Source organism: Hyaena hyaena, unplaced genomic scaffold (genome assembly GCF_003009895.1).
Source record: "Hyaena hyaena isolate Hyena2069 unplaced genomic scaffold, ASM300989v1 scaffold_312, whole genome shotgun sequence".
Taxonomy (NCBI): Eukaryota; Metazoa; Chordata; class Mammalia; order Carnivora; family Hyaenidae; genus Hyaena; species Hyaena hyaena.
The window spans coordinates 1,404,390-1,546,719 of NW_024080943.1; the positions used below are offsets into that span (position 1 = coordinate 1,404,390).

Consider the following 142,330-nt stretch of genomic DNA (forward strand, 5'->3'; position numbering starts at 1 on the left):
GAAATGGTCATGTAGCATGTCTAAGCCAAGGGGGCCTGAGACACCCTCACAATGAGACACAACCACAGGGAAAATGCACGCACACGTGTGTGTGTGAGAGAGAGAGAGAGAGAAGAGCTGGGGACAAAATACACTGATACAGATTGATTTTCTGCCCACTTGTGAAGTGGGCACCATAACGATTAATTTCCTGCTCATCTGAATTAACTGAGATTTGTACCTGCTACACTTACTCCTAAGGTTTCACAGTTGTCTCCAGAGTCTTGGATTCTGGGCTTTTACCATGACTCCTTCCCCAGGTGGGAGGTTGTATGTACATGGACATGACAGCAGCTGGGCCTGGAAACCAGAAGAACTGAGATCTACTCTCAAATGTCACCTTCCCAGGGAAGCCTCCCCAGCTCATAGTGGAACTCTCTCCACCACCTGCGCATTCTTCATTCTTCTTCATTTTTCTCCAAAGTACTAGCGTCAACCCACACATCTGCGCATTCTACTTCTTCCTTTATTGTCTACTTCCTGCACTTGACTGTAAGTTTCAAAAGGGTGGAGACTCCTTCCTTCTTTCCATTCTTTTTCTATCTCATTTCTTTTTTCTCGCTTTCTTTCCATGTATTTATAAAATACTTCAAACTTACAGAAAAGCATACAAAACACATCATGAACACCCATTTGCTATTTGCCCCTTATCTAGATTTAACAACTGCTAAAATTTTACTCTATTTGCTTCATTTTTGTTTTGGTACCAGCATTTTCTAAAGTAAACATTATTCATCATGATATTTCCTCTTTAAAAGCGAGAAACCAGAAGGTTTTGTCTCTTTTTTATTCATTCACTGCCTGGAAGCTGGTGGGCCCTCGGTAAATAGCTGTTGAATGAAAGGATCTCATTTAATCCTCATGCAAATACGTATTAGTATCATCTCCATTTCTGGAAGAGGAAACAGGCACAGAGAAGTCAAATAACTTGTCCAAGGCCACACAGCTAGGAGGCGGTGGAAGGGGAACTAGAGCCCAGCACTTCCTGCACTAGACCTCTAGGGGGGGCTTCTTCAACCGGCATGTTCCTTCATCTCTGCCCACCTGTCCCATCCAGCCACCAGTCACAGAGGATGCCCAGGGGAGGGAGAGGGTTCACAGGCTAGCCAGAAGCAGGTCATCCCCTATCTAGGCACCTGGGTGGCCTCTATAAAAAGCTGGGGTGCCCTCTCTTGCTCAGGGGTGGAGACGGAAGGCTCTTTCCCAAATGAGTGACCTTTGGGGTTTGTTATGAATAGAGATTCCTTCTGGGGAACGTGGTGGCTGATGCTGGGAGCCTGGGTCCCCAGACTTAACCCACAGGAATGTGGGGCGTAATCTCCAGGCCTCTGCCCCGCAGGCCAGCTCTCTGAGCTGCCTTGGGCCAGAGGAGGGCGGGCCCAGGCAGCTCTCCCGGTCGCTGGGCCTTCTGGGGAGGCGGATTGGGACCTTTTATTCCTGGACTGGGAGGCAGCTTCATAAAAAGAAGTCCAGGTTTCAAAATCAAAGAATCCTGGAGTCTGCCTCTTCCTAGCCAAGTGACACTGGACAGGTGCCCAGCCTGGTGAAGCCTCAGTTTGCACATCTATCAAATGGGGAGAATTTCATCCCAACTCACAGCAGATCTGGGACTAGGACAAGGCAGGCCAGGTGCCCAGGACACAACATTTAAGGAGGCGCTGGCTCTCAGGCAGGAGAGAGTATGTACCCCTGTCACCTCACTGCCACCCCTGGCCCCCACCCTCTTCCCAGGGTTGTTGTGGGAAAGAAGTGAGATTCTGTGCAGGGCACATTAGCACAGTGCCGGGCACACGCCTCACTCTTTGGGAAATGCTGTTGTTGTTATTCTTACTGACGGCTTTTCAGAAGCAGGCCGGGCCCTTTCCCAGCCACAATCCTGTTTCCTGTCTCTCTCAGCGGCCCGCATCTCTTCCGCCTGTGTATACTGCGCCGTTTTCATAATTTATCCCCTTCTCGCAGTCTTGGACCCTATAAATTTCATGATTTCCTTGTCCTGTGGCTCCTGCTTCACCTTGACGGCACACAAACAGTGACTGCCAGTATTTACCGTGTGCTTTGCGTATGCCGGGCACTGTGCTAAGCATGTATACGCCACCTCCCAGCTAATCTTTACCATGACCCCGGGAGGTAGAAACTATGATGTGCCCATTTTGCAAATGAGGAAATCGAGACACTGAAACAGTAAGTGATTCGTCCTACGATGGGAGGGCCAGAGCTCAGGGCAGACCAAGGTGGTCTAACCCTACAGCCCGCATGATGGAGCCCAGACGTGGCTTTTTCTGCCTTTTACCAGCCTGTGCCCCCCCCAAGGGGCAGACATGGGACTCAAGAAAGGGGCCCCAATGCCAGTTGGAGGAGACGGACCTCCCTGAGCTATAGGTGCCAGGCACCTGGGGACAGGGGGATGGCCCAGATGCCCTCCGGGCATTTCCAGGCCCCCGGGGGGGGGGGACGGTTCTGAGTTCTTCCCAGATGAAACGGCTTTCTGCTTTCAGGCTGTGGCGGTAATGAAATTGAGCTCTTTTTTGTGGAGCATTCACCCTGAACCAGCCCCGTGCTCCGCGCCCCACAGTCAAAACCCCAAACAATCCTCACAGTGTCCCTCTCACTCATGATTGCCTAGGTTACAAAAGAAGGAGACCTCAAGGCACGCAGTGGGAGACCCAGCCCAAGTATAGGGCGGCCCAAGATCTGAACTTCCACTTGTCTGAATGCCGGGTGGGCTGGAGGTGAAGACGTGGCTGTTGAGGGCCCCGTGGGCACCTTCCCCCCTCGCCTCCGCTACCTTCCGTGTCTCCTCCTGCTGCTGGCACAATGGGACCAACCCCCAAAGTAGGTCGTTGAGGGGCTAAGGCTGAGGATCAGCTGGGGAAGAAGGTGCATTTCTAGGCTCCAAGGACTCCGAGCCCGGCCACTCCATGCCCACGCCCTGTGCCCCAAAGGTACACATACGTTGCTTTGGATGAAGTGGAAGGTGGGGCAGGTGAGTTTTGATCTGGGGAGATAGCTCAGCGCCAGTAACAACACTGAGGCTTGTCATTTGCACAAACTGGTCCTCCCCCCGCCTCATACCCCCTTCCTTTGGTAATTCATCTTTGATCCCGGTCAAACATCCGGTCGCGTGCAAACACCGCTCGGGACTGTTCAGGGATTCTGTACCCCACAGGACAGTCTAAACCTTTTCCTGGCATTCAAGGCTGTTTGCAGACATCCCCAGTCCTGCCACCTGCTGCTCCCATCACTCGTGCACCTCAGCCCTGCGTGTTTGCTATGCCACAAACAGGTCACGCTGCTGAGACGAGGACAGTGGCCTGGCCCTGCCACTTTACCTTTGCACAGGCGAGGCCCTCTGCCTAGAGGGTCCTCCCTCCCCCCAGATCCTTCTGGATCTTCTCAAGGCGGGCCGGGCACAACTCTGAACTCCCAGGCACCAGGGTTGCTGGGCGGTCTGATACCATGTGGACAATGGGTAGCTGAGTGGTTAAAAATGCAGGCTTTGAACGGAGGCGCAGGCTCAGTCCTGGCTTCACCACTCACCAGCTGGGAGCCGTTGGGTCGGCCTCTCTGAGCTTCGGTTTGCTTCTCTGATCACAGAGAGAATGACACGACCGACTCCATTCTGGGAAACCAGAAGGAGGTCATGCACTTGAAGCGCCGGGCTCAGTGCCTGCAGCCTCTCTGCGCTCAGAAAGCCTGGGGCTCCTCTGCTCACCCCACCCCCAGGCTTAAACCCCGAGTTGGTGGCAGTCTCCAAGCTGGACGCTGGGGATAGAGCAGTGATGGGAGGGGACTCGTGTGGCCCCTACTCGTACAGAGACCTTGGAGAGGCTGATGTCCACCGATCCGTTTCCATTGTGACTATGGTAATTAGGTAGATCACGCCCAACCTCCTAAACCCCCAAACCCTCACCTTGACCTTGAAGCTCCCTGGGGCAGGAACCAAATCTGATTTATCTGCATAACCTCAGCTCCTCAATCATGGTGTGGATGCCCAACAAATATTTCAGTTGAAAACATTTCCATAACAAACAGCACACGGGGTATGTGAGGGCAACTCCGGAGCACTTTCCACGTATGAGATCATGTCATTGTAGCAACACCTTTGTGTAGTGTGTACTATTATCATCACCCTCATTTTACAGAGGGGAAACCGAGGCACAGCAAAGTGGAGCCAACTGTCCAGAGCGATACAGCCAGTGAGGGGCAACGTCAGGATTTGAACCCAGGCAGCCTCGCTCCAGAATCCCCTGGCTACTTGCTTCTTGTAAGTTGATGCCATTTTCCCGGGGTGTCCAGACAGGGCCTGGCCCCCTGACTCAGCTCAGGAAGCTGGACCAGAGGGCCCAGGGCCGGCCTGAAGACCTCACCCATCTCTAGTACCCCCTGTTCCCTGGTGGGGAAGGAAGGGGGGTGCTCAGCTCTCCACTCCCCAGGTGGGCCATGAGGAAAACAAGGCCTCAGCTGCAGCTTTGATGTCCCCTGCCAAGCTGGCACTTTGAGGCCTGGGGTGCCTCAGGGGATCCCAGCCCGGCAGCTGGGGCGGCCTCAGGGCCAGGCTTTCCGTAAACACCCTCAGTGAGCCAGCCCCACGTGGCCAGTCCGTGGGCTGCTGGCCTCGAAGGCCAAGGTTTGGCGGACCCTGTGAGGTTTCCTGTAGCATAACCACTTCCGCCCCCTCTGCCTGGCTGGGCTTCCAGTAATGAAGTGTTTTCTCTGGGGCCGGCTGGATGGGGCGCTGGGGGCCTGTCTGTCCCACTCCCAGTACTGGGCTCCCAGGAGCCAGTCCGGGTGACCCATCTGCCCATCTGGCATCTGAGGGTGAAATTACCTCTACGGAGGCAGATCTTGGGTTCCTGAGAGCGGGGACCGTGCCCAGAGGGAGGGTGTGGCTGGTCCTTTCTGAGGGGCTGTGGGGTCAGAGAAGTGCCCAGGCAGCTTAGAGACGGAAGGGCAAGTCTCTGCTGTGGCTACAGCCTCCTGCCCTCCCCAGCAAGCAGCCACGAGGGGCTGTGGGGCATGGGGCAGAGACGGAGGGGCATTTATCACGACAAGTGTGACTTCTCCTGAATGCAACTACGACCGGCCCTTCCATTCTCATGACATTGCTTGGAAACTGAGGCCCAGAGAGGTGAAGTGACTCACCCAAGGTCACACAGTGAGTGACAGAGCCAGGATGTGACTGGGTCTCTCCCTGCCCCCTGAATCACTTTTATCTTATTGTCTGAATTGGACAGCAGGAACCTGGAGATGCTTCTGGGCCATCTTTTAAGTGGCAGGAAAGCATAGTGGTCAGGCCTGGGGGACTGCTGGGGGGTGGGAGAGGCCCGGAGCCCCAGCTGAGGGCCCCCACCCTCTGCTTCATCCCAAACCATTTTCTCTCGGCCTGTTTTAAACATTAGTTGTGTGTGAGAGTTCATTCTAAACAGGGATCTGCTGTCTTGAAAAGGGGGCAGGAGTAGAGAGGAGGAAGGAAGCTGCCATTCTGATGCCTGAGCCAGAGCTTTCCTACATCTGCAGACAGTCCCTGGATTTCCCAAGGCTAGCCCTCTTCCTACCCCCAGCCACAAATGTACCCCCCCTCCACTGACACGGGGCCCCCCAGGACCAGGCCTCTCCAGGCTTTACCCAGACTCAGCCACTCACAGCTCTCCAAACAGCTTCTGCCTTCCTGCTGCCTCCAGCCTTCGTCCCCTCCGTCCTCTATTTTAATTGACTTTTTGCCTGGACAACCCCTATTCTTGCCTCAAGACTTGGCTCAGATGTCTCCTCCAGTACGACTTCCGAAGCCACCTCTGCCACCTCCCAGACTGGGCTGGGTCCTCTTCTCTCATTGCCTTCCCAGTTACCATGCTTTAATCACCCCCGCTGGTCTCCCTCTTCCCCTCCAATCTGGGAGCTCACGGTGCAGAGACCTTATTTTAATTCTTTACGTACTCACAGGGCCTGGCCCACTGCATCCAGCTGAATGAATGCCCGGGTGGATGGATAGGTCAACAGATGAACAGGTGAATGGACAAACAGGTGAACAGCTGGATTGATGGACAAATGGATGGATGGATCAGGTATGGATATGAACAGGTAATGGCACCTGTAGTCCAATACAGAGGAGCTCTTTGATGGCGAGGGAATAACCTAACCTATCATCTGCCTCCTCCAAGAGGCGGCCAGCAAAGAGCGGATCCACCTCTATCCTGGGACCCAGTCCCTCATGACCAACAACTGGTTCCAACTCAGCGAGGTCTCCTGAACTCGGCTAATTAGTTAGCTATCAGGGAGTCTAAAGGGACCACCTCTGCCTCCTGACATTCTGGAATCTGTATTCCTGAGGGCCCTCCCTCCATACTTCCCTCTGGGTCAGACCTGCCACTCATGCTTGCAGGCATGGAAACAGATTCCTAGGACCAAGAGGCTCTAGAAAACGCAGAGTTTGCCCCTCTCCCATTTAACAAATGAGGTAACTAAGGCCAAGCAAGGGCAAGGAATTTTCCCAAGAATGTCTAGCAACAGAGCTGGGATTAGAGCTTGGGCCCCCCAGCTCGTTCGTGCATGCATGCAGCAAATACATATGGAGCACCTGACGTGTGCCAGGTTCGTGCCTTCTCCCTGGCATACTAAGTCTGTAAATTAACCCTCATGCCAATTCCCAAAGCCCTTTCCAGGTCCCATCATGACTGCCTCCCAGCTTCCCAGCAGGCTTATCAATGCTTTACCAGCTGCACCCTTGGCACAGCCCCTGGGCCAACCCCCTCACCCAGCGAGTGAGGACTGGTTCACTGCCAGGCCCCCCAGTTCACACCACTGCGTGAAGCCGTGCACAGAGGCGGTCACATGCGTGGGCTGAGAGCTCCGCATTCCAACCCGCCTCTGGGGGCGGACCTTGTGGGTCCCTGCAAGCAGAGCCTTGCCAGCTCTGACTGAAACCAAGCGTTCAAGTGTGCAAGCCCCACAGCTGTTCTACAGGTGGGAGAAGGAGCTCATCATGGCGCCTGGATCTCAGGCCAGGCACACACCTCCGAACTCCTGCCCAGACCGGGGAGTGTGTAGAAGGAGAGGCTGGGGAGAGGCGCCTGGAGGCTGGGTGTTTGCAGACCGGCTGAGTCGGCAGCAGGCTCCTCCCCACATGGCCATCAGCAAGGGCAGCGTGGAGGAAGCCGGTCCTGGAGAGATGGGGGCTCGCCATGGGGCGCAGGAGCCCAGACCTGGGCAAACCATGGCCATGCACTGGGCCCATTCTGTAGACCTTCCTGGTGGAGGTGACCTCACTGACGACATGGAACTACTCAGTATCTGAGGGCCGAAAGAAGGTTCAGCTGCACATAACAGAAAAACTTCTGGGAACAAGTCAATGAACGGGAGAACGAAAGAACGAGGAAGGACAACAGAACCAGAAGCTTCTAGCATGAAATTAATACGATGCAGACTAGTTCTGGCCAGCGAAGCATGAGCAGTGCTCAGCATCACCTCCTGTCCGGGCAGTGAAGGCCTGGTGTGCCTTCTCCTCCCCTCTTTTCCAGGGTGACCTTGGGTGATTCCCAAACTGTACCTCGCATACACATCACCTGTGGGTCTCATTAAAATGCAGATTGTTCTGGGCGGGGCCTGGGATTCTTCCTTCCAAACAAGCACCTGGGTGGTACGGACATCTGAGCACACATGTGGGGAGGAAAAGGCCTGCCCAGCTCCACTGGACTCTTCGTGAGCAAAGATGAATCTTCGTTGGGTTAAGCCACTGAGATTTGGGGATTTGTGACCTCGGCATAGCCTAATGTCCCTGAGTGACACATTAGGGTAGGGGACTGTCATGCAGACAGGCCACCAGTATTTACGGAGTAGCTGCCATGAACTCATTTTGTGCCCCAGGGGCCTCCCTCTTCAGGAGGCGCTCGCTCTCCCGGGGGTGCAGTGCAAGGTGGGCACCTGAAAGGGGGAGCCCCTTAAATTTGCTCCGTCGGGGCATCTAGGAGCACCCCTGTGCGCCCCCTAATCCCAGCACTGTGAGTCACGGCGGAGCTGGAATTTGAAGCCAGGACCTTTTGACTGACAAGGCTGTGTGTCCTTCCAGTAATGCAAAGGGCAGCCTGGCTCATTCCGGGATCTTATTCTGGGGGGCTAGAGCAGCAGCCAAGAGACTCAGGGGTGCCCTGGACTGTCCCATCCGTCCGGCACCAAACTCGGCAGTTTGGGGGCCCAACCCACTCGTGTCCGGTCAGCAAAGTGGCAGTTCCCGCCATAGGCTTTCAACACTCTGAACTGTGTGCGGAAGGCTCATCTGACACCCCCATCGCCAAATCCCCCGATGCCAGCCTGCGTGCTTCCGGAACTGGCCAGGCCCAGGGCCTCCCTGCCCGGTGCACACGCTGCCACCCGCAGTTATTAGAACAAGTTCCCAGCAAACAGGCACACTCTGACTCACAGCGGCCCGCCAGGGGAGGGCTGGGGTGGCAGGATTTCCACTCATCTCTCGTGGCCTCCCTGGCTGCCACCGGCCCACGCCTTCTTCACTCCCCCGGGACCCCACGGCGGCCTCACCTCCTCACTGTCCGTGGAGCCTCCCCTCCGATGTTGCCATGAGCAGTGCCTCTCGCCAGCTCCTCCTCACACCCAAACCCTCCTGTCTTCTTGCCTCAGAGAGAGAAGTGGTCCCACCTGCTCCTCCCGGAAAAACGAATCAGTAGTGATAGAGGTCAGAAGAGCAAGTATCTAGAAGAGGCATGAGGAAACTTCTGGAAATGTATCCTGCTCTGGGTGGTGGTTACATAGGCATGCACACATGCAAAGAGTTGTTGAGATGTACACTTCACACTAGCACGTTAACCCTCGACCTAAAAGACACATGCCACAGAGAGCTCTAGGAGCAGGAGCCGAAGAAAATAACAGAAACCATAGTGGAAGGTTCTGGAGTCAAATGGACTTGGAACTGAACACCTGGCTCTAGTTTCTAGCTGTGTAACCTTAGACAAGTTACTTAACCTCTCTGAACCTCACTTTCCTATTGAGGCGTAGACTGTGAGGACTAGAAACACTATTTAGCACCGGGCTGGCTTCCTCTGAGGGCCCTTTATATAATCGCTTTCATTGTTGCTGAAACCAGTGGTGTCGGCAAAGACCGGGCATGGGAGGGTCTTCCCCCGGCACGGGCACTAAGAGGGACACGCGGTCTGTAGAGAATTTAAAGATAAAATCGATGAGGGGCACCTGGATGGCTCAGCTGGTTGAGTCCAACTCTTGATTTCGGCTCAGAGTGTCATCTCAGTTTGTGAGATCAAGCCCCTCATCAGACTCTGTGCTGACAGCACAGAGCCTGCTTGGGGTTCTCTCTCTTTTCTCTCTCTCTCAAAATAAATAAAATAAACATTTATAAAAAGGATAAAATTGATGAGAAGTTGGTATATAACTATAAATCATGTCAGTATATAAATCATGTCAATCATGATAAATTCATGACAAAGTACTTTGTCCCAAAAATATCTCTTTTTTGGTCCAAGTTCTGAACAATTGATGAAGCAACTGTTAAATTTTAATAACGTGTGTGTAAGCTTCCAATCAGCACATTTTAATTCTTTATCCTTTAATAAACCTGTCCTTTGTGGAAGTGAACTTGGAGAGCACTAGGAAGACAGCTGCCCACTGCACACGAGCTCATGCCCGCTGCACACGAGCTCAGGAGCACACGTTCACTGAGAGCAGAAGCGCCTGACGGTTTGGAATATTGCACAGCACCCGGCTCTAACCCTGGGGGTGAGAGTTCTGTACCGCAACAGTGGATGAAAAGCAGCAATGGACGCTGAGTGATACTGAACACGGGGATATAGGTCTTTCAATTCCCTCGTTCTATGTGACTCCTGAGAGTTTGGGTTTGTGCTTAAAATTTAAAACAGCGAGGGGCACCTGGGTGTTGGTTAAGCATCTGACTTCAGCTCAGGTCATGATCTCGCAGTCCATGAGTTCGAGCCCTGCGTCGGGCTCTGTGCTGACAGCTCACAGCATAGAGCCTGCCCCTCCCCGCTCCTCCCCCCCACCCCGTGTCTCAAAAATAAACATTAAAACTGTGAAACAGTGTGAACTGTGGAGGGTGGTGATTTTCTTTGGTAAGCGCAAATTTTGGTTCATACATGAGAAGTATTTGTTTCATCTTATGATTATTATGGAAAATGATTCTGTTGTGCGAAGGAGGGGTGCTTGGCGATGACCCACTCCATGCATGGTCCGGCACGCCTCTGACGGAAATACAAGCGTTTATAGACAAACACTGCATGTCCTTCCCTGCAGCCCAAGGGACGCCCTGCCCTCCCCCTCCACCCAGCACCCAGTAATGGAGACCGTACGCTTCCATCTTCACCCGCCTTCCCCATCGCCTCCTTCCCCAGGACTGGGCTGGGAGGGGGTCTCCCCCTAGGAGGCCCCACTCAGTCTGACCCCTGTATCAGGTCCCCCTTCTTCCTCCCCCACCGCCCATTCTGGAACCCAGAGCCTTTGCTTCAAGGTTTGGGTGGCGGTGGAGATTATGGGGGCCAAAGCCCTCCCCAGCCACCCCTCAACACCACCTGTGATCGTCTTCGCCGAATGCCATGATCCCAGCACATGTGCTCACACCTGTCAGGCCTGGTGGCTGGGTCCTCGGAGACGCCCCCAGATACGGCGGAGATGAACTAGGCATCCTGCTCCCCACATAGAACCCCACTTCCCATCTCCATCGGCTCCGGCCACACCTGTGGCTCCCAGGACCGGCACGCTGCCATGCCCGCGCCCACGGTGTTGGCCCTCTGTCTGCAACATTCTCCTTCTCACACCCGCCCTTTCCATGGCTCTCTGTAAAGGCGCCTCCCCCAGAAAGCAGCCCCTCACCTTCGGTCTGAACAAGGACCCCTCCTCAGAATGCCCCGGAATTCCACCTGGTTTCCCTCTGTCTCCACCCCCTCTAGGCTTTGTCCTAAGGTCACTCCTGGGTCTCCAGCCCTGCAGAGGGGGCCTCAGAGATGGCTGAATTAGACGAAGTGGATCGGGTTCTTCTAGATCATTTGGCAGGGGCCCAGCAAGCGCCGGCACACAGTAGGTCCAGCCTGCACGGGCTCACCCACCAGGGGCCACCTTCCAGCCCGGGGAGGCCCCTTGTTGCCAAAAGCAAACAGGCCGCCCAGGGAAGTTTTGCTCTGGGTCACACCCGCCTCTGGGTGGCTGCCAATCTTCTTGCCAGAAACCGCAGGCCCAGCAGAAACTGCCCAGAGTCCCGGCCACGGGGCTTCAGAGGACTTGGGTCCGCGCTGCAAAGGGGGTATCTGCTGAGCTCTTTCTGGATCCATAGCCCCCTGGGGGGGTGCAGGCAGGGGTCGGGCCAGGGCTCAGCAGCAGCAGCAGCAGCTCAGGAAGGCCCTCTTCTTGGGCTGGGAGGAGCCAGACAGGCCCCTGCCAGCCTGTCACAGGCTCCTGGCACGGGCATTGGCTCTGGCTTTCACACACGGGCACGCACACACACACACTCACACTGGCAGACACCCTCTTGGTGGCCTCCACGGTATCATCTTCAGGTAAATGGGCTCATCAGTGGGAGTATGAAGATGGGGAGAGAATCAGGAATGCAGAGTCCAGCACGTGTGTATATTTGTGTGTGCATGTGCATCTGTGTGTGTGTGTGTGTGTGCATGTGTGTGTGCCTGGGAGTGACCTCACAGCTGCCGGAACATGAAGACTTACAGGTCCTGCCTCCCAGGCTCAAAGCCGGCTCCGTGGGGGACACAGTGACATGAGAATCACACCACAGACCCACCTTCTGGCCTTCTCTCTCCTCTGCCTCCTCTCAAAGGTAAGGGGGCCCTGGGCCCCAAAACATCCTGCTGACTTGCTTGGTGTGCTGGGGAGGTATGAAATCACTGCCCAGGATCCCCTTATGTCGGGCACAGCCCAGCTTCCCTCCCGGCACCCAGAGAGTTGTCTCTGGCCAGCTCTGCTGTGTGACCTCGGGAAAGTCCCTTCTCCTCTCTGAGCCTCAGCTCCCTCCTCAGATAAATGATCTGAGCATTTATGATCTGGGCATAATGATCATGAGGCTGTTGTGAAGATCATTTATGGCAATTCATCGAAAGTACTCAGCACAGGACCTGGAACGTGGCAGGTGTTGGAAAGAAGAGGGTTGTGACCAGTAGCAGTCCCCAGGGTCCCACGAAGCTGAGGTGGGGGTGTCCCCATCACTGATAGGGAGACACAACATATAACCTGCTTTCCCTAACTGTGAACCAGGGTTTGAACGGATGTTGGTGTCTAACTGATTGGAAAAGTCCATGCTGCAGGGGCATTAATGGTGTTGGCAGGGAGGGATGGTCTGCAGACCCTGGCTGAAAGGGGACAGGGAGACACCTCGTGGAATAATGATTTTCTCTTAGGGGACGTTTTTCAGAACGTTTATGAAATATCCACCTTACCTAACATATCCAACAACCTCATAAGGAATTATTATCTCCTGATTTCAGTCAAGCAAGGCTCAGAGAGGGCAAGCAACTTGACTAACATCACACAGCAAAGAAGCAGCAGAGTAATGGGGGCAGTGGAGCCCAGGATAGGCTTGAGTGTGTGGAGGGTGGGAAGCGGCACTTCTATTTGTGCCTCTCCTGCCTGTGGCTCTCCCCTACCTGAAACAGGGCCATGGCTGCTGAGCTGTCATTCCCCCAGCAAATGCTGAGTTCCTGACGCCATGGAGGCTGGCGGCGTGACCGCAAGCCATGATCTCAGCGGTGGGCAAGGCTGAGACCCCGCTGACACCCCAATCCCACTGTTTGTTCTCCCGAAGGGGCCCAGCAGAGCATCACGCTTAGGTGGCTGTTAGTTGGGGGCTTGGGGTTCTGGGCCCAGGCTTATATCAAAGAGCAAAATGGAGCCACCCTGGACTCACTGTCCAGTGAGTATCCACTCACCCTCCATTCCCCCTGGTCCCAAGGAGCCAGCAGCGTCCTGGACAGGACCCAGAGACCTGGTCATCACGAACACAGAAAGCCACAACAATCCTCCGACTGAGAATCCTGAAGCTTCTGGCCAGCTGTGGGCTCCTGGGCTCAGGCCTGTGACCAGGGGCAGGTGGCAGAGACCTGGAAACGCACAAAGTCGCGGTGACCAGGAGCTAGCGGTGACCTTTTATCCCTGTCACAATTTCGAGATAGGTGGTCTCCACCCTGTTTTACTGAGGAGGAAACAGCCTCCTCTCCCACGAAGCAGTTCAGTGGCGTGTGGAAGGTCACACAGCCAGTCAGTGGGAGAACCTGGATTTCAGCTCTTCCCTAGAACATTCCGTGTCCAGGGCACTTCCCCTTGGGGACCACCGCAAGGGTCTGGAAAAGCCGTGTGTGCAGGGGGTGGTTAGGAAGGGCATAGGTATAGGGGGAGATCAGAGAGGGCCTATCTCTCCTTGATGTGCTCCCTTGACCTGTCACTGTCTGTCCTGAACAAATGGATAAACTGAGGCAGAGGCTAAGCTGGCAAACAGCCGCCCAGGGACCAGAGGCAGGTGTGGTAATTAAGAGCCTGGGCCTTGGGTTCCCATGAACCTGGCACTACAGTTTTGAGCCTCTATTTCCTTGTCTTTATAGTGGGCACAATGCCACTACCCCATCTTGCAGGGCTAAATGAGATGAAACATTATGGCTCACGGTGACTGTCAGCCACAATCACCGATATTAGTGGCCCCTCCTGCGTTTCAGGACTTGCCACGCTTGCCCAGCAGAGAGCCGAAGTGGGAACCTGGGTGCAAATCAGAAGGTCTGTGGCCTGGCACCCCGGCTTTCAGGTGGGAGGGACCCGGAGCCAGTTCTGGCCAGAGTCCCCACTTCCCACTAAGCAAGGGAGCCCATCCTCTGGTCTGAAAGGGAACCCCAGAGTCTGACTGATTGCTCACCGAGTCATTTCCATGCGAACAATTTCTAGATTTATTAAAATGCAGAATTAGACTCATCAAGTGGGGCCCCAGATACTGCAACAGACTTCCAGGGGATGCTGCGGCTGCTGGCCCACACGGCTCTTTGAGGAGCAAGGCGAGCCCATCTTTTCTAGAATCTCTTTGGTATCACCCAGTCTCCTGCTTGGAATTCCTGCAGAAACGGGAAGCTCCAGGCCAGAGCTGCACACTTGAGTCTGTTACCAGCGCTGCCCTAGCCTAGAACGTGGGAGTACCTCCTGGTCTGTGACGCCCCCTCCCACCCAAGGCTGGTTGGCCAGTTTGGGGCGGCCCCTGGTGGCCAAGGTGTGAACCGCAGGCCACTGAACGCAGATTTGCAGGACTGGAGGGTTGGGGCTAAATTGGGATTAGGGCAAAGGGGTCATTGCCTGCTCTGGGGCCACACCGAAGATGGGAGGTTATTAGTTCGATCTTTGTAAACTGTAAGTCTTCCGTTCTCCCGATGGGTCGCTCATGGAGGGGGCCACTGGGAACATCTTGAGTTATGCCTGCTTCTTGGTCCCCACCTTCAAATGGACATATGGGGAGACAATGGCATCTGGTTTCTGGTTTGGTTGCGTCTCTGTCCTGAGTGGAGAGGAGCGGTCAGGACACGGGTCGATACCCACCTTGGGGGTGGGTCCCTGGCCCAGGCTTTCCCCCATTACAGCATCCTGAAGGAGGAGGCGGGCTCTCAGCTCTGTGGCTAACACACTGTGACTTTTGGCAAGACCCTTGCTCTCTCTGGAGCTGAGGGTCCCCACCTCTCCACAGCAGGGGGATGGGGCTTAGAACTGCAGCCGGGGAGCCAAAAGCCTAGCTGTGCATCAGAAGTCCTGAGCGGCCTTGTACAAATACAGATTCCAGGGCCCTGCCTCTGGAAGTTCTATTTGGTAAGTCCCCGCGGAGGCCTGCGGACCAGTGCCTTCCCAAGTTTCCTGGCTGATTTGATAAGTATCCAGAAACATATTCTGGATTGTTCCAACAATCAGGAACATCTATGATACGGTTTGACTTATTTAGCTGTCAAGATAAATATTTGCAGTCTGTGTGCTAGAAAATGTACAGTGCCTTGTCGTTTTAATCCTTTGTGCTGTGGCGTTTGCCTTTCTGTACGTGTCCAGAGGGCGGGGCCTCAGCCCTTCCTTGCCATTCCCAAAAGTGACCATCATTTGCTAAATAAACTGAGCACCTACTCCATGCCAGGCTGCATGCTCAGGGTTTGACCTGCATCACTTTTTTCCAAACAATGCTCTGATTTAAGTACTGCTATTGCCCCCTTTACAGATTGGGAAAATGAGGCTCAGAGAGCTTAAGTAACTTGCCCAAGGTCACTCAGCTAATAAAAGGCAGAGTCAGGATTGGAACTCTAGTCCAAAGTTCTAGCTTATGACCAGAATGCCACACTGTCTCTTAGGAAGGAGTGTCACGAAGTTCAAGGCCAGGTCTGTGTGACCCTAGGGCCAAAGTGTTCACCTCTCACTGCCCCCCTTGAACAGTCGTGGCTGAGTGACATCTCTGTCTCTGCAGGTGTGTGCCCAGCTGTGCCCAACACCGTGTGTCTGCCCCTGGCCGCCACCCCGATGCCCGCCGGGGGCGCCCCTGGTGCTGGACGGCTGCCGCTGTTGCCGGGTATGCGCACGGCGGCTGGGGGAGCCCTGCGACCATCTCCACGTCTGCGACCCCAGCCAGGGCCTGATCTGCCAGCCCGGGGCAGGCCCTGGTGGCCAAGGGGCCGTGTGCCTCTGTAAGCAGGTTTGCGGGACTCATGGTGGATGTATTTGGGAGGGTTGAGGCTGAGGGGACCTGAGTCAAAGAGAAGCTCTTCTCTCTCTACCTCCTTACGTCAGGTGCACCAGCCATTCCGGCCAAACTCGGTGACCCGCGGTTCCCTGGGCCCTCCCTCTGCTCCCCTCCCCCAACCTTGTCTTTGATCCAACCATGCCTTCCACCTGAGCAGCTCCCCCCATTCCTACCTGTCCAAGTCACAACCCACTGTCAAAGGTGAGCTCAAACACTCCTCCCCTGAGAAGCCCTCCCAGATTATTCAAACCAGATGTCACTATCCTTTCTCGGGATCTTCATACCCTTTTGGGAAAATAAAAGTATAGCTGCTTATTTAGGGGAGCGTACATCTCAAGCACTGTGCTGAAACTTGCCACATAATCCTCACATAAATCACATAATCCTCACAATGATCCTTTCAGACCCATTTTATAGATGAGCAAACTGAGGCTCAGTAATAGTAACTGGCATGACTGCTGTTACACAGGTTGGGACCAGGTCACACAGGTTCTAAAGCAACATTTTGTTCTGTCTTCCCCCTGGATTGGGAGCTCTTGGGCTATCATTTGAGTCCTGAGTTTGCCATTTACGAGTGACCTTGAACATGTTGCATTTCTCAGCATTTTAGGCTGAGAACCTCTGGTTCTTTAGGTCAGAGTTTCTCAACTTTACTCTTTGGGGCCAGATAACTGTTTGTTATAATTCTTGGGGGGGGGGGTTGTCCTGCACAGGGGAGGACACTTAGCAGTATTCCAGCAGCATGTCCCCCACCCTCACCCATGACAATCTGTCTCAGACGTTGTCAAATGTCTCCTGGGGAACAAAATCATCTCCATTTGAGAACCACTGCCTTAGAGGAACAGAAACATGTGAGGGTGTTCTTTTTTTCTTTTCTTTTCTTTTAAAAAAATTTTTTTTAATGTTTTATTTATTTCTGAGAAAGAGGGAGAGGCAGCATGAGCAGGGGAGGGTCAGAGAGAGAGGGAGACACAGAATCTGAAACAGGCTCCAGGCTCTGAGCTGTCAGCACAGAGCCCAACGCGGGGCTCGAACCCACAAACTGTGAGATCATGACCTGAGCCGAAGTCGGATGCTTAACCAACTGAGCCCCCCAGGTGCCCCTCTTTTTTCTTTTTTTTAATAAGTCTTATAAGCAATCGACCTCTTTCATCTATTTGTATGAATCATTTTAAGAAGATAAGAACAAGAGTGGGGCTCATGAATCATTGATAATGAGCCCACATATAGAAACAAACAAGGCTTAAAGAACAGCAACAAGACTAACAGACATAAAGTTATCGATACTAAACCCTCGTTAAATGCTTTTTATGATCAGGGAAGAATAATCATGGGAAAGTAGTGATTTGTTTTATAAACTCTAGATGATCGCTAAACGAAAAAATGAGACAAGTAATACTTAGCTCACCAGGCCGTTGTTTCAATCAGCCAGGATACACGGAAAGCACTTGCCCAAGCTTTATTTTTGAACATTTGCATAGTGCTTACCATGTGCAAGGCACTAAGGGTTTCACAAATATTACCTCATTTAATCTCATGACAACCATATGAGACTGGTCCTGATATCATCTGCATTTTATAAATGGGGGGAAAAAAGAGGCACAGAGAGGTTAAGTGACTTCCTCAGGGTCACACAGCTCATAAGGAGCTGAGCTGGGATTTGAACTCAGGGAGGTGGCTCCGCATTGTTCCTTTCTATCACTCTGTTGCCCGACACTCGGCATATGAATAGTACATAGTGGCTGTTATTGTCACTAAGTTTATTAAGGGGCTTTTATTAGTCCATCTTGGTTCAGACTTCAAACAGCTAGAGATCAGAAATGTGTTTATAAAGACTTTGCTTCTTCCTACAACTCCCAGCCCTGGGCAGGCAACATAGTGGGTGTCCATGAACCAAATCTGGAGACTGGCGAACCTCCCAGGTGAGCTGGAGCCGCTGAGACCTCAAGGAGGCTGAGTCTAGGTCTCAGCACCGGAAGGAATATTCTTCCAAAACTGTCAGTTCCTAGCTGGCAGAGCTTGACGGCCGACTCCAGACTGTGTGTGTGTCCATCAAGCTCCTGATCCGCACCCCCCAGGCGTGCAGCCTCCACAGCTCAGCCGAGGGCCTCTCCACCCTTCCTGTGGCTTGAGTTCCAGACCTTGCAGTCATTCTTGACGTCTCTCGTTTTTGCACATCCCACATACTTCCCACCAGCAAAGTCTTCAGAATGTCTCTAGAACCGGAAATTTAGTCCCTTCCCAGTCAAGCCACTGCCACCAGCCTGGTCTGAGCCCCATCATCACGTGCTGGATGTTGTAGCGGCCGCATAACGGTCTCCCTGCTTCTGTCCTTGCCTTAGTCTGTTCCTTAAACAGTCTGTTCCTTAAATATCCTAGGGGGGCTCCTACCTCAGGGCCTTTGCACTGGCTGTTTGCTCTACCAGTGTTTTTTCCCCCAGATATGTGCTTGGCAAGTTCCTGCACCTCCTTCACATCTTTATTCAAATATCACCCTCTTGCTGAAGCCTTCCCTGATCACCATTTTCAACACGCTTCTCTTGAACCCTTCCCTTGATTATTTTTCTGGCTTTAATCACCATCTGACATCATAAACGCTACTTGCTTATTGTTTTATTTCCACTAGAGTGAAAGCTCCAATGAGGGCAGGATTTTTGCCTGTTTTAATCATTGCTATATCACAAGTACCTAGAACAGTGCCTGATGCATAGCAGGCACCCAATAAATAAGTGTTGGATGAATGAATGATAGAGATAGTTCTAGAGAAGCTACCAGGAACAGGCACCCTATTTATTGAGCATGTCTTGTGAGCAAGCCCTTTACATACTTGATTTCACTTTACCCTTAATAACGAGGTAGGTCCTATTATTAAACCTATTTTGCAGATGAAGGGACTGAGCTCAGAGAGGTTAATTCACCTGCTTGAGGTCACACAGTATGCAAGTGACCGAAGATAAAAAACAAAAAACCTTGTCATTTCTTCTCCTGTAAGGGACTCTCAGAGGGAAAGAAGGATGCAGAAATTGCCAGATAATAAGACTGGACTCTGAAGTTTTTTTTTTCTTTAGTTGTTTAATGTTTATTTATTTATTTACAGAGAAAGAGCATGAGAGAGAGAGAGAGAGAAAGCAGAGGGGGATAGGGGGAGGGGCAGAGAGCAAGGGGAGAGAGTCCCAAGCAGGCTCCATGCTGTCAGTGCAGAGCCTGACGCTGGGCTCAATCTCACAAACCATAAGACCGTGACCTGAGCCAAAATCGAGAGTCGGCTGCTTAATGGACTGAGCCTCCCGGGCACCCCGGGCCTAAAGTTATTTGAGGGAGGTTGCTGCACAAGAAGGTGCTGGAAGGGCTTGGAAGAGGCAACTGTGTGTGCATATGGGGGGTGGGGGATGCAAGGATGAGTACGTTTGAGGCACGTCATGCGTTTGGGGCCACGCACCAGGGTGCACACAGACCCCAGCGCAGGGGGTGGCTGCCCAGGGACCACTGCCCGCACCCCCAAGCGGCTCTGAGCTCGAGGAGCCAGGAGGGGTGCCAGGAAACCTTGCTAAAATTATCACCACTCTGCTGACTTTCCTAAACAATCCCTCTGTTCACCAGCCATCCCAGCGACCAGGAGGCCCCAGGGCTGTGGCATCAGGAGTCAGGTGGGAGACCCGGGCTTGGCCAGGCTTAGGGTGCAGATTAAGGCCCAGCTGCCCCCTACGGTTTCCAGGAAACCAGCGGCCACACGATCCAGGCCGAGAGGCCAGGGGCTTGGAGCCAAAGGGCTGTGGCCTGGAAAGAGCGGGGGGAGAGCTGGCGCCCTCCTGTGGTCCTCAGAGGAACTGCGTCACCCGCTCCCATTCACCTGCTACGTTCCAGACTTGGGGCGAAACCCTTTAAGTACAATGGCGCGTTCAATCCTCAGCGGCCCTGCCACCAGGACACGGTGGCTCAGAGAGCTGCAGTAACTTGTCTCAGTTTCCACAGCTAGCAAGTGGGAGCAGGGGCTGCCCTCCGCAGCTGTGTGCTAACCAAATTCCTGCCTTATAGGCTCACTAGAGGTTTCTCTCTGAAGTCCTGGGAAAACCTCCCTTCCAGCAAGTCCTTCCCCAGAACCTCCTGACTCCTCCCAGCTCTCTGTGCTCCCCAGAAGGCTCACTCGCGCCTTTCCACAGCTGGCTCTTCACTCTGTCTTGGAGACGCTGACATCTGTCCCTTGCCTGGGCTTCGATCCCTCAAGGCAAGGACTGTCTTAGTCCTGTCTAGGAGCCCAGGGGATAGCACACTCCATATCTCTGGACTGTATAAGAAGCCGGAACTCTTTTATCAGCGTGTCTCACGTGCTGGGCCTTGCACCAGGCATTGCAAAGGGCATTTCCTGAGCATCTGTGTGTCCCATCCATGCTCTGAGCCGGCCTGGGGGATGGGGGGGTGCCGGCAGGAGCACTCTCAGCCCCGGCCCTCAAGTAGTGCTTTTCCAGTGGGGGAAGTGGGAACAGCGTTCATATCTTGAGGGCTCCGTTCAAAGACTGTTTCTTGAACACCTACTATATGCCTAGCACTGTGCTGGACATTTTGTACATATTATCTCATGTAACTGAAGGTACTGAGCTGTTCTCTTCGATGCTATTGTTAAGGCGACTCAGATCAGTAACTTATCCAAAGTCAAACAGCCAGAAAGTTAAGCCCTAGCCTAGAAGGGGTGACTATAACGTAGCAGGTGTACAATGAAAGTTTGTTGCAGTAACCCTCATTGTGTATGTAAGTTACATATTAATAATATATAGTAGTTATATTAGTAGTAACAACAGAGCATCCAGGATCTATTGAAGATCTCTTTTGTGTTGGATTCATTACAAAAATAATTTCATTTTGTCTATACCAAAACCTTGTGAAAAGAGTATCATTATAACCCATTTTGCAGGTGAGGAAACTGAGGCAAGAAGTGAAGTGGCTTGGCCCAGGTCCATAGCTAATAAAGCAGAGGGGGGCTCAGGCCAGGCCAGCGCCCCCACATCCCCTGTGTCAGGATACAGGACGGCAGGGCAGGCTGGCAGTGAGGACGGGGTGCATATCGCAGGCTGGAGCCCCTTGGCAGTGCCCAGACACTGTAAGGGCACCGCTCTGCGCGCAGCAGGATCTGGGCCAGCTCTGCAGAGAGACCACGTGGAGGATGCGGCTGGCACGGGCTTGCCCAGGGAAAGGCTGGGGGTCACGCTGGGGGTCTGGTTTCTCCTCTGCAGGGGGAGAGGATGATGGGAGCTGTGAGGTGAACGGCCGCCGGTACCGAGATGGGGAGACCTTCCAGCCCCACTGCAGGGTTCGCTGCCGCTGTGAGGATGGTGGCTTCACCTGTGTGCCCCTGTGCAGTGAGGACGTCCGGCTGCCGACCTGGGACTGCCCGCATCCCAGGAGGGTTGAGGTCCCGGGCAAGTGCTGTCCTGAGTGGGTGTGCGACCAGGGAGGGGGCCTGGGGGTCCAGCCCCTCCCAGCCCAAGGTGAGCGCAGGGTCGGCCCAGGCCAGGGGCGGGGCCAGCTGGGGGCGGGGCGGGGGCGAGGGCGAGGGCGGGGCTTCTCGGGAGCCAGGACTTTGGACAGGTCAAAGCACCCGTTCCTCGGTGACAGGACCTGGGAGGGGTTAGGGGCTGAGGAGCGAGGTGAGCAGAGTGGGGAGGCAGAAGACCTGTTTAAAACGGACAAAACATAAAGTAATATAATTTTAAATCATAAATAATGAAAAATAAAAATTGGTGGCAGAGTGGAGAAGGGAAAGGAGAGCTAGGATACTTGAGCCAAATGCTCGCATTTCGTAGCAGAGGTATGCTGTTGTGACATATGCTATTATTATGGTTCTAATATACCGATATGCATTGTATTTATATCATTTAAATATTAAGTAATATTATTAATATGTAATTATCTGGCTTATCCAAAGAGGAACTCAAAACTGAACGAGGCAAAGTGGTTGCCTCTGGATTGTGGGTAGAGGTGGAGGAAAGACAGTTACCTCGTGCTATAAACTCGTTAAGTTTTAGAGATTTTGTTATTGCTACATCACTGAGTTCTTATGATTATTATATGAACGTGATGTTTTTAAATGTTTTTTTTTTAAATTTCTGAGAGAGAGAGAGAGACAGCCTGAGCAGGGGAGGGTCAGAGAGAGAGGGAGATAGAGAATCTGAAGCAGGCTCCAGGCTCTGAGCTGTCAACACAGAGCCCGATGTGGGGCTCGAACCCACGAGCCGCAAGATCATGACCTGAGCTTAAGTCTCACGCTTAACCGACTGAGCCACCCGGACACCCCTGAACGTGATGTTTTTAGAGAAAGGCAGCTGAAAAGAAGGCATTGGTCCATTGTTGACGGTGCCACATCGAGAGTAGAGCATGGTGGGTTCAGCATAGTCTGCCCGGGTTCTGAGCCCAGCTGCACTGTTTCCTAGCTGTGGGACTCAGAGAAAGTTGCTCAACTTCTCTGTGCCTCAGTTCCTCCACCTGTAATATGAGAATAAGGGCATCCACCGCAGAGTTGTGGTGAGACCGGATGAGTAAACTCAAGGAAAGTAGTCACGGCAGTGCCTGGCCCACAGCGCCCCATCTGCGGTAGCGGTAATTATCCCTGTGGTGGAAGGGGACACATCCGCTTAAATGCAGAGCAGGATGCCAGTGAGTTCATCATCTGTATAAAAAGCAGGATAGGGCGCTGTCTGTGCAATTTGATCTCCACTATGTGGGCACATGTGTGAGCACATACCGCACACAAGTGCATATCACAAGCGTTTCTTAACTTTGGCGCTAGTGACACGTGGGCTGGGTAATTCTGTTGTGTGGGAGCTGATAGGAAGTTTAGGGGCATCCTGGCTAGATTCCAGTCCTCCTGCTCCCAGCCGTGACCACCAGAATGTCCCTGGACATTGCTAAATGTCCCTGGGGGGTGGGGGGAGCAAAATCACCCGCAGCTGAGAAACAGTTGGTTAAAAAGGACCAGAAGGAAGGACATTAGAGCAGAATCAGATGTGAGAGGAGGAAAAGCTGGACGTCGGTGAGTCCCCCTCCCCCGCCTTGTTCCAGATACAGCCTGGGAACCTCTAGCACCTTCGTCACTGGGTCACTCGGCACCACTACCCACAGGCCACAACCTCCTTCCCGTAAGATACTACGGGGGGAGGGGGTGCAGAAATGAGAAACCAGAGGCGCCTGGGTGGCTTAGTCGGTTAAGCGTCCGACTTTCGCTTAGGTCATGATCTCGCGGTTCGTGGGTTCGAGCCCCGCGTCGGGCTCTGTGCTGACTGCCAGCTCAGAGCCTGGAGCCTGTTTCAGAGTCTGTGTCTCCCTCTCTCTCTGACCCTCCCCTGCTCATGCTGTCTCTCTCTCTCTCTCTCTCCTAGAAATAAATAAAACATTAAAAAAAATGAAATGAGAAACCAGCCACTTATGGGGGACCATCACGGCCAGCACCATCATAGCTCCCTAGTAACCCACACATACAAGGTGCTTACAAATAGGGGCACTGTGCGAAGCACCTCCCCTCCATTATTTTATTTGGACCTAACAATCGACCAGTAGAAAATTTACATGGGAAGAGACCGGGGTCCAGAGAGGTTAAGCAACGCGACCGAGAGGGCACCGCTAGCAGTTAGGTTGACTTGGCTGCCGAGCCGTGACCTTGCGGGGCTGACCCCTCTTTCTTCCCCCTCCCAGGGCCCCAGTTTTCCGGGCTTGTTGCGCCCCCACGCCCCGGCACCCCCTGCCCAGAATGGAGCACAGCCTGGGGCCCCTGCTCAACCACCTGCGGGCTGGGCGTGGCCACCCGGGTGTCCAACCAGAACCGCCTCTGCCGACTGGAGACCCAGCGCCGCCTGTGCCTGTCTGGGCCCTGCCCACCCGGCGGGGGCCGCAGCCCGAGGAACAGTGCCTTTTAGAGCAGGGCTGGGAACGGAGGCTCGGTGCCCACCCTGCCCAGCAGGCAGCCCTGAGGCTGGGCCCTGAGCAGATGGCAGACGGCCCCTCCTCACCCCCTTGACTGGGGCAACCCCCTGGGGGACAAGAATGTTCACAAGCCGTCAGGGCCATCTGGACCCTGAGATAGAGCTGGGATGTATGCCCCAGTCTCCCTTCCTCTACCTCACAGCTTAGGGGGCTGGCCAAGGTTTCCAGGGTCTTCTGGTCCGTTCCCAGCCTCCACACAGACTCCAGCAAACACATGCACAGGCAGGCTTTCCAGCAGCCAAGGCAGCCAGCTCCCCCTTAATCATTAGGCCATGGGCAGGTGCCCGGCGGGACTGGCTATTTTTCTGGGGGTGGTGAAGAGGGGCGCACAGATATTCTGAATCTCCTGCTCCCTTTCCTGGAGTTGACACAAAACTGTCCCCAGATCCATGCCTATGCAAGAGCTTGTAGGTCTGGCTTGTGCTGTCTGAGAAGGCCCTCCCCATCCAAGGGCAGGATTCAGAGGCTGCGTTCTTTGTGGAAACCGCCAGGTGAAATCACACCGTCTTGAAGAAAGGCAGAAAACAGGCCTGAAAGGGATCCGTTAAACTCAACTCGTATTAACAAGAATGAACCTTTCACGAGCACCTGCAATGTGCCAGGCACTGAGCTAGACGCTATATAGAGGTGGGTGCTTCGCAACATTTAGGACCAGAGAAAATCAGGGGAGAATGAAGGCTTAGCCCCCGGGACTGGGGAACACAGCCTGAAATAAACTCAGCCAAGTGTGAAATTCTGTTTGAAGTCTCATGTTTTGTTTTGTTTTGTTAAACCTACATATACATTTTCTTTCCTCCTCTGTGATCTACGTCTGTATGTTCAAAAAGAAAAACTGTGTTCTCATTGCATTCCAACCAGGAAATTATAAAATGCTCTCAGTATTTAAACAGGGGTTTCTTTTTATTAAACTAACTTTATCGAGGCATGGGCTTACACACAGTGAAACACACAGGTCCTAACATAAGGTTTAACGAGTCTTTAAAATGTACACGCCTGTGTAATCAATACCTCTGTCAAGGTATTGACATTTCCATCATCTCAGGAGGTTTCCTATGGCCCCTCCCCCTCCCGGGTCATCCCCTCCACCCCTGAAGGCGACACTGTTCTGAGTTCCAGCACCTTAGACGACAGACAGCTAGCCGCCTGTTCTTGAACCTCACACAAGCAGAATCGCGCAGTCAGTGGCTTCTTTCACTTGGCACCAGCTGTCGGGATGGAGCGTTTGAGGCAGAGCAGAGCCCAGAAGCCGGGACCAGCCAGCAGAAGGCAGAATCACAGCAGGGCCGGCTGCGGGGAGCAGGGGCCCCCAGGGACATGCAGCCTTGCAGACCTAACAGAAAGTCGATGGAGACGGGGAGGCAGACCTGGCTTCTGCTTCTCCTACCCCGTTTCTGATTAGCCAAAACCCACCGCGAAGGTGAGCGGCAAGGGAGCCTGGGAGTCTAGGGCCCTGAGATACTCTGAGGGGAAGGGCGACCCCAGCTCACAGAAGGTACATGGCCGTCCCCTCGGGACAGCTGCCCCCAGCGCTTGACTTAGGTACCACCTCCTCCAAAAGACAGAATCACAGGCAGCGTCTGAGCCACCGAATCCTCACAGAATATAACTAACTGGAGTCCGCAGATGAGAAAGCTGCTTGGAAGAGTGATCTGTCCAAAAGCTGGTCTGCAGCTGGGGAGAGACCTCAGCCCGCACCAAGTTTACCTGACTCAAGACTGGGTTGATGTTCTTGTATGGGCTGAGAGGTTCAGGGGGTCAGGCTCCACAGAGGTACACTGAACACACTGCCAGGGGAATTCGAGAATATCCCTAGGAACAGCGAGAGTGAGGACAAGGACATCAGAGGTTTGTGGAATGATTCCGGCTCGTGGGGCCCTTGCTTCCGGGAGCTTTACCCACAATGGCATGTTGCCTTTGGGACATCCCTAAAGGAAAGTGCTATTGATAGTTCCATTTTAGAGATGGGTAAACTGAGACCCAGAGTAATGAGTGAGTGGTCCTAGGATTGTGATGCTGGACCCTGGGCCATCTGACTGCAAGGCCTGTGACCTCACTACCAAGCGGCTGTGAACAGAGCTGCACAGAGTGGCCTTGGCCACCCGCCCCAGCTCAGCTCTACTGTTTCCTAGTGCGATCTTAGGCAGGGTACCTAACTTCTTTGTACCTCAGAGTCCTCTTCTCTAAAATGGGCATGAGGGCATTGTTCTACACAGAGGGTTGTTGAGTATTCTGTGATTGAAATCACAATTTTAGCTATCATTCTCTTGACTTGGCCTTTTAGTGCCTTAGTGTTGTCACCTGTAAAATGGGCATAAAGAGCAGTGCCCACCCCCAGGATCACTGTGTTGATGAGTTCGCATATTAGGTCACAGTAATTCCTCTGTGTTCACCTGAAATATAAGCTATTATTATTATCCTGCCTTCATGATTCTTCAGCAAGTCAGAGAAAGCTATGAGGCAAAAGCTGAGAATTTTCTTGTTTGTAAAGAAGAGGAGGTTGTTTTGGGGGTGCAGGTCACAGGTGAAAATCAGACTAACCCGCACCGGAACTCACAGCTGGAGGTACTGGGCCCAGCCATTCCCCAGTATATTTGTACTTGTAATATCCATGTTGTTGCAGGTAACAATAGTACATTCCTTCGCATCACTGTATGGTATTCCCTTGCACAAATATACTGCGTGTTCTCTATCCATTCTATGCCTGCTGGGTAGTTTCCGGTTGGGGCTCTTATGAACAGGATGTCATGAACATTCTAGCCCGTGTCTTCTGCTGGATATTGAATGCTTCTGTTGCGTCAACACTCAAGAGTGGAATTGCTGACGTCTGCCCTCTTCCTCCTGGGTCAGATTGTCTCCCAGGATGATGGAGGTCTTTGTACAATAAGTACTCAAGAAATACTTATTGTATAAATAATAAAAGAGCTGGGGCACCCGGGGGGCTCAGCCAGGTAAGTGTCCACCTCTCGATTTCAGTTCAGGCCATGATCTCACAGCTCATGAGTTTGAGCACTGCGTCGGGCTCTGCACTGACAGTGTACAGAACTGCTTGGGATTCTCTCTCTTCCCCTCTCTCTGTTCTGCCCTCCTTGTGTTCAATCTCTCTCTCAAAATAAATTAATGAGCTTTCAAAATTAATGATAAAACAGCTAGTACTTATTGAGTTCTAACCACATATAAGACTCTTCTCCAAGCATTTTCTTTTTTTGTTTTTAATTTTTTTTAATGTTTTATTTATTTCTGAGAGAGAGACAGAGAGACAGCGTGAGAAGGGGAGAGTCAGAGAGAGAGGGAGACACAGAAGCAGAAGCAGGCTCCAGGCTCTGAGCTAGTTGTCAGCACAGAGCCTGACACAGGGCTCGAACCCGCAAACTGTGAGATCATGGTCTGAGCCGAAGTCGGACGCTTAACCAACTGAGCCACCCAGGCGCCCCTTCTCCAAGCATTTTCTATGTAATCTCTCACTTGACCCTCATAATAACCATTTGAAGTATAATTATGCCCACTTCACTGACAGAGAAACTGAGATGGCAGATTGGGGAAGTAGCCCCAAGTTCACAGGGTCACAGTTGGCAGAACCAGGATTCGAACCCCAGAGAGTCCTGCTCGAGAGCCCCTGCCCTTGGCCACCAGGCTCCCCTGTGAACAGTCGCTGCAGTGTTCAGGGGCGAGGCACACGGGCCTGGACGGGCAGCTGCGCGCATGGGAAAGGGGGAGCGGGCGGGAGAATGAGCAGAGCCTGCCCCTGCCTGTAAGGTCGGGTTTGGAGGTCGGATGCGAGCAGAGGGGAACTAAGATACCCAACACCCCGCTGGGCTTTGTGCTGGAGGACAGCAGAGCAGAGGGGCCACCGGCAGAGGCCACGGGGAGAGCGGAGAAGGCCCTACAGGTGACAGGTGAGGGGGTGCCCTCCATGCCTTGAGTTCGAGGAGGCAGTGGCCACGTAGGACAGTGTGGCTGGAGGCAGCTGGAGATCAGAGATGATCAAAGATCATAGACAGACATAGAAACAAGAGTTCAGGTTGGGAATCTGAGTCGCTTGCACAGAGGAGTAAATTACCACACTGACCCGGCCATTTAGTTATGGAAATACCAGTATGTGGGTGTGCTGCTGTGTATAAACGCCTATCACCCCATCCTCCACACTGCTCCCCAGCCAGGGCTATCATCGTCTCTGCCCCGATGACCTGACTCCCACCCTCCTCCTTACAGGGTGTGCCAGAGGGATCCTGTTCAAACCAAGCCAGAGCACAAGCCCCTTCCCACCTGGGAACACCTAGAGGTTCCACACAACCTCCAACGCCCCACACTGTGCCCCAGTCACCTGCCCGCCTTCATCCTCAATTACTCTCCTCCTTGCTCCCGCAGCTCTGACCTCACTGTCATCCCGGCTGTTTCCTGAACATGTCAGACACACTCCCACCTCAGGACCTTTGCACGGTCTGTTCCCTGTGCCTGACATCATCTTCCCCCAGGCATCCCCATAGCTAATCCCCTGGCTCTCTTTCAAGTTTGACTCACAAAGTAAACACTTCACAGAGAACCTTCCTCAGCCATCCTGTTCCATCCCCCAGATGCGTGTAGCACGTACCCCATTTTAACACACTACCTGACTTATTTGTAACATCGATTATTTGAGGCCTGAGCCCACAAGTGCTGGGTGGGACTTAATTTTTCTGCTTTGCTTCCTGGATTCCCAGGACTTAGAACAGTACTGAGGACAGAACCAGGCTTCGTCCTTCTTGAATGAATGAAATAATATACCCTCATTCAGCATTTTGAAAAAAGGATTTAATGGGGGCGTAGAAAAGTAAATACGTCACCGTTGTCAAATGGGAGTGGCTGCCCAGTTGACAGTGATTCCCAGTGGCCATGCTTCGGTGGGTCAGAGCTCACCCCATCCCCACCCAATACTCAACCTCAGTAGTTCTCAAAGTGGGGTCCCCAGACCAGAAGCATCAGCATCACCGGGGAACTGGTTAGAAATGCAAATACCTTGTGTCCCATTCCAGATTCACAGAAATGCTTGAGATGGGGCCCAGAAGTCTGTGTTTTAATAAGTCCTCCACCTCATTAAAACTGTGTAAGGTCAATCAAGAGTGTGGCTCCGGGGGAGATGGGAGAAGACGGCAGTGCGCTGCTGCCCCCTTGTGGCATTCGCGCGCGTAACCGGCCGAGAAGCCCGGCGGGGAGGAGCCCTCCGAGGCGCCGAGCACGCGCGTCTCAGCCCCGGAAGGGCCTTGCGCAAATGCGTTGAAGAAGCGGGGTTCTTGACTATTTGGACCAGTGCCAAGTATACAGAGGCTATATCACTGCTATGATTAACTATAACATCAGGGGGAACCGAAGGGCAGGAGCCCAGGCCAGTTGAACACCCTGAGGTTGGCCAATGAGCATAGTTGTGCGTGATCCCTTCACACTGGTCTGGTTCTTATCCATGGCCCATTCACTGCCTCCTGGCCCCTCAACCCTGGCTGTCATAAAAGTGTTCTGAATCTCACCGCTAGCCCTTTTCATACACTCTTGGTCGGAAAGGAGACATTATCATGAGCTGTCAGCAGCTTCTCTGCAGCCCTGAAGCCAGCAGGTAGGCAAGCACAGGTGGTTGACTTTGACTTTCACCCTCTCTTCCATTCAAGGACTGGGCCTCCATGTCCTGATAACCCTCTTGCACCCCCAGACCTGGAGACATCCCATTCCTATCCTGTTGCCTTCCTGTCCTCTCTTGATCCCTGATCTGTGCCCCCCTGTCACCCCCATCAAAGCCCAAGGTTTTGGAACCGTAGCATCCACACTGTCTCACCGATCACTCCAGATGGCCAGTCTGGGGGCCTGATGGGAAGTCTCCCCAGAGCCATTCACTCAGCACATTTCTCAGCTGTCTCAATTCGATCTCCCAAAGAAATCTACATTTATTGTAAAATCCCATGTCGATATTCATATTTGTAAAGTGTCTTTAATCATTGAGGTGTACATACTTCATCATGTTACTACGTGTGCCCTGATGTAGGTCTTTACTAAGTAGGGTAAACCAGCTTCTAGTAGGAAGCAGGTCCCAAATTGGGAGTGTTCTTCCTGGGGAAGGAATATTTTAATGCTGCCCATGTTTAGATTTACTGACATGTGTGATAGAGAGCAGATCAAATTTAGTCAGTTTTATTTGAGTTTTAAAAGGCTTTAAAGACAAGGCACCCCTTATCACCTGCATCCAGGGGCAGACCTCTCCACCACCATGACCGAGCCTTGGCACATCACTGCTCACTAGCTAAATCCCAAAGTCTGTTTCTCAGTTATGTAACATTCCTATCAGGTCCTTCTGGTTGATGGTCCCCTCTACAAAATGGTCAAGAGACTCAGTCTTCTTCAGTCTTGCGGCTCCACCCCACCCCCACCTTATCGACATCCAGAATAGCATGCACAGGTCAGGTAGGTGGTTCAGCCATCCCATGCAACGCCTCTAGAATGTTCCTGGAACAAGTGGGATCGGTGAGGAACAATTACCATCATTTTGACTCAAGGAGCCAAATGGTTACAGGGTAAGCTTTCAATTGCCAGAGGCTATGTCTGCCCCTCTGAGAAGAGACTGCCTGAAAAATGAAGTCACACACGAGCCAAGTAATTAAGAGAAACAGATGCCAGGCAATAGGCTATGAGCTGCTGGGTCCAGCCGTGCCTGAAGTTACACATCCCTAAACTCTTCAGTTATGTGAACCAATAAATTCCATTACAGGTAAAACCAGTCTGAGTTGGTTTTCTATCACTTAAATTAAAAGAGCCTTGACAAATATAATTGTGTATAGTAGTGTAATTACTGCTCTATTCTTGGCTTTTCTGTTGTGCTTTGCTCCCTAGAAGCCAAGTAGACTTCCGATTCGTCCTGTGTCCCTGAAGCCAGCACAGGACCCGGCACACAGTAGGGATTTACCACATGCCGGCTGAATGGTGACAGACTTGGGTTCCAGTCCCAATTCCACCTCCAGATTGTGACCTTGAGCACTGAATTCTCCTTTCTGAGCCCAGTCTCCAACTGTAACGGACATGGTCATCTTTGCCCTGCCCTGCTTGAGGGCTGCGGTGTGGACCAGAGAAGTCCAGGCCAATGAAAGTGCTTGGCAGACTCTAAAGCTCTACGTACTTGGGAGCTATAATTATGTTTTCGAGGATGTACATTTTGTCCTAATTTCACCAGCCCCCGACAGACTGTGGGTTCTTAGGACACAAAGCAGACAGCGTGTTGGAAGAACAGAAGGAAGATCTGAGAAGAGCAACCTCCACTGCCCCCAGCACGCCATCCGTCAACACCAGCCTCGGTGCACCTGCTGAGACCAGCAAGCTGGACCCTGGTGGCCAGCACCTGGCCCCCCATGGATATCGCTGGGACCAGGTGTCCCAGTGTCTCCTTAGATTTGAGTCCTTGTAAGTGATATGATAATGGGGCAGAGCATGGCTGGTTGCTCTCCAAGCTGTCTCTCTTTTCCTCCTGGGCGCCCGGAGAGAGGCCAGGGGACTGGAGTCTGGCTGAGGGATAGGGTTCCAGATCTGGACCATAAGCCCCCCTTACAATCTTCCACACTCACTCTCTGCCCTTGTTCACTGGTCCCATGCAGAGGACCCAGGGGAGGGCTCCAAGCATTTTTAAAACGTGTATTTACTTAGTTTGAGAGAGAGACAGAGAGAGAGAGAGAAGCAGGGAAAGGGCAGAGAGAGGGAGAAAGAGAATCCCAGGCAGGCTCCACGTTGTCAGCACAGAGCCGGTGTGGGGCTTGAACCCACGAACCATGAAATCATGACCTGAGCCGAAACCCAGAGTCAGATCCTTCCCTGATTGAGCCACCCGGGTGCCCCTAGAACATTGTTCTTAACTGTTCTCTATGAGCCTAGGTCTTCTCAGGTGGCTGGTTGTTGGGGTCACGATCAAAAAGATGTGACTACCGACTGACTCCTGAACTGGACCTGGTACTCAGGCTCCTCAGCCTCTCCCCTGCCCTTGGAATGTGGGCTCCCCTTGCCTTTCCTGCTCCCAGAAGCTGCTCCAAGGACACAGCCTTGAGATGGTGATGTGTTGAAAACAGCCGCACGGAAATGTGACTGAGCCCGGTTAGGGCCCCCTTTACGAACCCTTGAGATTTGGTGGCATGCAGGGATCCATTCATCTTGCTCCTGCCTGAGACAAGCCATGTATGTGAGTTCCCTTTGCTAGTATTAAAACGCCACCTACCAACCCACAGTGGCCCGCCGCTCTCTTGCATCTCTCCCTGCCCTCCTCATATGGGGCTGGTTTTAGGCTATCTCCCGGAAGTTCCCGAGAGGTCTGTGAGCCTATACTCGTTAAATGTCTGATCTCTTTCTCAGACTAGTAATATTAAATGCATAAAATAGCATATATGGGATTACAAAGGAAATAAATCATTGAAATATGGTCACCAAAATAAAAAAAAGTATGTGAGATAGTTACATATGTGCTTTTTAACACAGTAAACAAGAATGAGTCTAATTACCATAATTTCAATGTGACGATTAAGGAGTATAACAAGCATTTTGAGATGTCTGCAATTAATTGCAGTGTGATATGAAAATACCTGTGAACTCCGTTGGCAACAAGTAGGTACAGCTAATACTACTTTGTCATCTACGTTCCTAATCAAAGGAAGTCCTAAGAGTTAGCTAGCGGTGCATGTACATAAAGATGGAATTCTTTTCCCTCTCAAGTTCCTAAATCCCTAAATTCTATCCACAGATCCCTCATCTCTGGGTAAGAGTCTCTGCTTTAGGGCATGACAGAGCCACGAGAAAGAAGGGCTCTGTCCCTGGGTGACCACATAGCGCCGAGACCCCTGCGTAATGGATTCATCCCAGAGGAAAAGACCATTTTTTTTCTCCCCAGGAACATCAAGACTCTGGGGCCAGGCTTGATTTTCTGCGCCAGCTGGGTGAACCTGAACAAGTCATCCAACCTTTCTGAACTTCCATATCCTCGTAGAGAAAATGCAGACCACGGCCTCAGGCTTCCAGGGTGGCCATGAGGACAGGAGATAATAGCTCTAGAGGTTTGCAAACTCAATGTAATTTGAATCTGAGGTCTTCAGACACCAGCCAGTGAACTGCTACTAAAAATAAGGGCAACATGGTGGAACTTCATCAAGTTAAATGGAAGCCCCCCGTAGAACTGTCCTTTACTCTGAACTTGTGACCTCCCTAACTTCAGGGGTGATGAAATTCATCCTTTTATCAAATGAGGATGATTATAAGTAATACTTGTGGATTTCTCCCCATTGCTCTTACTCTGCAAATGGAGTTGGCGGTGTTATTCGGATTCACAAATATTGTATGAAATTTGGTGGTTTATGAAGGCACAAATAGCCGTTCTTATGCTCACTCCAGACGAATAAAGCTCAGAGAGGATTTGATCCCTGACCTGGCAGGAGTTTGAATAACAATAATACCTACCGTGTACTGAGGGTTCAGTGTGTCCCAAACTGACCAAAATATTTGACCTGTATCACTGGCGTATGGACTAATCTGAACTTAGTGAGGGACACACAGAAGTGGGTTTAGTTTTTCTTTGGCTGTTGTGTTTGAACAACGTTCCATCATATCTCCCCCTTGCCCGTGCTTTTTAGTCCTGCTTAAACAACTAATCATACCCACTGACCACATCTGCTAAATCAGGACTGGCCCTTCACCGGCCCTTCACTGTTATTTAATTGAACAAACTGTTAAGTAGCCTCATTAGGTGCACCTTGTAACACTATGTGGTAGGTACGATTATGAAAAGTATCTTACAGATACTAAGGCCCAGAGAGGTGAGGTAACTTGCCTAAGGTCACACAGCTAGTAAGTTATAGACACAGGATTCAAACCCAGGATGTCTGGCTCTAGAATCTTGCTTTTAATCGCTGCAGCACTGAAAGCAGTGTGAGGGTCCCTTTAACACTTTTCCCATCCCTACCCCTTCTAAGTTCTAGCTTCTCCTGTTCACGAGGCCTGGAGGGAGCTATGCAGAAAAGGGGGGAAAAAATCTAGTGTTGCTTCAGGTCATCTCAGGGAGATGGATTCCTTCTGTGTGGCAAGTGTGCAAAGGTTGTATCCCTGCGCCATGTGGGTAGCTTATTCCCGGGCCCCTGTAGTGGTCTCCTGACTATTCAGGGAGATCTAGGACCCACAGACCTCTCTCAGTCTCTGTCCCCAAAAGTACACTTCATAGCCTCTTTCTGCCAGAGTCCTCTTTCCTGGAAAGCAAAAACGATCATCCCTTTTGGGCAGGACACTGAGCAGATGACCCAGCACCTACTCAGCTCCTGGGAAGCTCTCTCATCCTTGCCTGGCCTAATGGCTGGTTGTGCAGGGTGCCCCCCACCCTGCCATCGCTCTTGAACCCCTTTCTCCCGGCTCAGAATCTGCGGGCAGATATGCAAGCAGTTGGAGAGTCAGATGCCACTCACCGCTTCTAGCAGGAAGCCCACGTCTCTACCAGCAGAATCTGGGACATGGAGAGGACCCCCTTGTTCTTTCCCCAAGAAAGCAGACAAGAAAAGCTATGTCATTTCTCCCTGTTCTAGAAAATCATTCTCAAATTCTAATCCTCTGCTTATGGAGGCTGAGGGGGCAGGGGTGGGGTAGGACGTCCCTGATGTCCCTAAGAAGGTCCTAGAGATATGAGTCTCGTGGCTTTCTGGAATATGGGGGGATCTAGCACCTTGTGGTTTTAAGTGGAAACAGGAGGCAACAGAAGTTCCATTTAAGAGTCTGTTATGTGTATGTCATAGAATTTAACCCTCACAACAGCCTTCTAAGGTAAGTTCATTAATTAGGGTAATGGCAGTTGCTATAACAAGCAAACCCCCAAAATTCAGCAGCTTAACACAATGGAAGTTTATTTCCTACTCACGTAATAGTCCAAAGCAGGTGTTCATGGTTGGAGTTCCTTCATGTGGCCGGGCCAGGTAGCTTACAGGTTATGGCTCCACCCAACCCCCCAGGCCTGGGGGCCTTCAGCGGCTAGATTGCAGGCCAGGTGGAAAAGTTCCCCAGCTTCCAAAAGGCCCCACCTAGAGATGACCCTCACCACTCCCACTCACATTCCATTGGTGCAGACTAGTCACATGGTCATGCTAGGAAGCAAAGGAGGCTAGGAAATGTAGTCTCTGTCCAGGCAGGTGTATTTCAGAGGCAACTCCACACTAGGTGGAAGCTTTCTTTTTACCAATGTCTGTTTAACCATCCCACCAGGTTGACCAGTGCTCTGCATTTCGTTTGAACACAACACTCCTACCCCAGGCATAATGAACGCTCACAGCTAGTGGGCCACTGCCTGGCACTCCTGCTCCCTTCTGCTCTCCCTCTGTACAGAACAGTGTTATGGACTGAAAGTCTGTGGACCTCCCATCCCCAAATTCATATGGTGAAAATCCTAATCCTCAGTGTGAAAGTATCGGGAGGTAAGGTCAAGAGCGGGGAGCCCTTATGAATGGGACTAGTGCCCTTATGGGAAGAAATAGGAAAGAACTTGCTTCCTCTCTCTGCTCTCTGCCATAGAAGGAGAAAACAAGAAGATGGCCATCTGTAAACCAGAAAGAGGACTTTCACCAAGAACCCAGCCATGCCGGCCCCCTCATCGTAGACTTCCAGGCTCCATCACCATGAGAAATGAACGTTTCCTGTTTAAGCCACCTCATCTATGGGATTCTGTTTTGGCAGAAGCCGAGCTAAGACAAATGGCACGTTTGCCAAGAATCCGCTGGGTCTGTTCCCAAACCAGTTTGCACCGGCTACACTTGTTATTGTAACGACGTTCCAAGGGCCGATGAAATATGAGTGCAAAAAGGAAGAGATTTGTTTTCATGAAAATTCGATAGAGACGAGTTGCTAAAAAATACTGTCAATTGAGGCACAGAAGAAACAATGACCAGAGATCCAGAAAAAACCTGCCACGAGAGAGATTCTGCACTGGAGCTGCTACACAATGTCTTCGAATCCTTGTGCACTTGAAATAAGCCCCAGTCAGATATCAGAAGCTAGAGTCTGTAGCTTAGGCAAGGAGGACATTGGGAAAGCCGATTAACAACTCAATACTGGCTATTGTCCTAGGTGTTTATCATTTAAAATAATTCTGTGCTTTTCTCATTAACTAACCCTGGTCCCAGATGAGCTCAATATGTAGGCTTCTACGGGATTATTATCCTCATTTTATAGGTGAATAAACTGAGGCCAAAGGTCAGAGCAGGTATGGAGTGGAGCCAAGATTTAAAAGCAGCCCAGCCGTCGGGGCGCAAAGTCTGCACTGACTATGCCAGTAATGTCTGCTGGAAGCTTCCAGCTGTTTGTTCTAAGCTGCTCTGCCCAGCGTGGTAGCCACTGGCACATGTGGCTAATGAGCACGTGGAAGGTGTGTCGTGTGACTGAAGAACTGAATCTTCAACCTGAATTGAGCATTAATTAATTTAAAGATAGAGGCCACCTAGGGCTAGTGGCTACCACACGGGACAGAGCAGCTCTGTGCTACACTAACTTTAACATGTGCCTTTCTGAGCATCTCAGGCTGTTTTACGTCTTTGCCTTGACCCTTCCCAGACAATGATGTCTTCTAAAGTCAAGCCCGCCCCCCTTTGATTCAGAGGCCTCTTGATTCGAATCCTTTACGTGGACTGGGGAAGGGACCGGCCTCTGTCAGCAGTGGCTGAAACCCAATAGCCATGTGGGCACAACCGCCATCTAGCACTGGCGCTTCGCTCTGCTGCTCAGGGCAGGGAAGTGTCGCCTGAGGACACATGATGTGACGCCTGCTGAGTGCCTACCTTGGATCCTAGTAACTGCTCAGTAAATGTCCTTCTAGTTCTCTCCAATCCTCCCGCTCTGACCCAACAGAAGAGCTGAAAGAAAAGGGGGTGGGGATGGAGAGAGAGAAAAGATTCTTTTAAAAAAAAGTGTTTTATTGTGGGCGCCTGGGTGGCTCAGTTGGTTAAGCATCTGACTTAGGCTCAGGTCATGATCTTGCGATCCATGAGCTCGAGCCCCGCGTGGAGCTCTGTGCTGACAGCTCAGAGCCTGGAGCCTGATTCTGTGTCTTCCTCTCTCTCAGCACCTCCCCCACTCACATTCTGTTTCTTTCTCTCCCTCAAAAATAAATATTTTTTAAAAATTAGTAAAAGAAAAACCATTTTTTTCTGAGGGGCTGTATCAGCTTACATTCCCACCAACAGTGTAGGAGGGTGCCCGTTTCTCCACATCCTTGCCAGCATCTAGAGTTCTCTGATTTGCTCATTTTAGCCACTCTGACCAGGGCGAGGTGATATCTCAGTGTGGAGAAAAACCATCTTATTATGAAAATTCTCAGTTGTACATGAAAGGGCACAGAATGGTTTTACAATTCCTCGTACCCCATCAGTTAGGGTTTTTTAAAAAATGTTTATTTATTTTTATTTTTTTATTTATTTATTTTTTAAATGTTTTATTTATTTCTATGAGAGAGAGAGACAGCGGGAGCAGGGGAGGGTCAGAGACAGAGGGAGTCACAGACTGAAACAGGCTCCAGGCTCTGAGCTGGCAGTCAGCACAGAGCCCGACACGGGGCTCGAACCCACGAACCGCGAGATCATGACCTAAACGAAAGTCGGACGCTTAACCGACTAAGCCACCCAGGCGCCCCTATTTATTTTTATTTTTGAGGGAGACAGAGAGACAGCAGGGGAGGGGCAGAGAGAGATGGAGACAGAAAATTCTAAGCAGGCTCCATGCTGTCAGTACAGAGCCTGATGTGGGGCTCGAACTTACGAGTTGTGAGGTCATGACCTGAGCCAAAACCAAGAGTTGGGTGTTTCACTGACTGAGCCACCCAGCGCCCCACCCCCATCAGTTAGTTTTTAAAATTATTAACCAGAGCAAAGGTCTTAATATCTCCACTAACCCAAAGGCATCTGTCCTCAGGAAAGTGAAGAACAAACTCCCAATGGCTCCAACCGAATGGCCCCAGACTCGTGTCAGGGGTCCTTTGAGTAGCTCTGGCGGGTCCCAACTGTTAGGGACAGGGCCATGCTCAGACTGCTGCCACTTGTCCCCTGACAGTATCTGCATCAGCCTAGGGACAATGGCACCCCCGATCTCTACACTGGGTACGGCTATGGCGTTTCCCTGGCGGTAGGTCCCGTCTCTCTGGGCCACTCAAACCAGTGCCTGGAAGATTCTGGAAGACCCCCAAATCCTACCTATAACATTCTTTAAAGTAGCAAGAGGCAGCTTTTAACATCTTGCAGCCCAGATCCCTAAGTGATCCTCCGGCTGCAGAAAGGTTACAGCTGTCACCTCAAAGGAGCTGGTACCTGAGGCCAAAATAATCCATTCTTTCAGGACAGAGATGAGAGAAAGAAAGAGAGATCTTATCAGGAAAAATGCCTGGGCCTCCGGGCTTCTGGAAAATTACTGAACTATATTCTAACTATAAAAATCAATCCTGTAAGCTCCCAGAAGGCGAAGGGAATAGTTGGTGTGGAAAAGAAACAGACAAAATTAATTGGGTGTAAGGGGTACGCGCAGGTGCTGGGCACCTCTCTGCCGAGTGCTCCTTCACACTTGCATTTAGCCCTCAGAGAACCACTGGTGCCCTTGTGTCACAGATGAGGAAACCGAGGCTCAAAGGTGACGTCGCTTGTCCAAGATGGGACTGAGATCTGGCTCACTCGGAGACTCCCGTTTTTTCTTCATCACTGCCCCACCATGTGTCACCTTAGATGACAGTCCCTTCTCTCTCTCCCTGAGCATGTGTCTTCCTTCTGACATGGGAATGGCATGGCCTGCCTGGCTCACAAAGCTTTCAGAAAGCTCTGGACTCATAAGGGATGTGAAGTGCTCTGAAAGGCACCCAGGCTCAGCTGGGGACGGGCTCACCTTTCTCGTTGTCCTCAAAGCTGGCAGCCCTGGAGCTCTGGAAGAAGACCCACGGCCTTGCTGAGGGGCCATGCGTGGGACTCTGGCATGAAGGGGCAGAGGAAAATCACTGGGTCCCCTCATGTTCCCAAAGCGGGAAAAGAGGGCAGGAGGTGGGGGGGGGGGCAGCGGAAGGGGGTGCCTTGGAGTGTTGCTGTTTTTGGTGACTGCTCAGCTGACAGTTTTGCAAGCTAGGAAACACACACACACAAACTCTAACCTCATCTGGCTTAAAATAGAGCTGCTGAACCAAAAATGCCAAGCACAGGGCACAGTCACCTGCCCGGCGGTAATACCTACCCTCAGCGGGCACATCTGACAAACCACCTCTCAGCTGGGAGTCACAGGGTTCTCACAACGGTGGGGGCAGGAGCCAGCCAGTACTCCTCAGCAGCATCTCCGAGAGGAGTCAGGTGGAATCCAGAGGGGCAACGGGGGGGGGGGGGATGGGGGGGAGATAAAGTGGCAGCATCTCGGCACCACGGCAGCACCGTGGTTTGACAAAGTACCACGGTGTATTGGAAGGATCATGACCTTGGGCCCACATAGCCCCGAGTTCAAGTCCTAGCTCAGCCCCTGCCTGCCTGTGGGGATGGGGCAAGCGGGGCTGCTTCTCTGTGCCTCGATTTCCCGCACTAGAAAGTGAGGGCTCCATTATAATGTGGGTGAATGTGCCTGGCACACATATGCGCTTCCAGAAAAAGAATTCTTGACATCTGTAGGCTGACAGTTGTTACAAGGGAGGAGAAGCAATGAGCTGCTACTGGGCACCTGGAAAGTGACACACAACATCTTTTATAATCCACAACCCGGTCCCATGAAGGGGGCATTCTTACCACCTTCATGTCTCAGATGGGAAACCAAGGCCAGAGGAGTGTTCTGCCCACATTCACCCACCTGGAAAGTGGAGGAGCTGGAATCTGAACCGAGGCCTCTCTGACTCCAGCCGTATCAATGACCAGGCTCATGAACTGTCCCCAGAAAGCTCTTCTCAGGCCCTTCTCAGCCTGTAGATCCATGATGCTCCTCCCAGCCCGAGACTGTGGCTCTGGGCCTTGCTTCTCTCAAGTCTGGGCAGGAGCCAGAAAAGTTATGGGGGCTCCTGGGCGGTTCAGTTGGTTAAGCATCCAACTTTGGCTCAGGTCATGATCTCGCAGTTTGTAGGTTCGAGCCCCGCGTCGGGCTCTGTGCTGACAGCTCAGAGCCTGGAGCCTGCTTCAGATTCTGAGTCCCCCTCTCTCTCTGTTCCTCCCCTGCTCGCACTCTGTCTCTCTATCTTTCTCTCTCTCAAAAATAAATAAACACTAAAAATTTTTTAAAAATAAAAAATGAAAAGCTGCAAACGAGGCTGAGGCAGCACGCCAGCACCCTGCTTCTGGGTCACTGAGCTGCCGTCTGGCTTCTCAGGGGAGGAGAACTGAGTCAGAGCTCATGCCATAATGTCTCCACGGGCCTGGGCGTTCGCGCACTTGTGATGTCTGAGGCAGTGGCTAACGCTTCTAGAGGAGTCCTCAGGGGCAGATGCTGCTCTTGGGGCCTCCTGCCTATGGGCTCCTTCCATGCTCACGGCCAGTGAAGCCGCTGCTGCTCCCAGAAATGATCACAGACGTAGCGGCTCGAACAACACAAATGGGCCAGCTTCCACTTCCGTAGGGAGAGGGCTCCCCAGGTCACACTGGGCGAAACCTGAGGCAGGCAGGACTGCATTCCCTTCCAGAGGCTCTAGGGAGGAACTTCCTTCCAGATGCTACAAGTCACCTGCTCACCTGGGTTTGTGGCCCCTTTTCTCCATCTTCAAAGCCAGCGATGTCAGGCCAGTTCCTTCTCATGGTTGTCCCTCTTCTGCCTCCCGTGTCCATGTATAAGGACACTTGTGGGGACACCGGGCCCCCCCAGAAAGTCCAGGATCACCTCCCGTCTCCAGGTCAGCCGATTAGCAACCTTCATTCCACCTGCCTCCCTCCCTCCCCTCTGCCACATACCCTAACCCATCTACAGGTGCGAGGGAAAGGACGTGTGCATCTTTGGGGGCCATTCTGTCGAGCACAGCACCTTATGAGACAAGAACTTTTCCACACCCATTTTATGGGGGGGTGGAGGGACTGAGGCATCCCAAGGCCGCACACGGGTAAGCAGCAGAAGTGGCACGTGAACCCAGGCGGTCATGGTGCAGAGTCCATGCTCTTAACTCCCACAGGCGGCTGCGGCTCATCTGTGCACAGCCACCAGGTGTGCGCTATGCCAGATCCGGGTGCTGGGGACAGAGAGGCGACCCAGCTAGGATTCCTATCCTCAGGGGGGCAGATATGGAATGTGAGGATCACAATGCACGGGGAGGAAGGCAAGATGGCAGGAGCTCAGAGGCCTCTGGCAGCACAGAGAAGGCCACCGGCAGAGGCGTCAGGGCCGGAGATGTCCAATGAACCGGGGAGCTGAGGATGAACAGGGATCAGGCAGCCAGGCCTACAGTGTAAGGAGATCGTGATGACGATACCCATTAATACTTGCCAAGTGCTTCACCCGGGGTCTGGCCCTGGCAGGTGTCCGATAAGTGTGGGCTGTTGACTGTAATGAAGAGAAGACTGTTTTAAGCAAAGCAAGAGTTTGTGCAAGGAGCCAAAAGTTCTGTGTGGCTGAAACAAAGAAAAAACCACAAAGGGGCTGCTGGAGTGTGGGGGGGGCAGGGGATGTGTGCCAAGGTGGCAGCAGAGACCAGGCTGTGCCGATGCCTCGGACACCTGCGAGAGAGGCTGCCTGGTGCTCACCCAGAATCTCTACGAAGACCCACCCATTTCAGAGTGAAAACGGTCTCACCTCGGTGCTGGGCAGCAGGAGTGGATTCCTTGGGGAGTGAGGTCAATGGAAGGCTCCCCAAACACCCCAAACACCCAAAGACCCAGGGGTCATCCAGAGCCCCCCCTTGCCCTCCACATCCAGCCCATCAGCAGGTGCTGCTCTTCCGTGCATCAGGGTAACACCGGTCGCAGTAACAGGCTGGCCCCATAGCTGGGGGACTCAACGCAACATTAAGTCCAGAATAGGCGCTCCTGGCGTGGGGTGGCCTTGCGCTGGGTAGTCAGGCACCCAGTCTCCTTCCTCCCTGTGGTTGTGCTCTCTCCTAAAGCCCCTCCGCATTCAGCCTGCAGGTGGGGGAAGAGGGGTGGAGTACGGCATGGGGAGGGGTCACTTCTGCCCGTACTCCATTGGCAGCAATTCCAAGTGCAAAGGAGGCTGGGAAATGTGGCTATAGCTGTGTGTGCCCAGCTCCAGCTCCCCCCACCCATGTCAGATCCATGGGCTTCTCCACCCTCCAGTGCCCTGCCTCCGGTCCAGACCAACCCCCACCACACGTGGGGGCTACAAAAATCTCCTAACTGGCCTCCACTTTTAGCCACCACCTCTTTTCCACAGCACAGCCAGGATGCTCTTTTTTAATAATGTCAGTGAGAGGGGTGCCTGGGTGGCTCAGTCGGTTAAACATCTGACTCTTGATTTCAGCTTCAGATTCTCTCTCTCCCTTTCTCTCTTTCCCCACCCTCGGGCTCTCTATCTCAAAATAAATACATGAAATTTTAAAAATTATTTTAAAAAATGAAAATGTCAATCAGACCACTGGTGTGGGCATCCTACTTACAGCCTTTCCAGTTGTAACGAATAGACCTGTAAAAGGACTTGTAAGACCCTGTGTGAAGTCGCCGGTCTTCCTTCTGCTGCCTGCCCCTATCCCCTCCGCCCCCCCCCCCCACCAGATTCCCTTTGTTCCGGCCACATCACTTCTCTGCTTAAAGGACTTGCACTGGGTCCTAGACGCTCCCTCCCGAGAGGGCTTTCCCACCAGTCAGCCGGTGGTGCCCACCTTCGGCCAGAAGCTGTCCCCTTTCTGTCCCACGCTTGTCTTCAATGATCTTCGTGTGTCTGTGTGTTAACCAACCCTCTTTCCTAGGGTATCAGCTCTGTTTACTCCAGGAAGCTTGTCTGCACCAGTAGGTGCTCAGTAAAGATTTGCTGGACGACTGACTGGCTGAACGAACGAATGAATGACTGGTCCAAGGTCACGGGACCACAGCGGTGCACGGGACACGTGCACACCCGGGCTCTGGTCGCTTTGCTCCAGCTGTCACTGTGGGCAGACACCTGCGCCGGCGGGTAAACAAAGGCAGGTGTTGGGAGGGGGCGGGGCGGCGGGAGGAGTCCTCTCGGCCCGCCTCGGCCCCCCCACCGAGGCCCCGCCTCCTGCCCCCCTCCCCCCCCCCCAACGCCCGGCCGCCCGCAGCCCGCTCCCGCCGCGCGGGGCGGAGGGCGCAGCGCGGGGCGGCCGTCGGGGCGCATGGACGCGCCCGGGGCGCGGGGCCCGCGGCGCCGCCATGAGGAAGCAGAGCGTGCGCGCGGCCGCGCTCATTCTGTGCATCCTGTCCTACCTGATGGTGGGCGCCGCGGTCTTCGACGCGCTCGAGTCCGAGGCGGAGCGCGGCCGCCAGCGGCTGCTGGCCCAGAAGCGCGGCGAGTTCCGGAGGAAGTACGGCTTCTCGGCCGAGGACTACCGCGAGCTGGAGCGCCTGGCGCTGCAGGCCGAGCCGCACCGCGCCGGCCGCCAGTGGAAGTTCGCCGGCTCCTTCTACTTCGCCATCACCGTCATCACCACCATCGGTGAGCGGCCCCGCGGCGCCTCGCGCTCCCCACCCCCGGGCTCGAGCCCCTCCTCTGCCCCTGCCCGGGGCCGGGTGGCTGTGGACCAGTCGTTTCAGCCGCCCTCCGCTAGAAGGGGACGGCGTCCCACGCGGGCGGGGCTGGGAGGAGTCAGGAGCTCAAGTTCGCCCAGAGGTGGCACGCGGGAGTGGGAGTGCTCGGGGAAACCTCCAGGGGCCGCGAGACAGGTGGAGCGGGGCGAAGCGCCAGTGGCTGGAGATGGATGCTTCCTTGCCTGGCTGCATCACACTAGCTGTGTGACCTCAGGCAAGTTGCTTAACCTCTCTGAGCCTCAGTTTTCTCCTTTGTAAAATAGGGCTCCTAATAGGCCCTATGACAGGGCTGTACCGAGATAATTATTGTCAAGGAGATAATGTATGCAGAAAGTTTTAGCGCAGGGCCTGACACATACAAAGCACTAAGGGGGGCGGGAGGGAGGGAGATTGATTTTTGTATTATTATAATTATTATTCTGTTAACTCCCTGAGAATGGGATCTAGTCCGTCTTAGTCACCGCAGTGTACCCAGCCGAGCGCATAGTAGACACTCAATAAATATTTGTTGAAGGAATGACTGATTACAAGCTTTGGACCTCACCCTCGGGGGATCCAAAGCAGTTTCTCTGCAGCATCTGGACCGCCAGCCGTTGCCATGGCTACCGTCTGGCTGGTACCTGCTGAGCAGAAGCCTGGGGAAGCAGGAGAGAAGCAGGCTCTGCAGGACTCCAGGCTGGCTGTTGGCTGCTCCCCGGGTCCCAGCTGTGGATGTCCAGGCACCCTCGTAGGGAAGTGGAAGTCTGAGCTTTGGAGAAAGTTTTTTCCTAAATCTCTTGCAAGTGAATGTGAGCCGTGGGTTAAAAGCCCGAGTTCTGCAATTGCATAGCCGAGAGTTCTGGTCTCATCTCTGTTGCCTCCTGTCTGTCTTCTCTGGCAATTGAATGTACCTCTCTGAGCCCTGGTTTTCTCAACTGCAGATGCAGGGCTTGCTACCTCACTGGGTGGTTGCCAGGTTTAAATGAGGTCAAGTGTGTAAAATGCTTGGCAGGGTGCCTGAGGCTAAGTAGGCACTATTAATTGGTAATAATAACAATATAACAATTCATTGTTTGCCAGCTGTGGGCCCAGCTCCCATTCAGCCCTTTATGGCCCCTCCTGTCAATATGGGCACCCCTGCTTCACTACCCGGGCTCAGCCCAAGCCACTCCGTATTGCCGTGCCCAGTGGTGTGGGACCCCCATGCACCTCTCTCCCCTTCCTCCCCCACGTTATCTGGAATGCTCACAGCTGGGTTTGGTCTTTTCTGCGGGCTGTTCTTGCTGGCACCTGGGAGCCTGGGGAAAGGACCCAGTTTGGAAGTAGCCCGAGCTTTGCCTTTTCTGGCCACCTGGGGGCGCCAGCTCGTGCTATGTGATGCGGGCTGCAAAAGCCAGCCTTGCAGAGAGCCCAGCGCCGGGAGCTAGAGCTCTGCACGGATGGAAGAGAGGCACTGAGAAGCAATGGAGGAGAGTGGTTAGTGGCTCAGGCCCTCTGACGTTTGGGCACCTTCCTTGCTCTTAGCCTAGTTTCCTTATCTGCAGAAAGGGTATGATAATAAGATCACATACAGTAATTAGGAGGGGAAAAAAAATCTCTGTAGATTAGCATGTTTAGTTATAATCATTGTTCATTTCACTCTGTCAAAGCCTGACCTAGCCCCAAAGAGCTGGAAACAGCACTGCCTGGCATTTTATTGCTAAGGAGGTACCCCTGTCTCGTACTCAGCACCCCCTTCAGTTTGATTTGATTATTGATGATGAGCATTATTGGTATTAAACTTTCATTGGGCCCCTCGTCTGTGTCAGGCTCTGTGCAGGGCACTGGTGACTAGAGACAGGCAGAAGTGATTGGCATGGTCTCCAGCCTCAAGGAGCTCACAGTCTCGTGGGTGGAGCTCTCCCAGTAACAGATAGGGGGCAACGGATCAGGCCATGAAGTAGAAATGTGGACGTGGAGCCATAGATCTTTAAAAACATGCATCGTTTCGGTATTCTGAATAAATGATATGTGCACACAACACACACAAAAGGGAGAGAATGAAAAGGAAGTCTCCCTCTCACCCTGTCCCTCAACCCATAAATTCCTTTCCCTGGGTCAAATACAGTTACTAGGTTTTCGTGCAGCCTTCCACATATATTCTCTGCCTGTGTATTCCTTTAAAACACACACATACACACACACACACACGTAGACATTAGGTTATACGCACTGTTTTGTCTTGCGCTTTCTTTTTTCAGTTAATATTTTTTGGCGATTTAAAAAAAAAAATCAATCCCTAAAAAGCTTTGTCACTTTTTCATGGCTGTATAGCAGCATTTCTCGACCCTGGCGCGGCTGACATGTTGGACTGGATAACTCTGTTGGGGGGTTGGGGGGTGGCCTCTACCCACGAGACGCCAGGAGCATACAGCCACCACTTCCCAGTTGTGACACCCAAAATGTCTCCAGACATTGCCAAATGTCCCCCTCAGGGACAAAATGAGCCCTGGTTGGAACCATTGCCTCATAAGGTTCTGTCGTTTGGCTGGCACCATGATTTATTTCACCAGGCACCTCCTGAAGGACACTTAGGTTGTCCAGTTTTCACCACGAGTGACAATGCTTCAGTGATGCCCCTCCCCCATGCACACCTCACTTTGCACACATGTGTAGTTTGGAGGACGGCCTTCCTAACTGTGGCAGTGCACGGGCCAAGCGTTTGTGTATCTGCATTTTGGCAGATGGTGCCCATTTGCTAGAGGGGGCATCTTCTTTGGACTTTTCCTGGGTTAAGGGCCCCTTCGAGAGTACCATGAAAGCTTTCGCTCCTCTCTCCAGGAATGCTCATTCCCTGGTGACGCCACGGGGGTCCAGGACTCCTGGAGGCCTACTCATGTGTAGGCCCCCAACAGTGGTGGAGGGCACCTAGTGAAGACGTGCTTAGTGAGGGCTGGCTTGGACCAGGATGTGGGAAGTCGTGGACTAGGGCAGCGGGGAAAGGGCGATCCAGGGGAGGGAAGACCCTGAGAAGGTGTGTGGAGGTGGGAGATGCTGCTTGGGGAACAACATGGGGTGGTGCTGGACAGGTGGGGTGGGGGTGGGAGGCCGGATCACCAAGGAGCTCCCACGCCAACTGAGAACTGGCAGGTGCTTTACCCTGTGGGTACTAGGACACCATGGGAGATTTTACTTGATTTTTAAATCAAGGCATACTTGGCACGTGGTGAAACACACCATATCTCCGCGTAGCAGCCGCCTGCGAGTTCTGACGGATGAAGCCCTGTCACGGAACTGCAGCCACCACCAAGTCGTAGTAGTATGCTCCCATCATTCCCCAATTCGTCGTGCCCCTTTCCGCTTACCCCCTCCTCCAGCCACGACGACTGGCGACCACAGATCTGCTCTCTGTCCCCATTGTTTTGCCAGAATGTTTGCAGAATGTCATTTAAATGGAACCATGGAGTGTATCGTCTTGAGCTTGGGTTTTTTCACTCCACCGTATTGCGAATTGCGGCTGAGACCCACCCTTTTGTTGCCGCAGGTAACCCTAGTTCATCCCTTTCTGTTCCTGAACAGAATTGTCTTGTATGGATGTGCCGCAGGTTGTTTACGCGTTCCCCGGCCGAGGAGGGACGTGGGGCTGTTTACAATTTGGGGCGATTAGGGACAGCCACGCACGGTTTCAGAGGCGGGGAATGACCTAGTTAGGAGCAGCATTTCAAGACGCTGCGCCGGCTGCGGGGCTGGGGAGGGGAGCCCCGGGCAGGGCGGCTGCGGCCGGCGCTCACCACCTCCCCCCCCTCCCCCCGCTCTCCCTCCAGGGTACGGCCACGCCGCGCCAGGCACGGACTCGGGCAAGGTCTTCTGCATGTTCTATGCGCTCCTGGGCATCCCCCTGACGCTGGTCACCTTCCAGAGCCTGGGCGAGCGTCTGAACGCGCTGGTGCGGCGCCTCCTGCTGGCGGCCAAGCGCTGCCTGGGCCTGCGGCGGCCGCGCGTGTCCACCGAGAACATGGTGGTGGCCGGGCTGCTGGTGTGCGCCGCCACCCTGGCCCTCGGGGCCGCCGCCTTCGCGCACTTCGAGGGCTGGACCTTCTTCCACGCCTACTACTACTGCTTCATCACCCTCACCACCATCGGCTTCGGTGACTTCGTGGCGCTGCAGAGCGACGAGGCGCTGCAGAGAAAGCCGCCCTACGTGGCCTTCAGCTTCCTCTACATCCTCCTGGGGCTCACGGTCATCGGCGCCTTCCTCAACCTCGTGGTCCTGCGCTTTCTGGCCGCCAGCACCGACGCGTCCGAGCGCGCCACCCGCCGCGCCAGCCCGCTCCGCCTGGGGGCGCGCGCGAGCCGCGGCCGCTCCCCGCCCCGCCGCCCCGCCCGCGCCGGGGGCTCCGCCTCCGTCTCGTCCCGCGTGCACCGGCTGCGGCTGGGGGCCCGCGACAACCTGGCCTTCTCGCCCCCCTCGAGCCCTGGGGCTGTGGGCGGCGGCGGGGCGGGCAGGCCCCTGGCCCGGCGGAAGTCCATCTGACAGTCCTGTCCCGGCTCCGGAGGGTGGATGGAACTGGGGGGGGGCCAGGTTCACCTGTCAGGGCGTGCTCCCCAGAGCTTGGAGAGGGGTGAGGGACCGTGGCCTCGGGGCCGGCTTCTGCCACGAGCAGTGTGTCTTTCCCTTCTGTGGCCAGCGCCCCCCCCCCCCCCCCGGCCCTCCTCTCCAAAAATCCATTAAAGCCGCACCTTAAGCACAAACACGTCCCTGTAGGTGCAAATCCCCGTGGTCCGCACGGTTTTCGGAAGGCGTGGCCACATCAGCCACCCAGGAGAGGCTCTCCACAGGCCCGTGTCACCAGCTAGCCCTCCCGAGTGGAAACAGGTGGCTGTTTCTCTGCTGAGAGTGGAGGCAGGTTTTCCGTGTTGTAAGAGAAAATGCGGGACTTTCAACCCTGGAATCCTAGCAGTGGGGCCGGCTGCTCGCACCAGGAGAGGCACGGGATCAGATGGACTGAAGGGAAACAGCTCCTGTCCCCGTGTGGAGTGGACAAATCTGCACTATTTAAATGATCACTCCTCCTCTTGCTCAGTGTGTAGAGTGGAACTGGCCCACGTGTGAATGAAGCACACCCTCCCTACCGCCCCCCCCATCTGATGTTCTTTGTCCTTGGCCAGCGCCATCCGAGGTCGAGGGGGGCCTTGCCGACACCCACATCACTGGAGCACCTGGATGCAGTCAAATGCGGTGGGAAGACAGACGTGAGATCTGGGTCGTGCCAGCTGTCCTCAGTGTGACCTTGGGGAATGTCCTCCCCTACCTGGGCCTCAGTTTCCACATGTGTAATGACTGAGTTCACCTGGAATCCTGCCCCCACCCGCCCCATGCCCCTTCCCCTGCATCTCTGGAAGAGTTCCTGGGACGTGCCCTGCCCCCTGCGGTGCCCATGGTGGGGTGCGCTGGCATCCTGTGGCACTAGGCTCCTTCCAACACCAACTGCCCTCGCTTCCGAGATAGAACTCTCGGCACAGAGCAGAGCGAGCCAGGTTAGAAAAGCCAAAAACTTTAATTTTCAACATGAGCTACATGGTCATGAACACAATGCAACGTGACCCACTCCAACCCAGGGGCCCCGGAAACCCTCCCTCCCCAAAGTCCCGAGTGGCTCCTGCTCCCAGAGAGGGAGTGAGAGAAAAGTGGGTGGATGGAGAGGCCCCCAGCCTGAGGACCCGGGGTCCGGCCTCCCTGCCACCCCCTTAGGAAGCAGGCATAGAATGAAAGGGCTCAAGATGTGATGCCTGAGACCCCGGGATCAAGTCTCCGCTTTGCCCTCACAGAAGCTAGGAGTACATGGGCACAGTCAGCCTCCCCCGCAGGGCTGGAGTCCGATGCGCTCACGGACATGGCAGCCTTGTGTCCACTCTGAGGCGCTGCTATACAGACAAGGGGCCCTCCCACAGAGCCAGGGGAATCGTTAAGGGGGAACGGGAGAGGGCTCGGTCCCCTGGGCCGGGCACAGTGCTGCTGCTCAATAAATAAATGCAGGTGGCCTTGCCTGACGCAACAGCTGTGCTCCAAAGGGAGGGGGGGCTCAGCACCGCCTCTGAACTCCCAAGTGCGCCCAGGAGCTCCTGGTTTAAGGAACCGGATGGTGAATCAGCCCGTGAAGTATGTAACCACCCTCTCAGCTGTCTGCTTCACCTCCGCCTGGAGCTCTGAACTGGGAGAGAACTGAGTTCCAGTCCGGGCTCAGCCGGGAACCCACAGTGGGACCTTAGCTGGTGCTTTCCCTCCCAGGGCCTCAGCTACCTCCTCGGTAAAGTGGGGCTGATAATATGGGCCCCCTCTACCGTCCAGGGGCTCTTGTGAGGGTATATTCGACGTAAAAGCACTTGGAAAGCAAAAGTTTGAAAAGCACTATAGGAAGGTCAGATATTGTTACATCCGAAGGTTTGGGGAGGCTTTCCTTAAGATGAGGTGTGTCACAGCCGTCTCACTCCCACACAGCCCCCGGGCAGGAACCAGGACTTCTTACCTCCCTCAAGTTGGTCCTACGGGGGTTCTGACCCGCCCTCAGCAGGCACCCCTACCCAGACACCGAGGCCTGGACCAAATCCTGTGCCCCCTCAGTCTGCTGGGCCAGATCCCAGGGCAGCTAGGTCTCTATGGCAACTCTCCCCCCAAACCCGGGTCAGCCGAGATGGAGCCAAGCAGCGCCAGGTGGCCCAGGGCTTAAAGGCCACAGATACTTGTCATGGCAGACACATCTGGGCAGTGGCTTCCTGTCCCATGAAGGAGGGAAGCACAATGCAGCCCCATGCGCATCTGCTGAGGGGTCTTGGGCATGTCACTTCCTGATTCGGGGCCTTAGTTTCCTCCCCTCTCAGATGGGCTACAGTTTGCTCTGCCCATCTTTTCTGGGCCACTGGGAGGCTCTACGGAGAGAAGGGAGGAAGAAGTGTCGTGGGAAATGGTGGCCCCACCGGGTCCTGCTCCGGCTCCAGCTCAACCTCGGGTGGGAGGAGGCCCAGGATGAAGTGCCACTGAACTCAGAGGTGACCCCACAGGCAAGCGTTCCCCTCGCCAGGCCTCAGGCCTCGTCAGTAAAATGGACTTCACGAATGGTCCCAGAGGTCTGTTCCCAGCTGTATGAAATGTGGATTCTGGAGAAGGGAAGTGGAGAAGACTCCCTCCCACAGCACCCCTGCATGCGACCTTTGGCCCAGAGATTGAAAAAAGAATTGGCCGCCCTACAGACCCCAGCTCCCCACTCCCAAGTCCCACACTTCCACCTCTCCGCTCCTCTCCAGACGGGCGCTGGAGCTGGCCGGGATCAGACAGCAGTGGGGACAGGCTGGCCTTGAAGGTTCCCCGAAGCCAATACTGAGAATAGTCACCCCCTCCCCACCCCCCCCATCTCTTGGTGAGGACAGACAGTGGTTCCGCACCAAATGGTCAGAGCCCCCTTGGAAGTGGGGCACGTGCTCACAACAATGATACAAAGAAACAGGGCTCCAGCCCCCACCCCACCCCACCAGGAGGTGAACTGAGATTTCACAGAACGAACAAGAAAGTCACTGAGGGGGGCCCTCGGTGACCACCCCCAGGATGTTGTTATTGCTTTGGAGCGCGCTCTCTCCCTTTATAAAGGCTGTGCAGACACCAGAGGGTAGGCTCGGGCTGGGGGGCGCCGAGCCCTCTCCCCGTCTGTCGGGGACAGCCTGGCTCTGCCCCGTCTTTGAAAAGCTACCCCTGAACAACCAGAGTAGGGACGGCTGGACAGAGAAGGCGCTCGCCTGGCTCAAAATATTCCAAGTGGTGAGTAATAAACGAACAGCAGAGAAATCACACTGGTTAAAAAAAAACAAACAGGGGAGGGGCTGATTCTGGGCCTCACATCTGAGGCCATCGGAGCCCTGCTGCCTCCTGCCCCGGCCTTGGGATTCCACCCAGCACAACCCCAGGAAGCTCGGAAGGGCTCGTCGATAAAAGAAAGGGGCAGCGCCACCTCCCCTTCCCAGTGCAGCATGGGAAGCTCCATGGAGGCGATATCTCATCTGGAACATTAAAGGCTCCCCAGGGCTTAAACAGGCAGCGGGGAGGGGAGGGAAGGGGAAAGGAGGAGAGGGGTCCTGGGTGGAAGAAATCGGCTGGTCAATAGCCCGGAGCGAGGCCAAGGACAAGAGGGAACACAGCTGGGCATCCTTGGCGCAACATGACCTCCTCCAGTGGAGCCCAGGCGTCTCCGCCAAGGCCCACAACCCTCAGGAGTGCTTCACAAATAAAACCAAGGATACTACATCGGGACATCTGAGTACAGGGGTGCGCGGGGAGGGGGGGGCGAGGCAAGAAGAGGAAGAAGGGCCGGCCTCCCATGAACCAGGCTCCGGGCTCAGACCCAGACCAGTGAGGAGACAGCCGCCTCCTGGAACGTTCTGGTGTCTCCACTCTGCCCACCTGGAACTCGGTAAAGACTATATGCAAGCTAAGAAGAGGCCCCAGGCCTTGGAACACTAACTCTACCCAGCTAACCTGGACTACGCCCTACACAGCAGGGACTGGGTAATGAGGGGGGTGGTGGGCTGCTGGGTGCCTCCCAGGGGAGGTGGCAGAAATGTGCTTCTCTAAAGAGGGACCAGCCTGTGTCCTCCCAGCATGCAAAAGGGCTTCCGTGGGCCTCAGGGAGGGCCGGGCCAGGGAGGCAGCTACCCAGGCTTGCGTGAGAAGGAATCTCCGGATTCTTACACTCATGAGCCAAGGTAGTTGAGGCAGGGGCAGTGGGTTCCGCCCTTAGTACAGGGTGGTGTGTTTAAAAAGACTAAAATAGGGAAGCTCCGTTGCCTCCCCAGACCCCTAGCCTGGAGGCAGAGGGGTAGACAAGAAGACCTTTGAACTCACCCAACGAGGAGGGATCCTCCTACGTGGGAAACCCTCGCCTTGGCACCGCTGGTCCCAGCTCCCACTTTCCTTAGACTCCCTCTCCAATCCAGCGCCCCCAAATTCAGAGACGGTGAGCTCCCTGGACTTGGGGTTCTCGAAAATCAGGGTCCTGCAGCTCCTTCACCAAAACACAGATGACCCAGTTCTTTCCAGTCCACCGTTTCCAAACTAGCTTGTTGCAATCCCACGGAGCGAGGCACCCTGGGAATCAGTGCCAGGCCCAGGGCACCGCCTCCTTTCCTTTGGCCCCTGCTGGACCCCAATTCTTAGAGCCACCGGAAGAGGGGCAAGCAGGAAGGGACAGACAGATGGACTCGGACAGGCTGCGGCAAAGCTCCTTCCACGGGCAGGCGGAGGGAGGCTGAGCTCCTCTTCAAGCGGGAGGCTCTGGACCCCCCGGAGCTGGCTCCGGATCCTTGCAAAGCTGCCCCATCGACTCTGGGGCAGGAGTAGCTGCCTGAACCCGGTGCCGCAGGAAAGACACTTGCTGGTAATTGGCACCATGGAGATGGCCGCTGGGTTCTGGACTTGGCTCCGGGCAGCGAGCTTCCGAGGAGGCAAAAAGGGGGAGCAGTCGGACAGGGTCTGGGACAGGAGGATGGTGTGCTCTGCCGCCTCAGTCTTTCCTTTCTCCGGATTGCAGCCACATCCACCAGGTCAAGAACCGGCCAAGTCAAAAGTGCAGCCAATCCCGTTGGGAGAGGGGAGGTCATAGGGGGTAGGAGGCAAAGAGGGGGTGAGGAGGGGCCCTGGGGGTCAGGTCTCCCCGTTCTGCTTCCCCACCGTGGGGGAGAACCCCATCCTCCTCTGTTCAATGTGCCCCTGGGCCTGGGGTCCCAGGTTGGGGCTGGGCGTTTCCAGGCCTTCTCGGGGAGCCCCTCCCCACCCCGGCCCTAAGATCGCTCGCCACAGGGCCCCACGGTGCTCTCGAGGGACAGCTGGGACGCCTGCCGCAGCAGAGGGCCCGCGGCTGGGTCCACCATGGAGGAGGTGGGGAAGAGCTTGTACCAGCCCACGGCCAGGGTGGTCAAGTCCAGCTCCTCCAGTAGCACTCGGGCCACACCCATGAACTGCTTCCGCTCCATGCGCCCATAGTTCCCCCACACGATCACCTGCGGGGCAAGAGACACTGAGGTTCAAATCCTGCCGGCGCCACTCACAGGCCCAGAGCCACAACCCAGGTCACCCTCATGCCCACTTCACCTCTGAGTCCTGTAGATGCTGCTGCCTTAAAATTGCTCAAACCTGGGGCGCCTGGGCAGCTCAGTCGGTTAAGCGACCGACTTCAGCTCAGGTCATGATCTCGTGGTTCATGGGTTTGAGCCCCGTGTCGGGCTCTGTGCTGACAGCTCAGAGCCTGGAGCCTGCTTCCAATTCTGTGTCTCCCTCTCTGCCCCTTCCCCACCTGCGCTCTGTCTCTCTTTCAAGAATAAATAAACATAAAAAAAAAAAATTTTTTTTTAATTGCTCCAGCGTGACCATATCTTCCTGGCTCTCGTGCCGTCATTATTGCTTGCCTGGACAACTGGCTTCCTGCCTCCCATCTAACCCTCTCCATTCTGCCCTCCACACCCTCTACCTTCGAAGCTGAGCCTTGAGGGCTGACCCAACATTGAGTCTCCTGCCTGGTACCACCCCCCCAAGCCCCAACAGGCCCTCTGCTTCCAGATTCTCGGAAACCCCCCATATGAAACAAAGTTTTGAGAGTGGCTAATGGATGTACAGTATACGTGCTAGCTTCCTTCCTTTCTCCAACAGACTCTTCCGTAGTGCCTTCCCCGTTTCCTGGTCCACACTCCCCCCTGGAGCAGCCAGTTCGGTGGTTTCTGTGCCCGCAGGACCCTCACTTGCTCTTCTGTAGCTCAGGGTCTAACTCTGCCCCCTCTACAGAGGCGCGCTGGCTCAGTCATTCAGTGGAGACTGTTGACTTTAATGCACAGCCTCTGGGGTAGGACATAGGTTCAAATCCCAGTCCTGGCTGGGTGTGGGTTGGGCAAGTCATCCAACCTCACAGGGTCTCAGACTTGTTGTTTCTAACTGAAATTAACCCCAGTTTGCCTCACAGGCAAAGATCAAAGGGATGGATGGCCAAGCTCACTATCAACCATCAGCTGCCCCTCAAGCACTCAGGGAAAGATGAAAACCGTGAGCCGCTGCTACTGTGAATGGTGTCGCGCTGCTCGAAGGCCACGCTGGCCTTAGATTCAATCCTCCCAACAACCCTACCAAATGTTCTGATTGCACAGCTGTTTAAGCTGCGCCTCAGAGAAGTTAAATCGTTTGCCTGAGGCGGCTCACCTGACCAGTCTTCAGTGTTCTTTGGGCGGCTGATCAGAAGCCCAGCTCTGGTGCACGGATGGATTTGTTTTAACCTGGGGCTATGGGCTGAACTGTACTCTCCCAGAATTTATATAGAAGCCCCAGCCCCCAGAATGTGACCGTGTTGGGAAATAAGGTCTTAGATTCAAATGAGGCCAGTGGGGTGACCCTAATCCCATCCGACGGGTGTTCTAAGAAGAAGGAGATTAGGACCCACAGAGAAAAGAGCAGGGACGTGTATGCACACAGCAAAAACACCATGTGAGGACACGGTGAGAGGGTGGCTTTTGCAAGCCAAGGAGAGAGGACTCGGAAGAAACGGAACCTGCAATACCTTGATCTTGAACTTCTAGCCTCCAGAACTGTGAGAAATAAATTTGTCGGTTAAACCCTCCAATCTAGCAAATTCACACAGCCTGCGTCTGGAGCTCACTCACGGTGCCAGTGGGTCTGTCCTGCTCTGACGTCAGTCAGCTCAATAGCAAGGACCCCATGCGGGTTTGTTTCCCCATCCCCTCCACATCCTAGACACAGAGATTCTCTGGACCTTCTCCTAAGATGCTCAGGCCAGAATGCACTACCTTTGTCTACAGGACCAGATCTGGCCCACAGATGTTTTAAACTGTATTTGATGCCTCTAGACTAAAAGAGTTTTCCCAAATTGTTTTGACTGGTTTATACATAAGACATGTACATCATCACCCAGTGCATACATTGGACTCCCAACTGAAGCGAGTCAAATAAGGCCCACCTAACAAAGAATGATAAATGTTTTCTTTCCTATCCCATCCCACTAAACAAACTTGTTGAGACTCGATAAAGTGATTTCACAGCTCACTGATGGGGTCTTAACCCTCAGGTTGAGAAATTCTGTCCTAGACAGGCCCTGAGCTTCCCAGCCTGGCAAAAGTCCAACTGTCACGGCAATCGGTAACACTTGGGCCCTGCCCTCATTTGCTTTGCCTTCCCTGGTTAGAAGCAAGAACCGGAGGTACAGGCCAGAAGTGCCCGAATAGTAACTCTGAGGCAGTGGGCATATGGTGCCTGCAGGCATCCAACCTGCGCCCTGCCAGCGCCCACGATGGGCAGCGATTTCCAGCTTGATGTCTGGGTCACCATTAGGACCCTCCTAATGGCCGGGGAACCAACCACCTCTTTGGGTCCCCAGGGCTCCCAGGCTATTATCTTTGTGCTCCAGACCAAGCCCCTGGCCTCGAGGCTGTTGTGATAATGACTAATAACAACCCGGAGGGCCACGGCGGCAGGCATTTGTGGGGACTTACCGTGGGCCAAACTTGCCAACATCTTTCTTGCACAAAGCACACGTTTCACTGTCACAATGTTATCTGTAGGTACCGCGAGCACCCCCATCTTACCCCCATCTTACAGATGGAGAAGCTGAGGCTCAGGAAGGAACTTGTTCAGAATTGAATTGTGGAGCTCAGATCAACCCCGGCGCTCTCCTTCCTCCAGGTGAGGCCCTCCAGAGACCCCAGGGGTGCACCCCCTCCCTCCAGAACTGCACACACACACCCCAGGGCCCCTCACCTGCAGGACTTTGCCCTGGGGACTCTCAGGAAACAGCAGCACCTGGTTATACAGCGGGTCCAGCGACTTGCGAGCAACTTTGGTCTTCTTCTTGGCAATGCAGACGCCATTCTCCAGCAAGTAGGCCTTGATGTAGGCCGCTGAGGATGCAGACCAGTGGAGTGAGTTCAAATCCAGCCCTCAAATGGTGGGCAAGTGGCACAGTAGATGGAGGCCCCCCACCCACTGCTGGGGGCCAGACTGCCTCATGGGGTTTGGGGTAAGTGTGGTGGCAGGTGTGGGTGATGGGGTGTGGCCAGGTTGAGTGGGACCCACTCCACCCCCTTGGGTGGTTCTGCCTGCCCCCTCCCTGCCTTTGCTCACTCTCTACTCACCCATTTCCTCTCTCAGTCCCTGATTTGTTCACCCCATCCCCAGCTCACCCATTCATCACTGACACATTCACTCAATAAATGTTTGCTGAGCACCTACTGTGTGCCAAGCACCTAGGCATGGGGGTATAGCCATAAACAGGAAGGATGGTCCATGTCCTCCAGGAGCTCAAACCAGTGAGGAAGACCAGTAAGGTCGACTGACAACCTCAAGAAGTTCCCAGAACAGACTCCAAACCACTACTTAGTTGGGACAAAGGGGTCCCCTGTGGTTGGGCCCGATTTTCTCTCTTCTAGACCCAGATACCCCTCAGGACCTCCTCCCCGACCTCCACCCCTGCCTTGCAGAAGGAAGAGCAGCCCCACACCTGGCAGTGTCTTGGAGCCTGGCTTGGCCGTCAGTCCCCGAGCCTGGATGATGTCCACTTCGAGCTGGCCATTCCGCTCCTGCAAGCCGATCTCCACATCCCCTGCAAGGGGCACCAAAGCAAGTGGCTTAGAAGCTCACTCAAGGGCTCGGCCTCACCTCTCTACTTAGGGATGAAGCCCCCTTCCCCTGCTCCCACCCAAAAACAAGACCAGAAACAACTCCGACACGAGCACCAGGGCTCTGCTGACCCTGCAGGTGCAGACAAGGCTCTAGGCTGGGTGCTCGGTGGATGTGGCCAAGGTAGAGGGGACGAGGGGAAGGATGAGGGCTTGTGGTGTCCCCATTGGGAATAGGTCCCGGGGCACTCACCCATCGGCGTGGTGGCCAGGGTCTGGCGGCCCACGAACTGCGCTGGCCCCATGCTGCCGAGGAAGTCACTGAACTGCGCGTCTGACGCCAGGCAAACTCCCCCGTAGTTAAGGCTGCAAGAAGAGACGAGACAAAAACAAATGTTCCCAGGGGCTGACTGAGGACTCTGATGACTCAGGCAGTCACCTCCAGAACCTCCCTCATTCCCCGGGGGTTCTGTCCGGCCTCAGGCAGACCTCTGTCCTGTCTCTCCCTCCTTCTTTCTGTCTTCATGGCCCTCAAATCTCCACTTCGACTCCAAAATCCTAGGGCTTAGCTTTTGTGCCCTGTACTGTCCCCCCACCTCTCCTCGCCAAACCTCAGGTTCCACTTCCATGAAATGGGTGCGGTGATACCTGCCTTTTGGGGTGGTTGTAAGAAGCATGGGTGGTGAGGCTGTCAGTGCCTGGCTCCTGTGGGTTAGTGCCCTGATCCCGAAAGTACGGTCCAGAGACCAGCAGCGTGGCCCAGGAGCTAACGAGGAACAAAACGGCACTGTGCTCACCCCTACCTGCTGAATCAGTCTGCTTTTTATGAGAGCCCCAGCAGACTCGCTTACACCTGACAACTCGAGACGCACAGGAGCAGTGGCTCGACCTTGGAGGTCTGTGTCGGTTGCTGCTGCTCAAGGTCCATGGCACCCCGTCTGCTAGGAACGAGACCGCAGATCTCCTTTGAAAAGCCCTCTCCCCAAGGCCCGGATTTCCATGGAGTAGAGCAGACCAGGTCCAGGAGCCTGGGTGTGAGCTTCACCTGGCCAATCGGCGCATTCCTTCCCTGGGCTGTCGACTGGCTCAGAGAGCTGCACGGGGCCCGATTCAGCCCACAAGGAGCTGGTTAGGAAGCTTTCGACCGTGGGGAGTGAGAAGCTCTCTCTTCCCACCAGGCTTGAGCCTGAGACAGGTGACTGGAGCACTGGCAGCTCTCTTGCTGCCATCTGGGGTCCAAGAAGGAAGCCATCATACAGGTGGCACTGCCCGAGCTCCCGGATCAAGTTCTGCCTGCAGCAAGATACTTCATCTCTTCCGTGGTTACATCAGTCAGTAACAACTATTGTTACTACAAATTATTACTTTTTTGCTTATGCCAATTTTAGTTAGTTTTTCCTCTCTCATCTCTGAAATGGGAATAATAATGTTCTCATTTCCTAGGTCTGAGATGAGGCACTGAGTGCCATGCCTGAGGTACCCTGTCACCTTTAGGAGCAAAGAACGGGCAACACACTTCCCTGTCTGACCCTCGCTCTGACCCCAGGAGGATGGTTCTTTGTTTTATCGCCATTATTCAGGTGAGAAAGCCCAGGTCCTGCTCGGCCTAGAGCCACGGAGCTCGCAGGGCAATCAGCACTTGAATACAACAAACACTTCTAATGCCAATCCCAGGTGACTTTCCATCTGGGCACGTCCCAAGAGTAATAGTGCATTTTGAACAAGTGCCTACTGTGTGCCAGGTTTCACAGCAGCGGCCAGGGTGGTCTCTGAGCAGGAAGAGGAAAGCACCTTGGGGCCTGGAGGGTACTGCATGCTTGGTTCACCGCACAGAGAGCAGCCTCCGCAAAGCTCCCCCCTCGGGAAACCTGCTGGGATCTCAGCCTTGAAGGAGGAGGAAGAGCTTCCAAGGGAGGTAGGGTTTTGAGATCCACCCTTTCCGGGTGCCCCCTCCTGCTTCTGAACCACTCGGCCCATGAGTCTGCCTTTCCCGAGGGACAAGACCCTGTACGCTGAGACCCCACCATTTTGCTGGCGAAAGGCATTGCTCCTGAACAAACACCTAAAGACGCCAACATCACAAGACATACCCAGTCCCCAACCCACCCACTTCTGGTTGAGTACCTCAGTACAACGGCTTACTAGGTGCCAGCACCCTTCCAGGCTCCGGCGCTTATTCAAGTCCTGTCCTCACGGGCCATATATTCTGGTATGACTCGTGCAGATTCTAGTGAAGCAGGTATGGTTTTATTTAGCTAACATCAAGGACAAGAGAGACACTTGCCCAAGGTTACACAGTGAGAGGGTGGGAGTGGCAGGATTTGAACCTACAGCTGCGGGTGGAAGACACACCTTTTAACTCGCTGTCACGGCACACAACAGCCGCCCCTCGCCCAGGACTGGTCCCAGTACATGGAGTGGACTCCTAGAAGCCCGGTATGTCTTCCTTCTTTTCTTTTCTTTCTTTCTCTCTCCTTCTCTTTCTTTCTTTTTCTTTCTTTTAACATTCTTTTAAATATTTTATTTTTATTTGAGAGAGAGAGAGACAGAGAGAGAACATAGGGGAGAGGGGCAGAAAGAGAGAGGAAGAAAGAATCCCAAGTAGGCTCTATGCTCAGCACAGAGCCCGACATCGGGCTCGATCCCACAACTCTGGGGTCGTGACCTGAGTCCAAATCAAGAGTTGGACGCTCAATCAGCTGAGCCACCCAGGTGCCCCTGGTATGCATTCCTGAGTGTGGTGAACGCTGTGCTCATCTCTTCCTCCTGGACAGATAGCTCCATGCATTGCTCAGCCTTGTACCCAAGTGTGGCCAATGTGCGCTGAAGGGATCCAGGCCTAACCTATAAGAACCTCTCACATGTCGTCTTCCTGTGCTAGTCTAAGCCTATTGACAGTAATGCCAAAGGCTAGAAATGCCTGGGGTGCTCACTTGGCCCCAGAAGCTTCCCACAGACACCCCCCCGCCAAACCAATGTTAGGACTGGATCGACCCTTGTGGTTCTTTTTAAATTTTTTTTAATGTTTTATTTATGTCTGAGAGAGAGAGAGACAGCGTGAGAAGGGGAGGGTTAGAGAGAGAGGGAGATACAGAATCTGAAAGAGGCTCCAGGCTCTGAGCTAGCTGTTAGCACAGAGCCCGACGCGAGGCTCGAGCCCACAAACCATGAGATCATGACCTGAGCCGAAGTCGGACGCTTAACCGACTGAGTCACCCAGGCGCCCCGACCCTTGTGGTTCTTATTATGACTGCACGATGCCCTTCAGCCAACAATCATCAGGAAACTGAAAAAATAAAGGCTTATTACCTACAAGACCTGGAAAATCACACAACACACATGGAGGTCTACACAGCGAGATCATGGGAAGGTGGCGCAAGAGAGTGCACGGACCAGGGGTTCTGCGTCCATTGGGGTCAAGGGTGTGGGGGCATGCTCTTTATTGGTGAATTTAAAACACAAGAGTGGGAATTTAAAGCATGGGAAGAGAACAGACAAGTAGCCCAAATAGCCAGTTATCGAAATCAACCCAGATCTCTAAAACAAAAGAACCTCAGATGGGGGGTTGGGGGGCAAGGTGGCCTGGCTCTTTGTGTGGCTGGCAATTTGTTTGCCTCTTTAAGAGGAACGTCTTAGCAATCGAAGCTTAAGTTAGGCTCCAGCATGACAAAAACAAAACAAAACAAAAAAACTGTGAGGGCTCACAGGACACCATCTCACACCCATTAACATGGCTGCTATCAAAAACAAAATAAAATTAAGAAAACAAAATAACAAGTGTTGGCAAGGATGTGGAGAAACTGGAACCCGCTGCGCTGCTGGTGGGGATGTAAAATGGTACAGCCGCTATGTAAAACAGGATGGCAGTTCCTCAAGAAAAATTAAAAATAGAATTACCATATGATCCAGCAATTCCACTTCTGGGCGTATGCCAGAAAGAGTGAAAGCAGGCCTTCTGAGCCACATTTGTACACCCATGTTCACAGAAGCATCATTTTCAACACCCCGAAGGTGTCCATCGATGGAAGGATGGTCTCTACGTACAATGGAATATTATTCAGCCTGAACAAGGAAAGAAGTTGACACATTCTACAACAGGGATGAGCCTTGAAGGTGTTCTGCCAAATGAAATCAGTCACAAAAGGGTAGGTATTATGTGATTCCAATACGAGAGCTATTAGAGCAAATTCAGAGACAGAACGATGGTTGCCAGGGAGGAGGGGAGACTGAAGAGTTAATGTTTTATGGGGACAGAGTTCACTTTAACAAGATGTAGAGTTCTGGGGGTGGATGGCCGTGATGGGTTGCAGAGCAGTGTGACTGTACTTAATGCCACTGACCCACACACTTGAAAACTGCTCCAGTGCGGGATGAAGGGGAGGGGGAGTCCCAGGCTTCCAGCTGTGGAGTGAGTAAGTCACGGGCACGAAAGGCACAGCACAGGGCCCACAGTCAGTGATACTGTAAAAGCGCTGTTTGGGGACAGATAGTACCCATGGATCACTATGCTGTATGCCTGAACTAATGTAACATGGTGTCAACTATACTTCAATCAAAAAAAAACAATCCTGTTATGATGGTAAATTGGTATCATACATATTTTACCACAATTAGGAAAAAAACCCCACAAAACCCCACCTATGATGTTCTCTCTTCCCCCACTCCCCAGATAAGAGGCCCTAAGAAAAAGGGAGCCTGGGCCCAACGACCAGAAACACCAGCATTGAAATTTACATGAACAAGAAACAAAGGTTTGCATGAAGTCATTGATTAAAAGAGTCTGGTTATGGCGACCTTAAACAAATACAGTGACCCTGACCCCTGGCCTGAACTGACGGATCCATGGCTTAGACACCTGAGCCAAGCTCAAACAAAAAATCCCTCTGGGAAACAAGACAGAGAAGCCCAGAAACTGAAAGTCCTGAGAACTGAACCCTGCGTGTGTGGCCCTCACAAGGAGCCCAAAACTCACTCTCCAGTCCTTGCTGCTTAAGGTCTTCCCTCAACCACATGAGACGCCGGAGCGGCCTGAGCGGTGTGCCAATACATTCTGTTTTCACTTAAGCCGTTGGCAGGGTTGATGGCAGGATAATAACTTGACATTGTAGCCTGAGTGTTCGTCCTTTTCATGATTTCTTACCGCCCCTCCACCTTCTTCCATTCAGGCGGGAGCCTCACACAAGTGATGACCCAGTAGAAGGCAGACAACACGGGGGTCAGATTCTTGGCTTTTGAGTTTCGAATCCAAGAAGAAACAGAAGGAGATGCACAAAACCACACTGTCCTGTCCCCGCCCCCCAAACAAACAAACAACTCCCCGGCCTGAGAGAGCAGTGGGAGTCGGGGAGGAGGGGGAGGAGGGGAGGAGGGGAGAAGGGGAGGAGGGGAGGGTCCACGGAGGAGGTCTGGGTCCCTGGGCTGGGCTGGTGGTGCTGAGCGATGACCGGAAACCCCACGCAGATCCGGGGAATCTGAAAGAAGAGGGGACTCGTGCCCGTCCTTCCCATTGGGTGGAGCTGAGAAACGGACATGATGCTTTGCACAAATGGCTGCCTGGAGTCTTGTCAAGTGAACCTGTGTCTGAGGCTCTGGGTGTCCCTCCGTGCTGGAGAGAAGCATATGTTCCTGCCGCACCCAAGAGCGGGCCAAACCAAAACAGAGGCAGAGGAGTACTGAAACCAAGCAGTCCAGCTTCTGAATCTATTATCTTAGCAATTATGCAACAGCCTCAGAGAGAAAGTATGGGGGAAATAAATATCTAGGGATAGAAATGTGTACCTATTATTCTTGCAAAGATCCTTAATTAACAGCACCAGAGCTAAGACCTAGACTTCCTCACAACTGGGGACATGGGCCTTCCTCCATGGCCCTCTTTTCCCACCCCCGCTTCTGGCCACCTGTGGGGTCCAGGCTCCATTCTGCAAGGACAGTCTGGGCTCCAAAAGCCCAAAAAACAGCGGTGCATCTTGGGCTCCAAGTCACTGAAGGGCCCAGCCTCCCAGGCAGAGTGAGGCTTCTCCAGCCTGAAATTGAAAGTTCCCTCCAACACCATCATTGTCTGCTCCTCAGTTCCTGGTGGGATTGTGAGCAGACAATGGGGGACTGGCAGGCCTGGTAATTAGCGGTAATTGTTTATAATATCTGGGCGGCTGCCTGATTTCCCATCCCAGGGTGCCTCGCTGGCTGCCAAGGAACCAGGCAGACGCCCCAGAAACCCTGAACGGGTTATCACATCCTCCACGGGGCTGGAGGACGGAAGAAGCAAGTGGTGACAGGTCCCCGTGGGCCTGAGGACCAACTGTACCGGGGACCCCACTCCACCTCAGGGTCTACCCTGGAATAGGATAAAAGGCAGAGGACACAAAGTCAGAGCTGGCTCTACTCACTGGTCACCTGCCTGCTGTGTGGCCTCTGGCAAGCTGCTGGTGTCTCTGTGCTTGAATCTTCTCCTCTGCACACAAGACCACACCTACCTACCTCTTGGACAGTGTGCAGCCATTCCTTTGGTGGGTGCCTGTGCTATACCAGTTTTAAAGCTTCAAAAATCTCTGCTCATAAGATCCACTCGCAAGGGGGTGGGAAAGAGCCTGCTGAACTAAATACCATACACACGCTACTACTTAGACCATGCCTTGTATGCAGTAGGAACTCAATAAACGTTCACTGCCAAGCCCTTCTGCTGGTCCCAAACTGGGAAAATATGGTGGCTAAGACTGGACTTTGGCATAATACAGACCTTGGATTCCAGTGCTGTGCAACCTGGGGTAAGTTTTGTAACCTCTCTGAGCTACCTCCTCATATGTGAAATGGGGATCAACTGTAATCGCCTTACTGAGTTGCTGGGGAGAGTCAGTGAGACAACACAAGCAAGGTGCTCAGCACAGGACCCAGCCCACAGGGTGTGCTGAATGAATAAATGCTGGTCCCTGCTACCTGGACTGGGAGAGCCTCTTCTCCTTCTTCATGGCATTTTCACGGCACATCGGAGTCCCGGCCTGTTTGGAAGTATAGAATCTGGATGCCTGAGACCAAGCCCAGGCCATCTAGGGAGTGGTGGGGGATGGGGGAGGGGGGGCGCAGCAGCTGGTTCCTCTCGGGGACACATGCCAGCCACGCGGGTACAGGCACAGGCCTGAAACAGGATTACAATCCGTGTTCTACTGGGCTTTTATTTTGTGTTAATGGTGAAATAAGATTGCCTGCATTTCAGATCTTGTTAGTTTTGTTTGTGGAGCTGAAACCCATTTGTCTTTTCCTATTAACCTTTGAGCTCGGTTTGGCCCCTGGATTTTTTGTGCTCTTACTTCTTCTAGAAGTAATTGGGTTATTTGGGGGGGGGGGGTGACTCTTCTCTTTTCCAGATCGATCACCTGTCTCAATTGCATCCGAAATTAAAAGGCTGCACGGCCCTCCTGATGATTAGGGGTTATGTGCTTCTGAATGGTTTTAGTAGTGTAAGAGCTCTCTGTTCTTCCACTCACTGTCTGCGCCCATGTTTCTACACATCCATCGACCCTCCCACAGACCGGTGAGTCTATGCTACAGTCAGTTCCGCTATAATGCAGAATATACATTCCTGAAAATCCCTCTGCAGTGCAAAATCCTTCAGTAAAAAATCAGAGCTTATGGGGAAGACAGGGTTAATTAAGGGCACAACACCCAAATACTATGTCAGTATCACGTCCACAAAAAGAGAAAAAAAAAAAAGACAGGAACATAGTAAAAATGGTAGCACACTCTTTATACACTTTCAAAGGTTAAGAAACGCATAAATGCCAAAATAAATACAGTGCTTTACCTCAGAGACGACCTAAAGTCTGCTTGTGGAAACGAGCATCGGGGTGGCAGCCGGTGAGTCACTGCACCCTGGTGGAGCAGGGTGGTCTGAAGTGGGACAGACAGCTGAGACGCCGGGTGTGGACGGGACCCAGCCAGGAGCTGCGGGAGTGGGGTGCTGCTGCACGTGTGTTTTGTGTATTGCCACGTGGGTGTGGTTTCCAGCGTCCCCCTAGTGTGGCTCATGGACGAAACACACCTGAACAAAGGCGAAATCTGTACTGCGCTCAGATTACTTCCTGATACTTCAACTGTGTTGGAACAAATTCGTGTTTTTAAAACAAGCGTTGTAGCAAAACTGACCGTATGCCGGGGCCACAGCGAATCCACAGTCCCCGCTCTGGCTTCTCAAGCAGCCAAGACACTTCCAAACCTGCCCCCAAGCACGTGAGTGCGGCTCACAGGGATTTGATTGAGGTACCAAATAGATAACAGAAGGGGAAACCAAGGCACAGAAAGGTTACACAACCCAACCGAGATGACTCTGCTGGGAAGCGCAGTCTGACTGCAGAGCGCATCTTCTTAACTGCTCTGCACTGCTTCCTCTGTGCCCTGAGGAGACCTTTGCCTTGCCCCGAGTACAGCATGGGGGCGTGGACTGTAAGCCTCGAGTCAGGCAGGCTGGATTGGAATTCTGACCCCCCATCTGCTAGCTGTCGAGACACATTCTTCACCTCTCTGAGAGCCCTGGGTTTCCTTCTTGGTGGGGCAGGGATAAACCACAGGATACCCCTCAGTGCTGTTGTAAGTACCAAATGACATAAACTTCTCAGAACTGAACCTGGTACAGTCTAATGTTCCATAAACACTGGTGTTTATAAAGCAGAACAAAACATGTCCCCCTGTCTCCTAGCCCACAGCCACATCCCATCCTGGTTTGTCCTTCAGGCTCGATGACTCTGTTCAATAGAAGGAGTGGGGAAGGGAAAGGGAGCCTCCCGGGCCTTTGGTGGCTAGGGAAACAGCCTCGGCAAAAATGTGACCCTGAGCCCAGGTGCGGTGGCCGTGCCACCAGCTCAGTCTGCGTTCCAGGGCTCTGGGCACAGTGACCCAGACGCCCAGGGAGCTGGATGCCGGTGACCCAGATGCCCTAGGACAATGTGGGGCACATGGAAGGAGCAGGAGGGGCTCTGTGGCCAGCTTTGAGAGCGTCTGGGCTGCAGAGAGGATGCCGGGCCCCTGATACCGGGTGATGCCGGCTGGGGAGGTGTGGGAAGGAGTGGAATGTGGGTGTGCTTCTGCTCACAGTACCCATCCGCTATCCGCCGAAATGTGCTAAATATCACCTGTAGGCCATGCTGGGCAGTCACTGAGCTCAGACAGACCGACACACACATGACAACTACAACAGAGCGGAGGGTGCTGTGGGGGGTGTATCAGGCTGTGGAAGCCGCTGAGGCAGCCAGAGACATGGCAGACCTCCGCGTTCCACCTCCCCTGCCCACACCCAGGGCAGACATTGCTAATCGACCTCAGCACTCCTGCCGAGGCTGGAACGGGCTCCAGAATCGTTCTCAACACAGCATTCCAGGGAGCCACTATCAATTAACTGGAGCTGGCACAGGAGACGAAGCGTATGTGCCAGTTCTTAGCTGAGATCTGGAGGAGGAATGAGTCAGAGGGTGGGGTGGGGGGTAGAGGTAGGAAAGGCAGTGCAGGTAGAGGAAGCAGAGACCTCGAGAGGAGACAGAGGGAGGCATAAGAGGGTCAGGGTGCTGGGGCAGGGGGCACGTGGTTGAGGCCTGGGAGAGGCTGACAGAGATCAGCGGAAGTAAGTGCTGAGTGACAGACTACGGAGTTTAGACCAAGAGGGAGGCTTGCATGCATCCCCACAGGAGCGATGAGTGGCCTTGCCAGCGGGGTGGGAGGGAGAGAAATGGATGAGTCAAAGATAGTTAGGAATAAAATGGAAGAGCCCAGCGATGGGTTGGATATGGAACGCGAGAGGGGAAGCTGCCTGGGAGAAGCCTGAGGCGGTAGTGCTGTGCACTCAGACAGCAGGCTCCGTTCGTCCGGTCTCCCACACGTCCCAACCCTCACCACATCAGTGCTCGCCGACCTCTAATGGCCAGGACCCGTGTTCCTCTGGCCCCAAGTGCTCACTCTGTTGCAGGGAGGGTAGGAGAATTAACTGAAAGCAGCCACCAACCAGTAAGTGACGAGAGTCAGGTATGAATACTTTAGCTCCCCTCACCTGCTCCCCACAGGGCTAGCTTTGGGGTGCATGGGCCCCCTGGCAGCCAGAGTCCCTGTCCGGATCAAGCTCTGGTTACCCATGGTGGTAGCTCGCTTCTAAAAGCACATGTTCGTTCCTGCATGCCTGCTCTGCTTCTCTCTCACGTGCTCCTCTGCCATGGTTTTCAGGAACCATCTCCCAAGTGAACTATTTGGACTCAGATCCATACCTCAGGTCTGATTCCGGGGAACCCAAACTAAAGCAGACCATCACTGGGGAGTATCTCAGGATTCAGGGGGGGTCTGGGGAGGCACTATTCTCATGCCCTTTCTCAGGGGGCTTGAACCCCCCTGCCCTTTATCTGGGAGAGATGAGCCTGCTGGAGGGGTAGGTGGGAAGCTTGGCTTTGCCAAACCTACAGCTGTTCCCTTTCACCCTTAACACAGAGCACTCCAATTTTCAATCAGGCAGAAGGGGGCTCAGGGAAGGAAAGCCCTTCCCCAGCCTCTGAGATATACCAGGATTGGTCCAATATGCTGAGGCCTAGGAAGGCAAAAGATGAAGGGACTCATTGAGCCCTCAAACCACCCTGGAAGCGTCCACCTCCAGAAATCTTGACGGATGCAACCATTAAGTAAGGGAAAGAGTCAAGTGTAAAGATTAAGGGCAGACCCCAAGGCCTAGATTTGAAGCCTGGCATTTAAAACCACTTACTGGCTGAGTGACCTTGAGTAGGTTAATTAACCTCTTTTGGCTTCTTTTTCCTTGTCCATAAAATGGGGACATGAACAGTCTCAGCATCATCAGGTTGTCGTGGGGATTAAATGAGCCGTCATATGTAAAAGCACTTTACCCGGTGCCTGCCCAGAGCAGGTGCTCTGTAAAGGGTTAGCTCTAGAACACAATTACCACTAAGCCAGGGCTTCTTAAGCTTCACGTGCACATGACCCAGCTGGAGATCTCGTAAAACTTCCGATTGTGACTCAGTGGGTCTGGGGTGGAGCCTGAGAAGCTGCATTTCTAACATGCTCCCAGGGGACGCGGGCGCTGCTGGTCTGCGGGCCACACTTTGAACAGCGAGGTCTGACGTCACTGTCAGCTACTATTGTTCAACCTGGAGCCCAAGGATCTTCGCTGACAGAACGGGCCCGCCCGTAGACACCCCTTCCGCAGCCCAGAGACCTGGCTAGGAGGCGGTGCGTTCAAAGTTCTCCATGTGCACCCTTTGCAGCTCTCATTTCACTGTGAGGTGCTGGGTCCGGGCAGGGCAGGGCGTCCAGGTGCCCGGCACGAAGTGTCTAGCACACTGCAGCCACTCGATCATCGCTGCTGAAATAAAACCCCCTGTGGCCACCTGCAGAAATGCACGTGTCCAGTGATGCAGTGCATGGCAGACAGAGTCAGCAGCGCCAGGGGCCGCAGGCTGGCGGGCGCCGTTCAAGCACGCTGGCTCCTCGTGAGCCTCAGCTGGGCTGGCAGGAGCCCAAGGGGAGGACGGTCACACCCCTCCTATTTCAGAGCCTGGCATCTGGGTCCCACCAGTGCCCAAAATACCTCCAGAACAAGGAGGAGGCCGACCGCAGCTCCATGTCCCCACCGGTCCTTTCTGTGTGCCTTCCTGGCCCAGGTGTCAGGTGGAGCGGTAGAACCTGGCGGGGCTCCATCCAGACTCAGACCCTCTCTGGAGGGCAAGCCTCTCCCCTCTGCTGGAACCAGCACCCTCCAACCCACCGGGTCCTTCCTCGACTGGGTTCAAGATATCCACCTGAGACTTTCTGATAATCAAAATCATCGCGGCCAACATCAACCCCACGCTTGCTCTGTGCTAAGTACTTTACAGACATGATGGCATCGCGGGTGGCTCCCTGTACTCGTTAGGAGGCGACTAGTCACAAGGAGCAAAATACCCAACTCACAGGGGCTGAATCAACAACAAACAACAGTAATCGTAGACAATAATAATAGAATCATAGTGCGAGCTACGTACCAGTCACTGTTCTAAGCCCTTGTACATGTATGAATTCATTTAATCCAAACCACAATTCTATTAGTGGTCTGTATTATCATTGTCCCCATTTCATAGATGAAGAAACTGGGCTCAAAGCGGTAAAGTGACTTTCCCAAAGCCACACAGCTATGAAGAAGCAGAAATGAGAGGGGCACCTGGGTGGCTCAGTTGGTTGAGCGTCTGACTTTAGCTCAGGCCATGGTCTTGCGGTTCGTGAGTTCGAGCCCTACATCAGGCTTACTGCTGTCAGCCTGTCAGCGCAGAGGCTGCTCAGATCCTCTGTCCCCCTCTCGCTGCCCCTTCCCCGCTTGTACTCTCCCCAAAATAAATAAATATTTAAAAAGAACAAAGGAAGGAGGAGAAATGAGGCACAAACCAAGATAGTTTGACTCCAGAGTCCTGGTTTGGAATCTCTCTGTAACCTAATCCGACTCTCTGGTCCCCGAAAGCACATTACAGCAAATGACAATAGCAGCTACCTCCCAAGTACCTGTCATGTGCAGGCATCATCTCTTTTCTCCTTCACAACACCCTCCTATGCTGCTCTGTTTGGACAAGTCTCGTGGCTTCTCTGAGCCTTCTCTACAATGGGAATATGGATCTGACTCTCTGCTGTTGCTCAGTGCACCACACTGCCCTCCCCCTGAGCCCAGCAGGTAAGATGTTTACCAGCTTCTTGAAGCTTAAGAAGCTGAGAGATGTGCCCGAGGCCACCTCGGGGTCAGTGGCAGAGCCAGGGACTAGGACCCAAACCTCCTGACCCCCTGCAACTCAGCAGAGACCCACTACTACCCAGATGCCTGGAATATCTTCCTCCAAGTTCTGCTGCCTTGCCAAGTTTCTCAGGTTAAAGAAAACATGTGTTCCCTTCCTCCTCCTCCTCTTCCCCTCCCTTCCGCCTGTCCTCCTCCTCTCCTCGCCCTCCGGAAAGCCTCCCTAGGAGGTGGGTGGAACGGCAGCATCTGCCAAGGCAAGGCCATTCACAGAGGCCGGAGATGCCCAGTTTAGGAGGGGCTGGGGGTGGGAAGGTCTCCAGCAAGCAGGAACCCCCAGCTGGGACGTAGTGTCAGAAACGAGAGAGGAGCAGAAGGTGGTGGCCCAGCCCCGACCCCACCCCGCAGTGGCCTGGCTGGGTATCTGCCCTCAGACAAGCCACTTAGCCTGTGCTGTCCAGTGGAACGGTCCTGGAGGAGAGAGAGATGCTATATCTGCATTGTCCCAAATGGTTGCCTCTGGACACGTGTTGCTATGCACCTGAAACATGGCCAGTGTGGTGGAAAAAGAGATTATTTCACTTTATTCAATTTTAATTAATTTACATTTAAATAGCTACATGCCCAGAGTCGCCTGTACTGGTCGGCACAGCTTTACCCTCCCCAAACCCCTGACTGAGGATGGCTAAGATGAGAGCGTGACGTGTTACCACGGAATGAGTCCCTCTTGGGGGTCAAGACTCCTGAGTTCCACACCTGTTAATGTGCTGTGTGACTCAGGATAGGTTCCTGAACCTCTCTGGGTACCCAGGTCATCACTTTGGAACAAAGTTTCTTTGCTAGGGATCCACAGATGGGCTAGGGGAATCTGGGACCCCCCCCCACACACAGGTATGAAAAGAGGATATATGACCCTGTGTGTGTGTGTGTGTGTGTGTCTGTGTGTGTGTGGTAGGAAGCATGTGCATGTATTTCTCAGGGGAAAGCAGGCCCAAAGCTTTCCCAAAATTCTCCAAGAGGTCCATAATTGTGCAGAGAGGAGAACTTCCTGGGGAAAGATGAGTCCTCCCCCAGAGAGCCTTTAGAAAATGGAGTTCCTGAGCTCCACTCCCAGAGACTCTGATTCAGGGCACAGGCCCCTGCAACCTGGGTGGGGGGCAAGTGCCCAGTGATTCTGATGCACAGTCAGGGCAGAGAGGTGCCAGAGGAAACAATCATACCCTAACTGAGTCATTAGTGTTATGACTCGATGTATGTGAAACTCCTTAACAAGCAGTAAATACGTATTTTTAAAAACCAATTGTGATTTAAGAAACTAAGAAAGTAAAGAGGATACAGTAGCACTCATCATAAAACCCTCTCGACCTCCTTATTTCCCAGCACTGGCACACGGCACTCATGTGTCGATACTGTCCTGAGTGCTCTGTAAATATTAACCCGCTGAATCCTCACAACACCCCTCTGAGGCTGGTACTGGCACCCCATTTTACAGATGAGGAAACTGAGGCGCAGAGAGGGGACTTGCCCAGGATCACGCAGCCAGTGGGCAGCTGGGCCCCAGAGTCTGCTCCGCTCCGCTCCACCATCGTGGCTTCCCTGTTTATTGCCTCCCTTCTGGACCACCAGGAGAGCTGAGCCAGTGCCCCAACCAGCCTGAGGCCGAGCCAGGGCTCCTGGACAGGGCTGCTCAGCCCTGGCCGCCCCACGCCCCAGAGGCCTCGAGAACCAGGAGGGCTGGCGGCAGGCGGGCCCCACACTCACTTGCCCTCTGAGCCATAGCTGTTCATGCTGTCCTCGATGGACTCGTGGCTGGCCTGACGCAGCGTCCGGCTGGGCATCTCCACGGCCAGGCCTGTCTCCGTGCTCCTCTGGATGGCCCCCTTCAGCCTCCGGCTGTCCCCTTCCGGGCAGAGACACCAAGGGAGATGGGCAAAGAGACACAGGACGGGAAGGGGACAGAGAGGCAAGTCGTCTGGTTAGTGTTACAGTGGCTGGTGGCTGTCCAGTGTCGGCGCCCCCCCCAGTCCATCAAATCCCTCACACCACCTGACCCACCTATAACCCCCCTTCCTGGGGCAGCCGTGTCCCTCATGCCCACCCAACAAGTAGTGTCACATGAGCCCTGTTAACCAATGGATTCATTTACAGGTACTTTTTCTCTCCTTGAATTCATTTCTCCCCTGCAACTTTCTACAAATCATTTCTCCTCTTCCCCCTCAGCTACTATTTTTTTTAGAGTCTGTTTATTTTGGTGGTGGGGCGGAGAGAATCGCAAGCAGGCTCCAAGCTGTTAGTGTGGAGCCTGACACAGGGCTCGATCTCATGAATCATTAAGTCATGACCTGAGCTGTAACCAAGAGTCATACACTTAACCACCCAGGTGCTCCTTCAGCTCCTATTTATTGAGCATCTACTACATGTCATACTCTGTTGAGAGCTTTGCATGGACTTGGATGAGGTTTTCCCCACCTCAGCACGACTGGCAACTTAGAAGCCATACAGCTGTGTTGTCAGGGGCTTCCTGTGCATTGTACGAGGTCTATCAGTATCCCTGGCCTCTACCTACTAGATGCTAATAGCACCCTCCAGTCCAGTTGTGGCGATCAAAAACATCTCCAGACATTGCCAAATATCCCCTGCGCGTGGGGCAAGTCACCCCTGATTGAGGACGCTAATTTAGACCACTGGCTCTGAAACCAGACTGCCCAGTTTCAAATCTGGATCTCTTTCTCATTGGCTGTGAGACTTTGGGCAAGCAACTCACCCGCTCTGTGCATCAATTTCCTCAACTGTAAAATGGGAGAACAGGCTTATTATGACCAATAGCCCCCTACCCTTGCTATTCCCCTCCCCTCAAACATTCTCTCCTCTGCCAGTAGCTCACTCCTTTGCTTCCACTCTGCAGTCAATCATCTTATCCAAGACCTTCCCTGACTATTCCCTGTCCCCTCACACCCCCTGCCCCTCTCTGTCCTATCATCCTGCTTTGGCTTCTTTCTAACACCACCCCAGAGATGCTCTTGGCTTATTGACCAGCCTCCTCCCCATAGAGGGTGAACTCCATCAGGACATGGTACTTCGCTCTGTTGACTGTCAAAGCCCCGGGGTTGAGAAGAGGATCCAGCCACAGTAGGTGCTCTATTAATAACTGCTGGATGAACAAATGTCTGCCTTGAGAGTGGTCTTCATCCTCAACCACCATGAGGAGACGAGTCTGCTTTCTCCCATTAGCATCAAGGACACTAGACAGAGGTTAAGCCACTTCTCTGCACTCGTCGTGCCTTAGAAAGGTGGCTGGGGGGATGGGGAACAACAGCTGCCAGGAACTGACCCCAGGAGGGTCTCTCTGCTCTGTGCTCCACAGCCTGGTGATCAGGGCAAGCTTTGCATCTCCTGCTTCCCTGGAGGGACTGTGGGTTTGCTGGAGGTGGGGACAGGTCTTGCGGGGGGTCTTCCTCATTTTTCTACAAAGCCGGGATGAGTTCGCACACCTCAGGGGCTTCCTCGGCGCTTGCTGACCAACCCACTGGGGTGAAGGAGTGCCACCCAAACCCATTATTCTGTTTGGCAAGAGGTAGGGGGACTCGGGTCTACATGCCAGGAGACAGAGCAAGGCCAGGACGTCTCCTGCTGGCCTCCTCCCGGTCTCCGGCCTCCTTTCCTCCCTGACTGTAAAAGACACACACACACACACTGATACAGACACTGTGTGTTTCTCAGAGTGTGTGCCCATGTTTGTCTCCCGCATGTATCTGCATTATTCAGGTGCACAGATGTCCACACACTCAAACAACACACAGTAACACATACACAGGAATACACATGCAAAAACAGAGTGTGTTAATGTTTGAGTGTTTGTATTTGTGTGTTTCCATGAGTCTCCATATACCTACCATTCTGTGTTTCTGAGGCTAAATGGGTAGGTGCCAGTCATACAGATGTTCATCCATACGAAGTATATGGCAGGGGCGACTGGGTGGCTGTCGGTTAAGTGTCTGACTTCAGCTCAGGGCATGATCTCACAGTTAGTGGGTTCGAGCCCCATGTTGGGCTCTGTGCTGACAGCTAGCTCAGAGCCTGGAGCCTGTCTTCGGATTCTGTGTCTCCCTCTCTCTCTGACCCTCCCCTGCTCACACTGTATCTCTCCCTCAAAACTAAATAAAACATTTTAAAAAAAAGTATATGGCAGTCCATTCACAAAAGCACACAGAGAAACTGATGCTGTGCATTTGAGTGTGTGTATCACCTGGGTGTTTCTGAACACACGTGTCCCTGTCTCTGTGCTTCCCTTCGTTCCACAATTTGTTCTTTCTCTACGCTGAATCTGCATCCCACCCAACCATTTCTGTGTTTCTGTGCATTGCAGGTGCTAAGATAGAGTAAGATTCAGAAACACACACATGCACACTCAAAAGCACAGAGAGATGCCCCCCACCTCACACACACACACACACACAGTACAAACTTATGACCAGGGACAAATGCTGCTCCCTCACACTAGGGATACAAACCCATAACCCGGCACCCTGCAGATACCCGCCTGGGCTTTCTACCTCCCCACTGAGCCCTGTTCCAGAGCACCACACTGGTTTGTTCCCACCCACCAGGGTCTGACACATTCTCCTGGAAGAGGGAAGACCAAAGCATGACACAACAGCTCAGTCCCCACAGGGGCTGAGGAGGAAGTTTGGAAAGGCGTCTTTCCCGTCCGTGTGGCATTCTGCAGCACCAAAGTATTTCACACCCAGCACCCTACATGGGCCTCAGTGAGGCTGGTTTTGCAATCAGATGGAGCAGGCATAGAGTGCCAGCTCTGCACGCACTAGTCTCTAGATCTTGGGTGAGTCAGGTAGCACCTGCCCTGTGGAGCAGTTGAACATCTACCACAGAGCCTGGCACATAGTAGGGACGAAACAAAAGTGGCCATGCGACTTCAGAGAAGGACCTCCTAACACTCCCCAAATACGCTCATGCCAACTATCTTGCATTTTTCCCCCAACATGCCACCTTCTTCACCATGGGAGTCCCCAGTCAGGTACCCAGCCCCACCAACAAGGTCCACCATCTAACCTCAGTCATCTGGGCTAGATGGCCATCTCTTGGTGACTCAGTCAAGGTCCCCAAAGTAATTGTGCCAATGCTTTCACACTCCCAACTCCATAACCCCATCACCCCAACAAATGACCTTTCTCCCACTTGGCTGAAAAAATGTGTCTCTTTGACTTGCCTTTTCACTTTCAAATTTCACCATCCTCAGACCCTTCAACATGCCCCTCACCCCTCCCCCTCCTCTCTGGGAGGAAGGGGTGACCCTTCTTCTGGCCAAGGCTGATCAACCACCTGTTCTCATCCCACCTCCTCCCACCCTCTCTAAGAACTCCTCCTCTTACCATGTGTCCTCTCTGGGCCTTGAATCTGCCACCTCTCCTTCTTCTGGCTCTTTCCATTCCTCCTGCAAGTCTGCTCAAGGCTTCACTTCTTCCACCACCCCCTTCAACCAACAAACTCCTTTAGAGAACACAGACAACCCCACACTGTCATTTCTTGCAGTGTGGCTTCCACTCCATTCACACAGCTTACTAAACTGGTCTCCAGTGACTGCTCGTGACTAAGTACAAGGGCCTTATCTCAGCTCCCAGCTCCTGAAATACGGCACTTCCACTCACTAAACATTTACTGACTGCCTTTGTGTTCAGTGGGAAGCCTTCATGAAGATGTGAAACGTGCTTCTAAGAGCTGGCCTCCACTGATAAAGCACGCATAGGTGCAAGCCAGAAACTTCAGCCTCTGCTTCGGGTCCACTGGGTCCCAGAAACAGACCCTGGCTTGACCCGCGGTAGCAGACAATGTTGATGCACCGCCTACATCTCACAGATCTTTCATCCCACCTCTGTGAGGCCCCTCCACATTGGCTTCTGAAAGCCACCACCTGCCAACTTTTGTGTTTTTCTGGGTCTTAAGTTTTGGGCCATTGAGCCCACATTTCCCCCACACAGGCAGAGGCAGAAGTGCCTGGGAGTTTAGGACCCGTGATCCACTTAGTCAAAGCCTACATGGAACAAGAGAATGAACCCTCACTCAGGTCCTTTGCTTCAGGTCAAAACAACTCTCAGACATCACAGGCTCCAGAGGAATCTGTGGGAGGGGCTGAAGCTGCCCTCTGTGGGTTCTGCCTGACTCCACATCCCTGCACGCTTCTGGCTTCCGGGGTCTCCTGTGGAGCCGGGGGTGGGGGGGGAGGGGACTTCCATCACCTGCACATGGATTGCATCTCATGGCCCTTTTTGGGGAAATCTGACCTAAGACACCTGCCTTGACTGGCAGTCTAAGAAAGTCAAAGTTCAAAGATCTTTGCACAGGTGGGTCCCAGCATCACAATGGAAAGACCATTCCCTTCACGAATGTGGTGATAAAGAAGAGCTTCTGCATAATGAATGCGGGCATGGAGAAGGGCATGCTTTCCCAAGGGCTGGTTATGGGGGCAAATGAGAAGGTACCTCGTCCATGGTTATCACAATGCCTCACTGGAGAGGCTTGGAGTTTGAGAGCTGCAAGCTTTGGGCACCAACTGTGGCTGGCTACTGTAATGTACAAGTAAATGGGAATTTGGATGACCCACTTTTGGCTACCCACTCACACTTGCTGCGCCCAAAACTTGAACTGAGCAGCTTAGATTTTCTCCCACAGGGTCCTAAGTCCCTCTTCTCTCAACTCGTGCAGAGTAGGGGCACTGGCGTGGAGTGTGAACAGCTGGAGCCCTGCCAGGAGGCAGCAGCAACTTGCAGTACCAACACCATTGTGTGCCAAACACCATGCCTGATGCTGGAGACAGAAGGGAGTGTGATGGGAGTGGCATGGCCCCTGCCTCCACAGAGCGCACAGTTCAGAGGGGGTGTTGGACACTGAACAGATGATCACATTGACTAATCACAAGTGTGTTAAGTGCTTTGAAGACCAAGTACAAAATGTAATGACAGTACCCGATGGGGGGGCTGGTGGGAGGGAAACTAACGTAGGCTACTGATTACTTCATCCTTTGAACAACAGTCACTTCAGATCTCTTTGGTTTCCTCGATAGTAAATTTTATGAATCTCCTCCAGTCTCTCTGACTACTGCTTCCATCCCTACACATAAGGCCTTCATCATTCAGTTCTCAGGTTCTCTCTCTCTCTAGACCCTAGCCCCTGTCGATTTTAATCCCCTCCCACAACCTGTAGCCCTTAACTCTGTTCACAGCAATATTTCCAACTATATTCTGAGCATCACTACCTGGATGTTGAGCAGGATTCTTGAATGCAACCTGGCCAAAACTAAACCCATCCCTGGTCCCACCTCCCGCAAACAACTCAGCCACCCAGACTCAGAACCCCCTCAGGACCTCTGACTTTTCCTCCTCTCTCATCAAGTGGCAGGTCTTATAAGGTCTTTGCCTGTAATATCTCTTACCTCTTCCCTTTCTTGTACATTTTCACAGCCAACCACTGTGATTACCTCAAGTCTACTCTACGTCAACAGCCTCCTAACTGGTCTCCTTGCTTCCAACCCACCCACCCAACAAGCCATTAACAGATTAACTATCTTAAATTACCACTTCAGACAAAGATATTCCACTCCTACTCATTTATTCTACACAAATAGTCACAAAAGCACATAAAGATATGCATGAAGAGGTTCCCCATGTATTATTTACACCAACGAAATGCTGGAATTAACCGTCCATCAACAGGGGACCAGGCTGTTAAATGATACATCCACACTGTGCAATACTAGTTAAAAATCATCTAGGAGCGCCTGGCTGGCTTAGGTGGTAGAGCGTGTGACTCTTGGTCTTGGGGCTGTGAGTTTGAGCCCCACGTTGCGTGGAGAGATTACTTAAAAATAAAATCTTAAAAAAATCATCTAGATCTACACATACAGTGACACAGAAAAACTGCCTCAACATACTGTTAACAAAATACGTTGCAGGACACTATGTAAATCATAATACCATTTCTGTAAAGCTATAGATAGCTTATATATATTTGGGAGGAAATCTGGGAGGATATGAACCAAACTGTTAATGGGGAATAACTATAGGGCGAAAGACTGTTAGAGGAGGGGTATGAAAGATGTGTTTCTGGAACTTTTAAATCTAAGTACTGTAAGATCTATACAGAAAAGTGCACAAACCCAAAGTATACAGTTTGATGAACTTCCACAAAGCAAAAATACTTGTATAATCAGTACCCAGATGAAGAAGCAGCATTGCAGGGACCCCCCCAAAGCCCACTGTGCCATCTTCCAGGCTCTCTCACTCCACAAGGGTAGCCACTATTCTGATCTCTAACACCAGGTATTAGTTTTGCCTGTTTTTTAACTTTACAAACAGAGAAGGTGCTTTTTTGGGGGGCGGGGGGGAGGTGGTATGGACCAGTTTCTTCTGCTCGATGTTATGTTGACTGTGTAAGGCCCACTCGTGTTGCGTGTAGTTGTAAACAGCTTATTATCACTGCTATATAGTATTCCACTATATGAATAGACCACATCTATTCATCTCCTTTACCCTTTAGGTTTTTTCCAGCATAGTGCTATTAGGAGTAATGCTGCTATGATTACTTTGGTGCCTGGCCTTTAGGGAAGATTCACACATGTGTTTCAGACATATACCTAGGAAGAGAACTGCTGGGTCATAGGGCAAGCATTTTTTCAGCTGCCAAATGATTTGCCAAAGTAGTTATACCAATTTGCATTCCATCCAGCACATTGGGAAAGTTTTATTTCTCTTTTATATGTGTCTATATCTTTTGAACTTTTTATAGTTAAATGTATTAATTCTATAATGTAAATGAAGGCAAAACATAAATTTATAAATAAATCACAGCTTCAATCATGCCATGATCCTATTTAAAACTGAGAATGGCTCCCTGTTGCCTGCCAAATTAGGTTCAACCTTTGCAACCAGGCTTTTGAGGCTCCATTATCAGTTTCCCAGCCCATCTGCTACTGGCCTCCCTCACAGTCTTCCCACCCCAGCCCAGCTGGGTGCCTCATTACTTGAGGTACATCCTCAGTAACGTCATCATCTTGGTTTTACCTCCTTTACTTTCCTCCCTTGCTCGCCTTCCCTATCAAAATTCTAACCATCCTCTGAAGATAAGCTTTAAATAATACCTATAGAGTTATTCGGCACTCACCAAACCCTTGGGGCTGTTGTGAAGACTAAATATAACAATAAGGTAATGTAGTGATACAGACATTCAATCCTCAGGATGTTCTAGATGGGTGGTGGCATAACACAAGCACATGATAAGGATGGCTATTATTATTATTATTACTACCATTGTGTCTGATGTTATGCCACATGTTTTAAGTGGGCATCATCTAATGGTCACAATAAACTATAAGCAAAATAGTTACTTCCCCATTTTACAGGAGAAGAAAATGAGAATCCAGAAAATTAAGGAACTTTCCCAAAGACACACACACCTACTAATGGCAGAGCTGGAATTCAAAGCCAGGTCTTTCTAATGCCAAGAACCAGGTTTCTCATGAACCACTCAACTAAACTCACTAAGCTCTACCACAGAATTCAAATGCCATCTCTTCCACAAAGATTTCTCTGATCAGACTCCCTGAGTCCTAGGGGCACTTCATCTTCACCTCTACTGGTGTACCTACTCCACCGAACCTTGAAACACAGTCCTCACTCAACCTAGCTGATATCTGTGTCTACAGTGTAAGCTAATTCCTCCCTTATGACCCTTCAGCACCTAGGACAGCACCCAGGACAGCACCCAACATTGCCCCTCACTGATCGTGTTTAATTGAATTGGCTTTATTTGTAGGATGTGTCCCTGAGAAAAATGCAAATTCTTCAATAAAACTAACAACTAAGTTTCACTCAGTTGTTTATACCTGAATATGAATGTGTTTAATGTACCTTCTCCCAAAAGCAAGCGTTCATAAGGAACAGGATAATAAAAATGATCATAACGATAAATTATTAGGGTAGATATCATTATTTTAGCACTTACCCAGGCACTAGAAAGATAGATAATTTAACCATAACTTTGAGAGTCAAACATTGTTATCCTAATTTTACAAAAAAGAACCAAGCTCAGGACAGGTCAGGAACTTGTCCAAGGTTTTATCAAACAAGACAGAGTTAGGCTTTAAAACCTAGCTTGTGACAACCGATCTTATATTAACACTAGAGATTTCAGCACTGTGGTGGTGGGAGGAAGAGGAAGGAGAGAATAAACTATTCTCCACTCTGACATTTTATCCAAGATAGGTCTTTACAGCTTTGTTTTCCAGATGAGGAGCCCAAAGCCAAGAGAGGTTATATGACTTAATCCAGGTCCCCAGGCTCCAAAACCCCTAATCATATCACTGACCACAGTGTAATCTTGTCTCTGTGAATGGCCCACTACAGGTCCATATCATAGTCTGTGAAGTCCCCTAGACATAAGACCTCTGGGTTAGTCTATTATTTTAAACTAGGATCAGAGCTGTACCATGGCCCCTAGAACCCACTGCTTCTCCTTCCCACAGCCACTGCTTTTGTTCCTCTGAGATAAATACCTTGGAGGGTGTTGCCTCTTCTTCCTCCATAGTCAACCTATCCATGGCCTAGCTATTCCAAGTGACTTTAGCCTCACATGTCTCCCTTGCCCACGTCTTAAAACTCATCTGAAAATCAAGGCTGAGGTGACATACAGGCACTCAGACCTCCTTAGCCCTGACATTGCCTCTGGCTGTGTCTCCAAAAACAGGCCAAGGAAGCACAAACCCTGACTGAGGGCCCTTTACCTCCCCCTCTTCTCTCTACAGCTGTCAAAATCTGCCTTCCATTAAAATCAGAGAAGATTCCATTTGGAGGGAACTTAGGGGTCATCCAGACTAATGTCTTCCTGTGTAGAGGGGCAACTGAAGTCTACAGACAGACATGAGTCAATGACTATGTTGAAATTAGAATTCAGGTCTCTTAACTGCCAATTTCTCAGCCCCTTTTCACAGTGCACAGCCATTTGCCACTATTTCTGGAGCATGTTCAGGAAGCAGGAAAGCCTAATGGCTAAAACCATGGACAATAGTGCCTGATGGTCTGAGTTGTAGAGCTGGCCCTGGTCACTTTGTTGGTAATGTGATCTTGGGCAAGTTACTTACTCTCTCTGTATCTTGGTTTCCTTCTCTTCGAAGAAATGGAGAAAATAATGGTACATACTTCAAAATATGTTTATGAGGACTAAATAGGTTAATATCTGTTAAAAATACTTAGAATGGAGTCTGGCAGATAGTAAGTGTTATTTAGTAAATGACACATAAGTATTTGTTAATTAGGTAAACTGTGTCTCCATGTCTCCTTTTGGAGATTCAAATTCAGTCCTACTCTGCATCACCAGAGTCACAGCCTTAGCTCACCCCCTAACCTTCTCTTGCCTGGACTACTGCAGTAGTCAACTAACTTAGAGGTTCCAAATAGCTGCCTGGAGGCCAGTGCTGGTCTGACAGTTTGGAATACATTGGGAACTCAGTTAAAACACAGATTCCTCTGTCCCCTCTCCTGAGAATTCTGGTTCAGTAGGTCTGAGTAGGGGAGAGGTCTGTGAATCTGTAGTTTCCCAAGGTGCCTCAAATCCTTGGTCAGGTGGTCAGCCTCTAATCTAACTGGTGTCCCAGCACTAGAACATTCTCTTCTGTCAGTTCTCCATTCTGTGGTCCTCATGAACTTTCTAAAAATCAATCCTGAATATGTTATCTCTTTGATTAAAAACCTCCAATGGGGTGCCTTGGTGGCTCAGTTGGTTGAGCGTCTGACTCTTGATTCTGGTTCAGATCATGATCCCAGTGGGGTCATGGGATTGAGCTCTACATTGGGCTCTTCACTGAGCATGGAGCCTGCTTAAGATATTCTCTACCCGCCCCCCCCCCCGCCCTCTGCCCCTCTTCCCTACTTGCACTCTCTCTTTAAAATAAACAAAATAAAATATAAAATAAAATAAAAATCTCCAATGATACCTCAATGCTTGCAGAATAAACTCTAAAGGGCTTAACACACATTGCCTTTAGGATCTAGTCCCAATCTACATTCCCAGACTATTTTTTCCCTTTTCTCCAATGTGCTCTCCATTCCATTCACACTGAATAATTCAGGTAATTCCAACCATCCCATGTGACCAACTACCCCCGAAAGTCTTGCTAGTCATCCTGCATATAAAACTCTCACCATCCCCTTCTCTTCTGGAGAAAGATGTTTTAAAAACAACTGTTTGTTAAAGTGTAATATATTTACAAAAATGTGTACAATTATATAATGTACAATCATAAGTATATAACTTGATGAATATTATGAAGTGCACTCACCTATGGAACCAGCACCCAGATCAAGAAGCAGAACATTACCAATACACCAGAAGCTCCTCATACTCCTCATTTCTCCAAGAGTAGCATTATCCTGACTTCGAACACCACAGATTGGTTTGCCTCTTTTGTACTTTTTTTTTTGAGAGAGAGAGAGAGCATGTGCACATGAACAGAGAAAGGACAGAGAGAGAGAGAGAGAGAGAGAGAATCCAAACCAGGCTCCATGCTTGTCAGCACAAAGCCCAATGCGGGGCTCAATTTCATGAACTGTGAGATCATGATCTAAGCCAAAATCAAAGCCAGACGCTTAACCAACTGAGCCATTCAGGCATCCCTCTTTTGTACTTCTGTATACACAGAATCATCTCTTATATATTCTCTAGTGTCGGCTTCTTTAACTCAACATTATATTTGTGAGTTTTATTCACATTGATTGTTTCAATGCAGTTCATTCTCATAGCTTTATTGTCTTACACCGGGTGAATATATCAAAATTCTATTGCTGATGAATATTTGGATAGTTTTCAGTTTGGGGATATTACAAAAAGCTCTGCCAAAGACATTCTCATATGTGTCTTTTGGTGACCATTTATTTGTGCACTTTTTTCTGGGCACAAACCTAGGAGGGAAATTTCTGGGTCATTAAGGATATGCATTTAAAATGCTTTTTAAATGGATTAAGCATGATGTGGACTGGAAAGATTAACATGGATTATCCTTCAGCAAGAAGCAATGTTCTGAAGAGATGAGGCTCAGAACTAAAATATTTTGGGAAGAAGGATGGTGGGAAAACTGTTGATTAACTGTCTATCTGGCTCACATTTATATTCCCCAAATGTAATATTTGTTAAGTCAATATATAAAGGGCAGACAGCACCTAAGACAGAAGATGGGGCCGGGGTGGGGGTAGTGGGGTGAAAAAGGCCTGGAACTCAGTAAGCATTCAATAAATTCTGGCTATTATAATTAACCTCTTCAAGGGTCATTGGCTCACTAATACCAACTTTCATATACTGTCATTATTTCATTGATTCTAAGACACACATTTTCAACATCTCTGAAATTGAGATGTGAATGACAACCGATGGCAAGTCAGAAAGGTTCTGACATGTTTTATCTGCCTTGGTGGTACATAAAATGAAGTTATGGCTTGGAGTTGAAAACCAACTGCAGAACAGAAATGGAGTAGCAACAGGTGTTTGGAACTGTCCATGGTGCTGACCCAAGTGCTGCATCCTCGGCTTCCCTGGGGCAGAAGTGGCAGTACACAGGGAGGGGAGATCTCAGAACAACAAAGCAATACCACCTCATGTTTGTTTTTAAGCCACAATTCCTTTCCAAGGGCTTACTGATGCCTCAAACTCCACCCTTACACGTAAAGACAGGAACTCCCACTTACTGAGCTCCCAGGGCCTACAACAGGCATTCAACAAAGTTCATCTAACCCTCACAACCAAAGTTGACTCAGAGAGGTTAATGAACCTGCCCAAGATGGCAAAGCTGTTAAGTGGGAAAATGATCTTGGTCCAGTGCAGACTAGAGTGTAATTTTCCCTTTATGCTGAGGGGACAATTACAGTCCCCATAAGGCTGCCTTTCCCCCAGGAAGCCATTGCCAACAGCCCTTGGGACAAGGTGAACAAGCTCTGGAAGAAGCTGGGTTGTGGGCAAAGAGGTAGCATCTGTGGTCCCATCTGGTCCTAGGAAGCCTCCCTTTACATTGTGTGTGACTTCCTCAGAACTCTTTCCAAGAAGATCTGAAGGGAGAAGAGGGAGAGGTCATAAAGATGCAGAGACGAAATTGGTGGGAGCGAGGGAGGCAAAGGGCACATGATAAGGATTTGAGACACCAGATAGGGAGAGTCTAAAGATTTTGAGAGAATTAACTGGGTAAAGTATATGAATATGCTTTGTAGCTCTAAAGAGTTGTGCCTCTGGAAGAAAATATTATTCTCATTTCATGTGTCCAATGAAATATGCATTGACTGAGCTCATTTCCTATCCCATGCTTTTTGTGACTTTGGATATTAGAAGACACAGTCCTTGTCCTTATGGAGCTTACAGTTGGTGGAGGGGGAGGGGAGAGAAAACAGGTAAGTAACTGTCATTCATTCAACAAACTCTTACAAAGTGCCTATTCAGTGCTAGGGCCTTTGCAGGAGACTCATAATACAGATGAATTAAATCCAGACCTTGTTGAAACTCCCAGTCTATCAGGAGACAGACAAGTAAATGGGCAATTATAACACAAGCTGTTATAATTACAACATACAATAGTTCAAGGACAGAGATATACACATAGTACTATGGGAACTGAGGAGTAATTAATACAGCACTGGAAGTAGAGGTAGTGCTTGTGATGTAAGAAGAACTATTTCAATGCTGAATTATACTTGGTTGCAAATAAATTCATAGCAAGATTTTATTGTAGATGCAAGTGCTACCTTCTGGGAGTTTACAACCAAAAGCCATATTGACAAGTATGTAGGGACAAGGCAAAAATGCAGAACCAAAATGTGAACTGAGAACAAAGAACTCTGAATGCCCAGAAAATACATTTGGGGAAGAAATTCTATCTTATCATGATAAGAAACACTTATCATGGATGGTCGGGGGAAAGTCATTCACTCTATTCCTACCAACATGAGAAGACTTTCTAGATAAGAGGTATTTCAGCAATCATTGGAAGGAAGATTATTTACAGTCCCCACGAGTGGCTGCCTTTCCCCAGAAAGGCATTCTCAATGGCCCTTAGGACAATATGAGCAAGCTCTGGAAAAAGTTGGCTTGTGGACACATAGGTAGAGTCTGTGGTCCTATCGGACCCTAAGAAGACTCATAATCTGCACACCATGCAAAGCTTTCAGCATCTGCCCCAAATCTATACTATAAGTCTGACATCATGACCATACCAGGTGTTCCATCCACACTGGATTACTCACCACTAACCAAACACGGCCTACATACTTTCGTCTTCTTAAGAGCACAGGCTCAGGAGCCAGAATAACTGGGTGCAGGACTTGCAGCATCTCTCTGCCACTTTTTGAATAAACTAAAGAAAGTTACTAAACCTCTCTGAGACTCAGACCTCTAATAAAATAGAAGTAATAACAGAACCCACTTCTCGTGGTAATAGTGATCAACTCTTACTGGGTTATTCTGCAGTAACAAATGAGGTCCAAATCTGTCACTTACAGAACAAAGGCTCATATTAAACTTCCGTTATGAGTTAGCCGTGGCTGTAACCCATGAATTCTCTGGAATCCAGGATGCAAGAGCAAGCCCTATCGGGACATGTTAATTTCACGGCAGAGGAAAAATAGAAATGATGAAACCTCAAAACATCTCTTCCAGCCACTGCACTTTTCTCTGTGTATATTTAAATGTTTTAAAGAATATACAACAGGATAGAAAAGAAACAAATCCCCTAATAATGTGGAAAGACCAAAGGTATAGAGGAGATGGGAGAGCTCTCTCCCTTGCACACGTTGCAAAGCCACCAAATGATTTGTTATAACGAGGCAGTGTGTTAGCCTACTTAAAAATTTTTTAATGTTTTATTTACTTCTGAGAAAGAGAGAGAGAGAGCATGAACAGGGGATGGTCAGAGAGAGAGGGAGATACAGAATCCAAAACAGACTCCAGGTTCTGAGCTAGCTGTCAGCACAGAGCCCGACGCGGGGCTCGAACCCACGAACCGTGAGATCATGACCTGAGCCGAAGTCAGAGGCTTAACCGACTGAACCACCCAGGCGCCCCCCTGTGTTAGCCTATTTTAGCACAGATTCACATTAATTGTGAAATAAATCCCCTCATGCCCCTAGTGGGGTTGACCTCAATGACATAACAGATGTACAGAAACTGCCATGGTAAGATAAAGGCAAGGAAATTATAGTCACTGTGATCAATAAGATTCTGAAATAAATGACAATGTCCCTACTTCCCAGAAACTCTCAGAAAACCAAGACTCTGAGAACTGAAGCACTTTGCCCAAGGTCCCATAGCAAGTTAGTAGAGGAGCAGAATGTAAAACAAACCTGCTCAGACCACACACAGAGTCAAACACAAATGTTCACAGTATCATTATTCATAATAGTCAAAAAGTGGAAACAACCCAAATGTCCACCAACTGAGGAACAGCTAAACAAAATCTATTGCACCCTTTTACTGGAATATTATTCAGCAGTAACAAGGAATAGAGAACTGATAAGGGCTACAACATTGATGAACCCTGATAGGCAAAATGAACAAAACATCACGAAAAAACACATATTCTATGACTATTTATAAGAAATGTCCAGAATAGGCAGATCTATAGAGATAGAAAGATTATTCCTTTCTAGAGGGTGAAGTGAGGGGAGATGGGAGAGTAGGTACTAATGGCTACAGGATTTGAGGGGAGAGGTGAGGAAAATGTTCTACAGTTGATTCTGGTGATGACTGTGTAACTGTGAATATGCTAAAAACCACTGAGCTATACATTTTAAGTAGTTAATTGTATGGTATGCAGGTATATCTTTCCCTCTATAAATGTATGTATACCCATTTCCTTTCCCAGGCCCTGCTCTTAGCCCCTATTCTATGCTGACCCCCCCGACATGGAGCCAGTAGCATGGGGGCAGGTAATGCTGCTTCAGGCCGGGGCTGGCCTCAACAGAGGCAGCAAAGGGCTCCAGCTGAGCCAGAGGTCAGCATGTGAAGCCTGTTGCCAAGGCTGCATGATGTCTAGGCTGTGTGCTCTGGACCGCAGATATGCCATCTTCAAAGCGCGTGTGTACACTCATATCCCCACAAAGACACACAGATGAAGCTATGCAGGGAACACATGGCGGAGAGGGGAAGGAATTCCATACTCTCAGCCATTCCAGGGCAAGCTTTGTTTATGCCTCCAGCTCTCCACTGGCACCTTCCTCAGTCTACACATGGTCAGCTTATTTCAGAGCCTACCCGACTCAGAAGAATTAGCCAGGATCTGTGGAGACCAGTTGGAACCAGCTGGAATCACCTGCACCAGCACCCACCAGAGCAAACTCAACTTACATGACCTACTCAGCACCAGAGACTGCTGGTAAACCTGGCCTCAAGCTCTTGCTCGGCTCATCCAAGTATCATGGCTGCCGCACATCCAGCCCCCTCTGCATGCTCTGAGGGACGGAAGCCAACCAGGAGCCCACTGAGACTGTCCAGGCCAGAACCTCCCCCCACACCTGCTTAACGTCTGCTGGGGATCTCATATTCCTTGGATAGAAGTGCCATACTTTATCTTCAGTTTAAACAAATGCCTCCCTTGATTCGGCCTCAGCACAGCGGCTGAGCACCACTGGGCCCCATCTTGGCCAAGGAGCGTCAGTTCCTTTCTAGTCCCTCAAATGAGGGCAGGGACTAGGTCTGCCTTACAGACGTGCAAGGTGCCTGGCACTCAGCAGGTACTCAGTACACTTGCGGAAACCAAAGGCGCAGCTTCCAAAGTCCAGGCCTGGGCTTCTCAAACTTTAACGTGCAAATGTGCAAATCTCGTTAAAATGCAGATTGAATTCAGTAGTTCCTGAGTGGGGCCTGGAATTCTGCGTGTCTAAGGTTCACTGGAGGCCAATGCTGCTGGTCTGTGGCCCACACCTTGAGCAGCACTTTAGCCCATTCCAGTCATTCTGTTTGGATTTCTTCACCTTTTCTGATTCTGCAAGGAGCCTCTTGAGAAGCTGACAAAAGCTATTCTCTCTTTCCTTAGAAAAGTACCTGTCAGCACATATACACAGTATGTTGCATAAAATTTTGAGGTTTGTATTCCAGTGAAAAAAACTTTCTTTATGGACAGACACATTTTAGTTCTTGCTAAAAAAAAAAAAAAAAAAAAAAGATGCAGTGGGGGACAGAGAACAAAACAGCGCCAGCAGAGTTAGGTCTGGTCCTAGCTCTACTACAGATTTTCTGCATGACATCACACAAATTTCTGCCCCCTCTCTGAGCTCAGTTTTCCCACCATGAGGGGACTGGATGAGATCACAATGATACATTGGTTTTGTCTTTTTTGCCAGCTCTGGTAGCTGTTGCCTAAAATACTCCGTGTTAAAAATTCTTAGACAGTGTCTGGACTTGGCAGAAAAGGGTGCTATGATTGATTGGTGATGCCTGCCATGGTCCCAGGAAAGAGGGGCTCTAGTTGACTGATGATGCCTGCAAAGGTCCCAGGCCTGGAGGTGACGGGCTTCCAGCCACATATCACCCTATACCCTAGAGCCCCTCCAGCTGTGACATTCCATAGCCCATTTAGAGGCACCCCAGACTGGGGAAAGAGAAGTCTGTGTTTGTCCTCAAGGGGGCAGGAAGGGATAATTCTTTAAGCCGCTGACTTCCCAAATCTGCCCCCCTGCAGCCCCCTTTGAGACATGGTAGCAAAGTCCCTGCTTCATGGCAGAGAAGGACAGAATGTCCTTGCACTCCCATCCTTGGCTATTTTTAACTCCAAGGACAGGCTCAGGCAGAGGCTGAAACACAGAAGGGCTGTGGCGGGCTACCCAGCCTCCTGAGGGAGGAGAAGCCCCCACCCTCCCATGGTTCCCAAGCTGCTGCATTGGTGGCCAAATGAGAGTCCAAGCAGGCTGCCAAGGGACAGCAGAACGCTCCTCACCTCCCATGTGAGGGAGGCTCTGCTCCTCCCTGGTATAGCCACAGACCCTCTGCCAGTCCCTACCCCACTACACCCTGTATGTGCTCATTCATGCATCCAGTCCACACACAGGAGCCAGGCCTCATACTAGTGCTGAGGACATGGCATGGGCCAAGGTGATGAAGGTCTTTGTCCACCGTGCTCTCCCAGTCCAGGGTGGAAGACAGTCCTTGGTTCGTAGCACAATTCTGTAGTAACAACTGAGGTGACTGTTAGGGAGGGAGCTACCCTGTGGTCACCTCCAGGCCTGTAAGCTCCTTAACTTCATCTTTCTATCCCTGGACCCTAAGACATGCACTGGCACAGAGGAGGATTCAGAGAATATTTGTTGATTGAAAATATCACATAGGAGATATTTTCTGGAGCTTGAGGATCCTACAGGAGCCTATCTCACTTGGAGCCACCAAGTATTTTTCTGAGCCCATCTATATGTCAGGGACTGTCCTAGGCACTGGAGCTAGACAGAGCAGGGAACAACATAAGGAAAACCAACTGCCCTCTTGAAGCGCCAATCTAGGAGAGGGAAGGAGACATTAAACCACCCAAATATGTGAAGATATAGAGAGTGCTAGAAGGTGATGAGTGGAGGGATGGGTGGCCCGGGAGGCCTCATCATGAAACGTGGGTAAAGACCCGAAGAAGGTAAAGGGAGAAGCCAGGTGGATACCTGGAGGGAAAGTGCTCCAAATACACAGACCCTGAGGTGGGCTTAAGTCAGGCATGTCCAACAAACAAGGAGCCCAGAGCAGCTGGAGAAGCATGAGCCAGGGGGAGCGGTATGAGATGAAGTTTGGGACGATATGGTGGGTGAGGACAGACACACTTTGGCAGACAGACACTGCTTGCATCAAGCCTGGCATCCAATGGATGGAAACAATGGGTGATGATGATGATGATGTTAGAAGCAGCCAGCATTTGCTGGGCAATGACCACATGCCAGGTGCTATGCTACACAATGAACGTGGATTCATTTACTTCCTACAGCAACCCATGAAAGAGGCCCTATCTTATCCCCATTTTACAGATGGGAAGCTAAAGTTCAATAAGATTTATGCAGCTTGGAAATGGCAGGGTTGGGTCAAAAACACTGGCAATCTGGGGACAGAATCCTCTGTCTTCCCAAACTCACCAGCCCTATTGCACAAGGGCTCTGAGTACCAGTTTCCTTCCCTCTCAGAGCTCTTACACTTCTTGGACTCCTTTGAATGTCTTTTGAAAGCTGTTTATCTCTATTTTTAAAAATCCTGGTTTTCTCCAGAAAAAAGTACAGATGCACAATGACAGAACCTATACGTAATTTCAAGAAGTTCAAGGTGAGGGGCGCCTGGGTGGCTCAGTCGGTTAAGTGTCCAACTCTTGATTTCAGCTCCGGTCGTGATCTCACAGTTTCATGGGTTTGAGCCCCAAGCTCTGCGCTGTCAGCACGCAGCCTGCTTGGAAATCTGTCTCTCTCTCTTTCTACCCCTACCCCACTTGTGCTTTCTCACTCTCTCAAAATAGATAAATAAACTTAAAAAAAAAAATAGGTTCAAGGTGATAAACCTCTGGCCCTGAAAGTAAGCACATTTTAAACATTTGTAGCAAAAGCAGGAATTGTCAGAGATGTCCATCCAAAGAAGCAGGAGAACACAGGCTCCTCTTACAGGAGCGCAGCTCCAACTATTTCTGTCGTCAAGAGCCCACCCCAGGAGTGAAGCACCTGAAGATTTGTTTCATCCCATTTAAACCTCATGTAAACGCTGTGTGATGATTGCTATTATGCCGTCTTTACAAATGAGGAAACTAACGCACAGAGAGGTTAAGTGACTTGCTCAAGACCGCACAGCTGGTTTCTGACAGAGCTGGAATCTACCTCAGATCTAGCTGACCCCAGACCTCAGTCTCTACTCCAGACAGTCCCCATCTGGTATCTCTAACTGCACCCCCTCATATTCCCAGAGAGGGGAAGAAACTTGCTCAAGGTTTCAGGGGGACGTTCCGCAGCCAGGGCCAGCCTTGGACCCAACAAATCCAGTCAGACCTGGACTCAGGGAAGCAATGCCACCGGCACTGGGTAGTGACTCAGGGTGAAGTGGGGGTTGCGGAGAGTGGACAAGGTGTCGGCCACACCGAAGCCGCCAGAGCAAATCTGAAGACCCAAACCCCAATCAGGCTGCAAATCCAACCCAGGAGAGCCGGCGGAGCAGCCAGGCCCTCCAGTTCTCCCCAAGGACTCCTTTACGCCTGCAAGATGCTCAAAAGCACCGTAACTAGATATTTCCAGTGGAACACTGTGGGGGAAGAGAATAAGAGACTACATAGCTGTCCCTAAACTGCCCAGCACCAAGGACATCATGGGGGCTAAAGTGGGGGGGGGGGCGCTTAACTCTGTGCACCATGTCTCTCCTCCCTCCTTCCTTCCCACAGGGGCTGATGCAAAAGCCTGCTGATGGTGGGAGAAAAGAGAACTAGCAGAAGACACAGATTCGATTATTTTCCCATCTCTTATCAGCTGAGGAATTCCTCCAACCCTCTGAGCTTCATCTTCCTACCAGTAAAAGGTGGGCGATTTTTACTCCAGCAACTTTGCAAGGTTCAAATAATACTAACCATACTGCTGGTGACTGCCATGTAGTGAGAACGTCTTCACAATGTGCCACATCACCTACAGTAGGGCTGGGCACATGTCAGGCACTCTAAACGCTGAATGTAAATGTCTCACGTAATAACAGCAGTAATGATGATGATGATGATGAAGTGGGTGCCTTACTCCTATCCTGAGCCCATATCACACATTACTCAATCCTTCCAATGACCTGATACTATTATTATCTCCATTTAAGAGATGAGGACACTGAGATATGGAGAGGTTCATTTGTTTAAGGACACATCCAGTAGGATAGGACAAAAAAAGAGGAAAGGTTTAAAAGCAGGTCTCTCTGAATTTAAAATCTATGTAGTTTTTGCCTCTCAAATTAAATAAGTATTTTGTGGACAACAAAGGGCTGTACAAATTTGATTTTCAGTATCATTATTGTATTAGGATTAATGGTGAAGGTGACTCTGGGCACAAAGGAAGGACATTCTGCAGTCGAGCTGTCTGTCAGTGGAAGGAACTGCCCGGAAAGGCTACTTCCCTCACTGTCACCCAAGGGAGACTGGACAGGGAACCAAGGCAGGTCCCCAGATGGAGACTGTATCGATACGGCAAATCCTAAAGGTGGTCGAACATCAGAATCACCTGGGGAGCTCCTGAAGAAACAGATTTCTGGGTCCTATCTGAAAGTTTTAGTTGAATCTGGGTTGGAGCTCAGGACCCTGGTGCCAGATGGAGAAACATGTACCCAGCATGTTGGGAATCACTGGACTACTGAAATGCTGAACACCCTCCTCACCCAAGATCCTGGGATTCTAGAAGCTGTGGGAGCCACCAAAGGAAGCTAGATGTACCCTCAAGAGGCATCCAATCGCTTAGTAACACCAAACCTTGCTCTGTGCCAAGCACCTGTGTGGTCCCAGAGACATCCCCCCTTACCTCCTCCCAGGCCACCTCCTCCCTGGAGTTCCCTGATTCCCCCTGCCTTCTTTCAACTCTGCCCTTCCCCATTCCCAGAGCTAGGGACCCCTCTTTGGGCTTGCCAATGACAAGGCTTGCATTTGTGGCATCTGTACCACCCCAGGCTGGGACGGGGCTGGTGGCGCACTCAAGTCCATGTGCCCAGCACCCAGGGCCTGTGCTCACTGAACGCTTGCCGAGAGGGCCCTGTGCTGCTCCGTGAAGGATGGGCCGAGGAGGCGGGGAGGAAAGCAACGGCGGCAGGAAGGAAGTAATCCAGGTCACCAGGTTGGGAGGAAACAGAACCTACAATTTCTCCCTGCCACTGTTCAGAAACGGCCTGGGCTATTTATAGCACACAAGCCTTCTGCTTCTCGCATTTAAATGCGGGGCCGGGCATGGAATAAAATCCTGGGTAAGTCTGTCAGTTTTAACTTTATTTATTTATTTATCTCTTACAAGAACAAGAGCGAAAAGCAGGAACAGAAATGCACCGTGGCTATTAAGGAGAGCAGCCTTTGTGCTGTCCCTGGGCCGGCCTCGGCAGGCCCGCATTCTACAGACGAATCGTACAGTTCTAGACCCGATCCTAGAAATCACAGTGTCCCTGTGGAGACCAGCCTGCGAAGGTCCTTTTAAGGTGATTTTTAAACAGCGGCTTCAGTTTACAAAACACTATCACAGCATGACCCTGCCTTGGTTTAAACACACATTCCTGCACGCACACACACGCACGCACGCGCATACACACACAAGTGGAGAGAAATCGCCCCAATGGTTAAAACATTCTGCTTTTGGATGACAGAACTGGAGTCATCTTTATTTTCTTTTTGTGTGTTTTCTCTTCATTTTTCTCAAAATCTCCACCACGGGGACACATAGCACAGACTGAGGATGTTAGACCCGAGGAAACCGGCCCTGCTGTTTGCTAGGTCGTGACCTTGGGGGAGTTCGGGAATAGCGACAGGACCGTAGACCGTACAGGACCAAGGACTGTACAAGGAAACGCGCGTGAAATCTTAGCACAGCAGCTGGAATGTGGTACGTGCTCAGGAAATGTCAGCTAGTGAAACAACAGGTGTTTGTGACTAGCGAACACACAATATTGTTTAAAAAAAGTTGAAACATGGTAAGTGGTGACTCTACCCCTCCCGGCATAGCAGGAGCCCCGTGAAGGGACTGGGCCACGGCCTGGGAGGGCTCGGAGAGCCAGGTCCCAAATGGTCCTGGCCAAAACCACAGCAAATGACTGTTCGGCCTTTGCAAAGGATGGTGGCTGGGGGTGGGCAGTAAGTCTCGCCCCTCTCGGCAAGGGCCCAGGAGACCTGAAGAGGACGACAGAGCTCTGGTCTCCGAGAAGGGCCAGGCATAAGAGCCTTTCCTAACCACTCACCTCTTCCTTGGCCCTACCTCCTCCTGAAGCACCTACTCTCCCCACCCCCACCCCCAGACGTGAATAAACTACAAGATGTTCCTCCCTGACTACACAGTCTGGTAAACAGCTTCTCACACTTCAAGTCACACTCAGCACCCCCTGCTCAATGGGGTCACCCAGTTATCTGCTCTGCTCATCTTTCCTCCTCAGCTGAGGGAGGCCCCTGTCCTACCTTCTAGTACCCAGCACATTGGAGCAGGGGTCAGTATATGTTGACTGCACAAAGAATGCTTTTAAAAATGACAAAGGGCCATGCAGAGCCCTGGTTAAGCTAACAGACTCACATGCCAGGCAGGCCTGTTTGACTTCACTACTGAATGACCTTGGGCCAAAGACGAGCCTATCTTCTCTGAGCCTCAGGTTCCTCATCAGTACCACCTTCATATTCTGCCACCTTCATATTCTGATGTTTCAGTAGGCTAGTCCAGGTAAAGTGTTCAGAGTACCTGGCATGGATAACAAAAAATAAACATTTGCTATCATGATGAGGATGATTTTTTTTAATGTTTATTTTTGAAGAGAGAAAGAGTACAACTGGGGGGTGGGGCAGGGAGAGATGGAGATACAGAGTCAGAAGCAGGCTCCAGGCTCCGAGCTGTCAGCACAGAGCCTGACGCGGGGCCTGAACCCATGAACTGTGAGATCATGACCTGAGCTTAAGTCAGACGCTCAACCGACTGAGTCACCCAGGCGCCCCATGATAAGGATGATTATTAAAAGTGTAAAATGAGGGGCTTCAGATCCCCTGTCCCCATCGCTCTCTGCCCCTCCCCTGCTTGTGTGCATGCCTTCTCTCACTCTCTCGCTCTCTCAAAAAAATAAACTTAAAAAATGTAAAATGACTTAATGAATATCTTGGGATCCCACAGTGTCAGCACTTTCCCTCTGGTCTCGCCCACGGCTCCAATCTGGTTCAGGTTCATGGGCTTGCAGACTACTGGACAAGTATCTACCTGCACAAAAATGCCCAGGTGAGGGTGGGCCCCAGGCAGCAATGCAGCCTGTTCTCCCTCTCCAGGCAGTAACCAAGCTGGCATTGGAGAAGGGGGGCCTTTTTCTAGTTCATCCTTCCATAGGACATATCATTCCTTTTTTTTTTTTTTTTTTAGTTTATTTATTTATTGCGGTGGGGGGCCGGGCAAAGAGAGAAGGAGAGGGAGAATTCTAGGCAGGCTCTGTGCTGTCAGTGCAGAGCCTGGTGTGGGGCTTGATCTCACAAACCATGAGATAAAGACCTGAGCCAAAACCAAGGGAAGGACGCGTAACTGACTGAACCACCCAGGCACCCCACCATTTCTTTATTCAGTCACCCAGGGTGGGTGTGAGAAGGGCCTTTCTCTCGTGTGCACAAAGGCACCATGTAAGCCATGTGTACTGCAAATGGGACCATGAAGAGAAGGGCCACCCCTGGGCAGTTCTCATTCTTGGTTCAAAGAATGACACAAAGGCCACCTCCCCAAAATTGTGGGGCCCAGGGCCAGAGTACAATGGAGGCCCTCATACTTGCTCTAAATATTTAAAAGTTATAAATTAGGCTATTGAATAAAATATGTTTTATCCTTCTATTCTGACAAATAGGGCTCCATCATGACCTTGAAGGCCAGCACAGGTTCAAATTTAGAAGCCACAGTGTTCCGTGGCTGCACAGGGAGTGAGGAGGGAGCGGGCCCTCAGCTGCGGCCTGCCCTTCCCTTCAGTCCCACCCCCACACATAAAGGGGCCCACTCTGCAAGCCTGTGCTCTGTTCTCAACCTCCACAAACCGCTACTTTGGAGCCACTGCTCAGGACACCTGCAATGCGGGAAGTCAGGGGTCTGCACAGGCCCCAGGAGACTCAGGGCCATTTGGACACAAAACTCCAGGGTCCCACACACCCAGAACATGGCCTACACAGAGGGGTCCAGGGGGGCATGTCCCCTTCAGGCATAGATACCCTTCACCCAGTGAGGAGGGCCGCAGAGCTGCCTAGTAGTAAAGCTGCAGCCCCAAACCAGCGTTCTGCCGGCCCGCAGCAGAGGCAGTAGCCGTCCAGCCACGCGTCAGGAAGAAGCTCGCACAGCCTGATATGGGTCCGTTCTTTGGGGGACCGTGGCCCAATTTTTACCAAACCCTTTCAAAAATCAATGAATCTGCCAACTACTTGGGGAGGGCGGACGGTGAGATGAACATGAGGCTTTTGTCACCTCTTTTCCCAGGCATGGTTCAGATTTAGGGGTGTACATTTCTGGGCAGCCCTGGGTATCTGTAGGTCAAGTCCTACTCCCAGTTTCTGGTCAGGGCTGGGGTTCCAGACAACCCTTCCAGTGTAACCATTCCCTGAAACAGGGGTTTTCCTTTAATTTTTAATTTTAATTTTTTTTTTTAAAGACATAGACATTCACCTCTGGAGAGAAATTATGGGTTTCAAGAGTTCTTGACAAAGAGCTTCATTCCAGAAATGTAAAGCCAGCATTTTAAATTTGGTTCTTATTCACTGCTGGGAAGTATTAGAATGAAGATTACAAATTTAATAATGTAACACGGCAGGAATTGGCCCGGCCTCATCTCCAGGAGAGTAATTTGTTCCTGCCTTCAAACTGGCACTTCCCGGCCTCCCAGCATCACCAGACCAGCCTGGTGACACACTCCTGACTTTTTCGTGTCTTGCGCTCTAGCCCACACAGGCAGCCCAAACACCCAAGGGTCATCATCACCATGAGGACTCAGTGCTGGAGTGGCCAGGCGCATCTGGGGAGAGTCACTATAACCAAACGGAGCCATCCTTGGGCCTCTTGGCTCCATTCTTCCCACCTGCAGCCAGACAAGTACTTGTAAACCCCAGACTGGAGTCTGTGGCTTCCCTGTGAAAAACCCAACCAGGGCTCAACTGTCCATAAGCTCGAGTCCAGGATTCTTGACTTTAAAGATCTAGTATGACCCAGCCCTGCCACTTTGCCAACCACATGCTCCCTTCCCTGGGCTTTCAAAACACCATGTGCCCCTCCCACCACAGGGCCTTTGCGCAGCTACTAATAATAAGAGGAGCTAATATTTGCAGAGCACTATGTGTCACGCACTATGCTAAGGGCTTGACAGGTGTCCCCTCATTAATTCTCATTCCTACCCTGAGAGGGGGGTAGTATTGCCAAGTGGTTAAGCTCAGACTTTGGCATCACACAGCTGGGTATGAATCCCGCCTCTGACTCTGATGAGCTGTGTGATCTTGGGCAATGTACTCAATCTCTCTGTGCCTGTTTCCTCACCAATTAAACAGGCATAGTGATAGTGCCTACTTCACAAGGTAGTTGTGAGGCTTGAATACATGAATGGAGGTGAAGTGTCAGAATGTGATGGGCACTGTGTGTAAATCATCACTATATTCTTCCCACTTTACAGAGAGAGAAGGAGAAGCACCATGTGATTAAATGACATGGTTAAGGTCACACAGCTACCAGTGGGAATAGGTCCCCAGGCTCTGAAGCTCTTGATTTTCTTTTTTTTTTTTTAATATTTTTATTTATTTCTAGGAGAGAGAGAGACAGCATGAGCAGGGGAGGGTCAGAGAGAGAGGGAGATACAGACTCTGAAATAGGCTCCNAAAACATTGAAAAACAATTTTTTAAATCTTCCTGCCTAAAGCAAACTACTGCTAACATCTCAGCATATTCCCTTCCGGACCTTTCAATGGCAGACATACATGTTTATCTGAAATGTTACCTTAACTGAGATCCTGCTCTGTGTAATATTATATCCTGTTTTTTTATCTAATATAATTTTAAAGAATATTTTCAAGTCATTAAGCTTTCCATGACTCATTTTTTTTTGAATATTTTTATTTATTTCTAGGAGAGAGAGAGACAGCATGAGCAGGGGAGGGTCAGAGAGAGAGGGAGATACAGACTCTGAAATAGGCTCCAGGCTCTGAGCTGGCTGTCAGCACAGAGCCTGATGCAGGGCTCGAACCCACGAACCGCAAGATCATGACCTAAGTGAAAGTCAGACGCTTAACCGACTAAGCCACCCAGGCGCCCCTGAAGCTCTTGATTTTCACCATGACACATCCATTATACAAAATTTGGAAACTACAAAAAAAAAAGACCAACCTAGAAAGCAAAAACTACCCATAATTCTGCCACGCAGTAGCAATTATAGTTAATATCTCCACTTATGTGACAAAGAGACAGGAGAAAAAGAGACACAGCCATACAGACTGAGAGAATCAAGGATTCAACCCTTTACTCCCTTAACTGACTCTCGAATCTGTCCTCTGCATACAGCATCCTGTCTCACATCCCCCTCCCCTACTTGGCCAACTCATCCCTCAGATCTCAGCTTAGCTGGCCCTTTCCCTGCACCCCGCAACCCAGGGCAGGTCAGTTCTCCCAGCCACAGCCTTTCCTGGCACCCTCCACTGGTCCTGTATGACACTTAGCACAGTAGTGAACAAAGTATTAGCTATTCCTTTGGGTACTCTAATGCCTAGCCCCTCCCCGCACCAGACAGTAAACTACATGAGATTTTAAGAGAGAGAGGAAGACTGGGCTTTTCTTGGGTCATCAGCACCGAGGACAGGGCCTTGGATCCGCAACTACTAGCTGAAGAGAGGGAGAAATGGAGGTGGTAGGGAGCGTAGGAGGGAGGGAGGGGTTTGGGATTCAGCTCCACCTTTCCCAAATCAATGCCCCTGAGGGGGGATGCACACAGGGAATCACATGATCCTTGATCTGGAGGGGCTCTTGGTGTGGCAGTGGAAACATGACAGAAGCCACACTCTGCATCTGCCAGTGAGAGAGAAGAGCAAAGTGCCTTGATTGCCCAGGAGGAGTGATCAACTCCCTGTGAGAGAAGAGAAGTGTACTTCCCGGAGGCGGTGGCATTGGAGCCCTGAAGGAGGAGGGGGAGGGCGTCCCAGAAAAGGAAACTGGTAGAAAACGCAAACTAGACTGCCAAGAACAGAGGAGCCAATTTTTGCCTCAAAGTAACAAATGGCTGGAAAGCCTGGAAATAAGAAGTTAAAAAATAATCTGGCCCTTCCCAAAACTGTGTTTTCCTGTTCATTCCACCACTTTCTTTCCAGTGCACTCTTCCAAACACAGCCATCCCCCAAAGCTGGCATAAGTGATGTTGTTGGTCCCCTGTCCTGTATCTTTACTACTGTCAGGGACCACTGGCCTGACTTCCTGTTGCCAGAAACTATACTTTCTTAGCTTCAGGGCTACGACCTGCAGCAGGTGGGAAATGACAGCAACAAATACTCCCCAGCCCAACCCCCACGGCCCTCAAGCAATGACTGACAGGAACTGCTGTATACATACCCCAGCTCCCTCACCCCCGGGCGGGAAAATCGGGGTGCCTGTTCTACTCCAGGGATCTGCAAACTACTGCCCAGGAGTTAAATTAGCTCACTGCTAATTGTTGTAAATAAAGTTTTATTAGAACACAGCCTCACACTCATCCATTTACATATTCTCTCTGGCTGTTTTGGAGCTCCAACTGTGTAACAGCAGTGGTAAGAGACACCTTATGGTCCAGAAAGATTAAAATAGCCACTGTCTGTCCCTTTACACAATCTTCCAGAAGCCCCCAGCAAGACTTAACTCTGCTCTCCCTCAGTCAGGGGCTGCTAACACAGTTTCCTCACTTCGTTCCCTAACTCACTTTCTCTCACAGCTCTCCTGAAGTTTTCATTGATCACCTCTGTGAACCACACAAAGCGTATACATATTGCTATGTGACTGGTTTGACTCCTAAAAATGGCAATTTCACGTGGTCCATCGTAATACTCGCATTCAAAGCCTTGTTTCAGGAACTGCTTCTAGGGGAACCCAAACCTGGACAGCAGGGTGTCACTATGCCCATTTGCAGGCCTTAATCTGAGGCTGTTCCCTGCACACACACTGCAGAGGTCAGCTCCGGTTTTGCACTCCCCACCCCCACCCCAGTTAAAACCTTGCCAAGGCCTTGCTACGTGCAGTGTTATCAGAATACCTGTAGGGTTATCTGTGGCTTAGAGCCATAGACTTGTTCATCCAAGAGGAAAGCAAGCCTCAAAGAGGAGAATGACTTGCCCATGGTCATTCAACTGGCAAACTGGCAGAAAAGGGGTCTCAAATCCAGGGCTCATTCCATGACAAGTCAGCTACCGCTTAGCCTTTCACTTCAGGCAGCCTGCTGAAAACCTCTCTGAAAACAGGGCCAATTTTTCCAGGAGGATCAGGTGATATCACACAGGCAAAAATGTTCTGTCAAACCCAAAGGGCTTGAACATCAAGATAGACACTCTTCGGGGCACGTGGGTGGCTCAGTCAGTTAAGCGTCTGACTTCAGCTCAGGTCATGATCTCGTGGTCCATGAGTTCGAGCCCTGCATCGGGCTCTGTGCTGACAGCTCAGAGCCTGGAGCCTGCTTCAGATTCTGTGTCTCCCTCTCTCTCTGCCCCTCCCCGACTCGCACTCTGTCTCTCTCTCTCAAAAATAAATAAGCATTAAAAAAATTTTTTTAATTTTAAAAATTAAAAAAATAAAAAAGATAGATACCCTTTGGGGCACCTGGGTGGCTCAGTCAGTTAAGCGTCTGACTTTGGCTCAGGTTATGATCCTCCAGGTCATGAGTTCGAGCCCCACATTAGGCTCTGTGCTGACAGCTCAGAGCCTGGAGCCTGCTTCAGATTCTGTGTCTCCCTCTCTCTCTGCCCCTCCCCGACTCGCACTCTGTCTCTCTCTCTCAAAAATAAATAAGCATTAAAAAATATGTTTTTAAAAGATAGACACCCTTCAAAGAGGTACTTAAAAGCCCACTAAGAAGCATGAAATACACAAATACATTCATGAAAAAAATGAAATGCAGTACAGAATGTTGGAAATGACCACAAGTGTGGGAGATAGACCTCAATTTGAAGCCCTGTCCCACCCTTCATTAGCTGTGTGACCGTGGCCAAGTCAAGAGTCCAGAACCTTGACTCTTCCAGCCCACCTACCAGGTTCATCACACACACCTTGTGGGACTGTGCTGAGGGTGACCTGAATTAGGGGTGCACACTGCTCGGCCAGGGGTTCCCAGACAGTTGGTGGGTGGACCCAGCCTAGCCAGATGGCCTGCACCAAGCAGGACAGCCGTCCCATAGCTGCTGCAAACAGCTGCAGGTCCTGGCTCACAGCAGCCCCTTCTTCAGAGAACTGCCCTTAGCTAATGGGAACTGCCTTGCCCCAAGAGTTAGGTCCCGACCTTCGGGACTGCCCACAACCAATGACTGACTGACCCGGGAGTACAGGAGGCTGGTCAACTCTGCGACACCACATGCTCCCTAGAGCCTCCCACAAATCAGGCTGAGGCTTACCTGTAGCTGGGTGCCCACCTTTAGCTGCTGCATTTCCTGCCTGTCACGCATCCTTCTTGCAGGCCTTCCCTGAGAGCACTGCACAGCACATCACCCGCACAAGCGCCCAAGTCTCAGGCTCCGCAACAGGGAGGAAGGAAAAGTCTTTCTCTCTCCTGCATTCTTCTCAACTTGAGGACTCATGGGAGGAGCCTAAGAACCCTCCGCATATCCATTTCTCCGGAGCTAGTGGCGCCCACCTGATTCCCAACTGGCCAGGTCTCCCAGTGTGGGGGTCCCTCTCCCAGAACTGAACACACCCAACACAGGCTGGGCAGAAGCGGCGGATTCCAGGGGCCAGGTGGCTTGGAGTGGGTTGGTCTGGGCCTGGGCCCCAGAAGCACCTGGTACAGTCTTGATGTTGGGCCCAGACAGATGAAAGATGTTTCTTGAGATATTTGCTGAGGAACGAATTAATTTCCATTACAGGCCCCAACTAGTGACACACCCTCCCACCCACTCCCCAGGCGCCTGCAGGCAGCACTGCCCGGGGCACTGGGTGCTGGAGACATGGGGTGAGGACTTTAAGCCTCAGGTGCAGGGAGGGTCCACGGCGGCCACTTGGGGCACCTCACAGGAGAGGAAAAGGCCCTGGCTGGGAATCCAAAAACATCAGGTCTATTCCTGGCTTTGCCACAGACCTGCTGGGAGGCTTTGGCCAAACCACGCAGTCCCTCTCTGGGCCTCAAATGAAGATGAGCAGATGACCTCAGAGAGACTCCCAGCTTGGAGGCTCCAAGATAGTAATAGCTTACGCTCTTGACACACTTTTACTGTGTGTGGGCTCTCTACAAAGCACTTTACAAATAGTTACTCATTTAATCCTCATGATACCTTCAGGGCAGGGAGGGGCTATCATGAACCCTTTTTATGGTTAAGGAAACTGAGGCTCAGAGAAGTTAAGTGAGTCGCTCAAGGTCACACAGCCAATAAGCAGCAAAGCCAGTATTCAAACCCAGGCCATCTGGCTGCCGAGTCTTAACCACTACCAAGCTACACTGCTTTGGTCTGACTACTCTCAAACCTTCACAGTGCCTGACAAAGAGCTAAGCACCATCATAAGTGCTTAATAAGAATCTGCTAACTGGAAAATAAAGCAGCAGCTGGCAGCCTAAAAGGCCATGATGGTATTAGGTGTAGGTCTAGGTGGCTGAGGTGAGGGGGAGACAGATGCTTCCTTGGGTGTCATTGGTGAGGTCTGGCTTTTTCACTGTAGCATATCATCAGTAACAGCAGTAAGAGCTAGAAACAGTGTTTGTCCCGGGGAGGGGGCAGGAGAGTCAGAAGATGGAGCCGCCTGGGACACTTTTCACTGGACACTTTCCGTGCTTTTAAAATCCCGCACCATCTGCATTTATTACCTACTCCAAATAGCACTTAATCTTTTCAAAATTATTCAGTGACCAATCAGCCAAGGACCAGCTAGAGAGAAATGGTGTCAGGTGGGGTGCTCTGGGGATAGAAACGACCGCAGAAGGGCTGAGTAGGATCGGGATGCAAAGGAGGAGATGGGGGTCTGGACAAGTGTCCTCTGTTTTCTGGAAGACTCTGGTTGTGCCTAAACAAGCCTGCTAGACGCTCACTCTGCAGATGGGTATTCTGGGGCTCAAAAGACAAAGAGATGCGGCCACAGGAGATGCTGAAATTCAGCAGCTCAACGGAGACCTCTTCCCCTGATTCCTCACGCAGTCTCTTGAGCTCCACTCAGCACACATGGAACACGAGCAATCCAGAGCAGGCCCATGAGTCCCAAGCCCGGGCGTGAGCTCCCCCCATCCCACCCGTCCTGCACCCAGGCAGTCTCCCATAGCTGGAAAGGCAGCAGCTTGTGTCTCCTGGATGCACTACGGGGAGTATGTACATTCTTTCTAAGTCTCACAAGGTAGGAGACCTCCATTTACTCAATTTTGCAAAAGCTGGGACTGCACATAAGACTTACATATCATAGTCAAGAGACACAGCCGGTACATGTCAGAGACTCATACCCAAAGCCCGTGCTCTTTTCCGTCCCTGAGCCCACTCTCCAGCTTTCCCGGAGACTATTTCCCATCAGTTTCAGACAAGTCCCACCCAGAAACTATCTGTAAATGCCTTGGTCTTCAGACTCCAAGTTTTATGGGGCTGGCTGGGAATCTTATCACATCATAAAGGTTTGTCCCCCACTACCTCCAACCTGAGCTAAATCTCAACCTTCCTTAGAAAATTACCAGTGACCCTTTTCTTAGAAACATCTAAATTAACTGACTCAGTAAATTCCCTTGGTAGCACTTCCCAGCATTTTGCCCCTCAACATCGATGATTCCTTTGATTTACTTTTTCCCAGCAGAGGCTTGTCCTCAGATGAACCTCCCAGTTTTAAGACACAGCCCTGCCTTTCTCCAATTCAGGAAAGAGGTTGTGTCCTGTTCCCTCTGGTAAAGGCGCTAGACTTGAACCTTTAGAATCCCCAGAACCGTCTGAGTCCGATAGCCCACAAAAGGATATTAGGGCCCGATGTGTTATTCACGTCGACTCATTTATCATTTATACAGATGACTTCCAAAGGGATTTATGGGGGCCTACAGGTTAAACCAGTACAAAGCAGGGCAGCTTCTGAGGCTCATTTGATCTGAGACCACGTGCTGGAGACTGGAATGCCTGAAGACTATTCCCAGCTGCTGAATTTGGTACCCAATGTCCCACCATCTAAGACACAGGTAGCCAAGAAACACCCTAAGGTAAGACCCCTTCGTTTCTCTCCAGCTTTTTTCTCTAACCCAGCAGTTCCCCAAGCAGGGTCCCTGCACCAGCAGCACTGGTATCAGCATCACTTGGGAACTGGTTAGAAATGAAGATTCTCAGGGCGCCTGGGTGGCTCCATCGGTTAAGTGTCCAACTTTGGCTCAGGCCACGATCTCACAGTTCGTGGGTTTGAGCCCTAAAATGGGCTCTGTGCTGACAGCCAGCTCAGAGCCTGGAACCTGTTTTGAACCTGTGTCTTCTTCTCTCTCTGACACTCCCCTGCTCATGCTGTCTCTCTCTCTCTCTTTCTCTCTCTCTCTCTCAGAAATAAATAAAAACATTAAAAATTCTTTTAAAAAAAGAAATGAAGATTCTCAGCTTCTACTCCAGGGTGGATAAGACACACAGGAGTGGCACCCAGCAATCTGTGTTTTAACAAGTCCCTTAGGTGACTGTGACCCATTGAAACTGGCAGAAATAGCCACAACTGCAGCAGCTACCCCTAAATGAGTGTCTATTATGCGCTCAGCATGGAACACACGATCTCATTCATCCCTATAACCGAGGAAACCTTCACTCCACATGCCCGGCGCTGGACTAGGTGCATTCTGGGCATCATGCCACGTATTCTTCATGATAACCCTTTGAAGAACTTACTATTTCCCCATTTTACAGATGAGGAAATGGAGCCCTAGAGAGTTGAAGCCATTTGCCCAAAGTCACACAGTTAAGAAGTGGCAGACACAGGATGAAAATTCAGGTCTGATGGATTCCAAAGACACGTTTTCTCTGTCGCACAACGGATGCTCCCTGGGGTCTTTCACAGCTACAGCAGCCTGAGAAGCTATGAAGTCAGGTCAGGTAAGACTCAAGGAGGGGAGGTGGGCATGCAAGAGAGGGCGGAGCAGAAGGAGCCCAGACTCCACAGTACCTTCCAGCAGTACCTTCCAGCTACGTGATGCATTTAAAGGCACAGCCACCTATATCTAAGGAATAAAAAAGACAGGGATTCAGGAGGCCTGAGTTCTTGGCCTCTCTCTCTCTGACTTTACACAGCTGGAGGGCCTTTTCTTTTCCCTCTTTGGACCCAGTTTCCCCACCTCATATTCTACCGTCTACAAGGTTGAGTGGTCTGCCCCCCTCCCCCTCCCCCGCTTACTTCTCTGACCTTATCTCCCCTCATCCATTCTATCAAACCACATTTTGTTCCATAAACACCCAAACTCACATTGACCTCAGGGCCTTGGCACCAGCGGTCGCCTCTGCCTAGATCACTCTAAGCCCTCATATTCCTTCTGCTGACTCTTTGTCATTTAGGCCGCAACTCAAATGTCACCTCCTCAGTGAGTCTTCCCTGACTACCTTACTTATTGTTATCTGCTATCCCATCAGTTTTATTTTCATTTCACTTAACACAATCTGTAATTACTTATATTTTAACTGCTTCCCTGTGTATTGTCTGTATCCCCCACCCCAGAACATAACTCCATGTCTGCCTTCCTCCCCCATATATCCTCAGCACCTAGAATACTGTTTGGTACTAAGCAGCTAATTAAATATTAGTTGAATAAGTAAATGCCAAAGACAAAAACCTGGACTCAGAGGCCAGAGCCCTGGATCCTGACCATGTGACTCTGGCAAGACATTCTGCCTCTCTGAGCCTCAGTTTCCCTCCCTGCCTAATGAGGGGAAGGACTAGATGCTCTCCAAGGTTCCTTCGAAGAGTGCCAGTCTCAGGAAGTCAGGCCTAGATCCCGCCCAGCTGGTCCATCCAGAAGCGGCAGCTGGCCAGGGTCCCTGCAGCAGCTGCCCCCTCCTCACCCCCACCCGTGTCCCTGCCCAGGCATGCAGTCACCTCACTCCCCCATCGCAGAAACTGTTAATGAAGTGCGCACTGCTAAATGCAGTTACAATTACGGGGGCTAAGAATAAGGCGCTGACATCAGCCACGTCAGTTTCCGAGTGAATCAGAAAGGGAGGAGGGAGGAAGGAGAAAAGGGGAGGGGGGTTGGCGCTCTAGAGCTGTCAAGTAGAAATAGCACAGCGTTAAATATAATCCAGCACTGGCCTACATCGGTCTAGAGAGGCAGGTGACGGCTCGGCCCCCAGGGCCAGGGCAGACAACTGGATTCTTCAAGGAGGCCAGGCAGCCCCGTGATGTGGACCGTCCAGGAAATGATGGCCAGAAGGGCAATCCAGAGGACTGGGGTGGACTGTAGTGGGGTTACAGACCCTGGAGAGGCACATCTGAATCTGAACAGGACTCCACACCCCAGCCTCTGTCACTTGCTGTTTTGTTAGCACCAGCACAGCCCCTAGGGCATACATGGCCCTCTCCCACCTGGAATCTCATTTCATGCCAAGAGACAGAGGGTGGCCTCTAGAGTCAAACAGGTCTCAGTGTGAATCACCACTGTGTAACCCAAGAAAGTCATTAAACTACTCTAAGCTGCTTCGCTTTTCCTCATCAGCAAAATGGGTACATCTGTAACAGTAGCTACCCCTTCTGGTTGCTATAGAATTCCATAAGATCAGGGAAAACACAGAGCACAAACAGGACTTTCAATCATCTTATTTTTACAACCCTGAGAGATGCTAGACAGGATATTTAACCCTTTTTCCAGAAGAGGAAACCGAAGCTCCGGAAGCTTAAAGGACCTGTCTGAGGCCCCAGAGCCACAGTGGAGTCCAATCCTAGCCCCGCGGAATCAACTGGTAGGAAAGAGAGAGGATTGCAATGCGGTCACTCCAGGTAACTTGGGGGGGGGGAGAGGGAGGCGCTGGAGCTGTGACAGTAAGACAGGGAGACTGCAAGTAGCCCCGGAACAGGGTGGGGGCACAGATTACAGCGCAGGACGTGTTTGCACCCTTTTGAGCACATCCTCCCAGACTGGCACCTCTCCAACAATTCTTAAAAGAAACGCTGAAGCGATGGTTGTCAAGGCCATAATGAAAAGACGGTAGAGGAGGCAAAGTAAAAGGCCCAGAGCCTGGAGAGAAGGTCAGCTGACACGGAGGCGCTCTCACACTCCCGCTCTCCTCCACACCTCCGCCCCGCCCTCACTCAGCCTGCCAGGAGGACGGGTGGGGAGGGAGGCAGCGCACCACCCGCAGAAGGAGCTGAGCTGGATGGAGCCCTCCTTTCCGCTTCCCGCTTCCCACCAGACAGGCCTCCGGCAACTGCTAACTCAAGGAAGCAGGAGCCATGAATCTGGCTGCTTGGGGACAGGGGAGAGGGGGTGCCTGAGGGAGAGGGATTTAAGGAAAGAGCTCTCAAGGCATCAAGGCAGATCTGTAGGGCAGAGACCTGGGTAGTGGGGGAAGGAGTGAATCCCCATGCACCCGATTCTTCTGAGATGCTTCTTTTAGACTAATTTGACTCAGATGAAGTAGCTTGGGCCCATACTCTCACCCCACCCCGTGACACGAGCCATGGAAAAATTGGTTCAATTCTTTGCCAGGCCTCAGTTACCCCAATATGTAAGAGTTCTGCCCAACTCCCCAAACATGCAGGAGGCTACAGCACTTGGTGGTAAATTGGGGGAGGGGACAGGGGAGCCGGAAAGTGGCCTGCCCAAGGAAAAAGGGTGGGAATGGAGGCTTCAAAACCTCAGCCTCACAGCTCAAGTGGACTTGATCCCAGAGGATATTTTCAGGCCTCTCCCTCACCATTCCTTCCCCCTTATCCACTCAGTCCTAGTCTCACTCTGGGGCTGAAGCACTGCGTTCCCACCCACCGACTCAGGGGGAGGGGTGGGACGGCAGGACGTTTTGTTTCTCAGAGAAAGCTCAGGTCAAATTTCAAGGACAAAAGTCAGCCCTTGGTCTGGGAAAGAAAACTCTGTCAAATGGAGTAAATTGGGGGTGGGGAAGGAGGTCCAGCCCTCTCCTTCCAGGTGCCTGGGGCGGGGGCAAGAATGAGAGCTCTAACTCCCCCTGCCGGGATCTGTCTGGCAGGATATAGGCATCTCCGCCCCACAATCCAGGAGAAGAAACTCAGACAAACCCCTCCATTTCCCCCTGCCCAAAACAAAGGGATTGGGGCTTTGGTGCCAGTTTGTGGGACCCATCCACCATGCCGCCCCACCCACCAGATTTGGCCTGAGCAGAAGAGGGCGGTGCAGTGAAGGGCTTTGCAGCCCAGAGATGTGGCCCTAACCGCGAAGCGAGGGACCAGTAGCCGGCCCGGTGTTGCCATGGCAACTTCCTCCAGTGCTGGATCGAAGCATCCTATGGGCAAATCAGAGCTGGCTGCTCCAGCTTCTCCGCCCTTCTCCCAGGCCAGGGAGAACTGGATGCTGAAACCACTTGGTCAGGCTCAGGGACACGATCCTCAATTCCAGCCCCTGATGGTAACAACCGTCTTTGGTATTTGTTGTAAAGTGGAGATACCCATACTCCCAGGACACCCCCCCTTCCCCCGCATGCACCGTAGCAGGGCTAGGACAATAGACGTGATGAAAATTAACTGTTAAGGAAGAACAGGGGAACAGGGAGCTGGACTGATCCCCATCCACTTGTTCCACACATGCAAACCCCTGAAATCCCCCTCTTCAAACCACTGCCAAGAAAGAGGGCCCAACTCTGCCTTAATAGCTATCGCAATTAAATTAGCTTACAAAAATTATGAAAGCTAACATTCTGAGAATCCCACAGATGCTTGTTTATGTTCATGCTCAGAAACAAGTCTTATTTGACAATTTGATTAATCGCTAACAGGTATTGCGAGCCTACCTGGTGCCAGATACTGTACTAAGCCCTTTGCATGGCAAAAACAATGTAATCGTCAAAAGCATAGATGTTTCAGTCAGATGGCTCAGGTTCAAATCCTAACTCCCTCACTTCTTGGCTGAGTGACCTTGAACAAGTACTCTCTGTGCCTCAGTTTTCTTATCTGAAAATGGGGATGTTAAATGTTAATTTTATAGGGTTGCTATGAGAAAAGAATTAAAATAATATATTTAAAATGCTTAGGAGGATGCCTATTGAAAGGTAATAGGTTTAAAAATGTTGACCCTCTGCAGTCCACACTATTATTTTCTCCCTCATCCAGATGAAAAAACTGAGGTCATGTATCTAACTCTCCCGTTAGAAACCCAGAGTCGGTGAGGCTGAGCAATGAAGATATGTACAGAAAAATGCCCCCAAGCCCATGTCTCTCTAACCACACCCCCCCCCCCCCGATAAGAAATGAGTTCAGAGCGCAAGAGGGTACAGAGGCTCCTTGGGAAGAATTCTAGGAATCTACAATGACCAGCATCCTGATTGCAAGGGTGGCTAGAACAGGGTGGGAGGAAGGAGCAGCTTCCTTTGCTCACAAAATGTCCAAGGCTCCCAAGCCCGATGCGGGAAAGTACCCTGACCCAGTTAAGACTAATGAAATAGACTTCTTTTTGCACAGTTTCTCAGGAAACCAGCCGAAGGGGCTCTGGCTCGACCTGGGTGACAAACACGATGCATTCAACAGGATTTGGAAGCAGCATCAAAGAGGAGGCATCTGGATGAGCCAGTGACACACCTCTCAGCCATCAGCCGGCCTGGCATTCCCGGGCCAGGGGAGGGATCAGGGCAAGAGGAAGGTAGAGGGAAGCCAGGTCGGCTAGCCCTCCTTCTGAGGCAGTCTCTGTCTAGCATGTGATAGATTATTCAAACTGCTTTTAGAAATTAGTTCAGCACGGTGCTGTTCTAAAAGAATAAATCCAAACAGCTTTTTTTAGGAGAAAATTAATGACTTTGAGAAGAACAAGAGAAATTAAGCACCAAGACAACGTTTCCTACTTCCGATTTTTACCAGATACTCATTAGTCTTCCGGAAATGAAACTTGACTTTCTCCCTCCCCCTCCCAAAGCATCCCTTAAGATGAGCAGACAATGAGCACAAGATGCCCAAACCAAACTCTTGGCCAACGGCCGTTCCCTGGGGCCTCCTCACCTGGGAACCATTTTCTACACAGTGAGATTTGGGTGCTTTTTTTTTTTTAAATCCTCTTTCAGACAGAGGGTTAGTGGTTTACTGGAAAGAGAACTGGAAACCTGATGTTAGTCTCAGCTCCGTGCCTACCTCATTGGATGACCTTGGGTTACACACACACACACACACACACACACACACACACTCATCCACTTGAGCTCAAAAAGGGGCTGGTCGGGATGATTCCTAGGTCTCTTCCAAGTGCAAAACAAGAATTTGAGGAAACTTGCTGGGAAAAACATCAGGTGGGTCTTTAAAAAAAATCTCTAAGATTACATTGAGGTCTCTATTCTGACTGATGTGAATCAGAGCAACTTGCCTGCAATCAGCAACAATAACCAAGGCATCTGACCCACGACATGGAATATGACTTAGGAGGAAACCCTCACTGTCCCTGCCACTGCCCCTGTCCCGGCTCCTACAAACCCACGCTCCTGCCCAACCTGCCTCCTGAGGCCCAAGTGGCCTGTTGAACTTCAGGAGAGTCCCTGACTATTAAGTGAAAGGCGGAAGCCTCAGCCCACCTATGCTGGTGGGGACCCCTCTGCCAGCCCCCACGCTTGTATGATTTCCTCCAGTGGAGGCCACTGTGCTAGTCCCTCTGTTCCTGCTCTCCTTGCCAGAATAATGACCTCCCTCAGCTACTTCAAGGGGGAAGTTCAGCTTCTGAGCCTCGGTTATGTTTTTTCCCCATAAAATGGTGATTCTGTAAAATGTCTCTGCAGTAACCATCTTCACCCCATCTTTACCCCCAGCTCTAGGTCTTGTCAGGAGTCTGCCTCACATCCCCCCACTCAGTCACTGGGCCAAGAAATTCCTCCGGAGAACCTTTTCCCCACCTGCCTCCTGCTCCAGCAGGAAGACATGAGCACCCATTACCCACGGCTCCCTCCCATGTCTCACCAGATAACTAGGTGACCAGACAAGGGTCCCTGCAGGCAGGGAGTCTTTAAGCAGGACCCATAAACTCCCTAAAACTGCAGACAACATTTGAGGGTGGTTCATATGTGTATTTTTTGAAAAGACAGTCCATATTTTCATCAGGTTCTCAAAACCGTCCACGAAGCCGTATTGCTCCTCCCCACCACATACACCCCTCTCTTTTTGTCCTCTCGCTGAACTCACTCTCAGATGTTCAGCTTCTGTTACATCAGATTTTCAAAAAACATTTTTAACTGCACCGTGTGTCTGAGGGACTGCCATCCCATTTTACAGATGGGGATATGGAGGCTAGGAGTGACAGGACTTGCCCAAGGTCACAGCTAATAAGCAGACAAGCAAGACTGGAACCTGATTCTGACTCCCCAATCTGGCACTCTTTGGGGAACTCTCACCCAAGCCCTCTAGTTACCCCACCTGTTGGTGGATTCGCTACTTCACCGCAGAAACAGATACAGAGCCCTCCCGTTCCCTCTGCCCGATCCCAGGGCCCCAAGAGCAGGTTTCCCTACATCTCCCCGCCCCTCGGGCTCCGGCGGAGGCTGCGCGCAGGCCCGGGAGCGCGAGGTTCGGGCCGCTGGATGGGGACCAGGTTCAGCCCACCCAGAAGGGAGGGCTACTCCAGGGACCAGGGCGCCCAGGGTCCGGGCACACTCCGGAGGGTGCGCAGGTAAGGAGTTGGCGCCGCCCTTCGTCTCCTTGCAGGACCGGCGGGGAGGAAAGGCCGCACCCGGCCAGTCTCCCCGCGGCCCGCCCCAGTCTGATAGGAACCAGGAGTCCGGAGCCCCAGCTTCTGGGGGAAAAAGAGGAGAGGCAAATGGGGACACTCGAGGCCTTGGGCGCAGGGCGGAGGTCTTGGCCAGGGAGCCTCGGGATGCAGGCAAGACAAAGATGGAGAAGTAAGGTCTGCGCGCCACCTCCAACGGCGGGGGGCGCGTCAGAGCCCCAGGGGTGAGGCTGCCAAAGCCCCGCGGGCTCGAGGAGTGGGCACGACAGGAGGGAGGCTTAGGGAGGGTGGCAGGTCGGATCCAGGGACAAGACATGGGGCATCCAGCAGGCTCAAGTGAGTAAAGAGAGCTGGTCCATGCGACCCCAAGGGCCCACCTGCGGGAAAGGGGTGAATGCAGAGGAGCTAGGGGTCCCTGGGGGCGGCTGGAGGCTAGAAAGCACCGCATGCTCTAGACCTTGGGGCCCCGTGGGTGGGGGCGTATCCCGAGCGGGACTGCCAATGGGGTGAAGAGAGTGGCCCCCTCTCAGGGCGCACCCGATCGGGCAGGGGGCCTCCGGCTCCCGGGACCCCCACCCCCCACCGCCCCAGGGATCGGGGGCGGGCCGCGCGCTTACCCGCGTCCTCGTCGTCGAAGGAGTTCATGCACGGGAAGTAGATGGCGAGCGCCTCGAAGGAGGCGGACAGGCTGAGGCGGCTCTGCGAGCGCTCCATGCCGGCGCCGGCGCCCGGCGCCTCGGCCGCGGCGGCGGCGGCGGCGGCGGCGGCGGGCGGCTTGGGCAGCTTGGCCGCCCCATTCTTGACGCGGAGTACGGCGCGCGGCGTGGTGGCGGCGGCCCGGGGCTAGGCCGGGGCTCCGCGGCGGGGCTGGCGGGTGCGGCGGGGCCGGCGGGCGGCGGGCGGGCCGGGAGCTGGCGGCGCGCGGAGCCCGAGGCGCGCTGTGCTCCCGGCGGCGGTGGTGGCGGCGGCAGCGGCGGCGGCGGTGGCGGCGGCGGCGACGGCGGTGGCGGCGCAGCGCTCTGGCCCGCGGCGCCCCCAGCCGGCCGCGCGGGGCGGGCTCGGAGCGGCTGCCGCAGCCAATCGGCGCCGCCCGGGGGAGGGGGCGCTGCGCGCGGGGGCGTGGGAGCTGGGAGGGCGCGGGTGGGGCCCCCTCCTCGCCGCCCCCTGCCCGGCAAGTGTGCGCACCCCGCGCGAGGAGCGGAAGCGAAGGGCTGCGCCCCAGTCCCAGGGCTGTGCCCCCCCTGCCCCCCCCACCTCTGTCCCAACCCCACATTCAGCCCTTAGACTCGTCCTGGATGCAGGCGTCCAGTCACCTACCCAGAGAGGCCTCACCCGGGGGCACAGACAGGATCAGAAGGGACACACTCAGAGCGACCGGCGCACGGCACTCAACCTCCCACAGAGACCCTCAGATTAACACATGAACCCGCGGAGGAGCTCAAACAGGCTCCCACACGACTGCATTCACTCTGCAAGATACACCACAGACACCCTCACAGACTCACACACCCGAGAGATGCTCCCACAGACTCATTCACTCACTCCCGGAGGCGCTTGAGGGATCAATGCGCAGACACCCCCAGACAGACTCCGAAGACCCACACAGGTAGATTCACCCGCGGACACACAACCGACTCACATGGAGACCTGCAGACACGGTGAGAGCCAAAAGAAGGAACCCCCTTGGTCACACAGGGAGACCCTCAGATCCCACACAGACCCACAGAGATGTTCAGACAGGCGCACACACTCCTCACAGACATCCTAGAATTCACACACACAGACACTCGTGTACACTCAGATGATACTCTCAGACCTGCACACTCAGTGCCCCCCATCATTGACTCCCTCAGCCACGTACAAAACGCTGGCCAACACTGGCCGGCTCACACACAGTCACCTTCAGACACAGACCCAGAGAGTCACTCAAAACACACTTCATTGGGCACACGCATGCTCACACGCAGACACCGACATATAGCCTCAGTCAGTCCCAGTGGTGGATATATTCTGATGCACAGACACCCTCAGATGCACACACAGACGATGGGACACACCCCACCAGGATCACGCACTCGTGCAGACGCACCCACATATGCACCTCCAGGGACCCACAGTCTTCAGACTCACACACACAGAGGTTCAGACACCCAGAACCCCCAGGATGAGCATATCACAACCGGAAACCCAAATTCCCATGCTTTGACCCGAGGCCTGAGGTCTCTGTCCAGTCAAGCCCCAGATGTCTTAACCTCTGCCAGCTGTTCTCACACACTCTTTACAAAAGCAGCCTGGGGAATGGCAAGATCCCCGAGTTTCAGTCTCAGCGTGGCACTACCCTTCTGCGTGGCCTAGAGCCCTTCACCTCACTGACCTGTTCCCTCATCTGTATAATGGGGAGACCCTCCATTTTCCATGGTCGTGAGGATTAAGGAAGATAACATGTGTATTAGTTTTCTATTGCAGCATAACAAACTCAGAGGCTTAACAACATCCATCGTGTTACAGGCCTATAGGTGAGAAGTGTAAGCAAGTTTGACGGGGTTCTTTGCTTGGCGCCTCACAGGGTTTGAACCAGGTGAGGCTCTTCTCCGGAGGCTCTGGAGAAGAATCCCCTTCCAAGTTCACTCAGTTGTTAGCAGCATACAGTTTCTTATGGCCGTGGGACCGAGACCCCTGCTTCCTTGCTGGCCTTTGGCTGGGAGTTGCTCTTAGGTCCTAGAAACGGCTCTTCTGGTCCTTGTTCATGGCCTCTTCCCTCTTCAAGGTCAGCATCAGGATGTCAAAAATGGAAGCCAGAGGCTACTTCTCCTTTGCCAAAACAAAAACAAAAAACAAACAAACAAACAGAAAAACACCTTCCCTCGTTCTCATCTCACTCTGGGGTCAAAGTCCAAGTTGGACGTGGTCCTACCTCCTTTGGCTCTGCTCGCTATTTGTCCCACCTCTTACCACACCCCTGGCTCACTCGGCTCCAGACCTTGCTGTTTCCTCTGGCTGAAACACTTTTCCCTCACGAGGGCTGTGTGGCTCGCTCTCATAGACCTGTGCTCAGACATCACTTTCTTGGTAAACTCTTCCCTCACCACCCTTTACAAAGGAGTAACACCCCTTTCTGAAATGCCAAATCCTCCTTATCCTGCTTTGTTTTTCTCTTTAGCCCTTATCACTATCTGCCGCATCATATATGCGGAGCCTGGGCAGCCTAACTCCAAAGCCAGGGACAATGTCTCCTAAGACCATGGCAGAAGGAAGACAGAGGGAAAGCAGCAGTCAGAGGCCTTAGAGAAGGGACAAAGACAACAGAGAGGTCAGGGAAGGCTGGCCTGGAGCTGGGGAAGAAGCCTCAGGGACCCATGAAGGATGTCTGACCAGCCATGAGACCCCTAGGAACCAGCCCCTAAATGTGGAAAGTCATGTGTGCTGGGTAAGCATGCAGAGCCCGCTTGGAGGTTCAGCTTCTAGCTTTTCTACTTGTCATCTAAGTCACTGTGGTGGTTTTAAAACCTGTGTGCACATTCTTTGACTGTCCTCCCATTGAGAAATAGAGTCCCTGTCCCCTCCCCTTAAATCTGGGTCAACCTTAGCGACTGGCTTGTAACCAGTAGAATGCAGAAGAAGTGACATGCATAACTTCTGCAGCTAGGTCAGAAAGTTTCCTGAAGCTTCTTCCTGGCTCACTTGGGTTAAGCGCCCTGGGAGAAGCCAGCCTCCGCATAAGAACCCTGACTACCCTGACACGTCCTTGCTGGAGAGGCCACGGAGGCCCAGTTGAGTCCCCAGCCAACAGCCAGCTTCAACTCCCAGGCCTATGAGTGAGAGATCTTGGGGGTGTCCAACTTTGAGGCAGCCCCAAGTGACATCTGATGGCGACTCCATGAGAGACGTGTAAGCAAGAACGGCTCAAGGCTCAACTGAGCCCTTTCCAAATTCCTGGCCCACAGAATAAATGGTGGTCGTTTTATACCGCTAAGTTTGGGGATAATATTTTATGCCACAATGGAGCAGCGACCTTGAGCAAGCAAATTCACCTCTTCTGGGCCTGTTTCTTCAGTCGTAAAATGGGGACAATGCCTCCCAGTGTGCATGTCATCATCGAGTGAGTAATAAATGTGGAGTTCTTAGAACAGTGCCCAAACACAGTTAGCGCTCTGCAAGTGTGAGCTCCTACGACTGAGGACTGGACAGCCCCATCTGTCAGAGACAGACGTCCAGAGCTGGAAGGAATCTAAAAGGTCATCCAACCCCTCCCCTGCCCTGGAAGAGAGGGAAACTGAGGCCCAGGAAGTGCAAGGGGCTGCCTAAAGCCACATAGCACATGGAGGCAGAGCTGTTGCCATGACGGAGGCCTCCTGACCTGGGCCAGTGCTCTTCCTGCCTTGCTCCAGGTTGCCTGCTCACCTGGCAAGAGAAGCCGGGGGGGGGGGGGGGTGTCCCTGGGGCGACTGCGACAAAGCTGGCAGTGTGGAGGAGGAAAGGCAGCCAACGGAAACAGACTTGGCCTTTGGCCAGCGACATAGGCAGTGGGCTCCTGGTGTGATTCCTCCTTTCTTGGTGAGCTCATGCCTAAAATTCTACCAATAGGGTTTAGGCCTGTGAGGCTTAAATCTGTGGTTCTTTGTAAATATGTAATTTCCCCCGGGTGAAATCTAAGTCGTCCACTACTTGTACCTGAGTGTGGATAATGTGTTCTAAGAACAAGTTGATGGTGGGGGTGCTCGAGCTGGGGGCTCAGGGGAGTAGTGAGTCCGGAAGAGGGAACAGTAGGGAGTCAGGAACAAGCTCTCAGTGTGGGCCTCACAGCCAAGGGAGATGGACAATGCCAAGGGCCAGGCAGCTCGGTGGATTGGAGTCAAAGACATCCTGCCTGCCTTGAGTTTGAGTGCCTCTCCTTACTTGAGCTGTGAACTTGGACAAGTTCCCTCAGGATTCTCATCCACATATGAGTATAACTGGGGCCCCTGAGTGGCTCAGTCAGTAAAGTGTCTGACTCTTGCTTTCAGCATAGGTCATGATCTCACAGTTGGTGAGATCGAGCGAAGTCGGGCTCTGCGCTGACAGCACAGAGCTGCTGGGATCCTCTCTCCCTCTCTCTGCCCCTCTCCCACTCACGCTCTTTCTCTCTCAAATAAATCAAAAAAAATTTTTTTTCATGAGTATAATTAACGTTCACTTTGCCAAGTCCTGGAGAAGAGGGATGTAAAGATAGGACCTGGCAGACAGTAGGTACTTAATAGATACATTTGTTGAGTAATTTTTGAGTCCCCCAAGCTAGTCATCGTACCTGATCCCTGAATTCATGGAGTTTATAGTCCAACAGATAATTATGCCAATAATTATGTAATTATTGCATTATATAATAGTTTTATTATAATAATAACTTTAATTACAGTTGTGATAAGTATCATACAAGATAGATATTTATGTGGTTTATACTGCATGTGTGTGCATGTCTGCAAGTTGGGGGGGGTGGATCTAACCCAGCCTGAGGGAATCTAGGAAGGCTCCCTGGGTGGGTGGGGGGTGGCTTTTAAGCTGAAAATGGCACCATTTATGTGCCTGGCCCTGTTCTTGGCCATGAGTGGAAAAAAATATATACGTATATGTATATATGTATAACCATATGTATATGTATAAACACATGTGTGTATATGTGTGAGGATTAAGAGACAGACCGGACTGGTAAGGACCAGGAAAGAAAAGGTGGGACACAGGCACTGCCCAGCTTCATAGCATCAAAAGAATTTGGATGGAGCACCTCCTGCTCAGCATTTCTCCTCTAAGACAAAGCACTGAGGGGAGTGACCCTAGATTTTGCATATTTAACAAGACCCAGGTGAGTGCCTTTCTAGAGAAAAGGAGAGGCAGCTAGAATATAGCTACACCTGACAGGGCCCCGTTTGCAGCTTCACCGGAGAGGTACTGATGCTGCCTGAGCTCTGCCTGCTGGGGTAGGGGTATGTGCGTGTGCACGTGTGTATAAAACATCTCTGTTTATGTATGCATGTCCCCAAATAGATGGGCATTTCTGCCTATTTGTGTCCTTGTCTGTGAATGACCTTGTCTCTAAACATGTCCTTGAGAGGTGTGTGTTCTTATGCTAAGTAAGCCCAGTCTGGCTTTAAATGCAACATGCCTCCTGCTCTTTGTAAGTCCCGTTGAGTGTGTGTGCATGTGTATAACTGGGTTGTGTTAGTTATATTTGTGTATCAGTGTGAGATTCTCTTCTGTCCATGTGTATCTGCCTCTCTGCATCCTCGTTGGTATGAATTTATCCTTCACTATGAATGAAGCTGTTTATGAACTTGTCCATGTAAACTGGTTGAGAGAGGACTCTTGTATTTCCTTAGCTTAATCCTTGCCTTTAAGTGGCTAATACATGACTAAGCTGATGGGGTATTAAAATATTTGGGGCGCCTGGGTGGCTCAGTCGGTTAAGAGTCTGACTTCGGCTCAGGTCATGATCCTGCGGTTCGTGGATTCGAGCACCGCATCGGCCTCTGTGCTGACAGTTAGCCTGGAGCCTGCTTTGGAGTCTGTATCTCCCTCTCTCTCTGACCCTCCCCTGCTCATGCTGTCTCTCTCTCTCAGAAATAAATAAAACTTTTAGAAAAAAATATTTTATTAACCCAGGTCCCTAAGCAACTACCTAATGATTAATTTATTCTTCCATCCATCCATCCCTCCATGCCTTCATCCCTCCATCCCACCTATTCATGACAATTGCATTTACTAGCTATGTAGTTTTCTCTCTTAGACAAATTACTAAATCTCTCTTTATCTCAGTTTTCTTCCTATAAAAAGGGGGTGATGCAAGCGCCTACCTGAAAGGGCTAGTTGTGGGTGGGGTGAATTAAGTGAGATATTGCATATAAAACACTTAGTACATTGCATAGCACATAGTAGAGCTTACTATATTAATTTTCATCATCACCATCATTGTGGTAGCCGGTATACTTCAGCAAATTCTCAGCAGCATTTTACTAAGGGCTGCCCCTGAGCTAGAAGCTGGTGAGGACTTACCAAGCCATTGTCACTACTTTCGTCTCTGATTTTGAATAAAGCCTATGTATTCCCTGGACCCATAGAACAGATAGAGCATCCTTGCTGTAGAATCCCTCTTATGGAGATTCTGAGTACACATGTACTTTAAAAACTGCAAAGAGCTCTGTATGATTATATAGCAGGCCAGGGGACACCCCAAAGCCTTAGGATGGCAGTCCTGGGTCATCTGGAGGGTCAGACAGAGCTGGAGCAAAGCCAGGACTTGTTGCTACTGTATGCCTCAGTCTATTGCTTTCTGCTGCTTCCTTCCTACGACTTCCGGTCTCTGTTCTCCCGCTGGGGAAGCACCTGACATGCTCTAGTGGCAGGGAACAAGTACGTGGGGGAACAGGAAGCAAAGTGGGGTCAGGAACATACCATCTTTACTTCTTCATGAAGTAAAGCATCTTCAGTTACTATTTGGTGAGGGGCATTATGGTTTAAAACATAGAGAAAGAGGGGCACCTGGGTGGCTCAGTTGGTTAAGCATCCAACTTCGGCTCAAGTCATGATCTCAAGGTCATGATCTCATGGTTCATGAGTTGGAGTCCCACATCAGTCTCTCTGCTGTCAGCGCCAAGCCCTGCTTTGGATCCTCTGTTCCTCCTCTCTCTCTCCCTCTCAAAAATAAATAAACATTTAAAAAATAAAAATTAAAAAACAGAGAAAAAACTGGGTAGGGCATGTGATTTCTGCCCCAATAAACCACCACTTTGGTCAAGACACAGAGAAAAAGGGAAACAAAGGGTTGAAAGAGAGAGAGATGAGAAAAGAGACAGGGACACAGTAACAGAGAGACCCAAGAACAAAAGAGGCAGAGGCAGAGACAAGAGAGAGGGAGGGAAATCTTTGGAGACAGGAAGACAGAAGGAATGAAGTCAAGCTTTAGAGCAGACCTGGTTTGGATTGCCCTGAAGCAAGGCTTCACTGGCAGCAACCCCAGGATCAAGATTTTGCTGCTTTTCTTGGGTCACCTTGACCAACAAACACATGCACACACACATGCACACACACATTCATCCAAACTGGGCTGTGTTGTAAGCCAGAAATAAAATTGTATCATCTCAAGTCTCTGAGATTTCAAATATGTTTGTGGCAGTGGTTAGCCTTCCCTAACTAATACATTCACTACTGGATATTTGTACATCAACTGGGAGAAGAAATGAAGAAGTTGAGGCTAACAGAGCCTTGTGTGGGCCATGAACCATACAAGTGAAGAAAGCCAGACTGCCCAGAGAAGCAGGAAATTGAAAAAGAAGTCTGTAGAGATGAAGCTGGGGAGCAGGTGTCTGATACGAAAGTTCTCGGTTCCATTCCTTCATGAGGGCATCTGAAACCTACATGGTGGCTTGCCTACCCAAACCCAACTTCCTGCCCTTTCCTCTCTTTTTATTTGGGTAATTCACCCTCCACTACGAGCATCACATTCCTCTTTCCAGTGTTTGGTGTGTGCCCAGGACTCAGTTCTGATCAGTCAGAAGTGATTGAGATTTGGGGGACAAACAGCTTCTTGGAAATGTGCCCTCCCTCTTGAAAAATAGACACTAGAGAGAAACATTATCTTTTCAATGGCTGGACATATTCTTATTGCAGCCAGGAGGGAAGCTAAATTAGGACAGAGCTGAAACAGTGGATGGCGGAACAGGTAAAAGAACCCAGATCCTTAATGATGTCATTGAGCCACTGAATTAACCAACCTTGGAGCTGCCCTACTTAGTCAGTTGGTGTAATCATTAGCATATATATTTCATTATTTTTTAATACATTTTGCCTTGGGCTTTTTGGTTTTATTTTTTTTTCCACCAAAACCATCCCATGGATATACTCACCTGACTATATTTCCTGCCAGTGACTCTTTGACATTCCCTGCATCTCTCAATATGTTTTATTGAATATCAAGTAACCCCCGATTCAGCCAGAGCTTTCTTCAAGCCATCTCCAAATATTGATTTTAGTGGCAGGTGTCTTTATTTCTGACTTGGAGGGGGGAAGGGGTAGATAGGAAGGAGAAACATGAGTGCAGGTCCTGGACCCCTGGAGAAACACGTGGGAGAGGAATAAGTAAAGGCAGCCATCTCCCCCACCTCATACCTGCGAACCAGGCTGACTCACGCACACATCACAGAGCACTTGGAGACTAAATATTTACTGAGCACCTCCTTTGAGCCAGATACTGTTCTGGGTCCCAGAGATTGCAGAAAACAATATTTAAACAGACAAAAGTGTCTGTCCTCATGAAACTGATACTCTAATGGGGAGAAACAGACAATGAAGAAGAGAAATAAGGAAAACAAACAAATAAGAAACAAGCTATAGTGTTTGGTTGGTAGTAAGTGCTGTTGAACAAAGTATATGAAGTAGAGAAGGATCATTGGGGACTGATAATGTCATGCAGGATGGCTGGGGAAGGCATCATGGGAAGGCGATATTTGAGGAAAAGCCTGAAGGGGTGACTCGTATAGACAGCTGGAGAAACAATGTTCTAGGCAGCGGGAACAGCAAGTGCAAAAGCCCTGAGGTGGGAGTGTGTCTGCCGTGCTGGGGAAGAGGAAAGGAGGCCAGTGTGGCTGATGTGGATGAAGGAGTAGATGTCACAACATGCAGTCAGAGAGGTGCTAAAGGGCGGGAGTGGCAGGCGGTATGGATGGACCTCCTGGATTTGTGCAATGGGCGTCAGCCACAGGTATCGTTTTTGCTGCTACTCCTTAAGCTGGCTTGCTTTTTGTTTAGATGCATTTATTTGAGACCAAATTTTTATATCACTGCTCTAAATGAAGAACCAGTATTCACTTGCCCTAAATAGAAGGTAACCAAGTAAGTAAATAGGACAAAACGGAAACAGCATTAAGTTATAGGGAGATACCGTGGCCTGCAGAACACTTGAGTCTGAAGCCAGAGATCTCTTTGAGAAATTAGAGAAGCAATGAGACGCAGCAACGCCAAATGAAGATATTGTCCGTGAAATGGAGACTGTCTAATTTTGGTCGTGTGACACCACCTAGAATCATCTGTGTCCTGCCGGGCAGGGTGCCCAACTGCTCTGGTTCCCCTGGGGCTGGGGGCTTCCCAGGATGTTCTTTCAGGGCTACAATTGAGAAGTTCTGGACATCAGCAGGGGGCCCCATCCCACCCCTTAGCCTCACACCCTCTTGTTTCAGCTTGTCGTTCTCCAGGTTGCCCCCTGGGTGCGCTGACTCCAAGATGACCTGCACCCCCGGGACCTGTGCCCATGCACTAGGCAGCCACGGAATACCCTTAAATGTGGGCGTGGCCTGTGACTTGCTTGTAACAAGTAATGTGTGAAGTGATGGGATGTCAGTCCCGTGATTATATCACATTTGAGGGTGACATGTACATTGTTAACATATCCTCTCTTGCCTTTCCCAGTTTGCATGCTTGGTGTGGCAAATGGTCATGTTGGGGAGGCCGAAGGGCAGCCTCTAGCAACAGGCCACTGGGAACTAAGACCTCCATCCAAAAGCCCAGAGAAACTGAATGTTGCCGACAACCAGGTGAGCTTGGAGGCAGATTCTTGTCTCATTGAGCCTGTGGATGAGACCACAGCCCAGGCCGACACCTTGACTGCAGCCTCCCAAGAGACCCTGACGCAGAAAACTCAGCGGAGCCTTGCTAGATCTTAACCCACAGAAACCGTGAGATAATAAATGTATGCGTGTGTGTGTTGTTTAGGCCCTTACATTTATGGTAATTTGATACTCAGCAATATCTGACTGAGACATTCTGTCTCAGTGCTTCTCCAGGTCCCGCCCATTTGGATGGCTCATTTATACACTCTCTAGACCTGAGGCCATTACGTGTGACCCTCAGGGAGCCCTCCCCTGTCGCATTCTGGCTGCATCCAGCTGAAGCGGACAGTGGCTTAAGGTTCCACGGGGTGGACAGAGCTCCATACTTGGCGGATTTTTACTCCCAGCCTGACAAACAGGACAGTGATGAAAGATCATTGCCAGGACATGGTGGAGGCCGGGCCACTGGGCACCTGAAGACTGGCAAGCTGCCTCTAGGGCTGGGTCAGGGCCAAGACTCAGCACCTTGACTGCTCCTCCTGGCCGAGCCCCTAGGCTACAGAGTCTCTGTAAGATACCACCAGACCCTCCATTCTCTAGACGTTCTTCTTGCCCTCCCTGCTCATGACCTTCTTGCCTATCTCCTATTTTCCCATCGATAGTTTTGTGCCCCGTTCTCTGCTCTCAACCTAGTTCCTTCCATTTGACAAATCATCTGGATAGCCTGCTCGATTTTCAAATCAAAGTAAATGAATTTTATCACAAAAGTAATTTTCGCACATTTTAGGAAATTGTGGGAAGAAAAGCAGCAGAAAGGAAAAATTGACAATCATCTTCATCGCACTACCCAGAGCCAGCCACTTTTTAACCTGATGTGTTTTCTTCCTTCCCCCTCCCCTTGACCGTGTTTCACACAAGTTCTTTTTTAATGGTCTCGTACTCTAAGTAGTTTCGTGGCCTGTGATTTGTTTTTTTTTTTCCACTTAGCTTCCTATCACGAACATCTTCCCACAGCAATAAATACACCTCAATGTCAGTCTTTTAAATTACTGAATAACATTTCATATGATTTAATGTTTTTGCTCTCATGGTAAAATTTAAAGAAATACGCTTGCAGTTCTGTTGCTGGACACATGCATAAGGACTTCTCTAGATGAGGAGTCACTGGTCAAAAAGATGTATGATTTCAAAGATTTTAATAAGTATTGACAAACCTCCCAAACAGTATTGGACCACTCTTCACGCTCCAGAAGCATATGACGTCATTCCCCATTCTCTCAAATCAGCTGTTCTTTTTGTGATTCCTTTTGTTGTTTGTCACCATAGTCCTATTATTACGTAGTTCTGACTCGCCACCGGCAGACATCCACTCTGACGTGTCAGATGTATAAGCATTGGCAATCCACCCTCAGAACCTCTGTGTGTATATGTGTATCCTCAAACAATATATAATACTGCTTTGGGAGGGCATTTATTAAACCTCACGGTAAATCCTGTGCTGTATATTACATTCTCTTACCCTGTTTTGTTCAACCAATACTGTTGATTTTCTTAAACTGAGATCTGTGTTAATTGGTGTAACTTAAATTCATTTGTTTTTATGTTTATTTATTTTTGAGAGAGAGAGAGAGAGCACACAAGTGGGGAAGAAGAGAGAGAGAGGAAGACAGAGGATCCAACGCAGGCTCTGCACTGACAGCAGAGAGTCCAATGTGGGGCTTGAACTCGTGAGCCAGAAGATCATGACCAAGATCATGACCTGAGCCAAAGTCGGAGCCTTAACCCACTGAGTCACCCAGGTGCCCCATTTTTTTCCAGGTGTTTATTTATTTTGAGAGAATGAGAGAGTGCATACACGTAAGTGTGCAAGTGGAAGAGGGGCAGAGAGAGAGAGAGAATCCCAAGCCAGCTTCTCTCTGTCAGCACAGAGTCCAACATGGGGCTTGATCCCATGAACCATGAGATCATGACCTGTGCTGAAACTGAGAGTCAGACACTCAACCGACTGAGCCACGCAGGTGCCCCTCAAATTCATTTGTTTCAACGACTCTCCAATTTTTGTCTCCATTGTTTAGATTCATTTTCAGGCTGATGTAACTTGCTGCCATCACAATGCAGTTATAAATAACACTGTAATGAATATCTTCATACCTCTCTCTTTTTCTCTGCTAAAGTTTCCAAGCAGAAGTGATTGCTGAGTAGCAAGGTTAGCAGTGCCTTTCCAACTCTTTTGACTGTGACCAATCATAAGAAAGACATTTTCTCCATCATAGACTGGTAAGTTTCCCTCCATGTACACAGGTGAAACAAAGTTTTGTGAAATAGTGCTTATCCTTATTATAAGAAAAACATTCTGACGTGTTTTATTCTATTTAATTCAACTTCCTTTCTAGAATGTTGATCACAATCTACTGCACTAATTTTATAACCTGTTAATGGCCCATGACCCACAATTTGAAAAATAATGGATTAAAGTTTATTGAGTTTTGGCGTGTCTGGGTGGCTTAGTCTGTTAAGTGTCTGGTTTGGGCTCAGGTCACGATCTCACAGTTTGTGGGTTCAAGCACTGTGTCAGGCTCTCTGCCATCAGCACAGAGCCTACTTCGGATCCTCTGTCTCCCTTTCTGTGCCTTCCCCACTTGCATGCTCTCTCTCTCTCTCAAAAATAAATACACATTAAAAAATAAAAGTAAATTAAAATTTTAAATATTAAAAAATGTATACACTTGTGGGGATGAGCACTGGATGTTATATGGAAACCAACTTGACAATAAACTACTTTAAAAAATGAATAAAATAAAATATATTCAGTTTCATGAATATATACTTTGAAATTATTCTTCAGAGTGGCTACACTAATTTACAAGGAATTAGGTTCTCATTTCCCTACATCCTAGCCAGCACTTGATTTTTTTTTCTTTTTGCCAGTCTGATGAATCTAAAGCAGAATGTTGTTGTTTTGATTTTTCTTTCTCTGATTTCTAATAAGAGGTTTCTCCTCTTACATTTATTCGCTCCCTGAGTTCCTCCGAAAGTGAGTTTGCCTATTTTTCTATTGGGTTGCCAAATTTTTTTCTCGCTGATTTACTCCTAAGTTTCTTATATAATGTAGATTTTAATTTTTAACCGTCTGTTGTTGTAAATATGCGGCAACTACCTTTTCCCGGTCTATTAATCATTTGTTAACTTTATCTGTGATGTCATTTATCGAGCAGAAATCCATCAGTTATTTCCTTTATGGTTTGGACATTTTGTATCTTATTTAAGAAATGTTTCCCTAACTCAATATCATAAAGATTTGCCTTTCAATTTTTTATAGCTTCTTAAACCATTTGAAGTTTGTCTTTACATGATATGAGATAGGATGTTATTTTATTTTTTCCATACAGTGGACTCACTTTCCCCAAAACGATTAAAATAATCCATCCTTTCTGGATTCTTCTCTTCTTTTCTATTGGTCGATAGTGCTTGCATTAATAGCACACTTTGAAAAATTAGACTTTGTAATATGTCTTAATATCTGGTAGGATTAGATCCCTTCCTTTGCTTTTTCTTTTTGAGACTACTTATTTTAGCTATTCATGGAAGCTTATCTGCCATGCAAACTGGATAAACTGATTAATAAACTGGTTTATTCAATTCATCTCCCCCAAATATTGACTAGAATTATATAAATTGACACCATTACAATGTTGTAACTTACCCTTCACAAACACATCTCCATTTATCCAAGAAATAAACACCACATTTAGTGAGATTTCTCTGACATGCTTGGCTAAGTTAATTTCTAGATAATTCATTCTCTTTCCTTCTCTTTTTTAAAAATATTCTCCAATTTAATAGACGGTAATGGTATCTTCTTTCAGGACAGCCAGGTTGTTTTTTGTTTTTTGGGTGGTTTTTTTTTTTTTTTTTTTTTTTTTTTGAGAGAGAGAGTATGTGTAAAGGGCAGAGAGAGAGGGAAAGAGAGAATCTTAAGCAGGCTTCACTCCCAGTGCAGAGCCCAATGCAGGGCTCGAACCCATGACTGTGAGATCATGACCTGAGCCGAAATCAGAAGTCAGACACTCAACCAAGTGAACCACCCACATTCCCTCGTCAGGTTTTTTTTATACTCTTCCCTTCATGACCCTGTCTCCTGGATCACCCTCTTTTGGCAAGGAATGACCCCAAAGATTTCAGAAATCCAGGCCCCTACAAGGATCAGGCAGAGCCAGGAAACCAATAATCAGATAGGCAGTTGCCAGGAGTTCCAATCTACTGCAGGTGCTGTGTATATCTGGGACTTTAAAACAACTTTACATATGAAATGAGATGGAGAGAATAATACTGCCCTGGATTCCTTCCAAGGGTACCACTACCCTTGTTTGAAGGGGTTATTTAAACTACTTGGGTATTGGGGGAGAGAGGAGATGATTCACACTGTTAACTGCACTGTTAAGTCTGCTGAACTGCAGGGTGCCAGTCTCATTAAGCTGGTTATGCAAGTTCTGGGCCAGAGCTGAATTACCTGTTGCCGTAAGGATTCTTCCTTCCCAGCTCTTTTTCTGTGCATCGCCCAGCCTCTCTTCTAAACAAATGTTGAGCAAACCTGCATTTAAAGGGAAAAAGAGACACTGCATTATTAGCTATTCTGGGCACTACACATCTGAGGCTGGCAAGGTATTAGATGGTGAGAAAGCAAGAGGTCCTGGAAGGGCCTAGAGAAGCCAGAGCCCACGGGAACCAGGGAATCAGTAGACCACCAAGGTAGGAACGTGGGACTGGGGACCAAGGTCAAAGCCCTATTGTAGGAAATGCAGCCCCTGCCGGGTGGAACAGGACTTCTTAAACCAGGTAATAGTCCCATTATTCAAACACCAGCACGTGTCCCAACAGAAAAAAACCAGCAAGACACCTGACCAGGCAAATCTCCAAATGAAGAAAAACAAATGGCCAATATAAGGAAAGAGAATGGTCAATCTCACTAGAAAGCAAAACAGCAAGAGATTTTCCTCCCTTATCTGATTAGCAAGGTTTCTTTTTTTCTTTTTCCTTCTCTTTGTTCTTTCTTTCTTTCTCACTCTCTTTTTATGATGATACTCATTATTGAGAGAGAGAGTGGAAGGGCACTCTTATGCGCAGCTGGTAGTTCTGTGAATTGGCACAGCTTATCTGGAGGGCAATTTGGCAGACTGTATTAAAAACCCTAAAGACAAGCACTCTTTGATCCAGCAATTCTACTTCTAGGAATTTTTCCTAAGGAAATAATTAGAAGTGAACACAAAGATGAATAATAGCAGCTTAACATTTACTGGGTGTTCACTTTGTGCCAGGCAATATGCTAAGCTCTTTACACTTACCTCAGTCAGGCCTCGCAGCCACATACAGTGAGATGGGGATTGCCATGTCCATTTCAGGTGGGGAAACTGAGGCTCAACAAAGAGTTGTAAATCGCACAAATTCAAGCCTGTTGAATAAGTGACTGATGAGGGCTTGAACCCTGATCTCTTTCACTCCAAAAATCTCTTTCCGTGCTCTGAACCAGCTCACTATCCTACATCGAAAAGTATAAAAGTATAAAAATGATGTTCTGGAAAAGTATAAACGTGATGTTCTACATAGTACTGTTTAAAATAGCAAAAACTGGGGCGCCTGTGTGGCTTAGTCGGTTGAGCGTCCGACTTTCGCTTGGGTCATGATCTCGCGGTTCATGGGTTCGGGCCCCGCGTTGGGCTCTGTGCTGACTGCCAGCTCAGAGCCTGGAGCCTATTTCAGAGTCTGTATCTCCCTCTCTCTCTGACCCTCCCCTGCTCACGCTGTCTCTCTCTCTCTCCTACAAATAAATAAAAATATAAAAAAAATAAAAATAAAAATAAAATAAAATAGCAAAAACTCAGAAATAAACTTAATTGTGTAAGAATTGAAGGATAATTAAATAAATCATGTAGAATCGGATGATAAAACACAGTCATTAAAAAGAAGTTTGGCAAAAATTATGACGGAAATATTCATGATATACGAACTGAAAAAAATGTAAAACAGCCATGTCCCATTTTAATTTTAAAAATGCATCTATACCATTTTTATGAAATTCAAAAGTAGGAAAGACTGGACTATGGTGATCAAGATTAAGGGAAGGGGTTGTCAATTAGGAAGCCTGCTAGGGTGCAGGAAATGTTCTAAATCTTGATCTGGGCTGGGGTAACAATGGTGTATGCATACATAAATATTAATCCAGTTGTATAATTAAAATGTGTGTGCTTTATATAAGTTAGGTTTCTCTAAAAAAGAAAAAAATAGGTAAATGTATAGGAAAAGTCTTAAAGGAAAAGAACAGAAGGATGTTACCAGTGACTGTTGCTAAGGATAATTTTCACTTTATTCTTTATATTGTTCTGTACGGTTGACCATGAACTGCATAGGTGCATATATACACAGATGTTTTCTAATACATACAGTCTAATACTGTAAATTTATTTCCTCTTTTTTAGGATTTTCTTAATAACACTTTTTCTCTAACTCACTTCATTGTAAGAATACAGTATATAATACATACAACATGCAAAATATGTGTTAATTAACCATTTATGTTATCAAGAAGAGTTCCAGTCAACAGTAGTCTATTAGCAGTTAAGTTTTGGGGGAGTCAAAAGTTACATGTGATTTTCAACTGCGTGGGGGTCAGCGATGTACAAGAGTCAACTGGTACTTTCTTTCTTTTTTTTTTTTATACAATGTCTGTATTACCTTTGTAATTAGGAAAAAAATAGTGTCAAGTTCATCATCTGAGGGGAGAGGAGAAGGAAAGCATGCACTTGAGGGCCAGGTGTGGTCCAGACCTGGCACTCTGGGGGTGGACTGGAGATTCTGGAACTGCAGTCTAGTCTTGCAGGCAGGACGCCATGGTTCCAAGGATAGAGAGAATGGAGGAGAGAAGCCCAGAGCCCCGCCCTGCCTAATGGGTAAGGCTGAGAGAGAGGCCCTGAAGAGCCTGGGATGGATCAATTCCTGCAACTTTAAATGCCTGCTGGGGGGGGGGGGGGGGCACACAGAGCCACCCCAGTCACAGCAATGGCTCCTGGACTCCTCATTCTTCTACCAGTCGTCAGATGCCTTGTTGCTCACTGGCAATGACATCAGGCCTCCGGGGAGCACACTGGCTGTCAATCAGCCTCTTCTGGCAGCAGTAAGCCAGCTCTGCCTCCTCTCTCTTTTAAAGGGACAGCTTTTGCCTGGATAAGGGAGCCAGGTTAGGGCCCTCTCGACTCTCTCTTTCCATTTAGAGTCTGATTCCAGGGCGGTGGAGAAATGAGAGGGGATGCAAGGCAGGTTTTTGGGGCTGCTTCCTGAGCCTCAGCTCATCCCTGGCAATGAAACCCTGCCAACCAAGAAGTGGATCAAAATAAAGAATTTAGGCACAAAGAAGCTTTGGTATATAAGATTACCTATAAGTATTAAATATGCCTAAATATAGAATGAGAAAAAATAACTGTGAGAATTAGCAGCTCTTCCTTCCTTACTAAGAAATACCAATTTAGATTGGGTCCATCAAATGTACCTAGTTAAAAAAAAAAAAAAAAAATCCCACCTTTCCTAGCCTCTGTTGCCACTAGGGGAGGTGGATAACACAGTTACGGCCAATGAAACAGACTAGGAATTTGTGGAGAGCTTTCTTAAGAGAGCCATTTTCTTCTTCTTTTAGTGAAATAGAGACATGGTGGCTGGAGCTGCAGCAGCTGTTTTGTAATCATGAGGAAAACCCCAAGAGACCTGCAGAGACCCCAATCCTGAATTCTTGAGTCCCTGAACCAGAGGCAGCAACTGTCTAACTCTTCACTACTTATTTATTTAAGCTACTGTTTTCTGTAACTCATGACTAAAAGCAATCTCTAACTGCTTCACCCAGCAATGTAAACATAATAACATAATTAATGCAAAATGGGAAGTTTGGGGGAAAGGGGTGGGTAAAAGTATAACAGTGCCAATGTTTCAGGGCACCTGGGTGGCTCAGTCAGCTGAGCATCCGGCTTCGGCTCAGGTCATGATCTCTCGGTTCGTGAGTTCAAGCCTCGCATTGAGCTGTGTGCTGACAGCTCAGAGCCTGGAGCCTGCTTCAGATTCTGTGTCTCTCTCTCTGCCCCTCCCTCACTCTCACTCTGTCTTGCTCTCTCTCAAAAATAAATAAACACTAAACATTTTTTAAAAAAACAATGCCAATGTTTCATTGCAGATAGTCGCTATCTGAAATTGAAATGTTACTTAAAAACAATAATGGCTGCAACCTCTTAATGTTTTCCAGAGGGGTCCTTGATGAACTAATATTGTTTTTGGTGGGAAAAGAGCTACCTAAAGTTCAGATATTCCTTCATCTATAAAAATTTTATTAAATCCCAGTCCAATATATGAAATATCTCTCAAAATTAAAATTATAATAATTATAAAAGTATTATAATATGAAACAATTTTGATAAAGTTATTCCTGATTATCTGTGTACACGCATTGAAAGATGTTGGGCATGACGGCCATTTCATTTGAATTATGCAAAATTCAGGTGCTTTCAGTTTTGTTTTTAGACTTTTAAATTGGAAGTAATTGTAGACTTACAGAAGAGCTACAAAGATAGTGCAGAAGGTACCATCTCATTTACTCTTCACCCAACTTGCTCTAATATTAACATCCTTACATAAGCATGGGACATTTATCAAAATGAAATTAACAGGGTAATATGCATGATATGATTAACTACACTACAGACTTCATTTGGATTGTCCAATTTTTCCACTGATGTCCTTTTTCTGTTCCAGTTTCTAAACCAGGATACCATGTTGCATTCAGATGTCACCTCTCCTCTGGCCTATGACAGGTTCTCGCTCTTTCCTTGTCTTTTATGGTCTTGACACTTTCAAAGAGTAGTGGTCAGAGATCTTGTAGAATATCCTCAATGTTGGCTAGTCTCCATTTTCTCATGATTAGACCAAGATTATAGGTTTGGGGGTAGTGATGTGCTCTTCCTGTCACACCATAGCAGGGGCCCGTAATATGGCAACCATTTGTGATGTTGACCTTGATCACTTGACTTTCTCACTTTCTTCTTTGTACTTTTCCATATTGCTTAACTCCTATAATAAGTATGTGAAGTCAGTGAGTCTGGAAGTGCTTCATAAACCGAAGAACTCCAAAAATGTGAGGGTTAAATTTTTTATTTGAAAGAGAGAATTGATGTCCAAGTCTTGATTGGGAGAGGGAGATGGAGATAAGTATAGCTGCACCATCAATGTTTAATTGGTCTGGAGGCCAGCCAGAGTGGCAGGAAAAGATAGAGATGACTTTGGGATTTATGTAACTGCTGGCAGAGCAAAGAATTAGAGCCGCATCCATATAGTTTTCATATAATATATTTCCCTTCCCCCGTATCCCTGGGTAAGAGTAGAAGCCACCCCACCAGCCTAGTCAGAAATGACCTAATGAAAGAGGGCTGATTCTGTTGGGAAAGCGAGTGGATGTGGGAACTAACACCAACCAAGCACCATCTCTGCTTACACCTCACTCGTGTCACGTTCACAGTGCTGCCAACTAAGTATGATGATCATCTCCACAACCTACTTGGGCAAATTCAGATTCACAGAAGTGAAGGGACTTTGCCCAAAGCCACACTACCAGTTAACCATCAAATATCTCTCAGGCAATGTATTGGGTGGGCACGGGAAAGCCACGGTGTGAAATTAGATCTCTGTGACACCAAACCTACACTCTCTCTCCTCCATTTCACACCACCTCCTGCTTGGGAAGAACCGTGGTCAAGTATGGGAATTCTAATCACGGGGAAAGATGATGATGAGCTGTGGTGACTACCCACTATCCATAACGTTTTTCATCTTCCTAAGCTCTGTGTCTCCTCACTGATCAGAGAGTCACCTGGCATGAATTCTGGGTTCAGGATGCCACCACCCTTTGGATACCTTGGACAATTATCCTCTGCAATCCATTGGTACCAAAGGCCCAGGGTAGCTGGGACAGCCTTTCCCTAGGATGCGTCCAGCTAGGATGCAAAGAGAAACAAAGGTGAGAGGGGAAAAGGGAAAGGAGAGAGAGAGAGAGAGAGAGAATTGCATGGTTTTGGATTCCAGACTCTTCTTCCAATCAGCCCTAAGGCCAGCTCTAGTTTCGTTCCTCCTAAGAATAGATTTGAGCCAATGAAGAATCCTTTTTTTGTTTTAATGTTTTTTATTTATTTCTGAGAGAGAGAGAGAGAGACAGTGTGAGCAGGGGAGGGTCAGAGAGAGAGGGAGATACAGAATCTGAAGCAGGCTCTAGACTCTGAGCTAGCTGTCAGCACAGAGCCTGACACGGGGCTTAAACCCACAAACTGTGAGATAATGACCTGAGCCAAAGTCGGACTCTTAACAGACTGAGCCACCCAGGTGCCCCTGAAGAATCCTTTTTTTTTTATTGAAGCTGATTCAAGTTTAGTTTTTGCAACTTGAAACCAAGGTGTCCTGATGAGCACGTTCACCTTAATCTAGTTTCTACTCACTCCTACCATCATTGCGCCTGTGGCTTTTGCCTATCTGGACCCCCAGATATGTTTCACAAGTGGCTATGAATACAGGCTCTGGAGTCAAAAAGACTGAGGGTCAAATCCTAATTCTTGCACCTAATTCTTGTGGCCTTAGGCAAGGACTTTACTTCCCTGAGCTGGTTCAATCTGATAAAATGGAGTGATAATATTCCTGCAAGTAGTATTATAAGATTTATACAAGAATAATTCATGCAGAGTGCTTAGCACAAAACAAATTTAGCTTAGTGTTCAATAAACAGCAGCTATGATTATTAGCATTATTCAATTCTTCTTGCCAACTGGACACAACTTATTGATTACCCAGTTCCACGAGACACCTGGTGACCTAAGCCATTTTTTTCTCACCACATAATTCATATGCCACTAGTAGCTTATGGATAAGTGCCCCCAGGAGTAGGAGTCTACCTCAGCCCCTTAAGTGACAACTTAGGGCTGGCATTCCAACAAGCGTTTGGAATTGTATGGCTGACCCGTGTCCATTGGTATGCCAGCAAGTATTTAACAACTAGCGCTTCAAAATAAACAATAACAAAAAATGTGTTTTTTTGCCAGTTTCCATGGTGTAAGTACTCCCACCATGTCTGATTCCAGGCCATCAACGCAATGGCACTCAACAGAGTTGAGAAGAAAGTGTGCAGTTGACCCTCATGAGCTAGAGCTGGCCAGCTCTAGCATACCACTGTGCAAGGTGGAATTTCTCCAAGAACAGGGTAGGCAAAGAGAGAAAGGCAGGCAAAAAATATGGGTTCAGCTCAAGTCTAGCCACTGCCTAATTCCAAAGAGACTTGTCGCAGCCTGAGGCAAGGCGGTGGGGGACTTGTACATCCAGTTAGTTGGTCATTGGGTACAGGCTGACTTCCGGGGCACAAATTCGCAGGCATTTCCTGTCAAGGAAGTTCCATTGGCTGAGGCGAATTCTCAGAAGGGGGTAGCCATGAGCTGTGAGCAACCAACTCTCACGGCAGTTAGGAGATGAGGGCACCAGCCTGGTGAAGGGCACCCAGTGTCATTTACTATGTAGTGAAAACAATATTGATGATAACTTTTATGGTGAAGATGATGGAGATGGAAATACTACAAGTGGTAGATGTGGTGGTGCTGCTGCTGCTTCTGGCAACACTGGGGTTGGCTGGGTTGTTGGTGGCGGTATTGATGGCAGCTGGAGGTGATGGTGGTAACTGGGGGTCATGGTGATGGTGGAATTCTGAGGGTGACAACAAATATGACAAAGGTGCTGGTTATTGGAGGGACCAAGGATACCCAAATCCTTATTTCTTCAAAGTTGGTCTCTTTCTTTTATGCTTTGTATTTCTACAGTGCCCTGGGGAACAAAACTACTCAGAATTTCATCTTGTTGAGATTGGTGAATGAAAACATGACTGAGAAAGTCGAAATGCATTCATTTCACCAGTGCTGTCCTGCCGGGTGTGTGTTTTGTTTTAACAATGCACACATTCTCCAGGGCTGTGTTTTTATTCTGTTTGCCACTCTGTGTCATGGGTGATTCACTGGGAAATGTAGGGGCGTGGTGACTTTAGACTTCTTAACCCATCAAACCTATCAGCAGTGCATAACACGCCAACATTATGCCAGGAAGTCCTGGAGATTGCTAGAATGAATCTATCCTGCACTCAACGTGGGATTGTTGTTTTCAGTGAAAGAGCCTCGCTTGTGAGGACGAGGGCAGAGTGACTGAAGTGAGTAAGCAGGTCAGCGTGCTGGTGGGGAGTGTGTCAGGGGAAGAGTCTGCAGAGTGGACGTGCGTTTATCTGCCGCAAGCGTCTGTCCAGATTTCTCTTCCTTCTCCTCCCTCCCCGGAGGGAGGCAGTGAGGAAGCAGGGGTGCTCACTTTCCACTTCAAGCACCTATCACATTATATTTGCAACAAAATAGCTCCCTCCATAAGAGGTATTCTGGGGCAAATGCAGAGTTCATTCACTCATTCCATAAATATGTACTTAGCATCAGCTACAAGCCATGCACTCTGCTAGGTACTGGGGATAGAACATTTGGAGGGGGTGGGGGACAAAAAGCTTATGTTCTAGTAGATTTGAATGTGACTCATCCTCATTACACACAGATGAGGAAATTGAAACTTAAGAGGCTAATTGGTTTGGCCAAATGGCAGAGCTAAGATCTTAACTAAGGTCAGCCAGCTCCTCAAACCCATCCCCTTGACCAATTCTCTACTACCTGCAATGGACTTTTTTTTTTTTTTTTATTTTGCCACCCAACACCTCTTGCTATTCTTCTGGTACTTGAACCCTCTGGTAGCTTCCGGAAAACCACTTTTTTCTTTTTCTTTTTCAGATTTTTAAAAAATTAATTTATGTAAGCAATAAATTTATTTATACCTGCCATGGGGCTTGAACTCACAACCTCAAGGTCAAGAGCTGCACACTCCACCAACTGAGGCAGTCAGGAGCCCCAGGAAAACCACTTTTTTCAACACCATCTAGAAAGATGGTCAGTCAAGGCATCCTGCCCTCTGGAATTGTGGGGTGGGTGCATTATCCAAGCGATGTCATCCCAGTGCTGGGTTCTGCCATCCAGACCACCTGGAACTATGGTTCCCTTTGTTCAAGTTGGTGTTTCAGCTTCGCCGGAAATTCTGAGAGTCATCCTGTGTTCTCCCCCCACACTATTTGTTTTCTCCAGCTACACAGAGTCCATTTCTGTTGCATGCAACCAAATACTCAGACTGACACATGGTCACTCCAGTCTCTGAGCCTCAGAGTGGACCTCAATCAAGTCTTGTCACCTGCTAACTAGGAGGTATAAGACTCACCTTGCAGGAGGTGGGAGGGAAGATCCTATTTCCCTGAGCCAGGCCTTGCCAGCATCCCTGTTTTCTAGCACCTTCTTCAGGCTCCCAGGAAAAGCGTCCCCATTCTTTGCTGGGGCTGCCAGACACGCTGAAGCTGCACACTCAGCAAAAGCCATGAAGGAGACAGAGCTATATTTGTGCTTCCCTGAGAACACACTCACGCAGCCTCCTGCGCTCTGGCTGGCCGAGGACAGTGTAATTAACAGACGCTTCTTCAGAGCATGGATTGAACAGGTGATGGCTCAGCAAGTTCAGAATCACAGCCATGGCCAATTTCTCTTCCCCCAGGTCTATTTTTGAGTCACCACAGGTGCTTATTAAGGCCACATGTCAGGCCTACAGGGCAGAGGAGAGACTCTTCTCAGAGAACTTGTCAGTTAGGGTTGTATGAACTTGACAGAACAGAAATCTGACCACGTAAAGCTTTATTTTTCTCATGTGACAAGGAGTCTAGGCAATCCAGGCTGCTAGAGAGGACTGATTACAAAGAAGTTTCTTCAGTCTCCCTGCTCTGCCATCCTTAGCAGGTGGCACTACCCTCATAGTCACAAGATGGCTGCTCCACTCCCAGAAACCTCACCTACATTCCAGGCAAGGATAAAAACAAAGGGAATAAGGAAAAGGCTTGTGCTTGCTGACTTCCCCCACCTGTTAGTGCGAAGAAGATAGATTCCCAAGAAGCCCCACCCAAATGTCCACTTACATCTCATTGGTCAGAACTGGGTCAGGGGACCACCTGTAGCTGCAAGGGAGTGTGGGCAGGTATTTTTAACTGGGCACATGTTACTCAAACAAAATTAGGATTCTGTTACGAAGTAAAAAGGAGAGACCAGACATTGGTTTGGCATCTAGTAGTGTCTGTCACAGAGGTGAGATGGGGAGTAGATGGTTGTGAGGAAAGTCTCCAAAGGGCTGAGTCAGAGGTTCTCAGAAACACAAGAGATGGACCAGGTTCCAGAGCCCTCAAGCGGGAAGCCAGAGAGAGCCACCAACGTCACTATGATGTACAGAGAAAACCGGGCACCACATAAACTTGTTCTGTAAGGACAGTGTTGACCTCCGAAATGTGGAAGGTACAGGTGCTTATCAAACAGTCCTGGTTTTAAGTCACAGCTCTGCCTGATACACAGTGACCTTGGGCAAGTCACTCTCAGTTTTCTCAACCATAAAATGGGGGTGATACCTTGCACAGTTTTTGTGTGGCTCCAATGAGACCATATGTATAAACTGCATTGTAGGCATGTGACACATGGGAGTTATTATTGATCTAATTCCCTCATTTTCCAAACAGTGAAAATGGAACCCAAAGAGGGGAGGCAAGATGACCTACGTCACACAGCCAGACAGAGGTGGTGCTGAGAGCGGGGTCCCGCCTTGGGACTCCCAACCTGGGGTGTGTTCCATTTCACCGTCGCCTCTACCTGTTAAAAAATTATTAACTTTCACCAAAGTGTAGAATTAGGCCTACGGAATGGAATAAAGTAACTGGTTCAGATTTTTTTTTAATTAAAAAAAATGAACAAAGTATGTTCAGATGCTTCAGATGCCAACAGCCAAGCAGAAATGGAACAGACATCCTGATACACCGCTTCCGGAGAGTTCTAGTATTCATTATTTCTATTGTGATCAGTATTTATTGAACACACTAACCACGGGTGACATAAAGCTGAAGTCCCTCCCCAATAGCCAGAGCTAACATTCAGTGGGCGCTGCATTAGCTTCCTACCGCGGCTAGAGCACATTAACATAAGCTCCCATACAGTCACTCATCTCTCTGTTCCTTTAGCTCATGTTCCACTGAGTTTTGACAGAGATTTCCTCGGACACCAGGAACTAAAAACCAAACAAACAAGGGGCGCCTTGGGTGGCTTGGTCAGTTAAGTGTCCGACTCTAGATTTAGGCTCAGGTCATGATCTCATAGTTAATGGGTTCGAGCCCTGTGTCGGGCTCCACACTGATAACACGGAACCTGCTTGGAATCCTCTCTCCTCTCTCTCTCTCTCTCTCTGTCCCTCCCTAGCTGGTGCTCTCTCTCTCTCTCTCTCAAAATAAATAAATAAACTTTAAAAACAAAACAAAACACACCTCTCAGAAGTGGTCGCCGCCACAGAGGAAGGGGGTGGGCACAATGGGTGGGAAGGGAACCGGGGAGTACAGGCTTCCAGTCATGGAATGAATAAGTCACAGGGATGAAAAGCACAGCATAGGGAACAGAGTCAATGGTATTGTAAGAGCGTTGCATGGGAGTAGATGGTAGCTACGCTGTGAGCACAGAATAATGTATAGAGAGGGTGAATCGCTACGTTGCACACCTGAAGCTAATACAACATCATATATCAACTATACTTGAATCTCTCTCTCTCTCCCTCTCTCTCTCTCTCACACACACACACACACATGCCCCACTCAGTATTTGCAGACTGCCTCTCTGCTGGGGTGTTCCTTCAACACTCAGCTGGGCTGTTCACAACTCTGCCTCAGACGGCACCCCTGTTTGCACTGAGCTGTTTTCAAGTTGCTTTTTCCTTCATTCCACAGTCACTTGGTTGCTATAAACCTTGACAGTTTTCCAGAGTTCTGACAAAGTTAGTTCTGACAGTTTCTGCTTGCTTTTTCAGTGTTTCTCTGGAGGAGCTCCGAGCGCCTCATCTGAGCAGTAGCTCCTCGATGGCTCTAACAGAAACGTTACAGACTGGGTGGCTTATGATAAACAACAGGAATTTCTTTCTTACCCTCCTGGAGGCTGGAAGTCCAAGATCAGGGTGCTGGCACGGTCAGGTTCTGGTGAGGACCCCCTCCCAGGCTGCAGACTGCCAGCTCCTTGCTGTACCCTCACAAGGCGGAGAGCAGATAGAGGAAGCACAGCTCTCTGGTGACTCTTGTTAAGGACACTAATCCCATTAAAGGCCTTCCTGCTTGTGACCTCATCGAATCTTCCTGAAGGCTCCACCTCCTAATGCCATCACATTGGTAGGGGATGGGAGAGGTTTCAACACATGAGTTTGGGGGAAGATACAGACATTCAGTCCATAACATGACTACTCTGCCATTTTGTTTTTTTAGAGGCTTCCCTGGTGATTCTAATGAGTAGCCAAGGTTGACATCCACTACTCTAGAATCAGAACCTTGACATCACTGCTTTCAACAGGCTTCTCAGGTGATTCTGATGTAGCCCTGCCAAGCTTTGGGATCCTGCAGATTAAATCAACTCTGGGACTGACCTCAGGAAGTCCACTTTGTCTCATCTTCCTCCAGTTCCAGGAAGCCACACAGGATGAAGAGGTCAGACTTTGTGTGGATGGCTTTCCATCTGTCCACCGCAGCACGTGGTGCCCACGGAGGGCTGTATTTGGAATTAATGAGAAGAACTGCTCCCATTTGCTTCCCAAAGGAATCAGAATGCAGATAAAGAAAGGAGCCCAGGATGTGCCAGATTCCTGCCTCCAAGTGTGACAGTTCAGTTGAAGTTTCTCAGCGGATCTCTGTTGGGACTTGGCATATGGGTCACCTACACCTGAGCTAGACTCCCCCAAAATCACTAAGATTTTGGGTCACAAGCTTTTAGGCGAGTGCAGCTTGGAGGATGAAGCTCTCTCAGCCCAGGTGAACTCCGGGGATCCCCCCTCACAGACATGAAGTCCTTGAAGAGTAAGTCATTCTGGATGACCAAGAGATTTATTTCTCTCTCACCACATGTGATCACGCACCAGGCTTTAACTGCGTCTCAGTGACCTTAACTTACTGGTGAAAACAATTACCCCCCCTCAATTCTTGTTATTACCATAGAAGATAAACAAAGGGTAAAAAATACAATAATAATAATAAATGTGTAGTAAAAAATAAAACAACAATAAATGTGTACTTTGATTCTGGTTTTGTTAAAAATTATGTCTATCTCTTTCATTTTATTTTACATTTATTTATTTAGAGAGCAAGTGATCGTGCATGAGTAGGGGAGGGGCAGAAAGAGGGAGAGAGAGAGAATCACAAGAAGACTCTGCGTTGTCAGCTTGGAGCCAACTTGGGGCTGGATCCCACAAACCGGGAGGTTATGACCTGAGCCAAACCAAAAGTCGGATGCTGAATGGACTGAGCCACCCGGGCTCCCCTAAAATTACGTATACATCTTTATACATATACTGATGTTTATATATTTGCGTGGATTTATATGTATTTTATGTGTGTACACACACAATGCTGCCTACAACAATGTTCACCAAATAGGTAGTGGGGTTGGAGGTGATTTTTGTTGTCTTTGTACTTTTCTCATTTGTTTATGATGTGAGCGTACTATTTTTAGGAAAGAAAACTGAACTCTTGGGTCAAGGGGGCTGATTATGTCTATTCATCCCTCCTCCCTCCAAATACTCCACTGAAATGACACAATGAATACTGTAAGTACTAATGAAAGCTATCAAAATAACAATAATTACTCTTAGAATTATGAGGTTTAAACTGGTGCATAGTGCTTGCTGATTAGTATCTCCATTCCCCATCCCTCCTAAAGAGAACCCTCCCCGTGCCCTGGACCCCTCTGCAGTCAGGTGGAGACTGTGGACCTTTCCTCACCATAATATCTTTAAACGAATAAACTTCTATGCACAGGACTACAAAGGAAATCATTTATATCAAAACACAGTTATCAAAATATTTAAAAAACAAATCTGTCATAGAGTGACATATGTGCTTCTATATTAGAAGATTTAGCAGTGTGTCTAATGACTACCATCATTTCAAAGTCGTGACGAGCATAAACAATTTTATGAAATGACTCCAACAATAGCTTTATGATAGCAAAATCAATATCTGGTTTCTATTGGTGATGAAGTCACCGGAATTGCTAATACTACTACTAGTTTGTTGCTTGTGTTTGTAAGTGAAGGAAATGCTACCTTGAACTCAGTGAAAATAAGGACCGTTTTTCTCATCCGGCATCATAGACCTCCAAATTTAACAAAATATGTGTTCCCGTAGATCTTTGCTTAGATCTGTTCATCTGTTTATTTGGTCTCTTTCACATTTACATTGTTCCTCAAATGTACGAGGGCCCCTGGCTGTCTGCTCATATGGAAGGGTGGGACCTAGACTAAAGTTTATCAGATGCTCTGTGATTGGCAGGAGGTCTATCCACACGGCCAATTCAGTATGACTTTTAGGAAGCCCCCAACCCATCTTTAGGTTCTTCCTCTTGAGCTGGTCAAATTCCCCAGAGATGGTTCTTGTAGCTTCTTTTTAGGAGAGTGTAATTCTCCCTGCCAACATTCTGGAATCTAGGTCAGGAAAGCAGCCTGTAAGGAGAAGGCTGGGTGGGGTATGCCAACCTTCCGTATGGAAACTTTCACTTAATCCCTCTGCTTTCCCACTGATGCCCAATCTTCCACTACATGTGGTGTTTCCCAACCCAGATGCCCTGCTGTCATAGTCGACCACTGGGCCATCCAACACAGCGGCTTCTGCCAGCTATTCAGATTTAAATTAATTAAGATAAAAAAATAAATTTCAGGTCCTCAGTTGTACTCAGTACCCACGTGGAGCTAGTGGCCAGCTACCGTATCAGATGGTGGTACGTGACATTTCTGTCATCACAGAACGGTCCATTGAACGGTGCTGTTCTAGAACAGGGGTTGGCTTTTCTTTTTTCTGTAAAGGGCCGGATAGTAAATATTTTTGGCTTTGCACGCCATATGGCCTCCTTTGCACCTGCTTAACTATGTCATTGTAGCGCGAGGGCAGCAGTAGACAATACACGGGACCTGCATTGGAATGCATGGCCGTGCTCCCACAGAACTTTATTTATGCACACTGAAATCTGACTTTCATATCATTTTCACGTGTCACACAGAATGTTATTCTTGTTTTGATTTTTTCTAGCCATTTGCAAATATAGGACTATTCTCAGGACAGGCTGTACTGAAACAGGCAGCAGGCTAGATTTGGCCCGTGGACCATGCTTTGCAGACCTCTGTCTGCATGTGTTGCCTTAAAAAAATATTCCTGTACTGACGGGGCGCCTGGGTGGCTCAGTCAGTTAAGCGTCTGGCTTCGGCTCAGGTCATGATCTCACCATTCCCGAGTTTAAGCCCTGCGTCAGGCTCTGGGCTGACAGCTCAGAGCCTGGAGCTGTTTCAGATTCTGTCTCCCTCTCTGTCTCTGCCCCTCCCCTGCTCATGCTGTCTCTCTCTCTCAAAAATAAATCAACATAAAAAAATTCCTGTACTGTTATTTTCACAGGTTCAAGGAGGAAGCAGAGGCTAAGGTGTACAGTCTTTTTAACCTAGAGGGTTTATTTTTTTTTTACCTGTTCAGGGCCTGTCTTCTCCCAGGGCCTTAAAACCTGTGAGCATAGAGCCCCGTCTCTCTCACTCACTATTCTCCACCTAGTGTCCGGTACAATATTTGACATGCAGTAGGCTCTTCATCAATAGAACTGGATGATCAGATGCTCACCAAGCCACCTTCTTTGTACAATTTGGCTTTTCACCTAGATCTGCCTTCAGGAAAGAATGTGCTGGCCATGCTGACGAGATGATTCCAGTCTTCTTAGCAATTATATTTCTTGTTATCAGTGAATACGTTGACATTCTGATTTTCCACGTCAGTCCCATGCGCTTGGTAAATGTAATCCCCCTCGGAGAGAAGACATCAGCTTCTAAGCCTGTGTAGACTCAAACAAATCTTGGTTACAGAAGTGTAAGTCTCAAATGAAATTGATAAGAAGACTTGTAAAGAGAGGGGAAGTAATCGGGTAGACATAAGTACTGGGAGGTTTTAAATGCAGGGCTGAAGCTGCCTTCTCAGCAATATAAAGGGGAGAAGGTTGCAGAATGTTAACACTTCCCAGACCATAAGAGGACAATATGCCAAGGGCATTGTCAGAAACCAAGTGCATAGCGCAACAGCCACAGGTTAGATTAAAACTATACTGTATCCCACACTCCTAGA

General features: G+C 50.4%; 3 protein-coding genes and 1 long non-coding RNA gene across 5 annotated transcripts; 2 read left to right on the top strand and 2 right to left on the bottom strand.

Annotated features, from left to right (window-relative positions):
- The first annotated feature begins 11,527 nt into the window (after nt 1-11,527).
- CCN5 (cellular communication network factor 5) lies at nt 11,528-24,448 on the top strand. Its single transcript, XM_039248507.1, has 5 exons — nt 11,528-11,564; nt 11,747-11,839; nt 15,488-15,704; nt 20,989-21,243; nt 23,444-24,448. The coding sequence occupies exons 2-5, from the start codon at nt 11,780-11,782 to the stop codon at nt 23,662-23,664; spliced, it is 753 nt and encodes a 250-aa protein (XP_039104438.1). The 5' UTR covers nt 11,528-11,564; nt 11,747-11,779; the 3' UTR covers nt 23,665-24,448.
- Nucleotides 24,449-42,981: 18,533 nt separating this feature from the next.
- Nucleotides 42,982-48,029, top strand: KCNK15 (potassium two pore domain channel subfamily K member 15). The gene is made up of 2 exons (XM_039248516.1): nt 42,982-43,294; nt 47,169-48,029. The coding sequence occupies exons 1-2, from the start codon at nt 43,012-43,014 to the stop codon at nt 47,876-47,878; spliced, it is 993 nt and encodes a 330-aa protein (XP_039104447.1). The 5' UTR covers nt 42,982-43,011; the 3' UTR covers nt 47,879-48,029.
- Nucleotides 48,030-51,957: 3,928 nt separating this feature from the next.
- RIMS4 (regulating synaptic membrane exocytosis 4) lies at nt 51,958-112,141 on the bottom strand. 2 transcript variants are annotated; one of them, XM_039248496.1, is made up of 7 exons: nt 112,045-112,141; nt 108,806-108,808; nt 71,495-71,633; nt 57,254-57,366; nt 56,883-56,984; nt 56,144-56,283; nt 51,958-53,388 (listed from the first exon to the last, which is right to left on the bottom strand). In XM_039248496.1, exons 1-7 carry the CDS (start codon nt 112,139-112,141, stop codon nt 53,170-53,172), a joined length of 813 nt encoding a protein of 270 aa, XP_039104427.1. In that variant the 3' UTR covers nt 51,958-53,169. The 2 variants fall into 2 exon arrangements, with proteins under 2 accessions (XP_039104427.1, XP_039104426.1); XM_039248495.1 differs by lacking the exon at nt 108,806-108,808.
- Nucleotides 112,142-135,826: 23,685 nt separating this feature from the next.
- Nucleotides 135,827-138,445, bottom strand: LOC120242593. Its single transcript, XR_005531115.1, has 3 exons — nt 138,121-138,445; nt 136,718-136,808; nt 135,827-135,967 (listed from the first exon to the last, which is right to left on the bottom strand). It is a non-coding gene; the product is annotated as an uncharacterized LOC120242593 (long non-coding RNA).
- Nucleotides 138,446-142,330: the final 3,885 nt, after the last annotated feature.

Excerpts from the sequence above, each read along its gene's own strand:
- CCN5 (XM_039248507.1), top strand. The coding sequence starts at position 11,780 with ATGAGAATCACACCACAGACCCACCTTCTGGCCTTCTCTCTCCTCTGC. Across the intron at positions 11,840-15,487 it reads TCCTCTGCCTCCTCTCAAAG|GTGTGTGCCCAGCTGTGCCC; the intron begins GTAAGGGGGCCC and ends CTGTCTCTGCAG. Across the intron at positions 21,244-23,443 it reads CCAGCCCCTCCCAGCCCAAG|GGCCCCAGTTTTCCGGGCTT; the intron begins GTGAGCGCAGGG and ends TCCCCCTCCCAG.
- KCNK15 (XM_039248516.1), top strand. The coding sequence starts at position 43,012 with ATGAGGAAGCAGAGCGTGCGCGCGGCCGCGCTCATTCTGTGCATCCTG. Across the intron at positions 43,295-47,168 it reads CACCGTCATCACCACCATCG|GGTACGGCCACGCCGCGCCA; the intron begins GTGAGCGGCCCC and ends CTCTCCCTCCAG.
- RIMS4 (XM_039248496.1), bottom strand. The coding sequence starts at position 112,141 with ATGGAGCGCTCGCAGAGCCGCCTCAGCCTGTCCGCCTCCTTCGAGGCG. Across the intron at positions 57,367-71,494 it reads AGCTATGGCTCAGAGGGCAA|CCTTAACTACGGGGGAGTTT; the intron begins GTGAGTGTGGGG and ends CTCTTCTTGCAG. Across the intron at positions 56,985-57,253 it reads CCTGGCCACCACGCCGATGG|GGGATGTGGAGATCGGCTTG; the intron begins GTGAGTGCCCCG and ends TGCCCCTTGCAG.